At 33.6% G+C, this 113,523-nt stretch overlaps 7 protein-coding genes across 12 annotated transcripts; 1 reads left to right on the plus strand and 6 right to left on the minus strand.

Annotated features, from left to right (window-relative positions):
• Positions 1–16,189: 16,189 nt before the first annotated feature.
• Positions 16,190–17,293, minus strand: LOC128674240 (uncharacterized). The gene has a single exon (XM_053752704.2). It carries the CDS (start codon positions 17,249–17,251, stop codon positions 16,226–16,228), a length of 1,026 nt encoding a protein of 341 aa, XP_053608679.1. The 5' UTR covers positions 17,252–17,293; the 3' UTR covers positions 16,190–16,225.
• A 7,292-nt stretch (positions 17,294–24,585) lies between these two features.
• On the plus strand, positions 24,586–29,582 carry LOC128674241 (myb-like protein X). 2 transcript variants are annotated; one of them, XM_053752705.2, is made up of 3 exons: positions 24,586–24,847; positions 25,582–25,798; positions 29,095–29,582. In XM_053752705.2, the coding sequence occupies exons 1-3, from the start codon at positions 24,671–24,673 to the stop codon at positions 29,520–29,522; spliced, it is 822 nt and encodes a 273-aa protein (XP_053608680.1). In that variant the 5' UTR covers positions 24,586–24,670; the 3' UTR covers positions 29,523–29,582. The 2 variants fall into 2 exon arrangements, with proteins under 2 accessions (XP_053608680.1, XP_053608681.1); XM_053752706.2 differs by lacking the exon at positions 29,095–29,582 and adding an exon at positions 28,320–28,882 and having other exon boundaries at positions 24,596–24,847.
• A 12,048-nt stretch (positions 29,583–41,630) lies between these two features.
• LOC128674277 (uncharacterized protein) lies at positions 41,631–47,426 on the minus strand. Of its 2 annotated transcripts, none has more exons than XM_053752759.1 (3): positions 47,256–47,426; positions 43,726–43,840; positions 41,631–42,990 (listed from the first exon to the last, which is right to left on the minus strand). In XM_053752759.1, the coding sequence occupies exons 1-3, from the start codon at positions 47,344–47,346 to the stop codon at positions 42,876–42,878; spliced, it is 321 nt and encodes a 106-aa protein (XP_053608734.1). In that variant the 5' UTR covers positions 47,347–47,426; the 3' UTR covers positions 41,631–42,875. The 2 variants fall into 2 exon arrangements, with proteins under 2 accessions (XP_053608734.1, XP_053608735.1); XM_053752760.2 differs by lacking the exon at positions 47,256–47,426 and adding an exon at positions 46,258–46,424.
• Positions 47,427–60,177: 12,751 nt separating this feature from the next.
• Positions 60,178–69,569, minus strand: LOC128674409 (uncharacterized). Its single transcript, XM_053752910.2, has 8 exons — positions 69,338–69,569; positions 67,196–67,406; positions 66,073–66,429; positions 65,243–65,428; positions 64,402–64,523; positions 63,618–63,779; positions 61,155–61,325; positions 60,178–60,630 (listed from the first exon to the last, which is right to left on the minus strand). The coding sequence occupies exons 1-8, from the start codon at positions 69,536–69,538 to the stop codon at positions 60,334–60,336; spliced, it is 1,707 nt and encodes a 568-aa protein (XP_053608885.1). The 5' UTR covers positions 69,539–69,569; the 3' UTR covers positions 60,178–60,333.
• A 497-nt stretch (positions 69,570–70,066) lies between these two features.
• On the minus strand, positions 70,067–82,679 carry pdgy (pudgy). 3 transcript variants are annotated; one of them, XM_053752907.2, is made up of 9 exons: positions 82,533–82,679; positions 79,271–79,490; positions 78,529–78,739; positions 76,442–76,804; positions 75,477–75,677; positions 75,206–75,327; positions 74,038–74,199; positions 72,851–73,021; positions 70,067–71,483 (listed from the first exon to the last, which is right to left on the minus strand). In XM_053752907.2, exons 2-9 carry the CDS (start codon positions 79,478–79,480, stop codon positions 71,190–71,192), a joined length of 1,734 nt encoding a protein of 577 aa, XP_053608882.1. In that variant the 5' UTR covers positions 79,481–79,490; positions 82,533–82,679; the 3' UTR covers positions 70,067–71,189. The 3 variants fall into 3 exon arrangements, with proteins under 3 accessions (XP_053608882.1, XP_053608884.1, XP_053608883.1); XM_053752909.2 differs by having other exon boundaries at positions 75,477–75,662; positions 82,533–82,678; XM_053752908.1 differs by lacking the exon at positions 82,533–82,679 and adding an exon at positions 82,043–82,184.
• Positions 82,534–96,532, minus strand: LOC128674407 (uncharacterized). The gene is made up of 8 exons (XM_053752906.2): positions 96,225–96,532; positions 93,781–93,988; positions 91,027–91,389; positions 90,292–90,477; positions 89,636–89,757; positions 88,809–88,979; positions 86,305–86,481; positions 82,534–85,668 (listed from the first exon to the last, which is right to left on the minus strand). Exons 1-8 carry the CDS (start codon positions 96,453–96,455, stop codon positions 85,378–85,380), a joined length of 1,749 nt encoding a protein of 582 aa, XP_053608881.1. The 5' UTR covers positions 96,456–96,532; the 3' UTR covers positions 82,534–85,377.
• Positions 96,533–97,846: 1,314 nt separating this feature from the next.
• Positions 97,847–110,866, minus strand: LOC128674410 (uncharacterized). Of its 2 annotated transcripts, none has more exons than XM_053752911.2 (9): positions 110,429–110,866; positions 108,832–109,043; positions 104,833–105,043; positions 104,118–104,474; positions 103,031–103,216; positions 102,410–102,528; positions 100,834–100,998; positions 100,459–100,629; positions 97,847–100,221 (listed from the first exon to the last, which is right to left on the minus strand). In XM_053752911.2, the coding sequence occupies exons 2-9, from the start codon at positions 109,024–109,026 to the stop codon at positions 99,931–99,933; spliced, it is 1,695 nt and encodes a 564-aa protein (XP_053608886.1). In that variant the 5' UTR covers positions 109,027–109,043; positions 110,429–110,866; the 3' UTR covers positions 97,847–99,930. The 2 variants fall into 2 exon arrangements, with proteins under 2 accessions (XP_053608886.1, XP_053608887.1); XM_053752912.2 differs by having other exon boundaries at positions 110,425–110,866.
• Between the last annotated feature and the right edge of the window lie 2,657 nt (positions 110,867–113,523).

The raw sequence follows: 113,523 nt of genomic DNA on the forward strand, positions 1-113,523 counted from the left end.
GATATGATTGTAATTTAAACGACATTATAATCGACACTTTAGTTCCTTGAACCGAAAGTGGCCTATTAAAAAGAGAGACGGAGTTGCGGTCACGTGCGTTTTTAACAACTAAACTTTCGCTATTCAGACTCTGTGGCTCGTATTTTGCGGGAATAGAGAACGCATTTCTAAGTTTCTTTTAGGAGAGTTAGAAATAAGTTCCTTATCTTATATAGTACCTAGTTTTGACATATACCTGGATAAATATAAAAATAGAACTGTGACAAGTTTTGACTATAAAGACGGAACATGTATTGACACTTTATTATCATATTAGTTACTATTTGTTCTCCCCGTTCGTGGTAAGTTTTAAAAAACGATTTCCAAATTGTCTTAGAAATTTTAATAATAAGATAACTTATGAATAAAATGTAACAATTATTATTTTGTCCCTGTATTTATACGGTGAATAATCGAATAAAGAGTTCTTTCACTAATTATCAGAATTTGCACACAATCGTCTGTAATTATGTAAGCTAGAAATCTATGAGCAAATGAATTAAAAGCCAAACGTGAACCTGTGGTTGGCAATCACGACATCAACTCTAACAATCGCGAGGTTACAGGAAAACCATTTAAGTCGCACTGTTTTCGCCCCGATTCGTGAAAAGTTTGTCACCATTCACACAGCGGCGTAATAAAATACTTACAATTTAATATTTCCATAAGACACGCGATACGCCCTCTACTGAAATAACCTCCGTATTCTATTCCCACCTTGAGTCCTACCAACTTTTTAAGTCTATTTGAGGTCTTATAAAGTAAATAGAAAAATAAATTAAGAATAAAAAAATTAAAGTAAATAACTACCTATTTACATTTATTTTTTTATTGTGTTTAGATGAATATTGCGTTGGATCAACATTGATAATGTTGCCATTTGTTTTTATCGTAATGTTGGCTTAAAATTAATTAAAAGGGAGTTAAAGATATAGGTCGTGTGTCTTTCTTTCTTCACTTATTTTCGTAATGATGGTCTTGGTTTTTATCTGCGAACAAGTTGTACCCGAATCAGATTTGTTTTCAAACTTTAGAGGTAAAAGAAAAATTTTAATTTTGACCTTACCAATCAGACACCGAACATCCTTAGCGAAGATCATTTTTTCAATATCAAACTGTGTAAATGCCCTCAAACAGATCTCCCTCTAACTGTTCTAGGTTAACCGTCGCCATTTCTGAAAGTATAATGGGAATCTCGGATTAAACTAAGTTTTAATTAGTTGCAATAGTGAATTGGAAAAGTAAAGGGGTTTTCGGAGATTCATTTGGAATTCTAAATGGTATTTAATGCGTAATCAATCCTTATTAAGTCTTTGGCTACGCCTAATGATCTAATTACTTTTTTTCAATGACTTTTTAATAGAATGGACTTAAGGGTAATTTTTATAAAATTGGATCAAAAACTTTATTTAAAGAAAACCTACAAATTAATTTTATTTTGTGTATATTATAAATGCATTTTTTCGCGGTGGATCGGCAGTAACTACTTCCCTAGATATTTTTAAAATACATTATTTATATAAACAACTAGAGTAGTAACCAAACTGCATAGGTACCTCATTTACATTTATTTCTGCCCACAAACAACAGTGCTTGCATTATTGTGTTCCAGTTTGAAGGGTGAGGGAGACAGTGTCATGACAGGATACATGATGGGCTGCACGCCTGTTTGCCTGATTGATAGTAAAAAAAAATTGTCACAAATGTACAGTTTATGACAATTAGGTAAAATTGCAGATTTATTTTATACTTAATAATTTCAATGTCGGTCTATTTTTGCGATAGTCAATGATATCTTCTTTGCGATATTCAAACTGGGATTACCAGAAACTGCGCATTTAAATTGATCCCGATTGGTGGGATTTTCATAGCACCGATATTTTATTTAAAGACTTATGTTAAATGTAAAATTGCGTGATAGCTTAATACACCACGAATTAGTTCATTCAAATTGCCTTCAACCAATTGATTAAAACGTGACGCCGTTTCTAAAACAGACCTCAAAATTAGCAATAAATTTACGTCCTTCTCTATACATCGGCACCGTCAAGAGCCGTGAAACAAGAAGATTGCTATCAAATCAAAGATTACGATTATTATGATACTTAAATAGAGACAGGTTGCTAGCCGATAGAAAAATCCTAATTACTATTTACCAATAATTGTGGCTCATAAACATGAAAAGGAACGAATATGACATTAAAACGTACGTAATAATTGTAATTTTAATTGGCACGAGGATATTATAAAACCTCTTTAACTACACTGTAACAGGGCAAGGCCCGTGCGTGAAATGAAGCGGCTCTAATAAAAATACATGCACGTTTTATGTCCGCCCATTTGTATGGAAATGAGTACGTTTAATGTACACATTCAGTTTTATTTTACCACTAGTTTGTTTTGCGTTACAATGTTCACGAATTTCCCTTGATTGTTGTTATGGTATTTGAATATTGTATTAGCTAGATAGGACAAAACTTTATGTATTGTGTGATGCTCTCAAGCGTAGTACCTACATAAATTCGTTTCTAACGTCGTTTCAACGTTTGGTCGTTCTGAAAAGTTTGTAGACGCGAACGAATATTAATTTAAAATTTTTAAAAACTCGAAATGGAATATATGGAGTATATAATAAGTGACGATAATGTCTCTAGTAGGTTTTCAAAACATATATGTTGGTAATGCGTTCATTAGTTCTCCTAACGACTTTTTTTCGTGTCGACTTCTGTACACTTAGTTATCGATAGTTATTCGCTGAAGGGGTAATTCAGAAATATATTTTAATGCTAACCTCTTGCAGCAACAATTTATGCATAAATTGTTGCTGCAAGAGACATTTTCACTTACTCTGTATTATTAAAAAAATAATAAGTAGGTACCCACTTTTCTACCTGTTTTTTTTTATTGTTATGGATGTATGATTATGGCAATAAAATGAATTTATTTATCGCATTTAAATTAGTTCAAACCCAGAACTCTCATCGCAATAACAGAAATCAGACGATGTTTTCATAGCATCTGGCAACGTACGTAGTTACACATCCTGTAATAATATTATTAGTGGCCTGTTTGTGCTCGGCTTTGAGACTCACTGGGTGGAAATACCGGTATTTCAGTTGTCAATAGGGGAAGATCTTCGAAATCTTCGTAACTACTCGCCTTTATTGTTTTATCCCGGGAAAATAAAAGGTTATTGAGTTAGAAGTGACGGAAATAATGTTATTGATTTCTCAAGCGTAACATTCCCACATTCTTGTAATTTATAGGAATAATTTTAATACGTACCTATGTATGTACGTAAAACAAGACTTGCTTTCCATGTTTTTTATTTAAAAAAAAAAACTTGCATGTTTGCCTTCACCAGGAAGCAAGGAGGTGGGCGATGAAAATTACAATCGGTATACAAACTCTGTGGCACGAGTAGGAATCGAAACTGGGACCTTTCGATCACAGGCGGACGGTCTTAACCATTGGGCCACAACCGCTTCCATAGTACAAAATAAATCGGGACTTGTTTTTAAAGTGAGTTTGAAAGAGCTCCAAATCTCTTCACTACGTGCGAATCTCACTCATAGCGAACATGATTCCTTTCAAAGGCTGGATTTCGGGTCCTTTAATCAAATCGGATAGCTTCGGGCTAAGCCCGTACTAAAGCGATTTTTTCAGGATCCTTTCCACTTTTCCATCAGATTGGTGATTGATCTACTGGATATAATTTTGGTGATTTACCTATTCGCGACATTGTTATTTTTAATAAAAGTGAAGTTTTTAGTTTGTATACATTTCGCGGTTCTTTCCTCAGCCGTTGAGCGTCGGAGCCCAAGTTCCACTAAAATGAAAATTACTATCACAGCATATTATTCAATAAAGTTCTCCGGACGCGTCTGTCTGTTTTATGTTTGCTATAAAAACAAAAACTACATAACTGATATTTATGCTCGAATAGCGGGCACAAAGCACACATAATTTGGTTAAACTACGGCGGCCACCGATAAGGCGATAAAAATGGCAGAACACTTTTTAAATATATCGTTGGAATGACATCGACACGCCAAAAATTAAGATTTATGCTTATTATTGTATTTTCTCGCACTTGACGATAATTCTACAAGGTCTTCCTACGTGACACATTATAATTATAAAACAAAGACGCTTCCCGCTGTCTGTCCATATGTATACTTAGATCTTTAAAACTATGCAACGGATTTTGATGTATATTTTTATAATAGATAGGGTGATTTAAGAGAAAGGTTTGTATGCATATAATATGCATAATATTGTATGCATATAACATGCATTATATGCCAGGACGGGTCGCTATGGTCGCTTACTCATATATTATTGCGAGAAAGAAATATAGAATAATTTACTACCAATAGTAGTAACATTGTAGTTTTACATTGGCTTCAGAGTGTCGTAAATCATGTTGCAGCCGGGGCGGCCATTAAAATGGTGTCGAACCTCGCCTGGCTCTGCAATTACTGTCAATCACCACTGAAAAATCTTAGTGCTTCACTTGCTGACGGATTTTGAACTTTATCATTCATATATAGGATTGAAATTTCTAATGGAGTTCTTCAAGTTTTGATAGTGTATAAACACTGGCGAAGTAATGTGTAGTAGTGTGATGTAATATCACGATATACAGCCGGGTCGCTGTTAGGATATGGTATCATTTTTAAGGTTCCGTAATCATAGTCAAAACCATATCGCTTCGAAATTTATTTTGGAAATATGGATAATAATAATAGATTAAGGGGCACACGACACATGGGTCTTGGCAAGCGTATGTGATAGAAGGAGCAATGTTCAATTAAACGTCAATGCTTAGGAGCAGTCAAACCAATACTGTTTATTTCTATTTTCTCTACACTACTTGTTTACATTAAATTATAGGGCTGTGACTTAGATACGAATATCACGTGCATACGAAAATCAAGTAATTGTATTTTCAGAGTTGGTCTTTATTTAAACCATAAAACATATAACATTTATACAAAAATCAAATAGTTGAAAAATAAACTATAAATAAAAATAATCTTCCAACGCACCACAGAGAGGCAACGTGCCCAAGACACTAGCAGCGTTTCTTCGCTGTATTGCGAGAGTCACACGCTGAGCAAAAAATATCCAGCTCTCAAATCTCCTGTTGCCTCCATGAGGCACGTCGTGATGTCTATTAAAAATAATTTTGCCTCAAAACCCCATGCGCCCATCGTTTCCACGGCAAAGGGTAAAAACTAATAATTATCTACTACACCTACATATTTTTGTCTTTTGCCGGCCTCCGCCGCACCGGCTGCCGCACCGCCACGTTAAGAGATTGATGGTAAATGAGAAGGGGCCACACATGTGGCATCCCAGACTAAACTTCTTCCCAAACGCCAAGGAACAAGGGATAGCCCGTCTGAACGCTTACCATCAGTACGGTTTCTTCCATTTGGCTCCAAAATTGAAGGAATGCCAAAGACGCATGACGAGGCATTCGACCCGCACTTCTCACACAAGACAGACCATGATGGCCTAAATTGTCCACGTCCGCACCACAGCGACAAATGTGAGGTTGGTTTACTTTGGCACCCAAACGAAGACCCATGGCTATAGTGAAAGTGTTGTTATCCAATAAAGTGATTGTATTGAAAGAAGACGAGATAGATGTTGTTGTAAGAAATTTTCTGGTGTGAAGACTGGTATTTAAAATGACGGCCTTAATTATTATTACTTATGCAAAATATTTATTTCAGAGTCCACGATGCGATTCAAAAAGGTTTCATTTCAAATACCTATTAGCAAAAATATATAAAATCAATAGCCTAACTCCGTAATTGAAACCTTATATCCACCGGATCAGTTGTAAATGCTGGCAGGTAGAAAACAGACTAGACAAAGGAATTTTCGAGCGAATCCACGTCCCGTTGTCACTGCGTTAAATAAAGAATGACGTACACTATACTGGGCGGCCTTAAGAATTTCTTGTGGCTTACTCTCTTTCATCGCATGTTCTCGATTTTGTTCGGGGCTGTGAAGCTGCGTAGCCCGGAGTCAGCGTAAAAAATTATGGTATTTTTTTTAATATTGGGCTGTGATTTTACAACCGGCCGCCTGCCTGACGTCCACCCGACTTGGGAATGCTATTGTTGCCCATTAGCTGGTTTGACTATGTCTCCCTTTGTCACCTCGTACGGGAGACCCTTTGACGTCCTTGAGAAGATATGGTGTGATCCTATTCTAAGGCAATTAATATCATCTTAAAGCAACATTTTTATTATTTTATAATTTTCAATGAATTTCAGAGTGTAGAAAATGGTCATTATGATATATATAAATACCTAAATGTAAGTTTATAAGACACTTTATTCTTTTAACTTTGGTCACTTTACAAGTTCACTTAGGGTGAGTTGAACCAGTCAAATTTGACGTTCACTTTAACCTGCACGCCGATGACAAAATGGCGTATTCTTGCGTTTTTATAAACAGGTTAAAGTTAACGCCAAAGTTGATTGGTGCAACCCGCCCATAATGATTTTATGGAAGAGGATTTGAACATTTTGAAAGTCGACGAAAAATTGAAGTATGTACACTTCAATTTTTTTACACTCACTTCACTTTAATTGTGTACTCGGGACCTTAGTTCGAACATATTCAGTATGCGCCTCATTCTGATGCCACAGCCGGCTCCGGTGATATTTAAATAGTCATTCATTAAACCATACTTTTAGATTTGAATTAGAATGGGAGTCAAAACCACATTTTGACTTCTTTAGGTTGCCAAACTGCAGTCACAGTCCTGTGTTACCAGTGTTATAAAATATGAATATTGATCAACAAACGAAACTTGTTTTCGAACTTGCTAAGAATGCAACTTATATAAACGTTATAATGTTTTTTACATAAATTACTTCCGTGTGTTTATTGTTGCAATTTTTTTATATCATAATTTTTCCCTAAAACCATTGTCAAATAGATTAATCGATCGAAAAGTGTTAAAGAAAACTGAACACAATTTCTAATCATTAGAAATTCAGAGCAATATTGTTAATTTATTCATAACTATAAAATTAACACAATTCTAAGTGACTTATCACCGAATTGATCTTCAAAGCCTCAAACTCCAGTTCAAGCCTATAATAACCCATTAACACCAGAAACTTAGAACACTCGCAGCAATTTATGGGTCAATTTCGATCCATAAATTGTACGAACATGAATTGAGCGTCGAAAACAAAAAGTGTAAAACAACACTAAATTTACGACTGAAACACAGTCTCGTTTAGCTCAAAATAGAAATATGTTTCTTTACATATTTTCGTTATTACGCTTCCAAATCAATGTTAATTATTTAAAATACATTATCTGAAAAGACAAAAAATTAGCAGATATTATATTGTATAAATGAAATCAATACTGAAATTGAAAAATCAGACACTTTACACGAAACAACCGGGACTTTAGGATCCATTCGTTAAACGTACAAAGTCGAAATGTATTTACACAAAATTGATTTATGAACAAAATAATAAAATAAATAGTGTTTCAAATCCATTATTAATTTTTCTCTGCACTTTGACTAAACGGAACATCTTGGACTAAACGAAAATATTTGATCGAGTCTCAACCGTCGATTTCGAAATTCGGCATCCATTGTGCCCCATCACCAGAATCGATTCTAGAATCGAGTCGCAAGTGAATTGTAAATTGTGCCATGCACTGAACTGTATTTTGCTCTGCAGTCTCAATCGCCTCGATTGAATAAGCAACTGATATCGAGTGGACTCGGATTCAGGACAAAATCGACTGACGCTCCAGTTTTATTTGTCTGAATGTGTACGTGAATGCCTTTTTTTTAACAACAAAGTTTTAGATAACCGTTTCATTTGGCTTAAACGAAATAATAGTTAGAAGCGATTTTTTTCGGAACGAATTAACAAATTTCGTCCCACAGTTTTATACTTAGACATAATTCGACACTATTCACCCAATGGGCATTTTTCCTCATGATGTTACCCCGTACTTACGATATGATGACAACTATAAGGATTCGAAGCTGGAAACATTCGATATTTTGCAATATTGTCAAACCAATTCCTACCATACCTGCATAATATCAATCAATGAACATTTATTTTTTAAGATTACAGTGTGAACACCAAGTGAAACACAAAAATCCGTCCAAGCTCATAGATTAAATAAAAACGAAAACAGGAAAAAACTTAACCTTCATAACAACATAACCTTCCAATATATTGTATAGTAGATCTAACTAGTTCGAATAACCGAACTTCTGCTACCATAGTATCACGTAATTCCTTACTATAACTTTATGACGCCTTCAAAGACGGGCCAAACATACAAAATCCACTGAAACCGGCCCAAACAAAGCGAGGATTACCACGCATTCACGTAATGATGGAACTGACAATAATTTAACCCTAACAAAGCGTGACCATAGTCCGAAGGCCCGCCCCTCCAGATGGGGGTACAATAGACCATTGTATGATATTTGACGATGTTTTTGATTTCTGCGCATGACTTTCGTGATATAGGGTTACTTCTGATAATAGGGCTTAATTTTCTTTTCAGTCCTTTTTGTCCGTTTTGGGCAATTTATTATGAGTATTACGAATGGACAATAAAAACAGTTTTCTATTTTAGCTAAATAATTAATAAGTATTTTCCACCCTGGTCCGCGAGCGTAGGAAAAACATAGTATGCGCGATGATTATAATTTTCTTGTCGCGCGGATTGTAAAAGTTAATCAAGGGAAAAGGCTATAATCTGGAGTTTCTTCACAAAGGCTTGCCTTTGTGAATAAACCTATTCACCAAGCCCGTCATATAACTAAATGTGGCTCTCTGGGCTCTCATCTGTCTATCCTGTAAGATGTATTTATAATTCTAAGATCGTCGCCCTACTGAGAGGGCTATCAAGCTAAGCATTACTACTAAGTAATGCTAAATGTAAAGTACTAACTTTACTTCGAAATTACTCTCATTTCCATGTAAGCTATAAAGAATTTGACGCACCGGCTGCTCCCGTGTTTTATAAGTTATCGATAGGTCCATAAAAATATTGAAAGCCAATTATATATTGTTATAACTTGAAATATTACTTTGCATCTAAAATATTTATAATCCCATCACATTTTCATTATTTTTACGAGCTGAAATTGTTCTGAATCTTTAAGTATGTTTTTACGATCCATTTCTAAATTTTTTGAACAGAATTCCTGATTATATTATATTTTTTTAGATACGAGTATAGTGAGGTAATTATTCTATCAATTTAAATGTAAAATTTATACCTATATACATATAAAACGTTTGCAAAAAGAATTTTCAGTTGTCTCCTGAGACACTAAAATGAAGAGATTGAAAATATAGAAAAGACGCTTCATGTGACTTTGTACCAATATAAAAGAGAAAAAAAAAATGGGAGCTGCCAGTTTCTTTTCATAAATACTGATGATGTAGAGGGTTAAAAAATTTTAAAAGAGATTTTCTGATAGTGTAATGTTTTGACATAGACTTGTTATAATATTACAGTGTAATATTGTAGGCATCCGCTAAGAAAGGATTCTTGAAAATTCATCCTCTAAGGGGGTAAAAAGGGGGTTCGAAGTTTGTATGGGGAAACTAGAAGAGTCGAAATATTTCACTGAAGGGACAATCATACGGGCGAATCCGCGGGAAAAAGCTACTAACTACGTTTAAACTATTACAATCTAGTCCAGATACAAGCTAATGAAGAATTATATTTTAGCCGAGTTTTATAAATTAATTGATTAAGAATGTCCCCTTAATAGATTAATTTAATACATTGGCCTTTTTAAATTAATCTATTAAGGGGAAGTCTCTCACCCTGTGTTCTACCACCTGACATTTGAAGGACCTGGAAGATATGACGATACACAGATATGACGAAATCCTGTTTCGGTGGAATTGTATGGACCTCATAAATTTAGCCAAGTTGACACGCTAAGAAGAAGAAGGGAGATTCCCATGTGAGAAATTTTATTGTTTCCTTCCAGTATGACACAGCTGGTAAAATTTTCTGTAAGCCATCAGACTCCATTGCGAAGTTAGCGTGTTAATCACCATACCACTGGGGTCATAATCGTAACTCTTCCGTATTTTCTTTATTTGTTTCCACGCTCTGTTTACGGTACTTTCTCTACTGAAGCTATTACGCACAAGGGCGCCGTTAGAAGGATACAGATAATTAAAGTCGGCTCTATTCATGTCTGTCCAGAGGTCAACAACTCACTTTAATTATTAAGTAAACACTAAATAGCCCGAATGTTATGAGTTTCATGGATGAAGTTTCAGCATTACAGAAGGTATAATCCGACAAAATAATGTTGGTATGGCACTATCCTTATTATCAAGTTATTATTGTTCTCTGCGCACCGCGATGCACGCGCCCACTAACCTGGCCGTGTCGCTTCTTAACGCCGTGATTGCTCAACTAACTTGCGTGGATAATATATTCCATGATAATTTTGAAAAGATTTTGTGTGCTTGTATAAATTATTTGTCATATTGTAATAGTAATTAATGTATATTTTTGGCTCACTGCACTGTACGCTTTGGGCGACTGTTAGTGCAGTAACTTTATAAATAAATAAATTACTTAGTGGTTGTTCTCGTTGACAATTCAAAGCTACGCGAAAGTGTCCGTTGTGTGAAGGTATATTTTAGTTTCCTATATAGGTAGGGACATATAGACTGGCCACTGCCTTATAAGTCCATACATTTGATAATTACGCTTCGCATCGCACAAAGCCACATAGTAGTGCTATATTTAGGCAATCATCCCCTACTTACGCCTTTCGAAGTTTCTTCGCTTTGACGAGGGTCCATAACGGTCATACAGTTTTCACCAACTTTGCCAGGGTTAAATAATGGGGCTTATTTACGCAGATTAGTCTATGCTGTAGTTTAATAGGTATTTAGTTCATTTTAAAGTAACGATAAGGTTGGGTTGCATCAATCAACTTTGACGTTAACTTTAACCTCAGAACAACGCAAAGTAATCGGCAGCGGTGGTGGCGTGCAGGTTAAAGTTAACGTCAAAATTAACTAGAGCAACCGAGCCTAGTGTTAAAATTTTCATGTTCACTAGATTAAAACTGGTGTAAGACACAGGCCAGCCTTAAAAAATATAAGATAACAATTTTATTTAACCTCGAATACAATAAAAGATAAACAGAGAGAGTGTACTGTGATAAAGATAAATATAAAATATATAAATAAATTCAAATAAACCAGACGTGTCTTTATTTTATTTGCTAAATAAAAATATTATCTACTGAACCGGATAACCCCAGGAGTGCACAAAATACAATTTTCCTATTCATATACGGAAAACGGCGGGAAACTCGCCGCAACAGCAAATAACATTTGTCAAAAACTTCGAAATGAAAAACCAATTTTAGCCGAATTCGGCTAGCGCACCCGTGGGTTATGAATTTTTATAGATTTTTCCACTTCACCTGGCCTTGATAAACTGCTAAATTTCAACTAAATCATTCTATAAAACAATTTAGTCGGAATAAAAATTGTTCTTGATGTATCAGCTTTTATTTAGCCCCGGCGCTGATGAACTGCGAAATATCATTTAAATCATTCTACAGAATTATTTAGTCGAACAAAAATATAAATATAATAAATCCATTTGGCTTTAATGTTTCCACAGTTTTTGTAACCTTTACATAATGTATGCCAATGCTGCGCAAAGATCTCCTTAGTTTTCCACTCACAGGTTACCTGTCTCGGTCCAAGGCAAAGTTGGGCCATTCTTAAATGCCTGAGTGCCATTATAATTATGTAGACCTAGGAGTAGTGGTGCGAATTTTTCAAAAGAATGTTTTCACAGTATAAATTAAAGAAATAAAAATATAACTTTTTTTTCAGCTATTCCGTAAATTGTCAAAGTTTGTGTGAATACCAGAAAAGGTATGTGATTTTAATGTAATTGATCTGGAATTCTGCATTTATGCCATATAAATTCATAACCGAAATTCTGCCAATCCAACACAACTACAGCAGTGCATAATAGGTAACGACCTGATCATACAATGCAGAACAAAGAAAATGGGCCAACCGTCCACCACATCCAACATCTATTACAAAGCCAATTGAGTTATTCCCTTCGGATCCACCAAAACTGATATCTACAGAGTTGGATATATTATATAATATTTTGATAGGCCTTCTGATCCACCGATACTTCTTCTGAACTATGTCAAGGAGTTAAGGGGTTCAAATCGGAATGTTAAGTTTAGACTTACCATTCCGATACTAATATAAAATAATCTAACCAGACTGGAAATTAGTTAAAAGTAATTCTTACGTTATTTTATCGAGGATATCTGTGCTAATGATCTGACAATATAAATAAATGCTGAAGATCGAAGGGAATACCTATTTTTGTATTCTTTCATCGCCGTCACTTCGTAGGTGAGAATGGAACCGACAAATTGCGCAGTTTTATGTTATTGCAGTGGATCGGTATCAGGGATCAGACTGGAACAACTCAGCGAATCAATACTAATCACTGGCCGTAGAATGCATCATTCAATAGCAGCCGACCAGAACTTTCGACGGACTAAATTAAACTGTCAATCTCCAGCAAAATATGGAAAACACCTTGTGCCCACGAATTTTGCAGTTGGCAACTTTTGGTTGCTAGGCGTATGTGGGCTGAGCGGTAACCTGTTAAAATTTGTCGGAAATCACCAAATTATAGAAAACTAAGAGGTTCGTCCCGGCTTCGCTCGGGTAAAACCATAATTATAAAGTTACCTATCTCACTTCAGGTTTCGTCTATATTTGTGCCAATTATCATCAATATCGGCTCAGTATTTTTTGAGTTTATCCATTACAAACAAAAAAACAAAAATGCTAAACTTTTCTCTTTATAATATTAGTATATTAGTATTGACAGTATTGGTTTTTATTTATATTGTTATCCTGGAGAACAAGTTTTAGCCTGGCCAACTTTAAGCCTGGACATATTTTGATACCAAATTTTCAGAGTTAATGCTGTATGTATTCACTAGTTTCGTTGCTAGAAAATATGAATGCACTTTAAAAAGTAAACACACTGTGTGCAATTTTTTTTTATTATATCTAAATGCTTGCATAGTTTAAGTACGACTTGCAAAGTATTATTCAAAGTAATATAAGTGCCTAATTGATATTTCATTAGATAATTACTCCAAGAACTGAAAAAAAACTTCATATAATATGTAAATCAGAATATTATAACAAAATAACCGTTATAGTATATTACGCGCTGAAAAATTTTACTAGCGAGTATATGAAATGTAAAATCATCTCAGCGACACATACATAATATGCATGATAATCCAAACCCAAGCAACATTTCTGTTACTAAGGTTCGGTGGAAAAAAAAACCATTTAAAACTAGAAGTTTAGACAGCTGACGAGCGCTAAATTAAACTGTCAATCACCAGCAAAATATGGAATACACCTGGGTGCAGCCGCGAATTTTCAAGTTACAAAGTTACATGTGGCCCGGGGAAAGTGCCGAAGTTTTTGCCCGTTAGTGTACGTGTTCATGTGAACAAAGTGGTATGATTTGTTACTTTTTTAAATTAAATATTCTCAGAAGAATGTTTGAGAACTATTTGTTGGTAGCTTTCTGAGAAATAATATGAAATTTAAAATTTGACTTCAACAAGTGACTGTAAAGATCTAATTTCTGAATGAATGCTATCACTTTGAGGTCTCTCTTTATAGTATAATGCCGGTACACTACTCGCCTCGCCTGTGTCAGTCCGGAAAATAAAAAAATAATACTACTAAAATAAAGTCTATGGAAAACGATAGATGGAATCTACAATCGTTTCAATTTCAATTTCTATTGAATTTTTTTTTTAATCGATATAAGTTTGTTTAAGTTAAATTGCTTGGTTTATCATGTACGGCGTAAAATAATGGCGCAGTCGATTATCTAATACTCAAACATATGCAATTAAAATTGCGTATTTAAACAAATTAAAGAGCTCAAAACTAAACTAAATGATAAAACTACGGATCTGTCGCGGAGAATAAAAAGAAATGTTAAAAATCCCAAAGAATATGACGAACTAACTTCTTAGCGTTATCATCTTTATGAAACTCGAGAAAATTTCTCCTCCGCCAAGTAATTAAAAGGAGCAAATATTTTTTTTCCCAGAGGGACTTTCAAACAATACTGCTCGCAGATTTTTCATGAAAAATCCTTTATACTGTGAAGTTAAATTAATTTTCATCGTTCAAAGGTTCCTTTATGCACTTTGTGTCAGGATTACGCAGGCACCCAAACTTTCATAATTTAATGTCTTACGGATTTTTAAAGATTATAATCAACTATCTTCCGCCCGCGGCTGCGCCCTCGTGAATTTCCCACGGGAGCAGTTATTTTTCCAAGATGAACTACTGTTCAGCTTGTAGAAGCTTGAAGTACGGATAGGATACTTCCTATCCGTACTTCAACTTATATAGAAAATTTCAACGAGATTGGTTGCGTAAATAGAACGTGAAGAGGTAACAAACAAACATTCTTTCACGTTTATAATAACCTTTTTTTCTGTTTTGCTTGATTCTAAATTGTTTATTAGAATAAAAGGAATTTATTGATTGCTATTTTAAACCAATCTATCTATTTAAAAAACCCGCATCAAAATCAGTTGCGTAGTTTTAAAGATCTAACCACACATAGGGATAGACAGACAGCGGGAAGGTGTTTTATACTATATAATGATAATTTACTTCATTTTATATATATTTGGTTCGCTAAATGGCTGAATAATGTGTAAGATTATTTAAACGAGTATAAATTAATTAACACAGCATGCACAATTTGATCTGCTCTCAGTCGTGTTGAAAAAACCTTAATGAGGTAATAAAAATGTGAGATAGTTTTCCAAAGAGACAATAAAATAAATGTGTGTTAGTGTCGGTGTTAGTATCCAGAAGCATATAAAATATAATAGAGAAGAGAATCATATCAAATAATATGATTAAGAGAATTTTTAAAAGTTTCCAGGAAATTTTATTAAAGAGGAAAAAAATACGAGTATGATTTTGACTCAAGTGAATGTCGAACTAAAACTTTATGATTATGCATCTCCAAAGACCGATGAATCGGAAGTTCATAAAATGCCGGAATTTATGATATAAGATACGTACGTAAGTTTCAGTTTTTCGCTAATATAAGTATAATAGAATAGCTTATTGAACACGGATATTGTGTTTGGAGCCGATATTCGATCTATGGATTTTTCAAACATTTAAATACAGCTACGTAGAGCTTTGGAATTTCTCAGTTCTACGCTTGGTCTTTGTCTACCCCGCAAGAAATAAAGACTTTACGAAAATTGACCCTTAGATTGTTTTTAATTTTTTTATTTTTTTTCATGCAGTCTTCACATGAGTCATATAGGGTGAATAGTCCGTTAAATTCAACGCGTATTTTAACCGGCGCGCCGCTGAAGTTTAGACAAATTGCTACTTACGAGTACTTTGCATTTTTCTGCGCACGTTAAAGTTAACGTCAAAGTTGACGCTGACCACCCTAAAATTCCTTAACAATCTAAAAATATCCTACCTCTATGTATGTTACAGCTGCCCGTATCGATCGTAATAAAGCTATAAGAAATATTATATCCTATCAAATTGGATATTTCGTGCGTTCGTTACACCAGTGAGTGATATCCTGAGTCATGCCACGCCTCATTTGACAGAAAAAGGGCTCAAACAAATCCCTCTTTAGCGTACCTTTTTATTTTTTGACGGTTATATGAGTAATGTAAGCCGGCCGATTGAAAAGAGGTATTTTAGGGATTTCTTGTTACTGAAAGATACGTTGTTATAAAATCCACTATTGTTAAAGGATTTACTGGCCTTGTTATAAATTAAATGATTTCCTATAAGAAAAATGTTAGTAGTATTATATTATCACATAGGTCTATTTGGAGTTCTACATAAGTTTTACTGTAAGACGATTGGGATGCAATTTACTCAATGGTCTACAAGTAAGTCTACGACATGCAATGATGTTTGTGTCAAAGGTCACATTTTTTTGTCATAAAACACTTGACCCACGCGAGCGGCCGTGGGATGCAGCTAAATAATAAAATTAGTACTTTAAAAATATACTCAACATTTTTAATCCACGATTAATTGACAAAGAACTCGTTAGAGCGCATATTCTGATTGTGGCGCCACTTGCAAGCCCAGTTCCAGCAAGACATGCCAGCCCACGGCTCGTCCGTGTAGAACACCTGCCCATTTTGGTACATGAACGACAAATCTGAACTCTTGTACGTCACGCCGTCGTAGCCAAACCTGAAGATGAAGTTCATTGAGAATATGGAGAAGATGCATCGCACGTCTGTCGTGGCTGGAATGAAGTAGCGATATGGCCCGCACCAGTACGACACTTTAGGTTCGTATTCGACAGATTCCGGGAATTCTTCGCGAGGATTGATCTTATATATGCATTGCGCATCGCTCCAGTTGTCGTCTGAATGGCAGTATAGACCTTGACTCGGATCTTTAGCTTGGAACTGCTCTGCATGAGGTCCTACGTACGTAGTTTCAGAATGGCGATGGTAGTAGCCATTGAAAGCAAAAGCACCTCTAAAAGTGTAGCAATGAGGCTTCCTCTCACTAGACAAGATCATTTGCGCATCTTCTTGGTTATGCGCTGATACGATATAATAAGATGTGCCTAAGCATTTGAATTCAGGGCTGGTGTAAAGTCCGAAGGGAATCTTGGCTTGCGTCGATTTTATCTTGGTTTCTGACGTGTCCATTTTCTTGTTCAGTTTCAGAAGTACCATGGACATGAGACAGGTGTCAGTGGCGAAGAGCAATCGCTTCAGATCTTTGATGTGGGTGTCAATGAAGGCGTATAGCTTTTTCGCGCCAGTTTCAAGGATCTCCTTTCGCTCAGTCGGATTGTGTGGCTCCTTCATCCTGCCGTTCATGTAACTGTAATACTCCTGGAGTCTCTCGAATTTCTCCGCCCCGTAGTTTCCACGAGGATTGATCTCGTTAGAGTTTGGCATGTTGTAAGGCTTCGTTTCGACTGTTGGGAAGGACAATCTTGCAAGCAGTTGGAAAGACGAGACATCGCTGCTGGCGACTAAAAAATATGATAAATAGGAAGCAGAATATAATAAAAATAGTGTTCGATACATTGGGCCGCTTTGTTTCACCGCCAGCTAATGACTGCCAAATTGGAACTCTTAGTTAATTGGAGTGTTTGTAATAAAATCTAGTTTGATACAAGTAATTGGGTAGTTATTCTTTTGGTTTACTCGGTTAGGTAGATAGGGGTTGAAAGTTATGTCAATAGTTTGAAATGTACTAAATTTGTAGATTGCATTTTATGGTATTAAAGATTAAGGCTAATATAACGTCCTTATTACTTATATGAAGTAAGTCCCTCTCAAAAAAATTAACTAATACTAATAATTAAAAAAAACTAAAATTTAACTCAACATATTTTTTCACTTCTCTTAAGATCTTTCTCAGAACTCTTTGTAGACGTTTTTACATTTCGTCAAACGTCAAGTCTTTAGAATAGGATTCATATGATAGTCTTGATTCATTGAATTCTTAAATAATGTAGGTAATTTAATTTGTTCAACAATAATATCTATGTAGGTCAAATGTATGGATTTTAACTGGAATAAACATGATTTTGTATACAAGTGGACATTGTCACACTTCAACGTATTATTTTTAAACTGTAAGTAGTTGCCTGTCATCTGAGCCACTTCAGAGTCTGTCGCTAAGTCTTAGCTTAAGCAATTAGTTTAATAATGATGCAATCAGAATGAAAATCATCAAATTATATTCTAGTAGATATGGCTGTTACCTATATATTGGATATTAATATTTAAGTCACGTAAACATACTGATATACATTAACTTAGATGTCACACCTTTATTTTTTAAACTGTAATGAACAAAGTTATAAGTAATGTGTACAAATAGTGGACTTAACCCCATTCTATGGCATTCTCTACCAGTCATTAATCTTTTGTCAGTGTTGCACAATTTTTTTCTTCCTTACACTACCCAAAGGTTACTACAACAGGTCATTTTGGGCGTCTTGAATCAACGCATCCAGTCGCCCAAGGACAGGTTACCGATTGGCTTCCCAATTACCCAAAAATCCATTTGTTCAATTGACAAAAAAGGACGTTGCGGCTAGCTGCAAAAAATAATACTATTGATAAATATAGGTACATTATATATCAGTCGTATTTCTTCATGGCTGAGGATCATGGACATTACATGGAATGAATCACACACAACTTTCTTGGCACTATTAATGGAGTGGTTTGCCATTGCCCACTCCATTTCACAAACAATGTGCAACCTGCAAACTAGTTGATGAACAACGATATTTTCCTTCACCGAAAGCTTATTAAAACTAACTACATATGAGTCAGATTGGTATACAAACTCTTATGACATGAGTAGAATTCGAACCTGGGAGCTTTGAGATCCACAGGCGGACGTCTTAACCAGACACCACCATCGTTTCTAACATCCAAGTCCAAGGTATTAATAAATATAAATCCAATTATTAATGCATGGAACAGACATTTTTACAATAAGGCCCAATACGATGCGGTGTCTATCTGCATTAGATGTCTGTGCGAAAAACAAAATATTGTAAAACCAACCTAAAGTAAGACCAAGTTCGGTTTCTTGAGATTACCTTTATATTAGGGTGCACCCATACAGCCCACTTCATGTTAAATAACCCTGCACCGGCATCTACGGGGAAGGAATAGTAGCAAAGTTGCAATGAATTTAGGTAAGTTTATCTGCTGTCGACTGTACATTGAGGGTAGTCGCTAATTGGGTGCAGGGAATGTCTCTCTCGGCAGGAATTATGAGGCCATTCCCCATTCTTGGTTCCACACTAGGGGTGTTTCATCTTATGGAGCTAACAGATATCAAAAAGGAAAGTTTATTCGTAAACGTAATTCTAAGTGTGATAAAGAGTTTTAATTTATTTATGACTAGATGTTGCCCAGGCCTTTGCTCTCGTGGGAATTTTGAGATGAAATATAGAATATAGCAATCTTGGATATTATAGCCTTCTAATGGTGAAAGAATTTTTGAAATCGGTTCGGTAGTTTCGGAGATTACCCGCCTCAAACATACAAACTCATGACCTCTTTATAACAATAGTATAGATATAGATTGGTTTTCTCTTTTTCATACGATGCGTACATAACAAGGGAAAAAGAGACAGGTAACGTTCATGTGTACGTGCCACTTGTCTGTATGTATCGTGGTAGCCCTTCAGATACTTTGTTGAAACTTATATCCAAGATATGTATGTTTGTGTTTTTAATTTACATTAAACAAAATAATATTAGAAAATGTTGTGAATAGCAGATAATAAATATATACCTACGCATTGTTTTAAAAAGCAATTTAAAAACCTGTTCCTAGAATTTCCCATATTACATCTCTCTGTCGCCAATTACCGACTATATATACTTCCGTCCGGTCTGAGCTAACGTTTGCTGACGTCTCACTAGTAGTTGTGGACACACAAACACACACACTGTGCTGAGGTATTTTATTGCTAAATGTATACAACATTGAATTTGATATACATAATATACTAGACACTAGATTAAAACAGACAAACACACAGATAGCGCTAGCCCCAAAGTAAGATTGAGAACTATGTTATAGTGTACTAACGAAACTAAATTTTATAACTTATACATTGATAAACATACAAGACCCAAGTCAATCAGAAAAAGATATTTTTTTCATTTTGACCAGACCGGGAATCGAACCCGGGCAATCCGATATAGCAGACCGGCATAATGAATATTAGAAATGTTATTAATCTCAATGATTTTATATATTTTTTGATTTTATACCTTTCCTTTGACATTTCTTCTCAGCAGTGTCTTCCCGAAATGCTAGTAGTTTGTAGCTTTGATCATTATGTAATTTGAAAAAGCGTCTGTAAAAAGTATTATTTCATACTAAATGATTTGACTTTCACTACGTAGAAAATATTATAAAGCGAAAGTTTGTTAATAATTTTGTTTCCTTTCAAGGATTCACGTTTAAAAGCCATTACTAACGGTCTTCGGGATAAGCTGATTATATTATAACCCTTTCATCTCTGTAAAGACAAAAATGAAAGAAATATTTGTGTATGTTCTTCTAACTAAATAACATTTAAGAGTGTGTTGCACCAATCAAGTTTGAAGTTTAACTGCAACCTGCGCGCCGCTGCCGACCAGACAAATTGGCATACTTAGCGTTTATCTGCGCGTAGGTTTATTTTAACGTCAATGTTAACTAATACGAGCCACTGGCTGCGTTTCCACCAGCCATGTACAAGAATGCGTAGTGAAGGATGAGTATTTTGATGGACCAATAGAATCCATTAATTTACCTGGCGGAGTGCCGCTAAGCCGTTTCCACTAGAGTTGTGTTAAACGAGGTTCTTCTCAGGTGGAAAAGCAGCCTTAACATCTAATGCCAGCCCCACACTATCTCTGATCAATTCACCGAACTTATCGGATTCGGTATACATTGCTGGTTTTTCAAAAAGTTCGCATATAAATTATGTAATGAACGGCGACAGTGTGGAGTCGGTGTTACATATAACTGACTTTAAAATAATCATCCTACTTGCAAACTGTTATGTACTCATTCACGCTCAAATATCTAAACCCCATACGAAAAGTATTTAAGTATCATGGACTGAGCATGTAGCCGAATAGTACCCAGTGATTTTTATGAGAACATAAAACAAACATGTTGCAAATTGCCACCATATTGCCTTAAAGTCGTAAAAAAGGAGAGTGTATCTTTGAATACAAAAAAGCAATATTGAGCAATATAGCAAGTGCATACAAAAATGCACCCTCATGTTACATTAGCTATTTCCTATTATAGTATTATACATCCCTCATGCATCCCCTACCAGCCATAATGGGAGGGTGGAAACACGGGGGTTGATATTTGACACGGAAACGCGCATTTTCTTTCTCAATTTTGATATGAATGTAAAAAATTAATAAATAAATAAATATAAATATATTAGGACGAATCACACAGATAGAGTTAGCCCCAAAGTAAGTTCGCGACTTGTGTTATGGGATATTAACTTAACGATACTACATTTTATAACAAATACATATATAGATAAACATCCAAGACCCGGGCCAATCAGAAAAAGATAATTTTCCATCATGACCCGACCGGGGATCGAACCCGGGACCTCTCGGTTCAGTGGCAAGAACATTGCCACTGCGCCACCGAGGTCGTCAATGTAAATACCTAATTTAAAATGGTTTGATAGTAATGGAAAAAATCGATTTTGTTTATTTGAAATTGGAATACAACTGAAGTTACAAAGATGTGAAATACATTTATCTATCAGTAAACTGAGATCTTTCAAACTACTTTTTAAACGGTTTGTATACAATATTGCATTATTTATATTAAGTATATATAACGAGCTATTGCTCGCAGATCCGCCTGCTGCTAAAAGAAGCCTATAATATATTCCTCCAGGAATATACAGGCTTCTGGCTTCTATCGAAAAGATTTACAACTGTCTCTACACTAAAAATTATATATATATATATATATATATATATATATATATATATATATATATATATAATATAATTACACAATCCAATGCATCGTTTTGATGTGAAAGAAGAACAAACACGCTTTCGGGTTAGTAGGTTTGTAGACAAAATATATTATTATGACAAGTCCGGATAAGGATTTTGTTGTTTTTTATTGTCATTTTTATTTTAATAGCTTGGATTAAAAAGTAGGTACCTTAAATTTCACTGAAACGACAAATGTTTAAACGTTAAATATAATTTGTCGTTTCAGTGAAATTTGGCGTCCGTATGTTTCCATGATAAAGGATGGTAGGAAATCGTTTATAAATAAACACATTAGTGTGAAAGCCGGATTTGAGGGCGTTAACAATACTATCAGAGACTCATCGGACGCATTATTGTAATGGTGCGATGTGATTTTTGTTAATGTATTGTTGCTATAATTTATATCATCTTAACTTTGTACAATCATTCCAAATGAAAATCAGAGCAGAACTTTTTCTATAATAATTAGTAAATGGGACTGTCACATATCTGTCATCTGAGCGTTTTCCCGGTTTCTTCCTCAGCCGTTGAGCGTCGAAGCCCAGGGTCCGCTACTGTAATCTGTCACATGTTACGTAGGAAACAAATGGCTGGCAATAGCAGAAGACGCAAACCCAAAAAATGCTGGCTTTATGTTGTCAAGGATTAATTCGTACCAATGCTCTGGTAAGGATGAAGGATGCCAAAGGCCGTGGGAAATGGAGTAGAAAAAGAACCCTGTCCCTGGGCTCCAACGCTCAATGGCTGCTGAAGTAATCAGAGGTAATTAGGTCTATTTTGCGCAGTCGTAGAAAATCTGTACAACGGATAAGTGTGAATAAATATCACAATATAGGAACGAATAGCTTTGATATTTCATTTATCTATACTATTATTATAAAGGGGTAAGAATTTGTGGTTTGTATGTTTGAGACTTCAAAAATTCTTTCACAATTAGAAAGGTACATTGTCCAAGATTACTACTATAGGCTATATTTTATCTCAAAATTCCCACGGGAGCGAAGCCCCAGGCATCATCTAGTGCAACAATAAACTCGCTTGACTTAAAAAGTAATCTTTCAAGCACTGAATAACAATAAAAAAACCCGTGTAATATAAAATCAAAACAAAAACAACAGAACGAGCTCAAATCATATAAATCAAGAGCAAGATTGCGTGCTGTGGTTCTCCAGCGTTTAAGCATAATAATTAAAAATGTTATTTTTTTCTTCACATACAAAAATCTGATTAAATTTTAACCCAATTACTTTGCACGCGAGTGTACGGGAACAATTTATAAAGGGCCCTTGCGCAAACACTGTAGGGCAATATAATATTTTCATTTAATTTTCTATGAAAAAATGTGGTCGATGTGGTACATATTTGGAATTTTTATTTATGTTATAAAATTTTACGAACTCTTGAGTCTGGATTCTGTTAGCAAAATATGTGTAGTAAAGCACTTAACTGATTCATAATATCATTTCATAATTGGTTATCCTTGTCTCGCACTTATGATGCTTAATAAAGAAAGTGATGTGATTATGAAAAAAAGTGAGTGAAAGTGATTGGTCTTAGAGGTGTGAGGTCCCGCCCTATAATAAGAGCACTATATCCTCCCGTGGATATCAAGAAACAAGGCAAGTAAGGGACACGTATTCTTAATAGCTAATTGCTTCCCTCAGCTGTGTTCCCCAATAGTTTCAACATTGGCCCCTTCAAGAAAAAAGTCTATCGGTTTCTCAAATTGTATTGTATCGGGTTGCCAGTGTACATGGACTGCGGTGTTTGCTTACCATCAGGATACCCGCATACTCGTTTGCCCAATCTATACTATTATTATAAACTGGTAAGCGTTTGTGACTTTGTGAGTTTGCATGTTTGAGGCGGGTAATCTGCAAAACTTCCGAACCGAATTTCAAAAATTATTTCACCATTAGAGGGGTACATTATCCAAGATTACTATAGGCTATATTTTATCTCAAAATTCCCACGGGAGCAAAGCCCCGGGCAACATCTAGCATACTATAAAATAAGTTTTATTATACACATTAAATTTAGACACAAACTTTTATTGTTGTCAGATAGAATCAATGAGTGACAAAAAAGTCATGTCCGAACAGTAAACCGTCGAGGAGCTCCTGCGTCTGGGGCCGTTCCTAGGTCATTATAATAATACATTGTCATCCAAACTGAACGTGTGTAGAAAACTTCAGCTCAATCAGTTGAAGATATCGGTTTCAAATTTGAGTTGCAATCTTCTATTCACGATAGACATAAGGACATATATAATTACATTGCAAGTTAAATAACAGAATACGCTATTTTCGCCGTAATGTTATGTAAGTGTTGTGTAATAATTTGCTCAGTCTATTAGCTCCATTTTCCTTTTGAAATCTGGCGGAATATCACGATATTTTCCCTCGGGTTTGCGCCTACATCAAAGATAACTTCATTTTACCCTGATTGATGGATTATGAGATTATCAATCATACGGAAACAAGGTATAACTGTATGTAACTAACAGTTATATTTATATTTAACTAGCTGCGCTCCGGGGCTTCGCTCCCGTGGGAATTTCGGGATAATAAGTACCTTATGTTATATTCTACCCGTGTACCAAATTTTGCGCAAAAGGGTAACAAACATACACGCATACGTCCTCACAAACTTTCGCATTTGTAATATATCTCGAGATTTCCCCGGGCACCGTAATAGTATGTTCACGCGCAAACGAAGTCGCGAGCATATACTAAAAATACATAATTGCGTCAACCTTGTATACATAACATTTAATTACTTCAACAATTACTAAGAATAAGAACATTTATTACACCGAACTGCGTCAATCGATTATATTTTAACACTTTATTAATTCACTAAGTACCAAATACAGGCACTAAACCTTAGATAAGAAATGTGGCAAATTTATTTCTCTGCCATTAGTTTGAAATGAGAAACGTGTTGGTTTTCCTCTTAATATGTTTTGTGGAGATCGTTTACTGCAGAGATTTTTACTTTGGCATGTTTGAAAGAAATGATTTTTTGGTAGCAGCCGATGAATTGTACAAGCCGAGGATGCCTGGGAGAATAACTTATGCGAAGTATGGCAAGCTGTTCAAATGCCCGGTAAGAGATTTATCGTTTACTAGCTGCGCCCCGGGACTTCGCTCTCTCTGGCAATTGCAGGAAAAATATATCCTATGTGTTATTCTACCCGTGTACCAAATTTCATAACAATCCGTCCAGTACATTTAACATGAAAGAGTAACAAACATACACACGTACATCCTCACAAACGTTCGCATTTCTAATATTAGTGAGACTGGGACACGCAAGGATATTATATCTCATCCTTCGCGGTTATGACGCAACGAAGCGTACGTGTAAAAAATAAACATAAAAGTTTTGAAGATTCGCCTGTAATTTTACAACTAACCAAAGAAGGTCAAGACGTGGCCTACCAACGATCAATGCTGCGTATTCCTTACGTTAGACCTTTTGGTTAATTGGCTGGCGCCTTAACCATTTACACCACCACCGTTTCATTCTATCCTACAAGTTACGTACAAGTACCAATCATTACAAGTCATTAAATATATGTCACAGCACCCATAAATGGCTAAATGTTTTTGATTTTGTATTTATAACCCATGGAATTAGTAGGCACTACGAAGTACTTATTAAATCCATGCTATAACCTAAATGGCTATTGACATTAAAAAAAAATATTAGTACTGCCGCATTTTATGCAATCGATAATATTGATGTTATCGAAAGTTCACTATCGAAACCATTAGCCGAATGGCTTTCGGTATTACTTATCCAAATTTTTTGAGGGTAAAATTGTATGTGTTTCACAGATAACCTACTTTAGAGTAGTAGATCGCTTAGGCAGCAATGCCAATCCTAGAGTTGAAATAATCAGAGGCGGAATCATGAAGAAGTTCATAGTCGTGCGTCTTTCGGTCTACAATAGACCGATATCCGTCAATATTTACGTTGGGTGTCATAACAAGAATAATAAACATGTTACTTATAAACGACGTACAACCAAGAAACCTACGACAGCTGCTACAGGTAATTTCTTCTGTATTTATATGGCTTAATGGCCAGTATCTAGCAATTTTTTAATCCAAAATTAAATTTAATTACAGAAAAAGATAATATAATCAAAATTCAAATTTGGGTAGCGAAAAAAAAAAATTACTTAATTCGAATTCTGAATTCTGGATGTTTTTGATCTAAATTTAGAAAACGTTCAGATTTAGGATGGGTTGCATGGACAACTTTGACGTTAACGTGCGCATAAAAACGCAAAGTACGCCATTCTGTCTAAACGTCAGCGGCGCGCCAGTTATAACCAACGTGAAATTTGACGGTGGAACTCACCCTTAATAAAGAACTGCTCATAAAGACATCCTGCAAAGATAGCAAACGTGAATAACGGGTTTGCTTGCCTCTCAAAGTACGAAGGAGCTCATAAAAACAATTCACGAGAATTGGATTGGTTATGTCATAAACGGCAGTCCAAATTTTTAAACCTTTATTCTCCCAGCACATTCATCACCTAAACTCCGTTTTTCTTACAAATCTTATTATGTACACAATCTCACCATATCTTTTTATGATTTTACAGCAATTTAAGTTGTAATAGACATTTTAGAAAATTACTTATTTTAGAAATAGGTTTGAACTGACATTTGATTTATTTTAAACAAAATTGAACAATAAGTAAGATTTGTTTTAAAATATTAGGACTCGTAAGAAAATTCGATGTATAGATATACTTATTATGTTGTCTAAATTGAAAACCACTATCATTAAAAATTATCCGTAAATTGATATAATAGAGACACTTCAACTTACACAAGCTCTACAAACTGTAAAAATACTTGTGCAATTTATACACTCAATGTTCACTGACAATATAACCCGTTGCTTTGCTCCCTTGGGAATTTTAGCAAATCTAACTTCAATATATATTATACTCTTAAGAAGAACTGTGTTCAAAATTTTGGCTTCGAAAAATTAATTATTTGAAAAAAAAGAACATTATGTGGTACCTTTTTTTTTATTCTTCAAATCGAACTGAGGCAGGCTGCAAAGCGGTGGCGGTGAGGTCCATACTATTCTAACTGCTTGTGAAGTAAGCACACACAAATTTGACATGATAACTGATTTAAAAAAGATTTTTATACGTATGTACAGTACGATGAACGGAATAAAAAAAATTTAAATAATAAATATTAAAGCTCGTCTCATTCATTCATCACCGGAAAAGAAAACAAATCAAGATAAATAATTTTCCGTGGCCGAAGATGATGGTATCGGACTGAAGAAGATGTTTGACTTAATAATGTTACGATGTGAGAACGAGAATATAAAATATGAGTCAATAAAATATTAAAGTTGAGTCGATATAAACGCAGAATTTTTAAGAATGATCCATCATAACCCAGCGTTTTGGAATTGTCCACAAAACACAAGGCCCATAAGTTTCCGGAGAGTAAAAAAAACAATACTTAAATATAAAAATTAAACTAAAAATTAGAAAAAAAACTTTAGTGTATCAGGTTAGAATAATAAAATTTTTGTCGATTTCAATAATAATTCGGCCGTTATCGTTAATTTCAAACAAAACTTAAAATATTGTTAGTCATAAAGCTAGTAATATTTTCAGATTTGATATCTCTTAAAGTTAAGTAGATCCATAACTTAAAGTTAAGTATTGTTTCAAATATAGTAATGAACCAAATGCCGTTCTACATAAAAAATATGACTGTTAAAGACTCTAATTGCAGGTTACACCTATGTGAGCTAAAGATTACAACAGATGAAGAATCGAGTATACGAAACGTGTATAGATACAGATGAAAACATTAAAATGTTCAAACGTACTCACTAAACCCTGTGGTCTTCCTATAGTGGATGATTGTCACTCTTGTTTTTGTTAACGAGTGTGCAATTTGCTAACACTGGTGTCAGAATTTATTCAATTCACCTGTATGCATCTCACAAAACTATTTAGAAATTTAGACTATTTAGAAGTTATCGGACACCATACGTAAAGATTCCATGGAATCTAAGGAAATGAAGTAGTGAAACAGAGCAACACAAGTTGCATTCTCGTTTATTTAACAAACCGCCACCGTTTTTAAGACCATGCCTCTGGATGACTATTGTCCAAATCTTCGAAGCCTAGAAACTGAAAAAAAAAAACTAAAAAAAAACCTTTGCCTATCCTTGTGCCACAAAATTGTATAATGCTTCCGATTATTTTTCCAGTCTTTTGTTACTTGTCTTCAAATACCTTGTTTTTTTTTTGGTTGATTAATCTACCAACACACATAGAAATGTACTGAATATAGAGCGCTAAAATTTAATGATGCAAGATGTTTTATACAGTAATAAACTATCGAAATATATTTTCGGAAATTCCCACGGAACGCAAAGCTGTAAACAAAAACTATAATTAACATATTTGGATTGAATGATTGTTTGGTTTTGATTTTTACTACAAGCCATAGAGCTATTACTCATAAAGTGATTGACCACGATGTGTCTGTATATTAATTTATAAATACTTTGTATTTGGCAGAAGAAGATGCGTCTAAAGAAGAAGAGGAAACAGTAGATAAAGAAACAGAGGCCGCTACAAAACAAGAAGAAGCTACAGATGCGGATGCGGAAACAACACAACAAGAAGATAACTCTACTAAAGCAGATGAAGCAGAAGAGTCTACTATAGGAGAAGGAGAACAAGTAACTAAAACAGATGAAGCAGAAAATCCTAAGGCAGAAGGAGATGAAACACCCAAGCCTGAAGGAGAAGATGAAACACCTAAGCCAGAAGGAGGAGATGAAGAACCTCAACCAGAAAAAAAGAAATGATTTTCTAAACTACTTTTATGAATGAAAAGACTTCAATAAATTTGGAAGCAACTTCAATAAATAATTTTTAATATTTTCATATTTTTCGATATAACATAGTACATAGATTAGTATGGACCATCACTGAACAGCACCGGTTCGATAAATCTAAATTTATTAATATACCTGATTTATTAAAATGTATTACCAAATTTAATTATCAATGTCGCTTTCTGAAATATTGCTTTCTGAAATTTAAAAAAATAAAGAATATTATTATTATTATTATTACATGCTGATGTTATCTTATGGAATAAATAAACACATTTAGGGACTAAAATTGATAATTTCCAAATTGTACACTAACAAAACATTTTTGACACGCGTTTTGTAAGGGCGCATTTTTTTTGACTAATTAGGTACATCTTTTTGTCAAAACGCGTTTCAAAAACTTTTTAATTTGAATACAATTTCATAGCTAATTTCTCATTGGATTTTTATAGAAAAAGAGGTTATGCAAACGGAAACAGAAACAAACGAAAATGATATTGAAACAATAAATGAAGATGATGATAAAGACAAAGACAAAGAGGATAATGTTGTAACAACTGTTGAGAGTATTATTGAAACAACAACAATTAAAGATAATGTTGAAACAACAGTTGAAACTGAAACTGATACTGATACAACTAAACATATTTCTTTAAAGAAAAATGTTGAAATTGATTCGGGTGAGAAATCCCCAAAAGAATCCAACAAGGGTGGTAAGAAAGTAAAGACTGACTCAGTACCAGAAGAAGAGTCAGGATCAAAAGAACAGCCACCTGCCGAAGAAGAAGCAGAAGCAGAAGAGGAAAAAGAAGAAGAAAATGAAGATCCACCCAAAAATAAAAAGAAATCAAAAGATACGCACGACAATTGGGATAGATAAGTGATACATTTCACCATCTTCTTTACATAATTGGAGAAATATAGTACACTTACATAACTTAAGGTTATGGTTCAAATGTTTGAAACATGTCTAAGCTAATTATCTCCAGTTGTCTAATTAAAACAAAATTCACAAGTTCTTCCATCAAAATTGGTTACATTTATATTTACCCTAAAAACTGCGCACAAAGCGTTTTTTTATATATACGTAATTATCTTGAGTCCTAATTACGAATATCTTACTTCCTACACACCATTTCTTCAATATATTCCATTGAAGTAGCAAAAAAATATAATTTATTACATATCTTGCTATCCTCAGGCATTTTATTTGTTTTGACAACCGCTCTCTTCATAGACACATAGAATGAAAAACACACAACAACTTTCTTGGCATTATTAATGGAGTGGTTTGCCATTGCCTTCTCCATTTCACACACAAGTAATAATAATAACCAGTGTGCAGCTTTCCTCACGATGTTTCCTTCACCGGAAGCAAGTGGTGGTCTAAGAAAACTACTCCACGAGTCAGATTGAAATACAAACTCATGTGGCACGAGTAGGATTCGAACCTGGGACATTTCGATCCACAGGCGGGCGTCTTAACCATTACACCACCACCGCTTTACACGACAACCGCTAAACATACGAAAATCATCATCGTTAAAATATGTGAGGATGTATGTTTTTTACTTATCTAAGTGAATTTTAATGGAGATGTTTTGATTAAATTTGGTACTAGAAAAAAACCTGTAGTACTTTTTCCCCCGTTATTCGTATGGATGCAAAGCGGGAGTCATTTTATACAGAAAAAACTAGGTACTTATTTTAAAACAACAAGTATCTGTAGGATTCAAGCTCATGATTTCCAGATTAAGAGACATCATACATCTAGAAAAACTGGTCCACGGAAGAAGTTTAAGAGGGCATTTATCCAGCTACAATATATCTCTCCTCAAAGTTTCCAATTTACACAATCCCACCGTAAATCTAAGAGGCTTTGTCTTGAAATTTTAAAATATTGCCATCCCAGCAAGGTACTCTGAAATATCTGCCGATGCAGTATAAGATTCCAATTATATAGGGTTTTTGTGTTACTTTATTTACAAGTGAAAGTTATTTAATTACTGTACATTAGTGCTAAAACATTTGTTAAAATTTAATAAGGTATGAGTAAAATCTACAATAGGTACATTGATTTGTAACTTAACTTCGCCCAAATTTGAACAAATCAGCTTATATTGCCAAGTTGGGATGCTCCTCCAAGAAACAATTCTTTTCAACAATTTCTTCCATATGTAACGATAGGAATGAGTGGCGGAATGCTGCAATTTACGAAATGACGCATCTTGTTATTTTATCATTCACTTGGTATGCTTGGTTTTTAGTTACTTCGAAGACTTTTTTACGCAGGCAGACCAATTTTGATTGAGCTCTTTCTGTATGAGGATTCTGGACAGCTACTTCAGATTATATATTCTTGTGATCCCTGAATTCTTGGTAGACAAAAATCAAACAACTTTACCAGTCAGGCAAAAAAGAAATAAAAATCTAATAAAGCCGTATTCGCTGGATGACATTACCCTTTCAGTATAATGAAAATGCAGCAAACAATATCGAAACATTCGGAACCTTCCGGAAATCTGGTGGAGCGGAGAAAATTGAACAGATGCTGCGATTCCGACACCTTTATCGTACATTGCTTTGGGAACACAGATTGCCGAAAGGAATACAAAGGAACAACAAGAGTTTTTTTTTTGCTAAAACGAGTTTCTTTATTATGTTTTTCGGAATAGATTGTGTTGAAGTGAAACCTATTTTTGATATAATTAATCGCGAATTTAAAACTTTGGCACCAGGATTTCCTAAATATAAACTAGGGTTAAGCATTAAGATTTTAGGTCTCAATAGTGCCACGTACGAACGCTTGATGTATCTATTTTAATTTCTGTCATCGAATAGATCACAATAAATGCGTGCTCTTGCATCAATAATCAAAAGCCAGAAGAAAATCATAAATAATGAAAAACTAAAATATGGTTAATTGATAATACAAGAATAAGATAAGTGTCATTCATTATAAGAGGCAAAAAAACGTGCGTAAACGTTTCGAACGGTGCTCCTCCTACATAGGTCCATCTGTCTGTAGACAGCTGTATATGTTATTATAACAAAGAACCCACAAACATATCTCAAATTATTAGTCTATGGTACATGCCATTACTTATCTAAATGCATAGGCATTGATTTTCGTAAATTGCTTCCGTAAGTGTATTGCGTTATAAAAATCTCTTTTCTAAGTGATGATTTCTAAGGATGAGTTGACCTAAGATGGTTAAGTGAAGTAAAAAAAAAACAATAAAAATGGAGTGGTCTTACATATTAATATCTGTTTTTTTATCAGGCGCTTTCTGTGTCTGAGAAGCAATCCATATTCACATCTTGAAATTTGATGCTGCAGGTATATCATCCATATAGTATACATGGTCAAATGAACATAGCTTAATGTTGTCTTGTGTCAACGAATAGCTCATATTGGACAATTGTCAATATGATTTGTAATTAAGTATTCCTGTTAATTATATTCTTGTTATTTAGTTTGCTGAGGCATATCATCAACGTACAAAACACGGAATATAAACCCAGTGAACCACTCGCAGCTTATGGGATCAGCTGAAAATAACATCAAGTTAACAAAATGGGATTTAATACAGAGTCTTCAGACGTAAATATAAGGAGGCGACCGGATTTCGCCAGTTCTTACCAGATCTTACTGGATTGTACCGGATTACGCTGACACTTCCATAATTCCTTAACGTGTTTTCTGATGGCGGATTTATATTGTGTGCTCGTTTGAATTATGCACTTTATCAAGTCTTCCTTGGATTATAAATGCTTTTTGTTTTTGTCACCTTAAAAAGATGAAAGCACATTTGGTTTTGATGTTAATCTCTCGAAAAAAAAAGGTAAATATAGGTACACACCTACCTCACAACAAAAGAAAAGAAATTAGTTTACTTAACCTTTGATTTTAATTGATAACGTATAATTGATAGCTAAACGTGGCCTTCGAGTTTCACAACTTCTGGATCTGTCTGCCCCGTAAGGAATAAAAAGGTGATACTGTTTCTGTCTAAATAAATAAACCGTACGAATTGATTTTTGAAATTTTAGCGTAAATTCACCATTAACATTTGCGGTTACAATTTCAGACATAAATATACACCGGATTTTGTTCAATACTTACTCCAATGTTACACATTTTATATTTAGCAGGACGCGTAAATTCCTTTCAGAACGGCGAGCTACTCTAATTCTTTAAATCGTTCTATACATCTATATCTCTAGAAATCACCTTTTAATAAACAAAGGTATGTACCTAGCTGATAAATTGAATGGTTGTCGTAAACAGAATAGTAATTATGTCTAGAAAATTAACGAGACACCTTGAAACTTTTTTTTTCTAAAACGAGCGATTCCAACAAATTGCTCGTAATTTCATCCGAACGATAAAATTTTTGTTACACCCACGTTGGCTATTCCCAGCACCTGTCACTTTCATTGCCGCCGCCCTGGGTATCTTGCGTCCCTGTCGCACTTGCCCTCGCCATTCATATGTTAATTTTTAATATAACATACTTTGTAGCTTTTAGTACTATTTGAGACCTGCAGTTTTATTGCTTGAGTTAATTGAAGTCACCTTAGTCATGGTCCTTGGTCACAGTATAATAAAGTGCTAATCTTACTAGACAAAACTGTTTTAAATAAATCATTAATCGGTTTAGACATTACTAGCTTATATAGTTTAGTCAAATATTTAAGAACAGATCATTTATTGAAATATTTTTTAAGAAAAACCATTTTAATATTTTTTTATACAAAAATCAAATTGTTGAAAAAAATCTATAAATAAAAATAATCTTCCAACGCGCCACAGAGAGGCAACGTGCCCAAGACACTAGCAGCGTTTCCTCGCTGTATTGCGAGACTCACACGCTGAGCAAAAAAGGTGCCAGCTCTCAAATCTCCTGTTGCCTCCATGAGGCCCGTCGTGATGTCTCTTAAAAATAATTGAAATGTTTATTTGTAATGTATAAAACTAATTGACATAGATACTTGTTAATAGATTGTGTTCATCACGTAATATCAACTGGACTGATATCGATGAAATTTAGGGAATAGGTAGAATATAATGAAATTTTACAAGAGCTGATCCCTGATTTGCTGAAACAAGCATATTTTTTTCTGAATAATTGTAAATATCGGTTACTAAAAAAACAGCTGAAAGGCACAATATGAAATAATTTTCATCGTAATTTTTTCTGTATACTTCCAAATTACTTAATTATGCGTATAATAGCTTAGTCCATGCTATAATTAACAAGAAAAAACTTTAATAACGCCTGATTCTGATATTGTTATGTTATCAAACAGCAAATTAAAATGGCCTTAATAAAATTGTTTTCTATCAAAAATAAAGTGTTATTAGAATCCTCCGTCAAATAATTTATTAAATTTCTCTTGCACACTTAATTTGCTGGGAATATTTATCAAAAAATAACTTGAAACGGCTTTCAAAACCAACATTGTCTTAAATTTAATAAAATGCTGGCGAGCTCACAGAATAAGTCTAATACTAACGTACAGAATGGTCACTCTAGGAGAAAAGTCAAGCAAAACTGTAACATATCACATGGTAGGAGCGTTCATATTTAATTGTAGTTTTTTTTTTTTAAATACTAAACTTCGTTTAACTTACCAATATATTTGTAAAGCAATATTCTAAGTATTCACAACACTTTCCGGAAGAAGAATATTGCTATAACTATAATGGTGCCGCCATTTATACCACATAATGACCTTTCTCCTTTAGCTAGATGATGATAGACTTGCGTTCAACTTAGATCTAATTCTTATGGAGTTGGTATACTATACATACCTGTCATCTGAACATGTACAGCTCGCTCTCTCTCTCTCTCTCTCGTCTGAGCCCATTATTATATATTACTTCCAAACTATGCGCCTGAAAGTTCGAGATCCGCTTGAAAACAAATCTCAAAGTTTGATTACCATAAAATATACCATTCTAGATATATACAAGTATATCCGAGCGACTTTCTAGCTTTATTTATCATTAGCGGCGCGTCCCGGTTTTGCTCGGGTAAAACCCTTTAAAGGCCTATTTACTTCTCAATATTTCGTCTATCTCTGTACCAAATTTTATTAAAATTGGTCCTACTGATTTTGACTTTATTCATTACAATTATTTTCCTCCTTATAATATTAGTATGGATATCATCTATCCTAATGATTCCTATTGTAAGGTGGAGATTACACCCCACATGGGGCCTAGTCGTCGATTGTGCTTAACCTGTGTGTGGTGTATCCCGGTAAAGTAGCAATCTTAATCACATAAGTACCTCGCAACAAGTATCTATGTCAACAAAATTAAATTGTTTGAGAACAGATATTACAATCTTGAGTGCCCCGGTGTACCTTGGTGATACTTTAAGTATTATAAGTTTCATATTTAATATAATTTCAATAAAAATTAGGTTTTCGCTGGTTTCACCTAAAACAAAGTCCTTTGCCGCTTCTGTCTGTTTGTTCGCGATAAACTTAAATAATATTGCACGGATTTTCATGGGGTTTTCAACAATAGATAGGATGATTTTTGAGAAAGATTTAGGTGTATAATTTATTATAATTTTTAACCGAGCAAAGTCGGGATGGGCATCTTAGTTTTCAAATAAAGATTTTTTTATTGATCAATATAACAAAAAATATAAATAGTTATATCTCTCTATGATCTCCCCATGTACCCGATTGTCTTCGGGGCTGTGACGCCCAAAGGCTTTTGCGTCACAGCCCCGAAGCGTTAATTATAACCTAAAAATTTTGAAACTTTCGCTGTGTCTTTTTACAATCGCAGAATGTGAATGCTATTGGTGTCTATCAGCTGTCTAGGCTATGTTTCCTTTACTTGCCTCGTACGACATTCTCGGGAGGATATGGAGTGGTTCTATTTTAGGTCGGAACCATACGCCATTCTTTACTGTAAAAATCTTTTAAAAATTATTCACTTGAAAGTTTCTCTATCAACTTTATTAAAAGTCATAAAAACAACACCACACAGTTTTTGTATAAAATTAAGTAAAATTTTATGCAATTTTGAAAAGTTTTTGTATGGAAAACTCGTTGCATATAAGAACTTTCGGCGCATATAAGTAGAACGTAAAAACTTTGATCTGCAATGCGGCAGTTTTTGGCTGTATACTGTCTGACGTTTAAACGCGAATATTATAAAGATTATCTTCCTACTAATATCATACAGATGAAAATTTTGAACGTGACTGACTAAGTATGTTTTTACTCAATCACTCAAAATATTGCGTAAATTATCCAAAAGAAAATATTTTTTTCTGATATTAAAGGTAAATATATTAAATATATTATAAATAAATATATTAAATATATTAGGACAAATCACACAGAATGAGCTAGCCCCAAAGTAAGTTCGAGACTTGTATTATGGGATACTAACTCAACGATATTATATTTTAGAACAAATACATATATAGATAAACATCCAAGACCCGGGCCAATCAGAAAAATATCATTTTCCATCATGACACGACCGGGGATCGAACCCGAGATATCTCGGTTCAGTGGCAAGAACCTTACCACTGCGCTACCGAGGTCGTCAGTAAAGGTAAGTATCAGAAAAATAACTTTTTCTATGTCCTTCATCATACTTCAAACTACATATATTCAAAATTTCAAGAAGATTATTTTTAGAGTCACTTTGTTCTTCTTCAAAAACAAAATACGTCACATACTTAATTTTTAGATTGTTATATTTTTAGTCAAAATCCTTTCCATTAATACTTACTTAGAAATTATTGTATTTTTATGTATTACTCTTTTGTTCTAACTTGTTTGGCAGCTATTATTAAATTGCTTTGCTTTGTTACATATATAGATTTAGTTCGGATACATAGCTTTTCTTTTAGCTCTCTAAGTTATATTTGTTTTTATATTCAAACTTGTTGTATACGCATGTGTTGAGTTGTTGCCCAGCTATAATATTTAGTTTGGTATACATTGTATCTTTTTGGTGACAATTTGTTATGTGTATCTTAATAAATAAAATAAAAGAAGATTGGTAGATAGAGCGTAGAATTTATAACATTAGTTAGTATTAGGATTAATATATTGTACGTAAACATAATCTATATAAGAACAAAAAGCAATTAATTAACTGTGCCGTGTGCAAAATACTTAAAAGGCGCATACCAAATATAAAGGTTGTTTTTGTATCTAAAAACACCTATATAAAATTTAATTAGTCATTCTATGATATGAAAGCTGCTTACATGGTTTATACCTCTAACAACTAAGTTACATTTAAATAAATATAACACAACCTGTCGTGAAATAAAACAAAACCATCCCTGTAAAATAAAGGTTTACAGTACAGTTATATTTGCAGTACCTAAATCAATTTTAATTTTCAAATAAAATCATGAAAAGGTATCACAATAAATGATAATGATCACTGTCATGTAGTGCTAGTTGCTGCCCGCAGCTCCACTCGTGGTAGCCTAGGTTTGACTCTGGGCATCACCTATATCTATTCCAAATGTCGACAAGGCTCATCGGTTTGGATGTCAAAGCGTGCCAGACAGAAACACAGACAAGTAGGCTTTCGCATTTATAAATTAGTATGGATTGGATATTCAATAATTCTAGCATTTTTACCATATTTTTTATTTCTAGATTTTCTAACTACACCTCAGGTAATATAAATGATTCAAGACGGCACTGTTCGTGTAGTACGGCCTGTTTCATTAAGACAATGGGTTTAAATTGCAGCGGTTAGACAGACAGACTGAAATTTCTGTGGTACAATGTCTTAAGCGAAAGCTGATATAAGTTCTCATTAATTTAGACCACATTGGGACGGATAGCTAGGTACTTATCAATACATATAATAAAATTGAAGAAAGGTCAAATTTGTACATAGGATTTTTTTTATTCTTCATGGAATATACTCAGTTACTGATATAGATGACGAAAATATAGTTTTGGAAATTTTTGTCTGTCGTGTCTGTCTGAACGCGCATCACTCGAAATCTACTGGACCGATTTGCTTGAAATTTGGTATGTAGGTACCTTATATACCGGGTTAACATCTTAAATACATTTCATCCCGGTAAATGGTCAGGATACCGTAGGATAATTGAAAAACTGACTGACTGACTGACTGACTGACTGATAACGTACACCCGAAACTGCTGGGCGGGAAGCTGAAATTTGGCATATAGGTGAGTGTAGGTGAGCACTAAGAGAGGATTTTTGGAAATTCTACTCCGAAAGGGTGAAAAACTGTAAATATGAAAGTTTTACACCGTTGAAGTTAGTGACTTGAAAATTTGGATTTTGGTTGTTTACAACAAAGTAATGAATACGTGTTTCATATTTTTCTGAAAATTAACCCTCAACCTCTTCACGGCACGGCCCGCGTTGTTGAAAGTGTGGGAAAGAGTGGGAGTCGGAGCGCGAAATGTGTTCCGTCCTGTTCCTGTCTCCTTCTCATTTCCCGCTCCGGAGGAACAGGACGGAATACATTGCAAAAAACATGATGGCACAATATGTAGGAAACGGTACGGGATATCTACTTTACATTACATAGCAGGAAGTGGGACGTTACAAGTTTGTGGGACGAGACACGCAGCGGGAAACTGGAAATTGAACTAAAGATGAGAAAAAAATGCGAATTTGAATCATATATGTTTATCAGTCTTACACAGTACGCGATAAAAAAATTACTGAGATTTTACTATGAAATTCACGCGGTCGAAACCGCGGGCAAAAGCTAGTATATAATACTTTTCATTCTTTTAGACTAAAAATATCAGACATTTTTTAATTATATTAATTATTAGACCAATAAGGAGGAACAGCCTGTGGCTCCTTACTGGTCTAAAGGTTCACTTTAAGGTTCTACGTCTCTATAATTGCAATTGATAGTGTTGCCTATCAGCTGCCAAAGTTATATGTCCCATCTCGTAAGACACCCACAGGAGGATATGAAGTGGTCCTTGTAACAGACCAGTAAGTATCATCATGAATTTGTCTATTAGATTTTCACAGTGCACTGTCAAAATATTGATAATTCCACAGATAGAATAGCAAGTCATGTGCGAGGTGGACACGCGCACGCGCATTTTTTTGTATCTACATTTAAAAATTTTGCCTTTCTTACAGGATATGTAAAGGAATAAATTAGAAAACCTTACGGTTTTTATTCCTTTACATATGCTATGGGAAAGGCTAAATTTTACACGTTTAATTTCTAAATATTTCTTAACTGCTTAGCTATATACATTTTTTAAATTTTGTATGTTATGATTCGCATTCGCAAAATATGTATCATATACGGATTTTTTGATCACTTTCGACTGAAGATTTTTTTGTTTTGACAACAGCACGCAATGACCATTACCCTCGGCCACAACGAACACCCATGTGTTCGTTCGAATGTCCATATCCATACCTATGTCCATACCCATGTGTTCGAATTTATGGTTCGATTCATAAGCTTATATCCATATATAAGCTTATGAATCGAACCATAAATTCGCAGAAGGCCGAGGGAAACAGAGCTACAGTTAATTCCTGGTCAGGAAATAACACTACATTAGTCAACTGCAGCGGTGATGGATCTCATATCTGACCATAATTGTGCAGATAACATTGCATTTACAACGTAACGTCCGATTTACCTGTGTCGGCCGCCATATTGTTCAAATAACATTGAAATAAATATATACGGACAAATCACACAGATTGAGCTAGCCCCAAAGTAAGTTCGAGACTTGTGTTATGGTATACAAACTCAACGATATTATATTATAAAACAAATACATATATAGATAAACATCCAAGACCCGGGCCAATTAGAAAAAGATCATTTTCCATCATGACCCGACCGGGGATCGAACCCGGTCCCGAATTTACAAGTATAACTTCCATCGCCAACCAAACCTCGCATGGACTTGTCAAGATTTTTATTCGTTTAATTTCTTTGAATCATCATCATCATCATCATCTCTTATCTGTATACTTTTTCGTCTCCACTTCAAACGGTCGATGGCATAGCCATAGTTGTGAAAGATATCACATCTCTCGTAAGCTCGTAAGACATCACATTCGCATTGCTCAGAAAATCAGGGCCATACACAAAGTAATAAAACGATTAATTTATTTAATTCTAGATTAATTTACCTTTAGTATAACTCAAATACAATTTGAAATATCCGCAAAATACTTCGTCAGAAAGTGTACAGAAATGCATCCGCCACATGATTCGTCAAATATTGTATTTATTTAACCATTAATTCATATTTTTCCCATCCAAACATTAAAAATCAAATAAAGAACGAAGCACGCTCTTGGGTCACATTTGAACTGGAATGCTTTAACTTTTTCACGTTCATTAAATCATTGTTATCTCAACTTTCCTTTTTTTATATTCGCCAACTCTGCTGGGCGCTGTTTTGTTGAAGTTACAACTATAGGTTTTGTTGTTTCCCATTTGTTTCTTATTTACAGTTGGTATTTAGTTTCTAAATTCAAAGTTCGTTTTTTAAATGGAATATAAAAATTATTTCGTTGATTATAACCGCTTTCCCTTACGAACCGAATCGAACCACCCAAATCTCTTCGATAGATTTTGCGCGTATAATTATGTACAGACAGAAAGTCAGACATTTCATAATCAATTATTTATAATTGATTATGAAATGTCTGCTACATGCTACAAACTTTACATTATGTAAATCATCAGTTGCAATATGTACCTACAGTCCAGCCAGATAAATCTAATTCCCTACTACAAGTTTATTTGCCTCCAATCCATATCCAATCCATACGTCCATACTGATATTATAAAGATAAAATATTTGTAATTTTGTTTTTTTTTTCTTTTTGATGATTGAGTTCATAACTACTGGGAAGATATTGATGAAATTTAGCACCGAGATAGACGAATCCTTCTACATTATGGTTTTACCCGAGCGGAGCCAGGGCGGGCCGTTAGTAGACAATAAAAACACGGCTAATCTAAGAGAAAAATAAAAAAATATAATATATTTTTTACTAGGTAACCCCATATTTTGCTTGCCATATATAAAAATGAACTATTTTATCCCAAAACTGGCATGGAAGCTGAAAAAGGCGGGCGAAAGAAAAAAAATAAACATGAATAAAGCTGAACCTTTCTGGCCGCACCTTTTTGCCAAAACGGGCTTCGATTGAAAATAAATTGCGGCTTGAAAACGGCGCCGATTCAGTTTTCAATCTAAGCGATACTAAAACTTTTTATGCACCCGCCCGCCGGATCAATCGATTATGTTGGTTTGAGTCTAGTTTTGTAATTGGAACTTATTCGAGTGGTAAAATTTAAAAATAGGAATCAGGGAAGCAAGCTACAGCATGAAAATTGCACAATATTATTGTACCCAAAATACTGTTTTTTTTCAACAACATCTACATATAAATACATATTGTATTGATATATAAGGTCCATATTACTATATTATTATTTTTCCTTTCATCAGCACTTGATCACAATCATAATATGTTTCAGTATACCTTTTGACCATGTACTTTATTGTGTACTTACATGATATATTACTGATAAAAAATTATACATAAATTTATATTTAAAAAATGGTAAGCCCTTCTGGCATAATAGGGACCAACACTGTTTGAATGAGTTTCTTTCGGCATTTCTTCTCAGCAGTGGTCGTTCCGAAATGCTAGTAGTTTGAAGCTTATCAACATTATTTAATTTAGAATATGACGTGAAAAAGTGCCTGTGAAGGCCTAATTTCTGAATAAATGATTTGATTTTGATTTTGATATTAATACATATAGTATTCATATGTAACTTTCACATATTGTCCCATTGGACATTACGAGACATTTTGCGACTAAACGTATATATTTATCTATATTAGTTTCTTTTTATCGTCGGGAAATGTCATAGTAGTGAAATGTCAGGTTTTAAGTAGGAAATGGTATTCAAATATAAACAAGAAAATAATGTATTCATCTTATATTTAAAATTTTCATTTTACAAATTATAAATAACATTATTCAACAATTTGGTGGCAAGATAGCTTCTAGAGTCTCACTCGACCCTTAATAAGGAACTCTATCCATACTACGGAGCTTCTAACACATAATTAGCACTTATAATTATTTTAAATAGTTACAATCATTGCACTTTACATTAAACAGAAATTGGAAGAAAATTGATGAGACATTAAATTTTTTTAATATTTACTTGTAAAGAATGAATAATCATCATCTAACCTGTATATATATTTGTTTTGGGCTCTTCAAACATTTACGTAACGTACTTAGATTATTTGCATAATTCATAACATACAAATATATTACACGTAATTGGTAATTTCCAAATCAATTAATTTGTAATGTCCATGTTGAAATATACTTTTATATAAAAATAGAAAGTAATAAAATATAGAAAAGAACGAATGATATTCTATTTTAAGTGTAAACCAACGTGTTTTTAAAGAAAATCTTGCACTCTTTTAACACAACCTTATAATCAATTTTCAATTTACAAATTAAACTTCACTAAGAAATCACATTTTGATAATTTACACAATCATAACGCCGGTGAAACATTCAAATATCTATTTAATATAGACACCAAAATGTCATCGACAGCCAAAAACGTTCATTCATTCCCATTCATTCCCATTCATTCCCATTCATTCCCATTTATTTTAGACTAGTAAATAGTTACCTCAATATTTACATCTAGACTAGGTTTTTTTAAATTATAATTTACTTACGGAACTTGTCTGCAAAAGTTTGTACTTTTTCACTACAAGTCGGTGGGCAGACATAATAAATGCAAGCATTTAAAAAATATTCATAGAAAAAATATGACATTTTTTTAACTTACGTAATAATTACTTCGTGAGAAAACTATTGTTACGATGACAAAGATGTGTAGGCGATGAAAAACCCACAATTTGTTTACATACTGTATAGGTTTTTTCAAACACAAGGTTTATGTAATCTGTGGCTGAGAATTGGAAGCGTAACTATGGGTTTTTACTGAACATAAACAACGTTGATGTTTGTTTATGAATATTTAAATTGACATTTTTAAAACCACTTTTTTCATTGAAATGTGAGAAATTAAAATAAGAGCCGAAAATAACAAAATGTTAATTCAGTTTTTAAACTTCGTAATAAGAAATTTTGAATTAAATTATCAGATCTAGATATTCTTAAACTAGTTATAAAATTAAACGTAATTGTCATTTTCACACTCTATCTCTGGACAACAGTCAGGGTACTGCTTGGAGTAGTCTCCCTTTGTGACGTAGCATTTGGGGTCATCAGTCATGATCAGGCCACATCTAAAAAGAAAAAAACAAATTCCTTTTAAAATCATTGAAAATTTCAAATTGCAAGAAGTTCCATACTCTTGTGGCATATAATCAATTTATTTATTTTTTTCTATGAAGAATGATGGCAATGTATTGAACCAAGATAATATATTTATATATCTATGGCAAAAGACCCGACTTCAGAGAGATTTAAAAAAGTTACATTTGTAACATTGTATTTCTATCATATCGAAAACTTCAGTTCATGATAAAATACGTAATAATGAGCCAGTCATATCATATCAGAGGCCAGGAAGTCATCGATTATGCACGGCTCAGCCGGACTAGACAGAATGATCTATTGTCTATGTAATAAACAATTTTACTACGATTATGAATGAGATGTATAAAATATTCCTCTGGATGACGGGTTATGATGAAATGTCTCTCTCTGAATTTCGCGTGTTCCCGTTTGCATTCAGTATTTACTGTGACGCTGCGAAGTTCTAGTTTTGCCTAATTAAAGTTTAAAATAATTCTTGCCCAGCAGTTGGACACAAAATAGGCTTTAAAAAATACCTTTTAATGTTTAATTTGAAAAAAATATTTTTTAGGCGAACCAAAGATTAAAGACCAATCTTTGACGCCACATCGATAATGTAATTAAAAATATATGTCGTAGAAGAGAGATAGAGTACATATATGACTGAAATTATATTCTACCAAATATGTAGATATATATGCGGGTATAATTACAATACTTACGAGGCATAATCGATCATTCTTCCACATGTGATCCTCACACACTGGGGCCCTGTCAGGACAGTTCCAAAAGGCACTACATCGCCAATCTCTTGTATATAGCACCCCTCTTTGTGCGCTGAAAAGAAGAAAAAAAAAAGGTTAACAATGATATTTATTCACAGCTATTTCATTGGAGAAAATTTTAGTTTATATAGCTTTTTGAAAGGTCTCCATCAAAAATGCTGCATCAATTACCGAATTTTACATCACTTTTACGCATTACATGTTGACAGAATCGAATGCGGTTTTTATTTTTGTAATTTTTTTATTCTGCCAGTGTTGTTTTAAAACAAAACCTCGAGAATTCATATGAAATAATCACAGTAAATAAGCCAGAGTCATGTTGACAGAAATGAGGGCCTTGGCCTCAAATTTACAGGCGCCGGGACTGGCCGTGAACGAAGATTACTACTTACGCCACATCCGAAAATAAAAAAAATAAAATTACATTTTTCCTTGTCACTATTTATTTTTCAATGATTCCAATTTTAAACAAAGATATGAAAACCGTTCGAAATTCAAGTGACTGAACCCTTTTAATTTCATTTTGATGCGAAAGTTTTTTAGAAGGCGATTCCAATCTCATCTTTGATTATAAGTTCTCATGTAATTAATAGGTAAGTGACATCATTAATGTATGAATATATCGTAGTTAAAATAAAAGCTGCTTCTACTTTATGAGCAAGATTTTAATCTAAACCCGTTTCAAAGAAGATTTATACGAGAACAAATTCACACGGATAATAAATTATATATAAGTGGAACTATATTAAAATAGTTATACCATGTGCGTCAGAAATAGCATTTTTTACATAATAATAAGCAGTGCATTTTTTTGTGTAAAGTTTAGATTGGGTCATTATTATAAATTGATATTCAAATTTTATTCATTTGCGTCAGATGCTCAAGGAAGCAAACCTGTTCTGAGGCATGTGAATTTTGCTTTAGGGTTAATGGCCAATCGTGAAATTAGAATAAATAGTTCAAATTTTTAATTAGAATTTCGAGAATTTCACAAAATATACTGGTATGATACAAAAAGCAACATAAACGAAAATGAGACAACAATGAGATAACAGAAAAAAACGAGTTAAATTTATTGATTAAAGAATTTTCAGACGTAGATACTTTCTTCCTTGAACATTTACCTACCTATATAACCTACTATAGATTTATGATACCCTAGTACTTTCTCCTAAGATTTAATACGATTCGTTAATGGATCCATTGGGGTTTGTAATCAGACAGAAACACTAAAGTAAAATAAATGTTTTCTGATACTTTCAACGAAATATAAATTGACAATAAAAAAGAAAATCCAAATACCAGAAAAGTATGAATTTCCGATTTGCATATTAAAAAACTACTTCGAGTCAGAAACGAAACGTAAATTTCCAAACACGTTCCGTTATAAAATAAATTTAATGAACATTTTAATCTACCGCTTGACCCGGATCTCAGATTTGCTGCTAAGTGAAATGTTTAAATTTCAAGTACCAATTATAAGCTACTTAATTTTATAGCCAGTAAACAAATAAATGCAAATTTTCCGTTAAAATATAACGACAATTGTAGAACACATCCTGTTTATCATAAACATCTGAATTGATTTATTTATCTATAGGCAAGTACAATCAGAAATTTTATTATAAATATTAAAACTAAAAAACCAAAGGGAAAACCGATGATATTTAAATATATGAAGAAAAAACAAAAAATAAACAATAACGTAAGGTCAGTTGAAGATAAATAATAATTTAAATAATTGTATTCGCAAGTTGTTTGCTTGTCCATCTGAACCTTGGTCAAATCTTTTATCAATCAATCACAAGTCAAGGTGCTGACACCGCTTCATAACGACAAAATAGCAACAAGAATATAATGGATTTTTTCTACATTTTATGACTAGGAACTAATTTAGCATTCATTCATTTAAAATTTCATACTTCCGTTGACCATGTATAATACGGAAATATACACATGAATTTGGAAGTTCTTACGCGACTAATATACCTTATGTAAATAAAAATAAATAGCTAAAATGTTGCTAAGCGCACAAGTCGAAAATATATAGATTTTTTTTAAGTTACTAATATAATTGGGTATGACCCAAGAAGAGAAAAGCCCCAAGGCGTAACTAGTTCCCAAAACAATAATTATTCGTGATAATTCGTGATTTTAACGAATGCATTACTCATTACAAAGTTATTCCAATAAATGTATGACTGTATGGTTGAGGTACACTTATTAAAAGTTGAACAGAAGAAAATTGTGTAGTTAGGTACTAATTTCTTTCACTATGGATAACCGTTAGTAATATATTAGTAATTTTTGGTAATATAAAAGCATGTTTTTTTTTTACTTTAATCGTGGAACAGATGATTTAATAAAATCATAATTTTAAAAAAATATATGTAATTTATTTAAAAAATAATAATTCGTATTTCAAAATAATATGTGTATTTTATTTTTAATTCGTGTTCTTTTTCTTACCAAGATGCGCTGGTTTCGGCGGAAGCCGCGAAATGGCAGTGGCGCCGAACGCAACGCTCGCCATAGCACAGATTACAAATAGTTTAAACATTTTTTTTTTCCTCACTAAATTAAGGAAACAAGAACAGGCTTGCTTGAAATCTAGATGTCAACTGACGAATTTTACCCAGTGTCTATTTGCTTTATATTATTATTTGCCTCGTGTCCCCTATATGTTATCATAAAGTGACATTGTTGTATCAAATTGACATACAATAATTAATGTATCAGTTGTACTAGAAATTTATTGCTCAACGACAGTTCGTGTAGCGTATCGTGGTAACCACATCGTTTTATGGCATCCGTTTTTTAATCGAAGCAAAAATGTAAGCAGAAATTGGGGTCTCTGTTAAGATTTTTAAACGTTAACTAATTTTAGAATCGAGTTTTTAGGTATTTTGTTAATATCAACCAACAGAAGAAAACACATGTATTTTTTAATATTTAAATCTGATAGAGTTACTTAGCAGTATAGTATCTAAAACTGTTAACATAAATACTCAACGAAAATGTCAACAATTTATATAAAAAAAAAATAATTGAAGTTCGCAGTTTAAAAAATTTACATAAACAAGAATATTGGCAAAGAAAATTGCATGCAGGAAAAACCGTAAGCACTTTTACCACCTGATTCACTGTGCAACTAATTTCACTTACAATACCTATGTAGTATCCGATCTCTTTCGATTATCGATTTAGATCGGATTTTGTTTTAGGATAATCACAACATGACAATGAGAACAAGTTCACTTAGTTATAATTGTTAGGCGCACATTTGTTAATTGACGCCTTTGAAAGGCTGCGATTATGTTTGTTTGTTGATATATATCATCCTAAGTGTAAAAAAGAAAATTGAATTTTACAAGGACAGAGTAAGATGCAAGATACATGTAATTATTGAATACAATGCCGAGGTAGTTTGTTCGTTATAAATTAGAAAATAAAAAATAAACACATACCTAATTCTCTAGGTTTCGCCGGAAGAAATCCTCTAGCCACAGCTGCGCAAGTCAAGCCAAGCATGGCAAGGAAAACCACGGTTCTCAACATGTTTAGATTTTCAAAGTCAAGGTTATAATGTATCTTATCTCTCGCGACTTCGATGTGCGACTGACCGTCATCTCAGAAAGCATGTGTTTTTATTCCTTACAGGCTGGTCACACACGAGCGACTCAAGTTTTTTTTTTTTAGGTTGTTGACTCCAGTTTTGGAGATGTTTGTGTTTAGAACAAAAAGTGATCTATTTTTTATGAACGCCATTGATGGGCTTGTTTATGAGATGTGGTTTTAGTGTACAGGTTTTGACTTTGAAAATTGTTTGTTTACATCTTCCCGAGGAGGTTAGGTTGCTGGTTGGGTTTTGTACGTTTGATTTGCAGACATAGATAATAAGGTGATTTAAAATTTCACTTGAAATTCCAATAGAGGATGTCGGACACCGTGCGAAGTGTAGAAAAGCGGAGCCCTGTGCTCAGATGTTTAACGACTGTGAGATAACTCTCAGAAAATAATTATAGAAATTATATTTTTTGCAAGCTCTTTTTTACGACTTCGTTTTTGTTTTTGTTGTCTTTTGACGACCTCGGTGGCGCAGTGGTAAAGTGCTTACCTCTAAACCGTGAGGTCCCGAGTTCGATCCCCGGTCGGGTCATGATGAAAAATAATCTTTTTCTGATTGGCCCGGGTCTTGGATGTTTATCTATATATGTATTTGTTATAAAATATAGTATCATTAAGTTAGTATCCCATAACACAAGTCACGAATATATATATTATTTATTGTTATTATATATATATATTATTTATTTAATATATATATATTATTTATTGTTATTGTGATGTAATTATATTAGTTTTTACAATTCATTTGTATGTATCATACTAACTAAGCACGTACCGAACTTTGTCCCAACAATTTTACTGTCTACCCACTAGCTGCAACTTTTTAAACAAAACGAATGTAAACAAACTGTGGATAACGTGGTTGGTTACGAAATTATGTAAACTAGTTGTTTAATTCTTACTTTTTACCATTTCATTTTGTAACTGTTTGTTGTTCCGCAATAAATAAATAAAAACATATTGAACACTACATAACTTTAGCATTCATATTATCGGTATCGATAAAGTTGGTCAAACCACAATTCAGATTTCAGATACTCCCCTATTGGATATGCTGCCCGGGTATCAAGCACCCCAGCCTCTTGTATGTCCATCTTTAGAAATAAGTTACTAAATGTTCTTAAAAGCAAAGTTTGTACGAAATGTAATACTTCATTAATTAGTCCTATGCTACATCGCAAAATTAATCCATTAGTGACTCAACCGGACTCACAAAATAAATATTTATTACCATAGTGAGTATATAAAACATCTTAATTACCCAAGTAATTAATTGATCCAGATTGAATGTTTTATTAATGATATCATACATTAAATATAAAGCCTCTGAAATAAACACGTTGAACAATATGTTGGCTTTGGGCCTAAACATTGGCTCCAACATCGCGATAAGTCATGCGTCGTACATTGCCTCATTTTCTGTTATTTCAACACACATCTCACATAGATACTAAGCAATGTACGTCAATTGGTCACAACGTATGGCCAACGTCTTTAAACCAATGAAAGCGTAAACTAGTAGACATTAATTTGCATTTGATCATCTGGGTACAATAGGCAAATAAAAATATCCTAACTAATATAATAAATGTGAAGTGAGTTTGTTTTACCTCTTCACGCTCTATCTACTCAACTAATCTTCTTTAATTTTTGCATACATTAGGTTTGAATTATGAAGAAGGACATAGGGTATCTTTCACTGTTCCTGTGGGAAATTTACGCGGGTGAAGCCGCAGGCTAGTATAATATTAATACAGTTATTTTATATTATAGGATTATTTTCACGCTGTGCAATTTTGGATTTTATATGAAGCAATCATATTTTAGGTGAGTCATGATACTTATATACAAGTAGTATAATATATTTATAGGAGTATAGTATATATTCCTTATGGAATGGTACAAGGAGGTACCATTCCATAAGGAAGGCCAGTGCCCCGGCTGTGGGGACATTAAAATGACTACTATGGTTGATATCAACACAGAGACACAAATATTTTAAAACCCCATAACAAATTTTAAAAAATATTTGGATGAAATGGTTCAGTTAACATTCAATTATTATGTTTACATAACCTTCTTTTGGTGAAATAATTTATTCCAAACGGCAAAATGTAAAGATCAACATAAAACAGACCTAGTTTACTGTATAATCAAATTTAGACGAATAAGTTTACGTGTTTACATAACCTTTTTATCTAAGTAACAAATAGCAACGATGTCATTAAAATACTCGACGGCTGAAAAAAATTAGATTGTATTTTCTGTATAAATTACTAGATGTTGCCCGGGGCTTCGCTCCCGAAGGAATTTTGAGATAAAATATATCCTTTAGCAATTTTGGATAATGTACTTTTCTAATGGTGAAAGAACTTTTGAAATCGGTTCGTAAGTTTCTGAGATTACCCGCCTCAAACATACAAACTCACAAACGCAAATAATAGTATAGATAATTAGATATCGATAGATAAAATAAAATCTATTCAACCAATAGGTGCTTACATAGTTATCAGTAAAAAAAGAAAATATAGGTAAGTATCTATTTGTTTTTATTACGTTTGATGTTAGATATTAGATAAGACGTACTGGCTGCTAAAAATAGAGGTCATAACGAAACGAATGTTTAATAAAAAGAAACTGTGTCCATATCTGAATATTGGAATGTGATATAAGAAATAGTCGTTTGTAGGCGGCCTTATGAAGGACGCGAGCGATGCTTGGAAATTACTACTGATTCATCTTTCACGTAAACAAAGTTTTTTTTTTAAATATTTTTGGCGTCACTAGTAGATCCGTGACTTCGCATTCCGTCGCCCGAGAAAAATGACAAATGTATCTGCTGTTTCCTCATATTCGAAATTCAAACTGTAAAATTGGCTATTTGATTGGGCACATAAGAAAACGCATATTTTTTTAAATGTTCGGTTTTATGAAATTACTAGATTTATTATTTTTCCGGTTTCATTAAAGTATATTAGAAATGCTTTTCGACTCTAAAATCCGTTACAATACAATCATCGCTGCTATACAAGCTCCATACTCCATAAAAATTAATTGTTTCTAATATATTTCTATTAGAAACAATGAATTTTTACTGAATTAATTAGTAATAAAAAATTATACACAAATTTATATTTAAAAAATCGTAAGCTCTTCTGGCATAATAGGGACCAATACTGTTTGAATGAGTTTCTTTCGGCATTTCTTCTCAGCAGTAGTCGTTCCGAAATGCTAGTAGTTTGTAGCTTTGGTAAATATAATTTAATTTAGAATATGACGAGAAAAAGTGCCTGTGAAGGCCTAATTTCTGAATACCTAAATGATTTGATTTTGATTTTGAAAAATGTATATGATTGACTAATAATTGGGAAGTTTTACAATTTTAATGGATAAATGAAAGGATGATAAAAAAGCAAAGTATATTATAATGTGAATTTTAAAATATCTCAATCTCGGTTTTACAGTCCGTGATTTTTTTAATTCATAAATACAATTAACATTGTTACGTTCCATTCTCACGTTTTTTTATAATGTCTTTTTTTAAATTCAATTTTAGTTAATTATTGCGGATCTCTATATTTTTAGTACGATCATAAATTCCTAATTAGCATTTATCGATTAATTAATGTATGTATAATCACACTTACTATATTTTTAAATCACCGCTAATACCAACGCATAGAACCTGTTATTCACTGTAACTTGACGCGTAGTCCACTGTACATCATAGAAAACAAAACAGTTATATGGAAAATGCAGTTTTGTCATAATCTGTGGTCATAATCAACTTTTATTATCATATGATGAGTTAAAATCTGTGTTTTCCCATAGCTGAAAAGAATCTATATTATGGACGGTATTACCCACTTATAGCACATTCTTTATGGAATCTACTTATGCATATGAGAATTGTTTACAACTATGTTTAAATTCTCAACTTGTAGATAATAAAATATTTACATATTCTACAGGGTGACTTTTAATACATTGGCAATAATTTGTCTACATGCTCAGTCCATGATTCTGAACAACTTTTAGTATGGGGGTATATCTGAAATCGCGAAAAAAAAATCTGCTGTTCTACACAAAGTTAAATATTTAACTCGTGGAAAATGTATGGATCAGCTGATTTTTTTTCGCGATTTCAAGGTTGCTTCCATACGAAAAGTTGTTCAGTACCATGGACTGAGCATGTAGATAAAATACTCGTAATACCAATGTATAATAAATCGCACTCTGTATATTATAAAAAATAACCTATTATTTATTGTTGGTTGCGTGCGGTTCCCCCTTTGTGAAAGATCTCTCCATATTCTTCTGTGGATGTTATACGACTTTGAGACACGTAGCCTAGGCAGCTGACAGGAACCAACAGCACTCAAGGGACAGATGCCGTCACCTATAGAAAAGCACGCTGAATAATCAAAATTTTAAAGTTATTTTTTATGCTCGGAGCTATGAAACCTCGCGGTTTCATAGCTCCGAATGCAACCGGACATAGGAATATAAAAGAAAAACAGTAATAACGCACTGAAAAACAAGAGATCGGCGGCTTGAGCTACATAGGAACAAACTCAATTCTGTTCAATCGTGTCTGTTCCGCTTTAACGTTTAAACCGCTGGAGAAATTTTGATGAAATTTGGTATGCATGTAGTTAAAGACCCACGTTCAAATATAGGCTACTTAAAAATAACACCCTAAAATACTACAATGGTGGTGAAAGTTTGTATATGAAAGTTATGTTCAAAAGAATATTAATCCTAGATATTAGTATCTAGCATAGGTATCCATCCATCGAGAGGTAGCTCAGCCATCGATCTCACGACACGAGCTCTACCTTCTCTCTTATTTCATCTAGGAATGCCCTTCTTGGCTTTCCTTTTCCTCTTCTTGCTTCGATATTTCCTAAAAGATACATTAAAAAGATCATTGATCATTGATATTTTTATGTATCTTTTGCAGTAGTAATGCAGAAGTGACTAAGTTGGAAGTAACTATGTAATAATTTTAAGACCATCATTTTGTACACTTAATTGGCAAATAAATTAATAAGTAACTAATAGTAACTTTTTGAGTAAGAAAATCAGGACTATATAGTTAAAAGCCACTTGCTTACGCTTTATAGAAAAACAATCTAATAAATCACAAAAAATATAATTATGTTGTCAATAGAAACTATTCTACGCTGATGAAGTCTCGGGTAAACAGGCAATAATATATGTAATCCGTATACTTACTAATATCATAAATAAGAAATGGAGTAATGGATTGAAGTGATTTTTAGTGTGGAGATAGTTGGAGCGCTGGAGAATGATATTTGCTGCTTACTACCGCAAGTGGAGCAGCGAGAAACAGCTAGTCATTGATAAATAATAGTGAATTAGGTAAGTGTGATATCAAATATAATCTATGTTTGTTATTTACAAACCTTATTAACGCGTTTGGATAAGCAAAGCTACTGATCTAAATTTGTTCAATGACAATAGCTTCTGCGTCCTATCCATACTACTAAGTCTATCTATCTTTCTGTCTGTCACATTTTCACGACTAAACCACTGGACCGATTGGGATGAAATTTCGAATAGTTATACCGCGAGCGTAGCAAGCAAAAACTAGTTAATCATTAGTCAATCACGTCAAAATAGCTGGACGGATTTAATTGAATTTTTTAATAGCGCGTACCCTTATTACCCCAAATACCCGCGTGAGCGCGTTCGAAAAGTTCAGAGATAATTTTCAACAAATTTACAATAACTAATAGATAAATTAGCTTCGAAATTTATTATAACTCTTTGTAATCTATGTCTGCCTGGTATGTGCCTGTGGCAGGTTAGCCGCTGATGAGACCACTCTGGCGTGTGGTTCCGCCCTAAAATAGAACCACTCCATACCCATGGATGTCATACGAGGTGACTACACACAGCCTTGACAACTGATCCCATTCCCAACGAGGGTTGACGTCAGCCTTTAATGTTTTTTTAATCTCTTGTGACAACGTGTAAAGCTATTGTACTTATAATATAGGCATATATATTTTAGAGCAAACAGCAGTCAACATACGGGTGCTATCGAGTTGACGCATAAACATTCATCGATCTAACAGCCAATATATTTTATCTACCTACCCCTTAATACGTGTTGTTTGGCATAGTCGTTAAAATATCAATCTACCCACGTTCATCTTATTAATGTAATAATAAATTATGTCTGCTTTAAACCTTGTCATTAAATATTTTATTGGATTGTTCGCAAAAAAGTTTGACAACAAACGATTTATCATCCGCCAATAGGTGAAATATTATGAGCTTGAAAGTCAAACAGATCGAAGTGTATTGTTAATGCGCACTTATGTTTTGAAGTTTTTAACCTGATTGCGCAGCTAATGTTTTTGTTTTTTTTTTTTTTACTGAATTGTTTGGAAAAAATTAAGTCGACTATATTGTGATGTTACAAGACTTACAAGCAGAATATAATTACACAAGATTTTATAAAAGTGATTTTGTATTATTTATATGGGTATACTTTTATATTCATATGAAATTAAGATTCTGCCGTCCATTGCCTATGAGGTTCTGTAATTATGGTAGTCCTTAGGCTAACATAATACATGAATTAGTTAGGATGTGTATTTGTTAGACGAGAAAAATCGCAAGACGACAAACATTAGATATCCCATCTCTACCGTAGAATCTGGAGTGATTATATCGTTCTATATTTTATGAGTTATTTTTTGATTTTGTATTATATCCAAGATAATCACAATTGAAATAAAATCCCAGTTTCATTTATACCTTCTTAATAGTGTGTCAGTAGGTACGTTTGTCTGTTGCTCAATCATGTTAAATCTAACGAACGAATTTGGGTAAAATTGACTCACGAATCGATGGCTCCCACGTATACTATTGTATGTCTAAAAATACAACTTTACAGGAGAAGCAATTAAGATGATTATAATGTATAGTTTCTTTGAATTTTAAGCTAGGAATATGATTTTTTAATTACAATTAGTTGAACTATAGCATATAACAATGTAATAACATTCATTTATAAATATATTATAGTTTCCGAGATATTGTTGTTACGATTGTTTACATTGGATAGAAGAAGTTTTAAAGATTGTAACTCAACTATACGACTATTTACTTGGCATGGTTTATCAATCAAAAAATCGTAACTCAGCTATACGATTACTTACTTTGTTTATTTGTCGATAAAAAATGTGGTATGAATTACTTACTGCTTTTTACGGGATTTTATGGGATGTTTTAAATGTCTATAAAAAAAAATAAATTTTACAATGACTATAGGTAGAGTGTAAGGTATTTACTATATACATACTTAATCATAAAATCAATTGATATTTTTGGAATGTTTTATTCATAATAAAAAAAACACCGAATCATTTTATAACAGTATTGTAACAAAACTATTTTGTTTTCTTATAATTATTTTAGAATATAACAATTGTGACATAAATAAACACTTTCTCCAGAGTTTAAACAAAAAAAAACAGTTTCATTCTTATCATCTTGATAAAGTAAAATAATATTTCTTACTATTATCTTAAATCTATGACTTCAGTACTCAGTCTTTATGATTTATGAGTATTATTTATTAATGTGAACTACGCGCTTCAAAATGAAATTGGAATAACATAATAAAAATATCTCTCAATCAGCAAATAATATATTAATATCCCTAAATTAACAAATAAAAAGATTAATGAAATAAAGTTCAAACCTTGGTTGAGCTACATATTAACTAAAATTAGTTTTTTTACTAAACTTTATAAAAAATATTTTGAATAAATTCTAATCAATTACAAAAGAGTATTTAATCTGAATCAGTATCAGTGTTACGAATAGCATTATGGGAAATTACAGAAAGACTTTGGTAAAAGTTATGATGAACTGCTGGAATGATTCCACTATTGCAAAGACTTATCAGATCATTCTTTTTAGCTAAAGATATGGGCAGTACATCATCATAAAGAGGGGGAATATTAGTGTTATCTTGCTGTCGTCGTCTAGTATTCGTTCTAGTAACAATAGTCATGTATTGAGACTCATCTAAATTATATTTATAAAGAAGTTTATTGGGATCAGAAGGAAAAACCTTTACTTCTTTTATCTTTGTCCATTGAACTACTTCTCCGTTTGTATTTTTAGCCCAATTTTTAGAGGCTAAAATTGATTTATAATCTAAAAACTTGGTATGATCCATCTCAACAACATTGTACGGTTTTCCGTCTTGCTTAGCCCATCGCACTAATGCACTAATTCCAAAGGAGTATAGATACATTTATTTTTGGCAGATCTTTCAATTAATGCATGTACACTATCTCCTTCTTGTTGCGTATGTCCTTTTTCCAAAAATGTATGTTTAATGATAACATTATATTTTTGGGCTAGCAACATGTAAGCTGCGAAAACTATTCTATTCCGGTTTTGCCCTGTGGCATTATCTGACCAAAATCTAAATTCAACTGCCCCTGCATCTACTCCTTTAGATATGAAATCTGACAGACAACTTGATACCTCATTCGCACCTCGTTTACCTTCTGCCTCATGCCACATGTAGCAAGTCGCTGTTCTTGGGGCTAAATTGAACACGGTAAAATTCATGGTAGCTAATTTTCGTTTATAATAAAATACGCTTATTTCACCATAAGGGCAAATCAGTACTTTTTGAAAATCAAACGTGGCAGCGACTATTTTGCCACCTGAAGATATAGCCTCCTTTTTATCTGCAGTCTTTAAACCACGTGCCGTATTTTTATTAATAATATGATTGGCATAAGTTTCATGATCCATCTCAGTGCGAGATTCACTGATCTTATATTTGTGACATACGTCACATTGATCCTTCTTAGGTTTAAAAAAACTGAGCTTAAAGCTATCGTTTACAATAGTTTTATATTGACGCTCTGTTTCCGCTTTACATTGGTAAATAATAGGATCAAACCATTCATTGTACATAACGAAGAGCTTATGAAAGTTTAAATCACTATCTAAGTATAATTTGGAGTTATCCTTTCGAGTATAATGGGACTCTACTGGTTGCAAGCATTCAATATGGTCACATACACTTTTCTTGACATCAGCAGACATTTTGCAAGGATGATTTTGGTGCTTGCCTCGATTATCAGTAGTAACAATACCTGTTGAAGAGTCTGTCTTCTGTATTGCTGTGTAAACAAATTGTTCACTGATTGACAACGTAGATAAGAACTGTTTTTTGCAAACTATCAAGTTATTTTCATCTGAACTATCTGAATCGGGAAGAGGTAATCTATATTTCATGGTATATTTTCGCCGGGACTGGGTATCAACATAAACTCTACGCTTATGATTTTGGCTTACCAGGTTGGATACATAAATCCATTGCTTATGATGATCGCCTAATTTCCAGAAAGCCTCAAAATTGCTTTTCTTTGTTCAGTTGATATTTTTTCGAAACATTTTAATCGGCATTTACATGGCGATTTTATTTCTTTTTTTGGTTTATATATACCTTTACGAGTCACGTACGCCTTACCGAGATTTGTCTTTTTTTTCCTCTTTACATCCATCCACTCATTCTTATGCTGTCTTCTAATGTTACCCTTGTCTTTTCTTGTTACCTTTTTTCTATCGGGGGTAGGTGTAACATCACTAAAGCACGTTAACGGCGTGTTTGCTTGAGGTGTCGAATAACCAGTAAAATTAGATAGTTGAGACAGTGGTTCGCGTATCTCATCACCAAGAAAGTACGGGCAAAAATCATTACAACAATCTATATCTAAATGGTTAGTAGTACATTCAGGAGAAGACGGGTAATGTGTGTCTGAAGACCTTGGTGATAAATCGTCAGGTATCTTATGAACAGGTGAATGCTGCGAGAGATCACTTAAAGTTGCGGGCAAATTGTTGTTGTCGCTTAAATTCTGTTCCTGAAAAAATAGAAAATGATGTAGTGATATACATACCTATTAAAAAATAAAAATGCAATCATCGTATCAGTAGATGTTAAGTTAGTCGTAAATATTGCAAAATACCAGCATCAAAGCTGATCATATTAGAAAGTGCCTCAATTTCTAATAAATCTGCTCCTTCCGGCAATGGTGAATCTGAAATCTGAAAAAAATAAAAATAGCAAGTAAGTAATTCCATTAGCATTTAAGTCACGTCTGTTTGTCATGTTTATTTTAATAAAATTATACATAAGATACATCTTTAATTTGCAACTAAGATGTAAACAATCATAACTAAAAATTACAATCAAATAAATATTATAATTAAACAATGTAAACTACCGTAAGTGTTCATACACTAACGAATATATCAATATAAACCACGTAAATAACCGTATGTATTACATACGATAAAAAAAAAGTTTTGTGGACAATGTAAAAAATGGTATGTGACACATACGATACTTTTTTAATTCAAATGAATGACGTAAACTATCGTATGTGATATTTACTATAGTTTAATATTTAGCTAGTGGCAAAAGATAGGCAAAACTTAATAATAATAAAAAACATTGTTATTATACTTACCTAGTACTCTTCCGATTTCTTCTACATCATTAATTAGCAACGCCAAGTCTTCGTTATCAGAAAATGATTCGGAAACAACAGTATCATTTCTTGAAGTTGTCGATTTTAATGCTATTTCGCATAATTTTCGACCCCTTGAATGTAGTTTTGAATAATCTTTCTTATACTTATTACTCATTTTTAACACACTTCACTTTATTTATCGTATTTCGTATAAATACTGCAGACGCATTGTACGAAAATCCCGTGCCTCTTTGCAGCGTACCAAACCGCAAGTGACCTTTACTATTCCCAACTCCGCTCCCCGCGCCCCTGTAGACGATCGCACAGGACATTGCGTCTGTATACGGCGCGCGTGTCGGTAACATACGATTGTATACCTTTGAAAACTTTTTTATTTTAAATTATATAATTTTTTTTGTTTGTGGATTCGATAGTATGTAATAAAATATTTATGAAACACTAATAAAACGAAAATGGCTAATTTGTGGATTACAATAGTATACGTAGGAGCCATCGGAATGTCACCTCGAATTGAATACCCGGGTTGAAATTTTTAACTGGAATGAAATTCATGAAGAAGCTGATTTAGCACGTGCATATTTCCATATACAAATCATCACTTAATAGTATAAAACAAAGTCGACTTCGTCCGTCTGTTTCTAAGCTTTCTTATACACCACGCATAGAATCGTGATAAAATTTTAACTGTTGTGTAGACAATTTTAATTAACGAAAGTTTACAAAACAGCCTATTAGACCGTACGAAGCAGGGCCGGCTCGCTAGTCTAGAACGAAATAAAAAATAACAAAGAGAGAGAAAGATTATTTTCTAGTCCAACATGAATTTCATTTCCCAAATGTTTTTAGATTTTTAGGCTATCCGGTTGAGATCGTCAATTTTTTTCGAACTGTAACAAATCAATGTCTCCCCGGCATGAGATCCGCTTAGACTTCTGACGCAAGTAAAAAGTCATATGGAGCAATTTTAATATCATTTTAGACCGGTCCGACCCGTCGCTTCAAGACCACGTTGGTACCTACGTAAACCATTATACGAAAAGATTTTAATAGTATTGTTTTGATTGCAAAATCAGTCGTAGTAAATGTTGGTGCGATCATTTCCTAAGGTTGTAAACAATATTCAAATGTTATTTGTCGAAGATCTTTTTATTGTTAATGAATGCCTTATGCTGGATATGGCTCTCATAAACAACATAGGTCAAGATCCTTTTGAAGAAGAGAGTGAAAACCAGGAGAGGTTTGGTCCCCAACGCGGAAAAGTATTTCTATTTGAATCAAATTTGTTCGGGGTGTGTTGTGCCCGTTTTCTGTATTTTTGTACACCGAAGCCACTCTACGAGCAAAGAGATTAGTGGCATTCACTCACTTTCATTAATTCATTCATTTTGGCATTTTACTATTTTTGTGTTTGTAGCTATAAACTAATAATTGAAAACTATAAAAGAAAATCGCCTCTAGGTACTTAGATAACTAAGTTCGATGGTCCAACCGGTAACATGTTTGAATGTGAACATGTTTATTACTCAATCATGCAAATTTACAGGATAATTTTCAATATAATTTGGTACATGGGTATAATATAATGTGGAATAGCACATATGTTAATTTTCATGCCGAAATTCCTACGGGAGCTGAATACCTTTACATGTTTGTTACATCAAATATTTACTGCAAAAAATAACAATAAGAACGTTATTGAAGATTTAAATTTTGTGTAAATCAAAATAGCCGAAGCGATCCCATTGTTCACGGACAAAATATTTCGTAAAGTTCAAACGTAACAATTTTAAATATTCATGAATATTGTATTCGGATGCTAATGCCTGCCTTATTCTGGTCGAGAATTCGGAATACATAATTTTTTTTTAATAAATCGTCTAGAGTCTCATTTTGGCAACGCCGACAAGACGTCAGCACAGTGGCGCCTATGATCCAATTCATTATGCAAATCAGCGTTAACATTATGTTATACGATTAATGTATTTGCTGGAACTGACAAATGACAATCGACATTGATTAAGGATTCGATTTTTTCTTCGCTTTTAAATATTTATTCTGATTTACGATCTGTTTTTCCCCATGTAACGTATTTCATCCGGGACGGGTCGATTTATTGTGATAATTATATCAACTTGTTTAGTACAATATCGCATAAATATTACAATCTAACAATTATAGTACAAAGACGAACAAATTTGTAACACAAGTTTTATATAGGTCTTTAATCTTACAATTATTGTGATTATAGACAATTCTCATCCTTCAGATTCCTATAATATGTATTCACTTGATGTAATTGTTTTATATAGGAGGCACTTATGTAAATAAACAACTATTAATATTATAAAATTTATTTCTTCCTGTATTGTTCTTTCAAGAGTCTTCTTAGAATCTTTCCAGACGGGTTTTTGGGTATACTATCAACGAATTCTATTTCCTTAATCTTCTTATATGGAGCTACTCTTTCGTTGACGAAATTCATGATATCTTCTTCAGTAGCTTTGGCTGCTTTGTTCAAAATTACAAAAGCCTTAGGTCTTTCTCCAGTTTGAGGGTCTGGTATGCCAACCACAGCAGCATCTAAAACTGCTGGATGATTCTTGACTGCACTATCTAGTTCTGCTGGTGGGACTTGGTAAGCATTGACCTGTAGTACATTTACAAAGTAAATTATTTGCAAATATAACTCGAGTTAGGACAGTATGGCGTGTGGTTCTACCCTAGAATAGGACGTGGATGTCGTACGAAGCGACTAAGGGACACACAGCCTAGTCAGTTTATAGGCAACATACATGAATACGTAAAAATGAAACCATTACTTCAAAAACGCTTTGGACTAAATTTCTTGTATCTAATTGCGAAATTGCGAGACGTTTATAAAAATATTTCCTTATTTAGAAGCTATATTCCTATTTTTACAAAAAACAATTTGAAAAAATAGAGGCTCCCAAAAGTTTAGACTATAAGAATTTTCAAATATTGGTGGTGTATATTATTGCGTAAAATTATAAATCAAGTAAGTATAATATCTATTCAAAAATCAAGTAGGTATAATATAAGTAATTGTGTTCTTTAATGCAATAAAGAAATTCATTTAACATAATAATATTATAAGAAAATAATTGAAATATCATCATTATGATAAAGGATTTTAGTAAGGTTAAAATTTACCTTTATAAGTTCTTTGAGTCTGTCAGATATGAACATCAGACCATCTTTGTCGATCTTCGCCAAATCTCCGCTTCGATACCAGTCACCTTCTAAAAATACTTCTTTATTGGCTTCCGGATTATTTCTATAGCCTCTCATTATATTTGGACCTTTGATTAGTAGTTCACCCACCTGAAGTTAAAATGGAAAAATGAAACAAGAGCATTCCGATACTATGATGTCACGATTTTGACATAAGTTTAAATCATATATTTGTTATTTTACCATGTTTGTCGAGATGAAATAGATATTCAATTGTATTCCAAGACATAGTAGTAATAAGATTTGATATTTAGCTATTTTGGATGATCGATTATTTTATTTAGGTAGGTACCCAGTTATACTTTGTAAAATATAACTTGAGTCCTATGACATATGTCAAATAGTATGAAAATAATACATCTATTTCTGTCGCTCTCATTTCGAATTCTGCTGTCATAAGACTAAAGTTATATTTAGTTTAGTTACAAATTATTACGGAATTTCTCTCGATATATTTTTATCATTGACAATGTTATTGTCGCTACTGTTTAAGCACCTTCTTTGTACATGATAATGTTGGATGGGCCATACCACCTATCATGTACAAATTCATAATTTGTAGTATAAATTAACCATTCATTATAGAAATTAAAGTCTTTACTGCATGCTTCTCGAACTTTTGTTATCAAATCTCAATAATTGGATTGAACTCACATACCTCTTTCTGAATGAGGTTAAACTTTGCACGCACATGTAATAGAATGACAGAGCAATAATATTGTAACATTATGCAGATCTGAGGATAACGAACTCATTTAAATTGGGTTCGTATGCTTTGTCTTGACAATGACTCTGAGTGTTGCATGCTTATGTAAATCAGATGAAAAAGTTTTTTTATTACAGAATTCATCTGATGTAATAGTATAGTAAAAAGTAATATGATCTGAACTAAAATGACGCCAGCACACGGAGTAAGGGTTAGTATGACTCTTACGGAAAGATTCTGATTGTGAATCTTGTCCTCATCTAGTTAAGGTTAACATTTGATATTCGTTTTTATTCCTTTTTTCTCATCCAAAGTATTTCCCGTTGGTTCATCCTAGTTGAGGCCTAGGATCCACTTTCCTACTATTCTCCTCAACATCGCACGGTCTACAATATCCTTAGTTGTCTAAACGTTACACGCATATCACGCTTGACGACATCAAGCCAGTGCTTGGTTACCGCCTTCTGCTAGGACCACGTGGAAGCGCCATAGCCAAACATTTATTTTCTAGTTTAAACAAATGTTTTAACCTTTTTTTTCCAATAGATTTTTGAAGTGAAAACTTCTTTAATGGCGTTGTGCACTTCTTGTGATGGGTAAAAAATGTTAAATTCGTCAGGACACATGACCCTGATCGGTAATACATCAAAAATGCACAACAAGTTTTTACAATGACCTACCAATGCAGAAGGATTGAAAAAAAAGTTCACTTCTGCCGGCACTCCCGGCATTGTGAAAATCTTATACACTGTCTGTTCTACCTATTTATTCTTCATAAAAACCTTGAAGCACAGGTCTTCAAAAAAGTCATCATACCTATTTCCCGTAGGTAGGTTACACATCTAAAAATATACGAGCAAAAAATCACCAAAAAAGTCGACCCGGGAATCCCATTCAAATATATATATCTAAATCGATATAGCATCAAAAATTTTAGTTTCAACGTGTAGGTGTTAACAATAGTATTAGTATTGTTAGCACTTCTTTATGAGCTCACCGAAGTAAGGATTGAACAAAATTAATACATAAGCTATTGAGTTCAAGTAGTGTATCCGGGACATTAACTTTTTACTGTAATAAGTGAATCATTGAATGATCTAATCGATTTCTTGATCGACTCATATTCTTAGTAGTGATTCTGTTCGAATTATGGCGATTTTTATGTTCTTTTTAATTAATCACTTAATATTCATATTTCAGTAACATATTACTCAAATACTGATGATAAATTCGTTTATCCTATTACTTTGTTCAGAATTTTGTAAAATGCATTAGTTACTCCCAAATTATAGAAACTCACGTACATTGAACTTAAAAAATATATGATGAGTACGCCGTTGTTGTTGTCTTGATCTTTCTTGTATTGATTTCAATTTATATACTTACTTTCGTACAATAAAGTTATTACAAACAAACAACCAAACAAACCAAGATACGACAGCGTGGGTAAGACATCTTCATAATACAGGTATTATACCAGGGTACAAAGGTTGTTTATAGCTATTATATAACAAAAAATGTCACAAGCATTATGGGCTCCTTACGTATTTGACTGATTTTTGATATTTTTTGTAAATTAATAATTTTACTAGTATTATATAATTATGTTAAAACTTATGTGTACAACAAAATTGCACTTCTTTTTGAGTAAGTTTGTAATAAAAAAATGTTCATACCTGGCCTGGTCCAAGATTCTTCAGATTTTCATCAACGATTCGCAGCTGCACATTAGGTAAAGGATAACCAACAGACTCGTAACGCTTGCAACCCAAAGGAGCGATTGACACTAAAGGACTTGCTTCTGTCATTCCATAGCCTTGTCCAAAATGAAGGTCGTGCTGTAAACATCATTATTTAAATGTATATGTAACACATGCTTTTTAAGGAATCGAGCGGAGCATCCGGCTCTATTTCAGAATTATTTCACATATTTTCAAAACATATTTATTATTTTATTGAATAATCATCGTGAATTGGTTTAACGTCGATAATTGCGTTACATATTTAAAGCCTCCTCCTGTTTTCTTCATAATTACTATCCTGGGTTTAATTGCAATAAAAGTCTTTAATACAACATTTTTTAAATTGTCTTTTGATATTGTTCACTGCTACCTGTACGTCCCGATACCGGAAAAAAGGCAAACTATCAGAAATTATATCAGAAATTACGGGCAATTTATTGTACTTTCACTATTATCAAACTACGTATCTTCTAAATAACTAACATAGGTACCTACCAACTTTCATCGATTTCACAAAACATTTCATAGAAAAAGTAGATCTTGCGTCGTTTTAATTATTACAATTTATATTACTCACTCCAACAACATTGCACTCGAAAGCTTGTTTCGAATAGATTATATTAGAAGAAGGTTTAAATGATAAATGATATTAGAAGAAGGTTGGAAACCTTCTTGTAGCCATGACTTCCTAAATTCTCAAAATATAATTTTTATTTACCTTAACTTTTCCTAAAACTTTGTATATATCAGCTGCCGGCAAAGGTGCCGCACCACATGTTATAGTATTGGTGTGTTCTAAATGCTTCTCGGTCACTTCTGGATGAGATCCCAGGAACAGGGCTACAAGCGTACATTATATTTAACTAGCGGCCCGTCCCGGCTTCGCTCAGTTAAAAACATAATAAATTATACACCAAAACCTTCCATCACACTATCTATGTGGGAAAACCGCATGAAAATCCGTGCAGTGGTTTTTGAGTTTATCGCGAACAGACAGACAGAAAAACGCGGCAGAGGACTTTGTTTTATAATATGTAAGGACGAATAAAAACTAAATTCAAATTTAAGAAACTGGAGTCGCCGGCATCATCTTTCTATACCCTGAAACATAGATTGTGGAGGTAATATAATGAACATGAAAAAGCAGACCCTGTGCTATGGGGGCTTCACAGCTAATAAAGAAACCATGAACTAAGGAGTGAACAGAGATATAAAACACCACTAAAACATCACTATAAAACAGAACTAAACCAAGGGTGTTTAGTTCTGTTTTATACCATCACGAAATACAAAATAATTTTAATCGATATCACGTCTATACAAGGTTTACATCTGTCCCTGTCTGTCTGTCCTGACATCTAACCAGTCATCCATCATCTGAGATACAGATTCTATCTAATTCGCAGGTGGACTTCCTTTTGGTGACAGGTCGACGCATTTTAGAACTAAATGATAAATGTTAATGTAATGTAATAAGTAGTTGTTCTTTTGTAAATTATTGGCAAATAAAGATATATTTGATTTAAAAAAAAAGATAAACAAGATAAACAAACACTTACCTAAAGGTGGAGCTAAATACAACATATTAATTCTGTATTCAAGCAATGCAGTCAAAAATGTGTCAGGCTGAAACCTTGGCAAGGTCACCAGCTTCAGACCTTGTGACAGTTTGTGCAGCATGAGGATAGACAAACCATAGGCGTGGAACATAGGAAGAATTACTAAGAGCGAGTCTTGATGACATTCTAAAACATTACGACGTGATTTAAGCATAATGTTCTTAAAAAAAAAAGAAAAAAATGCGTCATCAAATATACCTAAGAATGTGCCTAAGTAATTTATTTGATGATATAAAAAAATTAAAAGAAATGTACAGACATAAATCCGCCACATGTTTCGTCAATATTAAACATTTGAAATATTCACAACAAGCTTCGTCATAAATTTCATTCTAAAAGTTCGCCCCTCATATCCCGCTCAAAAGTGCCCATAATCTAACGGTATTATTATTGGCATCCTGCTTGTGATCGAAAGGTCCCAGATTGGAACTCCACTCGTGCCACATGAGTTTGTATACCATTCTGACTCATGAATTGTAATTTTCATAGACCACCACTTGCTTCCGGTGAAGGAAAACATCGTGAGGAAACCTGCACACTGCAGATCTTGGCAGGTAGTCGTAAAAGTCACCACACACTCAATAAGAAAGAAAGAATTGGCAATATTTAATTATAAGTTCAGAACAGCATCGGCATCTTCGTGACGTGCAAAATGCTCTCTTGTATCGCTCTTGTATATCTCCCACACTGGCCACGCATACAAAAGGACAGGTCCGCAATAGACCATCATAAGGACAGATTTTTGATTCCCATTCCATGACAAGTCATACCTGTAGTTAATCTATGAATTCTACATTCAGTATTTTGTTGTTGGCAATTAGCAACAATGTTTCGGTGAGTCAGCTCTACTCCTTTAGGCATTCCCGTAGTTCCACTAGAATACGGCAACACACAAACATCATTAGGATTTAGCTTCACTTCTTTTAAAATAGCCATTTCTACATTATTATCTTCGACTAGTTCTTTATAAGATACAGTTCCTTCAGGACTAGCTTCCTCTATGTCAACAGAAATTATAGGTATGCTTTTCTTGGATAGTTCTAAAGCCTTTTTAACATTTGATACTAAAGTTGGATTTGTGATAATTAGCTTTGTTGCTGATACGTTAAGCTGTCTTTCTACTTCGTCTGTGAAACAAAAAATATACAATTTCTTATTGGTTACTTATGAAATACCTAGCTATATTATGATAATGAAGAGAAAATTATTTAAGACAAAAATGTTGAAACTCTTTTCAGCAATAAAGACATAATAACAAAACAATATCACGAAGAAAACAATTAATGAATTAAATACGGAAAGAAAATCACGATTTGATCACGATTGTTTTAATTTAAATTACAAATATGCTAATTTTCTTTGAGCAAAATTCTATTTAACTTATTTTGACCATTTACATAACGGTATAATAATAATATTATTAAAATTAAATGTTTTGAGATCAATTTTGATGCAAATCAAATTGGCCTTATTGAATTTAATTTGTAAATTTGCGTCATCGCGATTCTGAATAATATCTGCGTTATTATACATGATATGTTATTATAATCGTTTTATTGGTTTTATGATTCTTTGTTGTCGATAAGTAACAATTTATAGTCGTTTACGTAGTTCTTTTCATTATTTAAATCAGCTGTCTTTCATGCCAGTGCTAGATTTGTTTAATACCATATTCTACATATTTTCATTAATTATTATTGATTCATAAATTATTTTTGTAGTTCGTTGCTATCATGTTCTGTCTTTATTGCTCAAAAAATAATTATCTTCCTCATTAAACAAAGGAAATAATCGTCATTTTTATAAGTTTATCATGTCCCACAGCTGGACAAAGGCCTTTTTTCTACTATGCCATTATATCTCAGGTTATTAACACTATAAAAAAATCCTTACATGGTGTATAAATTGGATTATATGTAGTTACAACTCCTCCTGAAAATAATACTCCGAAGAAAATCGTAGGGTACTCTGGCATGTTCGGTAACATCACTCCGACAGTGTCGCCATCTTTGATTCTAAATTTTTTCCGCAAATTGGCGCCAAAAGTTCGGCTCTGCTTGTATACTTTTTCGTATGTGTAACTCCTGTTGGTTATGCCACAAACCTGAAAATATCACATTGAAAAACATTTACCAAAATAAACTTAGTTTATATATCTATGTGTGTTTAATTTTGAACTACGCATACAATATGACAAAGTACGCCATTTTACACACGCGCTGGTTAATGTCAAAATTGACTGGTGCAAATCACACGTAAATTCACTAAAAGTTAGTTTACCAAAGTTATTTGTTTAATTTTAGTCGATTGCTTATGGTTTACGATTTTTCAAATTGTTAAATTTATCTATCTTTCCTTTTCATCTAAACATTTTCCCTTTTCTTCCCTTTCCTGCTTTTATCCTCCACTTCGCGTAGTCTTCGGCATCTTAGTTATCAGACCATAGGTCATCCTTGATGACGTCATGAGTTTCTATTATTTAATAATTTGAATTTATATATTTAATCTGTTTTAATATTTATGTATTTTATGCGTTTTTAAAGAAGTTTCTATCTCGATACCCAAACAGAATCGTAAGCAAACATGTACAGTCGACCACATATCAAGTTACCCTTCATAACCCTTGTCATAAAGGTGAGTTTGCAATGAATTCAGGTAGCTTGACATGCGGTCGACTGTACGTAATATGGAATATTTCGTATGTAGCTTGGAATATTCCGTTGTTTGATGCTATTTATACAGACAAAAAGCCCTTTGACATAACACTGTTATAATATTGAATTAACATAACACAATATTCAGAATAAAATAGCGAGTTCAAAGGTCTTACTTTAAATTCAACTTGACCAGATAATAACGGCCTTGACTTATAACGTTCCTACTTAATCATATATATACTCGTAACATCGAAAGATAAGCTAGGTAACTATTATATTTAGCTGCATATCCAGAAAAAGTAAAAGGTACTAACAAGCCTTAGTAGAATACTAAGAACGTATTATATTTGTGGTATTAAGTAGGTAGGTATAGCAGGATTTTATTATAAGAAAAAAATTACGGATGGATATTAATCGAATCACTAATTCAAATTGCGCTTTGGAAGCCGGCAGTAGACTTAGTTTAAGTAATTTTTTGACGTCAATAAGTGATGTATATCATATATCATCCTATATTCAATAAATAATTTTTAATTTGAAATATTGTTTTTGTGTAAGTACCTACTGTTAAATAATAATAATAAAAAAAAATACTCTTCGAATCTTTTTGGTTATTTTATAATTTGCATAAGCATTTGAATGATTATACCTACCATTAATTTTATTGCAACGTTGATCACTTAAGTGCAAGTCCTGAACACCTAGGTACCTATACATGGAAGGATGTCTAACTAAACGTTAGCGGCGCGCAGATCATAGTCAAACACACAACGCACAGGTTAATGTAGGTACCTACCTACTACAATTGCTATTTGCTACCAAGTTTTATCAATTGTTTTTTTTTTTATTTATTTATATTAGAAATTAATTAATACAGTCTTGTCTATTAAAACATTGATTATTTTATGGTTTATCATTATTTACAAATACCTAATAACTTTTTAAAATTATCTCATTGACGTCGATAAGCCACATTGATAACTTTGCTAAGTGTATTATAGTCCTTACATATTATAAAACAAAGTCCTTTGTCGCAACTGTCTATTCGCGATAAACTCAGAAACAACTGCACGGATAATAATAATAAATCTTTATTGACAGTTTCAACAGTTTCACCAATAAATAGATATTTCAATAAATAGATAATTCCTGAGAAAGGTTATGTGTATAAGTATTATGTTTTACCTGAGCTAAATCGGGACGGGCGGCTAGTGATTACTAAAATTGGCCATTTTATATTTTTTTTATAATTTTGTAATATTAATGGATTAATATAATATACTGTTGTTTATTTTAAAATATGTATGTCTATAGATATCTCATCTCTCTCTCACACCGACAAGAAAAATAAGAAATTTAAATAAACTTAAATGCTTACCGCTGCTATATTCGTGGGATGCTTCTCCAAGATCTTCCAAACATACTCATTGAGGCTCACATCAGGAATGTCTACGTCTTTAAACGGAGAAATTACGATATTTTCACCGCTCCATACGTTTTTGCTCCTAGCAAAAATATTTGATAAAACATTTTTATTTTTAAACGAATTTTGCAACCGCTGTAGATGTTTATAAGACATATTATCTAGTCTACTAACAGACTGTGATAAACAATTGGAAACAAAAGATACTAAACTGTATAGATAACAACAAGATTCTCAACACATTACTCGTACGTACAATGGCACTTATTACAAAGACATAGAGTCCTTAATGTGTGTGGGTACAAAGTTTACTTCAGCATTGTATGTATTGTTGGAAGTCGGTATTGTAAAATGTAAATTAATGAATTAAATAATCACTGACACTCACTAATGTTCAAAGTCGTTTCCTCAAACGACGTAAGTGTATGAATCGTGAAGCAATCTAATTTTTGAAAATATAAATTAGTAACTGCCCCTCGGAGCTTCGCGCCCATAGGAATTTCGGGATAAAAAGTACCCTAGTATCATTCCAGGCTGTACACGTGTTTCCACAATTTTATATTTTCCACAAAATGAAACCCATACACATTCCTGTTTTTGGTGTTCTCTTGCCATTTCTTGTTGAATCCTTTGAAATCCCCATGAAAATCCTCTTTTTTTAAACATATAATAATAATACGCAAGTTTATTTTAGAAAATATATTCACAGTCATAACAAAAATAGATTTATCGAAATTATAATATAATCAAAAAAGATTTTATTTACAACATCAATTTATTACAATTTTTGAAATATTTTGGTTTCACAAAGATTGAGCGATATTTACGTATATAAACAGTAAAAATATACAAAATAATATTCTTAGATTATTAACAGTATATATACCGAGTACCTACTTAAAAAATTCATTGCAATTATTATTATTTTTCAATTGCAAACTTCCTATTTTATCCCAGTAGTATTTACCTGTACCTACTAGTATGCACTTAGAAATAAAATGTTTTTTTTTCTTAAAAATAACTAGTAAATAATAAAAAAATAGTTTAATTGTGGCCTTAAGCTTTGAAACGCCATTCGTATTGTTTGAAACCCTAACAGTTGCACCAGTCAACTTTGACGTTAACTTTAACCTATGCAGAAAAACGAAAAATACGCTAATTAGTCGAAATGTGTGGTGCAGCGGTGCGCAGGTGAAAGTCAAGTTCAAATTTGACTGGTGCAACTCACCCTGTTTTAAGTAAATTTTAACGTCATTAAGGCGATACATAACTGCACACTAGCGCCACCATCACATTTAATTACCAATTTGTTTTGTTTATCAGCGAAAACTAAAAAATCCTCTTTCCAAATTATTTCTACACTAGATAAAGGAATTTATTGCAAAGTAGCGTACTACACACCAAAGCCGCCGACCCGTCGACATATGTCGTCAACTTTTTGTCGACATATGGTTTTCTTTCGACATAGGCCGCGGTCGGGTAGTGTCGGCGTGTCGGCGGCTTTGGTGTGTAGTGCGCTTTATAGTTTTCCATTACACAATGTAGTCACAGTATACTATAAATGTTTTAGTAGCCACGTTTTCCGTATGTTCCTCCTCACTCTGAGCTAACGTTACTTTTACTATAGCTACCAATAATCTATTTGCGAAAGCAAAAAAAAAAAACATTTTAATAAATTATACATTTTGCTTGTTCTACTAGGTACCAAATCAAGAGGGGGTTATCGATTCGTAACACTAGTATATGTATATTTTCCGTAATTCGTCATCACCTTTGGTCTTAATATTTGTCTGTCATAATTTCAGTCTTAAGAACAATATTGCGCCTTCAAGTCTTTCCTCAAAATCTTGCCAGCCGAGCTCTTCGGTATACTATCAAGAAAGACCACGTCCTTAATATTTTTATACGGTGCGACTCTCTCATTGACGAAGGCACATATATTCTGAGTATCAGCTTTCTGCCCCGGTTTTAGGACCACGAAAGCTTTGGGTGCTTCGCCGTTGTGTGGGTGCGGCACTCCTATTACCGCTGCGTCGTTGACCGCAGGGTGGTCCCGTAGGACCCCTTCTAACTCGGCCGGTGGTACTTGGAAGCCTTTTACCTGAAATCATTAATAAATAATAATTATATTAGGACTAGTATTTTTTAAACTTTAGTACATTCAATTGCACTATTAATAAGGGGTCTTAGAAAGAACACTTTTCACCCGTCGATTGCGCAGAATCGAGCACAATAGCTAAGCAATTATTAGACCGGCGTATTAGCACCGGTTCGTTCGTTAGACATTATTGTAGCTGGCGTTTCGACCAACTTGCAATCACAGTGGTTGCATTACACGACATTTTAGAAAACGAGTTATCTTTTCAGGGGTCAGTTTGCATGTTTTTTTTATAGTACAGTGTAGTATAGTGGGCGAACGCATGCAGTACACCTGATGGTAAGCAAACACGCAGCCCATTGACACTGGCAACCCGATATGGTCACCGGTGCGTTATGCCTACTTATATGCATGTAAATATCTTTATACAATCACTAGCCGCCCGTCCCGACTTCGCTCGGGTAAAACATAATAAATTATATACCTAAACCTTCCTCAGGAATCACACTATCTATTGATGAAAACCGCATGAAAATCCGTGTAGTAGATTGTGAGTTTATCGCGAACAGACAGTCAGATGCGGCAGAGGATATTGTTTTATAATATGTAAGGATAACTCATTATCTTATCAGATATCGAGGTGTAGAACCATTCTGTGACATAAATACTGTCAAATGTTGGCCTATATTGATGAACTTTTCTTCTCGCTTTGAGAAATAACCCTATTAGGAGGACATAACCGTATCTCTAATTTGAGTTTTCAGGAGTATTCCCAGAAACTCCTTCGCGTTGTATACAATCGACAGGTATTAAACGACTGGGAAATAAAAAAGGTATGTGCTCGTTTAATACCTGTCGTTTAATATATAAATATTCTGTTGTAGGTTTTATTTTGTACTTTACTACTATATAAACTTTGTTTGTAATCCTGCACGACTGTTTGACGACCTCGGTGGCGCAGTGGTAAAGTGCTTGCCTCTAACCGAGAGATCCCGGGTTCGATGGAAAATGATCTTTTTCTGATTGGCCCGGGTCTTGGATGTTTATCTATATATGTATTTGTTACAAAATATAGTGTCGTTGAGTTAGCATCCCATAACACGCAAAGAACACTCAAGTCTCGAACTTACTTTGGGGCTAGCTCAATCTGTGTGATTTGTCCTAATATATTTATTTATTTATATTGTCAATAAGAAGAGGAAAATAGATGTTGCTGAAATATACTCTGCTTATATTTGTTTAAATATGTCGTTTTATTGCCAATTATATTAAGTTTTATGCCAGCAGCAGAATGTAACAGACAAGTACATCATATTCGCAGAAAAATATTCCCTGGATGTAATATGATCGTTTTCACCTCTAATTCCTACCTTGATGAGCTCCTTCAGCCTGTCCGCAATAGTGACTACTCCCCTGTCATCTATAGTCGCCAGGTCTCCGCTCCTGAACCACCCGTCTGCGGTGAAACTCTCGATGTTCGCTTGAGGGTTGTCCTTGTATCCGCGCATCACCTGCGGCCCTTTGATCAGGAGTTCACCTGTCTGGAATCGTTAGTTCACCAGCATAATCAGGTTAACAATTGCGCGGACGCATGACTGCTATAGCAGTAGTAACAATTAAACTTCTTTTTTTACAGACGCACAGATTAAGGTGTATATTCAATTCGATTGAATTCATATTGGATTTATTACAAATCATATTGTATTTAGCTAGCTATAATATACTGAAGGGCTACCACGAAACATATAAATACTAACGTACGCATCTCTTTTTCCCATATGGTGTACGGATCGTGTAAAAAAGTGAGAACATGTGGACGCAATGACGTGCTACTACTGTTTTGTGTTTCATGGTAGCCCCCTGTTTACAAATAACATGCCTACTACATGTTTACAATATTCAATGTCATCCAAATAAAACGTGTACATACAAAATTTCAGCAGAATCTGTTAAAAATGTCTGCTTCAAAATGGTGCAATTCCATATATTACGAACAAACATAGTTACAGACATATTTGTACATTCATTTCAAGTTAAATAAATGCTTGTAATCCTAATTCTTAATAATATTATTGACGACCTCGGTGGGGCAGTGGTAAAGTGCTTGCCTCTGAACCGAGAGGTCCCAGGTTCGATCCCCGGTCGGGTCATGATGGAAAATGATCTTTTTCTGATTGGCCCGGGTCTTGGACGTTTATCTATATATGTATATGTTATAAAATATAGTATCGTTGAGTTAGTATCCCATAACACAAGTCTCGAACTTACTTTGGGGCTAGCTTAATCTGTGTGATTTGTCCTAATATATTTATTTATTATTTATTATAAATGCGAATGTATAAGTTTGTTTGTTACCCCTTCACGCTTTGTATATACTCAACTCCTATTGAAATGTTGCATACATGTAGTTTGAAGTATAGAGAAGGACCTGTCATAGGGTACCATCCATCCAAGAAAAAATAACTATTCCCGTGAGAAATTTACGTGGGTAAAAAAGCTAGTAATTATATATATCCTGCACGAACGGAAATATAAGTTAGCTACTATACCTACATACCTCATTGGGCCCTAAGCTCTTCAGATCATTGTCCACAATCTTGAGCTCCGTGCTGGGCACGGGATGACCCACGGCAGCGAACTCGTCTGACCCGTTCTTTGGGAAACAGACCACGGGCGAAGTCTCTGTCAGGCCGTACCCTTGCCTGTAGTCTAATTTACGCTGAAAATAGATAGAAAAACATATTAAATTTACAATTAAGTATAACAGAATGGCTTTAGGCTTTATTTATGCCGGCTCCAAACTGTCGTCGAACGCAGTTGTCAAACTTTGGCGGATCCGTTATACAGTGCGTTTTCATTGCGATAAATAAAAGCACTCATACTAACTACGCAATGTTCACGTACTCACGTCGGCGTGTGTCTGAGTTCGGCGACAGTGTGGACTGGTATGACCACAATAAAAGTTTGAGTCAAAAATTTAATTTTTGTAAAAAATATTCTATTTAATTCTTTTCCAATGGAATTCATTTAACATTCGCGTCGGCATGTGTCTGATTTCGGCTATAGTGTGGAGTTGGCATAAAAGACTTCCACAAATATCATTTGAAATCAGCTTGTGTCCAGCAGAGATCATCTTGATATAGGTATTATCTAAAAGTACTTAAAAAATACGTACCCAAAAGTTATTTATCAAACACTAGATGTTGCCCGGGGCTTCACTCCCTTGGGAATTTTGAGATAAATTATAGCCTGTAGCAATCTTGGATAATGAACTTTTTTAATGGTGAAAGAATTTTTGAAATCGGTTCGGTAGTTTCTGAGAAAACCCGCCTCAAACATACAAAACTCACAAACGCTTACCTCTTTATAATAATAGTATAAATTGCTCTTGAAATATGTCAGGCGAAAACGATTTTCAAATGACAATTATATTGTCTAGTTGCAATGTGTGGCCAAAACTTCGTGTAATGACACATTGACACTCAGAAACGACCTTTTGAGAGTTGGAAAACATTTGGCCGAAACCCATCTCTGGTTGTAGATGAGTGATGTGTGAGTGAAGTGATGAGATGAGAGATGAGTATTGGTATACTCCCTTCAAGGCAGCTGCGTGAGAAGACATGAGCAATTTTCTCTCTCTCAGCATGTTTCCGGTTTCTTACTCAACCGTTAAGCGTCGGAGCCCATGACATCAGCAACATTAGAGATATAAACACGAAGATTACCTGGACTTTTTCACACAATCGCCTGACGTCTGACGCTGCGCAAGGCGCCGCTCCGCTGATCACTACGTCCAGGTATTGGTACACTGCCTTCGAGGCTGCTGGGTGAGATGACATCAGCAACACTGGAAATGACGAGAAGATTTATTATAGCTAACTGGTACTCATATGCATAACTGGTTGTATCCTTAGGAATATTCTTTCCAAATCATTTCCGTAGGCACACTAGATAGACAATGTCGAATTAATTTTAGAAAAGCATAAAATCGCTTACGTATTGGTGGAGCTAGGAACAATATATTCGTCCTGGACTTCTGCAGTGACTGCAAGAAGACGTCAGGCTGGAACTTCGCCAGGGTGACCAGCTTGGCGCCGGCGGACATTTTGTGGAACATGATCACTGACGCCCCATAGATGTGGAAGAATGGTAAAATCCCCATTACTGCGTCCTGATGAGAGTCTGGAATGATGATAGCTGTCCTATTTAATGGCATATTGTTTTCTCGAATTTGTCCCATTGTGATAAAAAAATACTATATTACAAAAATAAATTTGCTAATTAACAGTTATATTGACGAGTTAGCGCGTCTAGACCTCTGTCTCTCATATGAGTATTTTCCCGGTTTCTTCCTCAATCATTGAGCGTCGGAGCCCAGGGTCCTATTTTTCTGTCTCCACTTCGCACAATCGTCGGTAAAAGACTTCATGTATTATACCGTAATACTTATTGTAAATCATAGCGAGTTTCGGTAAGAGAATCATCTGTGCTGAATACACAAATTAGCATATACTTATTATATACTAGCTGCGCCCCGGGGCTTCACTCCCGTGGGAATTTCGGGATAAAAAGTACCCTATCTTAATCCGGGTTAATGTTCAATGTTATTCCGAGTTATATTTTATTTTTTTGTCTAATTATTTAATACTGTTAAGTTTACTGCACCCTCTTAGTTTACTTGTGTCTCTTTCCATCCAAAGGTTGGCTGGATGAAATTGCATTAGCGATAAGTCCGCCTTTGCACTCATTATGTTTGAATATCTTGTTGTAACTGTACTCCTTTGTAAATGGTGCAATAAAGAGTTTATCCTTCTATCTATCTATCTATATTCTACCCGCACACCAAATTTCATAACAATCCGTCCAGTAGATTTTCCGTGAAAGAGTAACAAACATATACACATACATCCTCACAAACTTTCGCATTTATAATATTAGTACATAGAATTGCGTAAAATTACCTGTAGTATCATTATGGCATCTTATGAGCGGTTCATTAATTTGTTCACAATTAGCTATAATATTCTTGTGCGATAATTCTACCCCCTTCGGTAGTCCTGTTGTACCACTAGAGTAAGGGAGAAAGCAAATATCATTCGTACTCCTTCTAACTGCTTTCAGACATGACGTGTCCACACGCGGGTCTTCGGTTAATTCGTTAAAAATAATAGTCCCATCTGGTAGTTCGTCTCCGTTAGTTCTTATTACGATGACAGGAAGGTCTATTTTGGCAATATTGAATGCACTTTTGATGACTGGTACTATTTCAGGTAGGGTGACTACAATTTTAGCGTTGGACAGTAACAGCTGCCTTTGGACTTCATCTGGAATCAAAAAAGGTAAACCATAAAACGAGTGTATCGATAAGTAGATACCATTCTCCATCTCCACATTTTAATACTAGCTTTTGCCCGAGGCATTGCCCGCGTCAATTTCATACGTCCGCTAATAAATTATTATTGTCCATATCTCGGGTTCTATGCGAAGTATCGCGATGAAACTTATACCAGATTTTACATTAGACCATCCCCTATATATCTGTGAAACTCGCATCAAATTTTATACAGTGGTTTTTGCGACAAAAATTCTAAAAAAAACATTGTTTTAGCCTTCTATAAAGACCCTCGTATTTGTAGTTAAAAATAGGAAATTTATATGAAAAGACAGACAGCCCACTTACAGTTTTATTAAGTTACACAACAGACTATCTAGCGTCAATTACACTTAATCAGTTAATAGTCTCAAAGGTCGATGCATGTTAATCCACATGGTAAGTTGGCGTGAACGATAACATTACAACCACCTACATTATAAAAGTTATCATGCATATAGTAAATGCATACACTTATTTATTTCATACATATACCATACAATTCAGTAACAATAATATAACTAATGTTAAACAAAATCCTCTGCCGCGCCTATATGTCTGTTCGCGATAAACTCAAAACCAACCACACGGATTTTCATGCGGGTTTCAACAATAGATAGTGTGATTCCTGAGGAAGGTTTAAATGTATAATTCGTTATGTTTTTACGCGAGTCAAGGCGGGACGGGTCGTATATAGATACATAATTTTCACTACAAACGTTTACCGTCGTTCTAGTTTCCTAATGCGATGTGATAACCAACAAAATCATTAAAGGTGTTACTCAACTGTTCTATACGAGCTGCTCGTGTCGTAATGGAATAAATTTAGCGGGAACCACGTGATCATACTGTCTATGATGAGTAGAAATTAAATGATGACGCTCTGTGCCCTTTTGGCGGGCAACACTGGTTGTTTATTAACCAATCTGGATCATTCCATTTGGTATTGCAATGACAAAAAATATAATCATTAAAATCCGCTTTCTTTCAAAAAATACTTATAGTTCATTATAAGCATCAAAAACGGTTAATTAACTTTTTTTTTTCAATATTTTATTCCTCTTCTCTTTTTACCACGTATCCGAAGTCCAAAGCAACTCAGTTGTTGTGTTTATGTTATATGTTCGTGTTATTCTTCTTCATAGTCGTATTCCTCATGGCTGATGATCGTGGTCATTACGTAGAATGAAACACACACAACAACTTTCTTGGCATTATTCATGGTGTGGTTTGCCATTGCCTTCTCCATTTCACACACAAGTTAATAATAATCAACCAGTGTGCAGGTTTCCTCACGATGTTTTCCTTCACCGGAAGCAAGTGGTGGTCGATGAAAACTACTATATAAGAGTCAGATTTGTATACAAACTCATGTGGCACGAGTAGGATTCGAACCTGGGACCTTTCCTTTTCTCCTGGGACCTTTTTAATCCACAGGCGGGCGTCTTAACCATTACACCACCACCACTTCTTTACGTGTAGTTAAAAATGTATATTAATAAAAATAAAAATAAAAATTTTACAACTTCCGTGACACTCAAAAAAAAAGGCATGTTCTACTTACTGCTTAAATGCTGCAGAAAAAACAAGAAAACCGTGAGGAATAATAACATATATATATAATTACTGTGTGTACAAATATAACACTCCCATTTTGAAAGTCGGTTGAATACTTACGAGCAGTGTAGATAGGGTTTATCGTGGACACCACGCCGCCGGCCTCCAGGATTCCCAACGCAACGAGCGGGAAATCTGGAATATTCGGCAACATCACGGATACCACGTCGCCGTCTTCAATTTTAAACTTGTTCCGGAGGTTTGCGGCGAAGGCGTTTGACAGCTTGAAGGTTTGCTCGTAAGTGTAACCTCTGCCGGTTACAGCACATACCTGGAATTCACAAAATTGTATTTGACTAGATGTTGCCCGGAGATTCGTTTCCGTAGGAATTTTGAGATAAAATATAGCCTGTAGCAATTTTGGATAATTAAACTTTTTAATGGTGAAATAATTTTTGAAATTGGTTTGGCAGTTTCGGAGATTACCCGCCTCAAACTTACCAACACACAAATGCTTACCTCTTTTAATCGTTAGATTGTATATAGAATAATAGGTACATGCCAGTTGGACGAAAACAGCTAGAAAAGTGTACTCACAAAAAAATCACTGAATTTCAAAAATGTGGCTGTGATTTTTGACCCAAATCCTATCTGGCGTCATACTTGTTTGGGAATGATATTGTGGCCTATCAGCTGCCAAAGACTATAAGACACATATTCGCTTCCTACAATAGACTGGTTCTATTCTAAGACGGGACCACACACCAGTCTTTTAAGATGCATATTTCTTCTTTCCTTTCTTAACACTGGTGTCAGACTTAACTTAAGTCGCCTAAAGACATAAACTTGTAAAGGTACTTACAGCCGCAGTTCTCTCCGGCCATTTATCAAGATTCTGGAAGATATATTCGTTCAATGTTATATTTGGTAGGTCCACGTTTTTGAACGGTGACTTGACGATCCTGTCGCTGGTCCAGCCACTGTTTCTTCTAACACTCGCTGAGGCGTATTTTGAACTCTGACATAGTGTTTCTAAAGTTCTTTTTACTTTGAACAAACTTTTGGAAGACATGTTTTGCTATCTGGAAAGAAGAGAAAATTTATATCAGTGACCATGAGAAGTTTAAAACGACATCTGACGTACAGAGCAATCTCTCTCTCTTTCTCTCATCTTCTCTTGTTTCCAGTTATATTCGCGGCCGTAGGCCGCTTCGAAGGTCCTCGTAAAAATTCGTCTATTGATTTTAATCATTCGCCTGTGATTTTACAACCAGCTTGATATCGACCCTCTTTTGGAAAACTGTTGTTCCTATCAGCAGTTTAATATAAAAATATTATAAGAAAATCGACGCTCAACGGCTAAAGAAGCGACCAAGAAAACGTTCAGATTAAAGAGAGAGATACCTACTGTTATTGATAGAAAAGATAAAGCATACTTTGTCTCGTTCTGTCAATGCCAAATTTTGTAAAGTGCGATAGTGACAGACCTACGTTATCTATTTTACTTACGAATAAGACTGTATGTCATCTTGCATTCATTAATATTTGAACTACCTTGTGTACCTAGAGCAAATCTTATGAACACACAGATTACAATTAAAAGTTTCATCACACTTCAAGAATAAAATAAGGAAACATAAAAAAGACAAAGGAACATCAATTTCCTTATAAAGATAAATATGCAACAAGACAATAATATGTACAGTCTGCTGAATATCAAGTTCAGCACAGTTCTCTGTGTAGTCGTTACAGGAGCGAATTTGGAACATAAAATACAGGTTGTTGGCAGTACAATTGCACTGATAGTCGAGTCAGCTGTGAAGATATGATCAGCCGGCTAAAAATACACATGAGTGTAAACATATGATAATATTATTTACATGTAATGGCAAAGTACAAACTTGATTTTTTTCACTGTTATTCAACCTTGAACGGTATTTTGTTGTATCGTATAACAAATTTGCTAAATTATTAACGTAAATTCAAGTACTTACTAAACGCAGTTCTTAAACAAATGCGATTGTTTCCACTCGTTATTTATTAAAAAAAACAATTAAAAACATCCAATTGAATTAAGAACAAATATTGAATCTAATTTGCTTACACGTAGGTTTAGTCTTTATCATTTCGGCTAGACATACTTGCCTTTACTATGTACACCTACTTAGATATTCTTATCTCTGGTTATATCTCAAGTCTTTTATCATCACTTATCATAAAAACATGTATTATTCTTAAAAAACATGTTTTACTCTAAAGGAAACGTTATGTAAACGGATTCGGAGTCGATTTCAAATATTTATTTTAAACATTTACTTTTGTGTCAAAATGTATAACAAGCAGAATATTTTGTGTTGTTTTCTGTATTCCTTACGTATATTCTTCATAGTCGTATTTCCTCATGGCTGAGGATTGTGGTCATTACGTAGAATGATGCACACACAGCAACAGATTTCTTGGCAGTTTTAATGGAGTAGTTTGCCATTGCCTTCTCCGTTTCACACACAAATTAATAATCAACCAGTGTGCAGGTTTCCTCAGGATGTTTTCCAACAGCAGTAGGTGGTTGATGCAAATTACTATATATGAGCTGTGTAGAATTGTCTGCTGTGAAGTCCTCTTCGTGTTGGCACCCAAAGAAACTACAAACTACTAACTTTGGGTTCTATTTGGGTATGGCCTCCCACTAGGTGCAGACTACCACGAAAGCAAATTCAATTCCAAACAAGATCCTGTCCTATCCATTTTAATACACATATACCTACGTCAAACTCTTTCTTCCGAGATTACAGCGGCCTTGCAAACAACATATATGTAGGTGCTTACCAACTAACCCGTCAGTTAATAATAATCGAAATCATGTCAGATAAAAGGCCCATAGCGAAGCCCAATCTTATTGTGATAAGAAAATGAACATCTGATAAGCATCCTTCTTAAAAACAAAGTGTGTTATGTCAGCCTAATATTAGTCTATCCCATTCATATACAACAATATGAAATTCTGGACTATCGTTTGTGCATTGTTACAGTGCCAGTTAAAAATCAGCTGTTACTCCCAGTGGGTCGCGTTTAGCTGAGCTGCAGGCTTACCATCAACTTTTACAGAACGATTCCAATGCAACTCAGTTCAATTTAGGAATCTAAAATGAATCGCATTCATATAAAAAATTAATTTGATGGTATGAATTTGCGATGCAGTTCAGTTTAGGTCGCAATGTGGATCGCGTTAAAAGAGATCATGGTAAGCAGTCATTTTGTACAGTGGGCCACACAAATGCTTGTTTAATTTTTTAGTTTGTTTTTTTTTTCTTGTACCTAAATCTTGTGTTACAGAATAAATAAAAATAAAATTTTATTATTTCTATTCTCACAACCAGCAATGTTTGACTTTTGCCAGGGCGAAAAGAAATGGCCATTTCTTATAGAAGTAGTTACCTACAATACATATATTAGGTAAGTTTTATTACACATAACTAGATTGTTTGTAATATTTGGCGTGCCTCTTCATAAAGGATGCCTTTAAATGAAACAATAAATAAAAAATTTAATTATACATAAAAGTATATCCAAAATGCGCTATTTTATTACTGAAAATTTCAGTAGAATGAAAAAAAAATATTGAGTAAGTACTTACCACAGTAAATGGCCTTTGGTACTACCTACCTATGCGATCATCGCGCGTCGAGTTCTACTAGTCGATTAATTAGGTATTAATCATACGACATACATAATAGGTACATATGTAAATAATAAGTTAGTTATATGTTACAAGGTTGTACAAAACCATCAATAACAACTTTTGACATAGTAAGTACCTACCTACTTAAGTAATACGCACATTATCACCTTAAAACTTGAACTATGTTAATTATAAAACGAATGTGTGTACCTAACAACAAACAACAACAAGAACGCCCAGAACAACTTATTTACGTCGAATTTAAAAATTAAATGCCAATAGACTCAAAACAACTCTTTAACAACTATATTAGTTACACTCGTAAGTACCAAAACAAACACACTATTAAGCCTACTATCCTCCCGGCCACAACATTGTGTTTGAATAATTTTAATGTAATAAAGCAACTTAATTCTTTAAAAATCTTATAAACAAAGAATAATACCTGAATAATGCTCCGTACACTTGATAACAACGAAAAGTATTCACTTTCAATGAACCTTGAAAGACACTTTTAGTTCGAGAACGGAATTAATTCGAATATGGAACGTGATGCGTCGCTGGCTATTGCCAGTACACTGGCGGACAGAGTAAATACAGTGGACACAAATATGCGCGACGTAACAAAGAACCGGTATTTTATATCATTGACTGAACATTAATTTTCTTGAAGTAAATAAACAAAGCCCTACTTAAAATGACTCTTTTTTATGTAATTTACATTATATTAATGATGATAATTTACTAAAGACAGGTCTTAGATTAATAATTCTAAATTCTGCGAGTCAGGTATGTAAGTATTAATGCTATAAGTATGTACTTATTGAATAACAATCAAACTAGGTACCAACTGCTCCTAATCTAGAGGGGAAAGTCTGATTTTTGATGCTCATTCACGCAAAAACAAGTTGAATGGAATTTATTTTTCATTAATTTATTTATCCCTGTAATATTTATGGAGGTAAATACTTCCACTACTTACCTACAAAAAACTGACAATTATACATATAGGTAGTGAAGATTTTGTGTGCCTACCTAAGTAAGTAATTATTGTGATTATGGGACCCAGACTGCAAAACAGCAATTAACTTTACAAAATTTTGGATATCTGCCGCTGTACCAATCTCATGCGCATTTTTCAAAAGTTAATTGCTTGTAAATTTCCATCATTCATGAGGCTTGGCAACCAATAAGATAAGAATATCGGATTGTATTCAGATACACATATTTAATCTTATCAGAACATTCTGCAATTTTATGCTCAACGCAGCCATAAGCACGAGTCCCATTCAGGGCAATGAGTTCAGACTACTGATAGGTATTTTACAACCAAATTAATATTTTACAAGCTTTTATTTAGTTTCACCTTTCCCGATGTTTTGTAATAAAATCTTGCAAGTTACATTTCACCGCCAGCTGAAATTTTCCACGTAGTCGCTTCAGTTACCATGACAATCCATTATTATGATAAGCATAACCTACGATGCACCCAGGATCGGCTCCCGAAAACGAAAGAAAAGTCCGTTAAAAATTGTATTAATCTTTCGAAGGCACTGACCGTCTTTAAATTTAAAATGATACCACACTTATAACCTACTATAGAGTAATAGATTTCTCTTCGGTGTAGCATATGCCTTAAACCAGCATATTATGTGGCCGTACAAATCAAAAGAGACCTTAAGGCGACTGGCACTTAGGTCTTTATTGCCGTTGTTCGAATACAAAACAACGGCAATAATGGCGTAAGTGCCGGGCGTCATAAGGTCCCTTTTGATTTGGACGACCACATATGTCCACATACAACATAGGTAGATACCGCAATCAAAACCGGTGGTTACGTAATGTTTCGTTTTCGTGTTAAATTAGCTAGGTGCCACAAGTCAACAACAGTGAACTTAGCTGCAATTGGTCAACTTTATTGGGCCCTTTATATTTCTCTCTCGCTCTTGTGTTTATTGAAATATTGTCGTTTTTTTATATCCATTAAGGAATAGGTAGTATTACTTGTAAACCGGTTTTTATTTAATGATCACTTTTCGCCTCTTACTACACGAATATAATTTTGTCGGAAAAACATTTTATAGCTAAAATTGTATCATTACAGGGCCACTATATTTGCTACTGTCTACAAATAATAAATTAGAATAAGCGTGAAATGGTAAAAATAATAATACTGAAGTATTATGATTATTACGTACATTAGTAAATATTTTAAAACAAAAAAAAAGAATTAACTATAACTTGTGAGTCACAAGTTTTAAATTAGCTATATGGTAGCTACATGGTATCCATCACGTATTGATAATTCAGCACGCCTAAGCATATTTAAATAGCTAAGTTTTTATAAGACTCAAACCGTCTAAACTTTCGATAATTTTGGTCACCCGCGAAAAAATTATGGTCTTAAAATAATAAAAATCTTTTACTTTCTTCTATGTACTAATGACACTTTCTATATATCTACTTTCTTTCTCAGTTTGATTCATTATTGCTTGTGAAATGTTTGCTAAGAATATTTCTTAATCTGGTCCTTCGAGTCGGATGACAGACGTTCCGTTTTGTACATTTATTGTTTTAAAATAAAAAGCATTTCTGATAAATAAAAAAAATATATATTTATAATAATTTTAGTTCTTGGTGTGTAGTTAAAAATATTAATCACAACATTCCGTCCATTTTATAATACAAATTCAAATTTAAAAAATCTTATAAAACCTATCAAAATTTCCTATCTATTTAATATTAATCGTGCTCTGTCTACTTCGTGAATGATAAAAGTGAAAATATGACAATAAGGGTGAATTGCACCGTCAAATTTCACGTTGACTTAAACCGGCGTGCCGCTGACGTGTGTTGCATTTTTCACGTTAAAGTTAACGTCAAAGTTGACGGTGTATCACTCCACGAACACTGAAAAACTAAATATTACCATTTCAACCACATTCTTTTTTGCGATTCTTATCTCGTGGTCCCATTTTGTTGTAACTATCCCAGCCTGATGATTTTACTTCCTCCATACCGTAATCATGTACTAATTTTCCGATCTTCTTACCGTATACTAACGGCCCATCCCGGCTTCGTTCGTATAAAACCATAATAAGTCACACCTAAAACTTCCTCTTGAAAAAATACTTACATCTATACTAGTTGCGGTAACCACTTACCACCAGGTGGGCCGCATGCCCGTTTGCCTGCTTCATAGCTAGAAAAATTGACTAGTGCTTTAAACAGAACGGTTAGCGAAAAGAATTTGTGAAGTTACTTGAAAATCAAAACTACTTTTTCCTAAACTACGCATACATTTTCTTCAAGTCCCTCCTCAAAATCTTTCCCGACGCAGTTTTGGGTATTTCATTCACAAACACAACCTCTTCGATCTTCTTAAACGAGGCCACTTTATTCGCAACAAACTGCTGCAGTTCCTCCGAAGGTATTTTGGCATCTTTCTTCAGAATGACGAAAGCTTTCGGAGTTTCTCCATAGAACTCGTGAGGAACACCTATGACTGCCGCTTCGGCTACCTTCGGATGAGAACGAAGGATACTTTCCAATTCAGCTGGAGCTACTTGAAGACCTTTGACCTGTAATGTAATATTTAACCTTTAACCTGCATTTCAATACTGTTTTCGTGTTAACAGAAATACACGAGATACAAGTAAAAAATATGTTAACAATGTACGTATATATTCATCTTAGAAAAATAACTAATCAACACGTACCCATACAGTACTATAATTTTCATAAGTCGCCTCGGCAATATCCGGTGACATAACGCAGGATCAAACTAAATAGAAACATCAAAGACCTTATTGTTACTACTAAAGATTTAAAGCAAATCTCTCTCACTCTCTCACTCTAAATACTTTTGTTTAGATATTATCCAATAACTAACAGGGTTGGCGCGCTATGATTGGCGCTATGATTGGCTAAATTGTTTTCGCACGATGTAAGAAATTTTAATCTTACTAACCTAACTTAAAAGTGATGTTACTTAAAATTCGATATATCTACTTGAAAATAACGAATTCTGTCGCAGATAATTTTCCGCCCTATTTTAAACATAACAGATAGATATGTTTAAAATAAGGTTTATTTTAAACATAATAATATATGTTTAAGATAATGTGGAAATTTATCCGCCATAACAAAAATCCCCTCAATAAAATACCCAATTTTTACCAGCCCATTAGGAATAAAATTTTAATTTCTGACCATACCTTAATTAATTCTTTGATTCTATCAGTAATCTTGAGACCATGTCCAGGCGTGTCGTTGTAGTATCCAAGGTCACCAGTTTTGAAGAAACCGTCTTCTGTAATACATTCTTTAGTTGCTTCCTCATTTTTATGATAGCCTTTCATTATTATTGGGCCTCCAACGCATATTTCACCAGACTGAAAGTAAATAATAACCACCTTTATAATATTAGTCCATATATCTTTCTCATAGGCTAACACTTGTTAATGTTAGAAAGTTATAAATAAAATTACATAATTCCACAAATAAGGCCGCTAAATCGTTGATTGTACAGGATGATATCAAACGCAAAACCTCTTAAAGTCTACTTGGGTACATCAAAACAAGCAACTTTTATTCTACGACTTTTAACGATTAGTAGTATTGTTTTCATATATAAAAAAAATAATCTATTTTTCATCTAAAAATAAATATCTTAAAAAACAAAAGAAGAATGAACATAGTTCATAGTCAACCTACAAAATCTGCATTTGCATTTAATCAAAACCCTAGATTGTTATCATACTTATATAAACTCTCAATCCTACCATATATGTAAACAAATATTAATATCTTGGTTACAGAAACTTTCTTACGAGGAAACTGAAGCACTCCTAACTCCGGTAACCTAAAATCTATAGTCTTCTTGAATTTTGTTTTCAATATAATGTATGTAATTAAAAATTGATTTTATTTTACTTCTTGTAGAATAAAATAATATTATATAACTAAATAATGAATAAACGTTTTAGTTAATAAATATGAATGAATAAATAAATAAAAAAAAAATAAATATTATATACTCTTATATCAAATGTATATTATATTTGTTATGAAAGTTTTGCCATTTGTTATAGAAGAGCGGGACTCACCAGATACAGGTTTTATTAACTTAAATGGTGAGACCCTGCTACTTACCTGTACCGAAATTTTTTGTAATGAATAAATGAATGAATGAATTTTTCGATGACATCTAACTCTATGTAATAGCCAAGCAACACGAGACAGTACAGCAGTAGCGTTATGTAGCCGAATCGAACATGGAGGTAACGTTTTATAGAAACGACATGAAAACTAAAAAGGAAAATATTTGTATTTATTACGTTTAGACAAAAGTTGTAGAACAAAAGATGTTGATCTCTATGTACCTTATGTGCCTTTGGAAGATTATGCGTTAGATACCAGTAACCCTGTAAGTATATAAGCTAAACCTGACATTCAAATCTCACGACTGTTTGCTCTGTCGGTACAGTTTACTGTATCAGTATGCATACTGTATGTATACAGGATACTCCGTGATCAGTACGGACAAGGCCTTAATTACAATATACTTTATCAGTATCCATAATTCCATACATGCAAAGATGCTCACCACTAGCTTTTGCATTTGTTAAATGACATACTTTAAACTGTCTCAGGACATATTTTTTTCTATTTCGTTGATCTATGGGTCTAGGTCATCAAACGCGGAAATTTGGTAAACTAGCGCAAACATCAGTGCTCAAGGTTATGGTTAAATGTATGGTCTACGGCCTTATCCTTAACCTCAAAAACATGTTTACGAAATCTTTTAAGGTCGCATGTGATATCTAGATCTAGTAGTATTAGTGTACTAAAGGCAACGAGTACGCGGCAATCTCTGATAATGACTATCAGTCGTCGGATTTTATAAAATACAGATAAAATGATGAAGAAACATACCACTTCAAAACATGTCAGTCAAACAGGTTCAAAAAAGCATACATTAGAGCTAGCCTAGTAGCTAGATTAGGACTACAAATTCGAGCTAAATTCGAGCAACACTAGTCTATATTATACAGTCTAATTTTAACAAACTAGCAAGCAGTCCCGACTTCGCTCGGATGAAACTATAGTAAATTATACACAGAAACCTTCCTCAGCAATCACACAAATATTTAAAAACACGCAAATCTGTTGAGTAGTTTTAAAGATCAAATCATACAGAGACAGCAGTGGCTGTCTAGCAAGAATCTAAAATGATCTTTTTCTGATTGGCCCGGGTCTTGGATGTTTATCCATATATGTATATGTTATAAAATATAGTATCGTTGAGTTAGTATCCCATAACACAAGTCTCGAACTTACTTTGGGGCTAGTTCAATCTGCGTGATTTGTCCTAATACATTTATTTATAATTATATGAAGTGATCATACAATAAAGTGACAATATTGATAATGCTTCGATGTTTATGTAAGTGAAAACACTTTAATGCACCAAAATACAAGATACGATTTTGAACAAGATAATAAGAAAGATGTACGTAGGTACAATAGAAGTTTTGAAAATAATAATGAAATGAAAAAAATCTGGAATCGAGCGGGTTCGTGCTCTTATATGTGCAGATAGACTGGGGCGTGGGTTCAATTCCCGCTCGATTCCAGAACTTTTCATCTCATTAATATTATCAAAATGAAGTTAAAAATTATGTGTGGCATGTACAACAAGTCTATTTAAGAAGTTTACCTGTCCTATGGGCAAATTGTCCCCACTGATAGGATCGACAAATTTGATCTTGACCCCAGCCATGGGCGCGCCGCTACAGTCGTAGTCCACAATCTTGGCTCCTATGAAACATACCGTGGCTAATGAGGTCGTCTCTGTGGTTCCGTAGCCTTGTGAGAATTCTAGATTGTTCTGCAAATAAAAAGATAGGTAGATTGTCATTTATTTTTTTCATCCATTCTAATCGCACCGTTTATGTTAAGTATTAAAATTACAATGTGTTCTAAGCTTAAATAATTTTCACATATCATATTCTTTCGTCAGTGGCCAAAGTAATATAAATGCGGGACGAATATTTATTAGATGTTTTATAAAACAATTCAATTTTTGTACTTCACTTTTGTATGTAAATTATTTCCAAAAAAAAAAAAACTAAAATTAGCTATATGGTTTTCCAAAAGTCGTGCCCAATAAGAATCCTGACTACTCATAATCTCGTGACCCCAATCATTATTATTATAAATGTGAAATTGAGTTTGTTTGTTACCTCTTCAGGCTTTCGCATTGAAGATTAGTTACTAGTAAACCAATTTTCTTGAAATTACGCATACATAATTAGTTTTCTAACTACGTTATAGTTACTTAGTACTTACCAGGAGCTCGGTAGGTTAGGTAGTAATAATAATTAAAACATACAATTTTCTAACTTGATAATGTGACGTTACAACAGTAATTTTTTCAAATTAAGAACTAGTATGCTCGAAAAAATTTCTGCTCCCGTGGAAATATTGACGGGGGCGTGGCTACGAGTCAAATAAATAAAATTTATTAACTTTAAATGTACATACATTACTTTTTTCTAAAATAGCTTCGGCATCCGAAGCGGCTAGAGGCGCCGCGCCGCATATCACTCGCTTGACTTTGCGGAAATGTTCCGAAGTTACGTCTGGATGTTTCCCCAATAATATTGCTGAAATTATCAGTCTTGTGTTACCAAAACCAGAATTGGACAAAATATAATTATACAATAGAATAAATATTATAATTATTAGACAACAATTTGTAAACTGTAATGAAAATGGTAATTAAACAGTGACTGCCAATACAGTGCAACACAGTTCTAACTGAACCAGGTTGTTTACGATCTATGTATAAATTGTTAAAACTTTTGATTAATCTTACTAATATTATAAATGCGAAAGTTTATGAGGATGTATGTTAACAATAATGCTGAAAATGAAGGTTGCTAGACAGAGAAGAAGAGAGAGACTAAGGAAAAGATGGTTGTACTTTATGAGGGAGGATGAAGGAGTTATGAGTGGACGTATGAGAATGACAGCAAACATAAACTTGTGGAGAGAAAAGATATATCGCGCCGACCCAAAATTATGGCAAATAGTAAGGAAAATGTTTATGAGTTAACCTGAAGCTGACATTTCGGTTTATGGCGATGAAAGCAACCATAAAGACACTCAGATGAGAGAAAGAAGGATAGATAACTCACCGACAGGAGGCACAACATACAATAGCGTGACATCTTGAGTCTTCAAATGATTCAAGTACAAGTTCGCAGAAAATGAAGACAAAGTGGTCAATTTACAGCCTTTAGAAAGATGGCCGAAGAGTGTAACTATCATTCCGTATATGTGGTAGAACGGCAGAATGCATGGTACTATGTCTTGGAAACTACCTGAAAAAATACACAAATAGTATATATTATTTACCTATAAAGTTTTCGTCCCCCTGACTACGAGGTAACAAATTGGCCTATGGAAGTTGCTTACATGTTGCATTTGCTAGAAAAGAACTAGGTAACAGTTTCCAAACAGCTGAACACACATTTTACAACCAGAGCTAAGAATCGCACTCACACACATTAAATTCTCCTTCTAGAACTAGATCGATTTTGATCTAGTTCAGACAGATACAGACACGTTAAACTTATAACTGCCACATTCTGTCGCCGGGGGTTAACAACACTCAATGATAAAATCCAAATATTTGAACGACATCCATTTAAAATTTTTTCAATGGTTTTTGAAGAAAAGGTATTGATATTTACATCATGAAATTAAATCTAACTTAGAAAACATGTCCAGAACTGTAGAAGTATAAATTCTAATTAAATTGAAAATAATTAAAAAATAAAACTAAATTGGTAAGTATAATTAAAATAACTACCAGTGCCTGATACAATAATTGCAGGATAATTTCGTGAAAATATAAAGTTTGTACTTACTACAAGCTAATTCAGGGAAACAATTTTCTTTTCTCTCCATTATATCCACAGCTGCCAGGATATTCTTATAGGTTATTTCCACACCTTTGGGTAAGCCAGTAGTCCCACTTGAGAACGGAATTATCGCCAGGTCATCTTCTTTCCTCTCAATTTTATCCAATAGTGTATAATCTGCTTTACCATTTTCAGCGATTTCAGAATATTTTATAGTGCCATTTGGCGTTTTAGTATTTGGTTGTTCTACTATTATAATTTTTGAGTCGTTTCTTGCTGTTTTCAAACCTTTCACTACTGAATCGTAGCACTCTGGTGATGTTACAACAAGTTTCGGCTCTGCTATTTTTGCATGATGAGATACTTCGACTGAAAAAGTATACGTAGGATATTTTACACAAGGAGATGCTTTGGAGCGATGAAGGGGAGACAAAGGTTCGAATCATACTCGTGTACTACATTAATTTGTATACCAATAGAATCATGTATCGTAAATTTCATGTGCCGGTTTCACATTATACCAGCTCGCCGAAATTGGTGGATTCGGCATATATTGCCTACTGGTTTTTCTTTGAAGTAAATAAAAGCACTAAAAACTAAGTTGTTGTTTTTTGCATTCATGCATTCGCGTCAGATGACTTTGGACGTCTTGAGTCAAATCTGACACCAACAGAGATTAATATAAACGGTTTAGCTTTTGCCCGGGAAAATATACCTCGATTGGACCAATAAGAAGAAAAGTAGTTATTAATTTCAATATTTCTATTTATTCTCCCCAAAGAAATTACCTAACAGCTAAGTACTTAACTTTATCTTTCAATGCGATATTAAAGTATTACAAAATTTATCACCTCATTTTTATCAAAAGCATATTTATCACCGACTTATATTAAAGATATGGTAATCTACGTTTGTGGTATTGAAAGTCGATCCAATAGATCGACTGTCAATACCACAAACGTAATCTACGTTGGACTTTGGATATTGATTACTATCAGTGCACCTAGACTGCACTTCATTTATACATATTATCTTCACTTATTTATCAGCCCATATTTCATATATATATATTATACTTATAATGCAAACTACATTATCATAGTGCGCGCGCACTATCATAAATCCGCCATTATGTTACGCGCAACCCGCAAAAATATATCGGTTTGCTTAATTATAATTTATTTCAACTTAAGTTTTATAAACAATGCCGATAAGACAATAAGAATAGTTGAATTGTTTTATTATTCGCGTATCATCGAGCTATCATGACTAAAAGTTGTTTACCGATGTCTTTTGTTATCCTTATCAGGTACTTATTATTTGTGGGTGGTAAAACAGATAAATACCTATGCATTATAAATTGTTTATCATCATGCTATAATCGAAATTGGCCGAGGCAAATCAATTGTTATTAGTACCTACCAAAATGTAAAATTCTGTTTAGAACTAAATGTGAAACAATATTTTGAGATAAAAAAAAATACTTAGCTAAGCTATATCTACTGCCAACTTCCGAAGCGCAGGTGAAGAATTGGCACAAACTACTATCTACCTACGAGAAGAAAATCGCGGGCCGCATTTAGTGAAAAAATAAATTAATTGGTCCAGTCCAAAATCACTATCAATACCTATAGATAAGCATTCTAGAACATACTATATTATTTCAATAGTTTTAATCGGAAAAAATAAAATTAATAAAGTCCATGCGAAGTATGACTTAGCATATATGAATTGATATGTGTTGTAATGTGTTGATGATACCTACCAATGTGTTGATGTCAAAATAAAAATGCTGATAATAATGAGTGCAAATACCCGATAAATATTTCCACTGGAAAAACAAAGGCTTTGAGGACTACACCAAACTGAACATGCATGCATGCATCAGCAAGATATGAGCCCTCTAATCTGAACGCGAATGTTCTGACATCTTCTCTCCACTCTAGGGTTGCCAGATTACATGAAAATCCGGGATTTATCTCGGACTGTGAGTGTTGTCCTATGTCCAGAGTTTCATATTGGAGCATAAAAAGTACTAGTTTTTTTTGCGAAAAACACTATCAAAACCAAATAATATCAAGCCAAATACTCTTAGCGCCAATATAACCAAACTAATAAATATATGTAGAACTGTTTAACAGAGTAAAAAGCAATATTCATATGCTTATCAGCCAACTCGGATCAGACAAAACTATTTCTACAAGCTGTCCCCATAGATATTATCGCTAAATCGTCTGGTATTATTAAATTCACGGAATATAATTAAATAGTGGTATAACTCTAAGACAGCGGTTTTAAAAGATTGGATAGCCATGATGGTCTCACCGAAGATTGGATATCTTCGATGAGAAACGGTATTGTAAGAAGAATTCTAAGGCAGAACCACAACGCAGCTTACAACAGTAAACCACATGCATTTTTGTTTTTACTTTCGACTGTTCGTTTCAGGATTCTAAGAAACCTTGATACAATTTGATATATAATATACTAGATGTTGCCCGTGGCATCGCTCCCGTGGCAATTTTGAGATAAAATATAACCTATAGCAAACTTGGATAATGCACCATTCTAATGGTTCTCCGTTCACCATAATTTTTGAAATCTGTTTGGTAGTTTCGGTGATTACCCACCTCAAATATACAAGCGATTACCTCTTTATAATAATAAATGTGTGTTCGATGTTCGATTCGACAGAGATGTAATATGCAGCAATATACATAAACAGTAATAAACCGTTTTAAATAACAAAAGTCGACTTACACTCCTTGTAAATAGGGTTGATAGTCGCTAAAACGCAGCCGGCCTGCAAAGTCCCAAGGGCTACCACAGGGAATTCTGGGCAGTTGGGCAACATCAAGCCCACCACGTCTCCAGGCTTCAGCCCATACTTGACTAGAAAGGTGGCGAAGTTTGCCGCGTAATTTTGAAGTTTATCATAGGTGTAAGACTTCTTGGTTTCCACGCTTTCCTGAAAGTGATCAAATTCAAATTTCAAATACAACTTAAAATGATACATCACATGTCTTATTGACGTCAAAAAACTTCTATATGGAATTTGATGCAGTTTTTACAGATGTACCTATAGAAGTTGGTCTAACTTGAAATCTGGTATTGGTTTCATTGCGATACGTTGCTTAGAACCCACTTAGAGTTATTACCTGAGAAATTGACAATAATGAGTTAAGTATGCTTCCAAAGTGCAGGTGAAGAAGCGGCGCAACAAACTTCACCGCAGCCCGCAATTTATAACATTGTCTGTATTTTTTTAAGTATCTAGAGATACTTTAAAGAGTATCTAGATACTTTAATGATATATTATTTAGCATTGCATAATTTTTTTTTTCTTATTTTATTAATTCGGAACACGGCCCAGTCTATAGATACAAGTTGGTACAATAATAAGGTCATGTTGACCTCTTAAAAACTTCCTAAAACATTGATATTTATTTAGATTTCCGACAAAATTTATTTACATAATACAGATATTATGCATTGTCTTCAGCCTACGTGTAGTAGGATTTTTTATGCTTTAGATTAATTTGAATTCGAAGCAAATCGACGATAATTATTTTTAGAATAATTAAAGGGACCGTTGAACAACCAATATTTGAATTGAGTATAATAGTTTTGACATTTTGACCCAGGGAATTACCTATTTTACTATATAGAAGTAGGTGGTGGTGTAATGGTTGAGACCCCCACCTGTGGATCGAAAGGTCCCAGGTTTGAATCCTACTCGTGCCATATGAGTTTGTATACCAATCTGACTCATGTAGTTTTCACAGACCACCACTTGCTTCCGGTGAAGGAAAAACATTGTGAGAAAACCTGTACACATGTTGATTATTAACTTGTGTGTGAAATGGAGAAGGCAATGGCAAACCACTCTATTAATAATGCCAAGAAAGTTATTACGTGTGTTTCATTCCATGTAATGTCCACGACCCTCAGTCATGAGGAATACGACTATGAAGAAGAGATATTGTACTCTATATCAGATACATTAAAGGTCAATGTCTATTACACAAATAGCTTAATAAGTAAACATTAATTTAGATGTTTTAGAGCCATGCATGCCCCTTGATCAGTCGTGCTCCGTTGCGACGACGCAACACGTTGTGGCTTATAAGTAGTTCTTTCCTATAGGTTTTGAGTTGACAGTGACATGCACGTTGAAACTTCATGATCAATGTGTTCAATTTGGATAAATATATTATACGATTAGGCATAAAGTAAGTATAGTTCTACCTTCGCAAAAGCCTAGAAGCGTAGCTAGTATACGATTTAGAGTAAATTATACTTTGATTTCTATTTTAAAGCCGTAACCCTTGACTTAGATTCCTCGAGTTGTTTATTGGCCGAGGTTAGTAAAATTGAAGTCATTTTTATGGCTTCCATGATGCGAGTGAGTAGGTAATATTGCAATCTTCTAAATTAGATAGAATAGAGAAAATTATAGTTTCATAGCTATAATTTTGTACGAGAACGAATGTAAACAAACAGTTGTTTATTAACATTTACACAAAGAAATATGAACAAGAATATTAAAAAAATAAGATCGATTTCTCCAACAAAAATAAACTGAAAAGGTACGGTAAGGTTAAAGGTTAAAGTACCTAACTATCTAAAACAGTTGAAGACCATCAATTCCGGATTATTCCACGATTTTTTCGATCAGAAAGACTCTTTTTGTCATGTAGGTACGTAAACTTTATAAGAGCATTAATATCTAGTCGTATGCAAACAATACACGAACAATCAGATAAGCAATCATCATTACTAGACAATAACAACAGAAAAGACCCTCAATTAACATGTTTTGTAAAGAAGCTCATAATTTTGTTAACAACACACAAGGTTTTTTCAAGGCTCGTATAATCATAAAAAATGTTTCGAAGCGATAACCTAGATTGAGATGAAAATTGTATAAGTAAGTATACCTATATATTTTTTATCAAGTTACTAATGGCTTTGCTTCTGTAGGAATTTCCTTATAAATAGGTATGTAAGGCCACAGATTAAATAATACCCCAGGTAAGGCCTTAAAATTAGTGCTAATTTGTCGGATCCAAAACATAAAAACTATAAAAGAGATTTTTTAACTATTTTTTTAAACAGCCCCAAAAAATATTTAGGTAACATCACGATATTTGTATAGGTAAATAATTATGATATTAATTGGAAAAAAAAAATCGAAAACTCACCAATGCGACCAGATTTGCAAACTTCGATTTATCCTTCCACAATCGTTCAGTGAAACTTATTTTCGGTATAATAACATCGGACAATGTTGACTTCAAAATGAACTCGTCCTTTTGTAGCACGGCTGGGGTTGAGAACTTCCTATGCCACTTTATTTTTTTTAATTCGCGCAGGATGAGTTTTCGCGGCAAACCGTGCATTTTGCGCGGGCTAGATGACGTGACTGATTGCATTGAACTGTGAGACGCATTGAGACTATTTCTCGACGACTTAACAACGATTACACGCTAATTAAGGTGCGTGGTGAATGATTACTACACAACCTATTACAATACCTTTTTAAAATACTCTGATAGGAAAATTGAAGTGAATTTTTTAGTGGTATCAAAATCGAGGTTTCAACTAAGAACTAGAATTAAAGAGACGTAAGTAACACATATAAGTACAACATTTTGACAACGTATATGCCGTGATTTATAACTAGCTGGAGTGCTTTATCCCAACGTTTTCCCTCACGCACGATGTAAGTAGCATGAGAATAAAATTAAAAATATTAATTTCACATAATTTACTCGATTTTGAATGTTAATTACTACTATTAGTAACTTACTTCATCACGGTGTTCGCTAAAAGTACAAGTTGTGGTTAATGATAATCATAGCAAGAGTAAAATTAAAAGTAACCATTTTAGTTCAAATAATTATTCGATATTAAGTAAATAGTGGTTTATGATAATAATAACAGCGACCCTGAATAAATTGAAAAATAATATATTTTTTTTTATAGTTCAAATAATTAGGCCATCGATTTCTTGTAATCTTTATCATAGTGTGAAAATAACCATAAATTGCTTCAAAACTAAAATAGAGCTATTTTACATTTTAAACTATAGGTATTGACAGTTATTTAAACTTAACCAGGGTCGAAAGAACCATCATGTTACAGCATCAATGTTATCTGTTTTAAAGTCAAGTTCAAATTAGATTTGCATATTCACGAAATAGAGCTGCGTTGCACCAGTCAACTTTGACGATAACTTTAACTTGCGCAGAAAAACGCCATTTTACGTAGTTGACGTCAACTTTATGCCGCTATCGTTCAGATAAAAACGTTTTCTGCCCAGGTTAAGGTTAACGTCAAAGTTGACTGGTGCAACGCATAATAATGTACGTGTACAGTCAACAGCCCTGCATGAGCCATCAAGTTAACCTGCATGAGCCTCTGTAGCGCGGTAATAACGGCGTATTTGCATTGAATTTGGGTAGATTGATGTGCTTTTGACGTACGTAGTACAACATTATTTTCCCATACATCTACTAAAATTTTAAACTGTAAAATACAATACTACTGTAAAAAATAATTTACAATTACATATTATCGCTATATATACAAACATGATAAGAGCCATGCATGCCCCATTATTACGTTAGGTCGACGTATCACGTTGCGGCTCCGTTGTTTTCCATAGAAGGAAAAGTATCTAACGACACATTCACTATTTGTGCCAGACTTACAATTAAATTATTTTACGGTTATGGTAATACGGTAATATTCAATAGCAAAATCAATTACTAGACGGACAGAAATTATTTAATAAAGCAAAACAACAAAATAAAAAAAAACATTTGTGAAGTATTGATTTAAGTATATTCATTCGATTTAACAATAACAATATTAAGAAAATAATGTAGGTACCTACACATAAATTATTGCACAATAAAAATATAACAAAACACATGCTTTTTTTACATTTCCAATTTTTATCAAAATTTTTTATATATAATTTACATTGCAAATTCAAAGCAATATAAAAACAATACGGACTGGATGTGAAAAAAAAAACAAAACTTTTATTTCACCAATAAAAACATACAACTAAATAAAATTGTTAGGTTTAACGGTTCACAAGTTACCTTATAAATAATCTTTAACCGCAAAACACAAGTAGATCATAATTATTTGTCATAGTCGACAGGTACTCGATCTAATTAAGTGTACTTGGCAAAAACAAACTTCGCTATGGGATAGGGCAATTTCTAGCTGAATTAAGACAGTTCATAATCCCACTAATATTATAAAGTCAGTTTGTGAGTAACTTTGTTCTTCTTCACGCTCAAATGGCTGGACCAATTTTTATCATATTTGGATTAACACATACCAAGGAAAACATCATTAAATGGCTGGTATAAAAATGTAGTTTGCATTTTTAGTTTTACTAGGTATATTGTTTTAAAAAATGCAGCACGACAGATAACACAATAAAGTCATAAATTATTAGTTAATAACAATTAGTAAAAGATTATATTAGTAACCCATACTAACGTGTCTGTTACACTTCCAGTTTCCAGTTTACATACTTAGGCCCGAGTTCATGTGTCACTATATGGTCGCAATCTAAAATAAAAATAAAAAATGACATTCTGACTTCTCGCTCCTTCCATCTAGGCTGAATACTAAATACGTTTTTCACTCTCAACAAAATATAATAATCTTGTGCAATCTCGGCTGATGTTTTATTTCATCGATTACTTTTCTAACAGTTCAAACATAGGGGGGTTAAAAGTTGTATGACAACGCAACTAATAGTAATTATGCCGTAGGCGAAGCTGCGAGCAAAAACTAGCGTTTCATAAATATCAATCAGTACTTGTACACAAAATGTTTATTACGAAAAAAATGCGTTATAAAAATTTTAAAAATACTTTTCTAATGATAATAAAATGTATTCGAATACAATTTATGTACAACATAACGTAATATTAAATAAGGCCCTGTTTCATCACTTGCTGATAAATTATCTGATAGTTAAGTTATCGAACTCTAATATTACTTTAAAAATTGTGAAGTGGCAAATCACATCAGGCAGATTTATCAGTTAATTTTAGCTGTCAGATTACTATTATAATCTGACTCATGTATTTCATTTACATCGTCCACCACTTGCTTCCGGTGAAGGAAAACATCGTGAGGAAACCTGCACACTGGTTGATTATTATTAACTTGTGTGTGAAATGGAGAAGGCTATGGCGAACCACTCCATTAATAATGCCAAGAAAGTTGTTGTGTGTGTTTCATTTCACGTAACGACCACGACCCTCAGCCATGAGGAATACGACTATACGATAGACGATATAAAGAGACAAATGTATAGTAGTTTTCATTGACCATTTCGTGAAATAATCACCGTGAGAGACACTGATTTACTATTATATTTCTTACACTGTGTATAATATTATAATATATTGTGAAAAAGTGGTGAAACAAGCCTAGCAATATTTTGTATGAAAAAACTATATAGACAGTCTCAATAGTTACATTACAAGAGGAAGGCACGATATATGGATATAAAGAGTATGTTCGAATATTTTACGAGTTCAAAAATTTGAAGCTTACAACAGAAGAAAAAAAATTACAAAAATATATTTTATATATACAATATCTCACTTCATCACTATTTAATATTACGCAGTATTAATATTAAGTAAGTATATTATATAAAATGCAATACGTTTTGCCAAGCATAATTATTTTCTGGTAGATTTAAATTAATTTAATATCAAATAAAACATATCAAAAACTAACACTTCGAATGAGTATAAATATGTCATGTAAAAATATTTATCTTAAACTATGATAGATTCCTTATACTACAACAAGTCTTAAAAACTATTCAACAATAGACAACCACAAATCCATATCGCGAAAGTCCTAAACATACTTTTCCTTCAATACTCTCTTTAAAACTTTACCGGCAGCCGTTTTAGGTATTTCGTTCACTATTTGAGCATGTTTTATTTTCTTAAAGGATGTAACTTTGCCGTTGACGAATTCCATCACCTCTTCCGCTTTGACTTCTTGCCCCGGGAACGGTACAATGAAAGCCTTGGGCACTTCACCTGATATTTGGTCGGGAACGCCTAGAACTGCGCAGTCGGCGATTTTCGGGTGAAGTCGAATTAATGTTTCTAGTTCTGCAGGCGCTACTTGGTAACCTTTCACCTGGATTTAAAAATAACATTTTTTTTCTAAAGTTTAATATAATCACCATGTATTGTTTTATTTTTTCAAATTGAGTTGCACTTTTGTAAATCGGGTTTTTTGATACAAATGCTCATTGAGTGCAACATATGTATCAGCTAATTAACATAGCTTCTAATCATGCAAAAACATGCCTAGCGTACTAAATAAAACATGTCAGGCGTACATAAAATTACAATGAAAAAGTGTTTTATTTACCTTAATAAGCTCCTTCATCCTATCGGTGACATACAAATAGTTCTTCTTATCATATTTCCCAATATCCCCTGTTTTATACCAGCCATCTTGAGTGATATCCTCCTTGGTCGCTTTTTCGTTTTTATAGTACCCTTTCATTAAGCTCGGACCGCGGAACCAAATTTCACCTTCCTGAAAATTAATAGGTAATTAGGTACTAGATTTTTGCATTCATGTAGTTTAACCATTCATCCTGGGAAAAATATATATTCCCTTGGGAAAATCATGCATCAATCAGCTGAGGGGAAAAGCTGCTAATTAATAATTAAATTAATTTCCATTGTGTTGGAGTCCATAACTCACTCGATAAGAAAGAAAGTTTATTTATTTTATTACCTCTCCTGGGCCTAATGCTTTTTTCGTATTAACGTCAGCAATTTTAACTTCGCTGTTGGAAAAAACGAAGCCGACGGATGCATAGTTGCTGTCCTTATTATCGGCTACAGAGATTGAGCCACAAGTCTCTGTCAGGCCGTAACCTTGGCGGAAGATGATGTTTTTCTGTGAAATTTTTTTTATATATTATCTCTCTCGCTCTCATCTGAGCGTATTCCTGGCTTCTTGAGCCGTTGAGCGAGAGGACGAAATAGTAGGTAACACTGGGCAGTGTTACCTACTGTTTAGTCTCCAGTTCGCACAGTAATCTCGTAGTCGTAGTCGTATAAATCGTTTCGTTGAGGCTTGTAGGAATAGATCTTGCTGCTTTATAAATGTGCTCAGCCAGAATAAAATCTAAATTACCATATTAAATATACAAACTAGTGTAAACCAGTTATGAAAAAAGTACAAAGGTATGATGGTTCGTCGTAGGCATTCATATCAATTACACGAGTCCAAATATACATACAGATAGGTTATTGCAAAGTTATCTTGATAAGGTTGCGGGAGATGATACGAGTTGCTATCGGACAAATACCCACATATTATCTCTTAGATATGGATCTAATTAATTTTGTTTATTCATTTTTAACAAACATATCAATTTATATTTGTCTATACATATAAATTTTTATGTAAGTTTTGATACTTAGATTGACGCTTCTGACACAAGCTTATATTATTAGTTATGTTATTGCATTGAACTCGTGAAAAAAACACGTACGTGAAGTAAACCGCCGAGTTAAGGTAGCCATAATAATGCATTGTCATACAAACTAAATGTGTATACAAAAGTTCAACTAAATTGGTTTTTGGACACTTTACAATTGAGTTGCAAGATTCCACTTATTTTTATAGCTCAATTTTCAGTAGACAATTTTTGTATGATATCCAAATTTAGGGCTATCCGAAATTCTAAATCTACACGCAAACGAAGCTGCGGTACACAGCTTTTATCGATAAATATTGGACATCGACCTTTGTAAGAACGCATTCAGTCAGCTTGGTGGATCGTTATCTCACAGTTGTACAGCGAATGACAAATGTCAGAAGTGTATGACAGATATAACGAATACCGAATGTCTCATTCCAAAGGTCGATTTGTGATTTGTGATATATATCTCAGGTTATTAGATCATCACTTGACAGAATTATTAACTTATCCGTAAAGTGGAAGCTAGACAGGATAGTGGATCCTGGGGAAGAAACCGGGATAAAATAATTCAGTTGAAAGAGAGAGAGAGATCATTGATGAGAGATGAGATGATTTTTTGTAATACCCCGCGTATTAACGACTCGACATCAAATATTTACATTACCGAATTTTCATAAAGGTTTGGAAATATGTTGTTAGCTAATGTTGCATTTGTTTTTGTTTTTGACAAGGTATCGCAAATATTGAATTGAAAGAAGTGGTATCAGTAATAGCGAAAACGTAATACGTAATAGCTGAACGGGAGTCAAATGCTCAGACGATACAATCAGATGTTTGGTAACCACTCCTGCACGTGATACAAGAATAACAATAACTTACATTCTTACTGACGACCGCCTCGGCGTCTTCCTTGGCGAGGGGCGCAGCGCCGGCGATGATAGCGCGCACGTGAGACAAATGCTCTGACGTCACCATCGGATGTTTGCCCAGGAACACAGCTATCGAGTAAGACAATATTGAAAATTTGCAACGTTTTTATTTTGCATAACGTCAATCAGTGATGTGTATGTATGGATAATACAACAAGTTGAGAAAAGAGTTTAAAAAAATATATTTATTGGCGCAACATGGACAAAAAAACTAAATGCATCAGTCTGACTGAAGACAAAGAAAATATGGAATGATTTGTTACTTGGATGAAACTACACTACACTATTTAACAGAACCTTTGTGGTCGTCCAAATCAAAAGGGACCTTATGTCGCCCAGCACTTTGCCATTACTGTCGTTGTTTTGTATTCGAACAACGGCAATAAAGACCTAAGTGCAAGCCGCCATAAGGTCTCTTTTGATTTGGACGACCACATTTCACTATACAAATGATGGAAAAAGATGAGATGAGGAGAGAAAATGGCACACGATATATTTTGACAGAACTATGTCGTGACATAATAATTTAAACTTTTAATAAATTATGTAACTATTCTATTAATCGACTCACCTATAGGCGGTACAATGAACAGAGCGTCAGTTTTGTACGTAGCAATAGTTTTCACGTATATGTCCGGCTTGAAGTATGGTAACGTAACCAGTTTGCAGCCCAAGGCCAGTTGGTTGATCATCTGAATGCAGAAGCCGAATATGTGGAAAAATGGAATCACAGCCGTGAAGGCGGACTGTTGGGTCGCTAGAAAAAAAAAATATTTTGTGGTCTCTCTCTCGGCTGATAGTTTTTTTTAATGGTGTACGACGCGCAACGGCAAAAGTCACAAGAGTTTCTCGCCTTTCAAGAAATTGTAAACTTGATAATTGAAGGTTCCAATTTCGTATCGGATATTTAGATAAATATATTATTATCTATATATCTATACTGTATTATATACTAGTCAATTATGATATACGTCTAGCACGCATAATATTTTGATAACTAAGGACGCCGAAGTGGAAGGGAAAAACTAGGAAAGCGCACTTTAAAACCCTGACACTAAAAAAATATTTGAAATTATTTTTCTTTATGGCTGAAATTATTTAAACATTATATCTAAACGATACTAAAAATTAAATCAACTAGCAATCCTTTTCAATGAAATAGGGTAGTTGCCAAGGTCAGAGAATTGTAAAAAATATGTAATAATCTAGATAAAATAGATATATTTAGTATCATTATGATAATTCATAGCCTGTAACAATGCAGCTGAATCTAAATACGAAGATTTAAAGTTGGTTTGAAAGTCCGTTTTCAAAAAGCATGAAATTATAATAAATAAACTTTTATTAAGAAATCATCACCATAAACGTAATATTTATTGTAGCTGTCGAACAAACATAGCTTTCTTCGCGAACATTTTCGCACGTTGTGACGTCACTTGGTCGTGTCATTTAGTATGGAGCGTATGGACGAGTCCCAAAATGTATGATTTTATTTTTGTCATATCTTTGAAAGTATTGTCATTATCACAGTATTTTTTTTCACTGTTGTTTCTAATGACATAAAGCTTTCGAATAGTCAACAAAAATTTGGCAACTAGCCTATTCTATCTATACATTTTAAAATCCTGCCCGAAAAATATATATTGTTTACACCCAACCTGTAGTCTCCAATACCACAACAATTTCAGGCAACGCTATGGACTTGTTAGCCGCGACCAAACTTTTATGCGTCAACTCTACTCCTTTAGGAAACCCAGAGGTACCACTCGAGAATGGAATACATGCTACATCATCGGCAGTTCTTTTAACCGACTTCAAACAATCAATGTCTACGGTCAGGTCTTCAGCGAACTCTGCGAACTTTATGGTGCCTTCTGGTAATCCTTCATTATCTATGAGTATCACGGGTATATTCATGTTGTTTTCTTTTAAACTCTCGACTACGTTCGCATGTGTAAGTTTTGATGTGACTACGGCTTTGCAGTCTATCAGTTTCAGCTGATGCTTTAGCTCCTCTGAAAATAATAAAATATTCACGGAAAGATTAAATTTTCGGTATTTGTCATAAGAATTTATGTTGTTATTAATCAATATAATAATTGCCATTACTTGTGTCGCATTTTTTTAAGTCACCTAAATACATCCAACATGACTTGGCAAAAGTCATCTCGTATGCCTTCAAGTCTTTTTGCCGAAAATGGCGGGAAGTAGTTAAGTACTTTTCGTACTGTCATTTTCGTATTATAACCTTCATTTTTATTCCCTGCCTACCCACATGTTGTATTTATTAATATATACGATAACGACACAAATAACAGTAATTTTTCTATTCAATTCCGATTACTGATGATAATGAACAAGTAGACTAAATACCTGTAGTGTAGAGCGGGTTCATAGGGCTAACGACACATCCAGCCTGCAAAATGCCGACCACCACACAAGGATACTCGGGCACATTCGGGAGAATCACAGCTACTGTATCCCCGTCTTTTAGTTTTAATTTGGATCGCAGTGATGCCGCAAAGGACACCGACATTCTGTGAGTTTGGGCGAAAGTGTATCCACGACCTGTCAGTCCACATACCTGAAAAGGAAAGATTAATATTTTTTGTTTGTTTGTAATAACTTTATTGCACGAAAATAAGCACATTAATCAAAATTAATACAAGAAAGATACATTGTACAACGGCGGACTTAACCCATGTAGGGATCTCTTACAGTCAACCGGCGATAGGTTGAGAGGACGTGTAAGACGAGGCCTCGTACCGTATCAAATGGCCAATCATTCTTCCCCTTCTATTTTCTATTTATGTCAGCATAAGATGAAAAATCTGTATTTCTTTTCTAAAAGACGAAATCCTGGCCTTTCACCCCGCTTGCTTATTAATTATCTGATAGTCTATATGTAACCAATCTAATTTTTGTTTCAGAAGTGTTGGATACGGCTAACTGGCCAAACAAATAAGGCAAGAAACAAACAAATATGATATTTTATTAGAAAGTGGTGAAAGTAATTTTGTTAGTTTGTTACCTCTTCACGCTCTACCTACTCAACCAATCTTCTTGAAATTTTGCATACACATAGTTTGAAGTATAAGGAAAAGGACATAACCTTTCATCCGGGAAAAATAACTGCTCCCGTAGGATATCACACGGGCGAAGCCGCGGCCAAAATCTATCTAGTATCGATATATTATCTAAAACTGTATTAATTTTATTAGTAAGATAAGGTGGCAAGGATAGTAAAACCATAATAAATATTACACCTAAACCATAAATCTTTTGGTGAAAACCGTACCTACAAAAATTCGTCCATTTAATAATAACATCGTGACATAAAATCATTGTGATAGCAATATCTATGGACACGGTAACCGCTTATCGCCAAGTTTACTTGTTTAACATAAAAACAGCCATCGTCCGCCTACCCTTATCTCTGGAGTTAGTAACATTAATAAAAACTATTTTGCTTAAAACAACGTACAGTTTTTCCCACGTTATAGGTATACATACATATAGTCTCTTGTAAGGAGCTTGTAAAAGGCCTATTGAAATTATGTAAATTAATATTTCTTCGTGTAAAAAAAAATAAAGATGTTACTTGTGTTTTTAAACCTCATCAACCACTAGGGTTTAAGGTGATATCGCGCACACTAGCGGCGCTTTTTTAAATATCTTTCATATAGTTAATAGCGAAAACGAAAAAACTATCTTACTAATTTATGCTTCACAGGATTTTATAAGAAAGAATTGTAGTTTTGAGTTGTGAATCTTACTTTCTTTCGAGTGATACATATTTATAATGTATATAATATGTTTATACCAAATGTACAATTATATTGTACGACGCCCGCCTACATCACTCGAAAGAAAATAAGATTCACAACTCAAACCTATATTCTTTCTCAAAATAAGAAATCATCTGCGGACAGACAAAATTAAATTTGTGGTTCTTTGTTGACTACGGAACACCAAAATAAAATTCGTGTATCACTTTCATAATATATGTTCATAATATTTTTCCTTTTTTTATGTATCGAATATATACAAAATTTAAGTTGATGATAATTATATGCATGGGCACACTGTACAGTATAGGTACTACTACTTGTTACCGACTTTTTTAAATGTAATTTTACTTACTTAATTTTATTTTTACTGAAAAGTGAATACTAATGATAGCAGTGTGATAAAATGAATATATTACAAGTGAATAATAATGCCCATGCATATAATTATAATGAAATTAAAACTTTGGGTATTTACGATTCATATTTTAACGATTCTAATGAATACTAATTTTAAAAAGCTAATATAAATATTCAACATTTCAGTAGAAATACGCAAATAGTATATGTATATTTTTAAGTCTTTGTATTATAAACATTATTAGTAGGTATTAAATCAGTGAATTTATGTTTAATTAGCTGCGCCCCGGGGATTCGCTTTAGTGGGAATTTCGGGACAAAAAGTACCCTATGTGTTATTCCAGGTCATATTCTACCCGTGTAACAAATTTCATAAAGATCCGTCCAGTATTTTTCGCGTGAAAGAGTAACAAACATACACGCATACATCCTCATAAACTTTCGCGTTTATAATATTGTAGGACACGATAATAAACTAATCTCTTACAAGATAATGATTAAATGTCATGTACTAAAACTCTGTGGGATTAATGAGATAAAATTCATATTTTTATTTTTTGATGGAAAGCATTAATGAAATTAGCACTCTAACTGATCAGCCGGTATGTGAAAAAATTTGAAAAGACAAAACAAACCATTCTTCATATTGCCAAGAAAATCACAATATTGTGTGTTTCATTTCGGACAATTATTACATTTTTTTATTAAATGCGTAAAAAAAATAGCTCTGTGATTAAGAGCACTGTCCTGGTTATGCAGGGGTCTTGGTCCGGAGTGGGTCCGATCGAGTACTGATTTTTTTTCATCTCAGTAAAATATTATCAAAAAGGTTTTTTCGTAATCCTACGTTGAAAGTTATAAAAGTTCACCTTTATTTTTTGTGCATAATGTTGTGAATGACAAAATTATTATCTAATCATACCTACATGCACATATCACTTGTAGAACATGCACAAAAGTATGTAAGTATAAATTCAATATGCAATGCACTTTATTGACTGTTGACTAGTTACATTGATCCTAACTAATATTATAAATGCGAATGTAAATTTGTTTGTTACCTCTTCACGTTTCATCTACTCAACCGATCTTCTTGAAATTTTGCATAGGTATATGTACTTAGTTTAAAGTACGGAGAACGATATAGGATACCCTTACATCTCGAAAAAATAAATGTTCCCGCGTGAAAGACTCGCGGGCGAAGCCGCGGACAAAAACTAGTGGTTAATATTTTTGCCTTATTCAAAAATAAATTAAATATTCTGAATTCACAATTAGGTTGAGTTGAACATTGTAATTGTATGTTTACAGAATACTTAAGTACTAGCAAAAAGATCTTACTTAAAACTTTTTTCGAATTTTTGATTTATTAAAATTATTTTTCATATTCTGTAAGTAGTTATTACTCCCAAATGGGGCTTGTAGGTGACCAATTAAAGCTCTAGGGTAATAATGTAGCTAGAGAAGCCCTAGGGTGGTAAGTAATTAAAAAAAAAAAAACACTTCACTCTTTCAAAAAGTTCGCGTACATCTAACCATCATACTGGCAATAGACATCATGCATTGCCAATGACCAAAGAGGTCGCTTCGCTATTCAGCCTTGTCTACGTATGAGTATAATAGTCATCAACTTTAAATATCGAACGGTGAAGCTCAATTTCGTTCTTGAAAAAAAAAATTAAAAAGTTCTTTACTTGGTTCTTTTTAATGAAAAAAGGCGGGAATAGAAAACTTTTATTCTTGTAATGCCGGTTTTTTTACACTTACCTCACAATCGAGATGTAAAGCAGAGTAGTTAGCTCGGGTGTAAGCATCAATTGCACCTTCGAACTATAGGCGCCCGCGCTACTCAGGTTGCAATTGATACTTTACAGCCCTTGGCCACTAATCTATATATATATATATATATATATATATATATATATATATATATATATATATATATATATATATATATATATATATTTTATATTCTGTAAACATGTAATTACAATCGGCTTATAAATGCGAAACTAAGTTCGTTTGTTACCTCTTCAGATTCTATCTATTCAACCAATCTTCTTTAAATTTTGATTTAAGTACTCTACATGTAGATTGAAGTATGGTGAAGGACATAGGGTATCTTTCATCACGAAAAATAAGTGTTCCCGTGAAAAATTTACGCAGGCGAAGCCGGGGGCAACATCTAGTCTAGCAAGTTATAATTAGTATGATATGTACTAACCGTTGCAGTTTTGTCTGGCCATCTGTCCAAATTTTCCCATAGATAATCACACAAGGTTTCATTTGTCATTGGAATATCACTATATATGGATTTCAAGATATTTCTCTCTGTATTTGTGCTCCTGTGCCTCACAGCCACTGATGAGGCAACACCATGTTTCTTGATTATCTGTAGTACTGCTCGTCTCAAGGCCATTGTTTTTTTTTTTTTTTCTAAAAACAAATTTTTCTTGTACAATACTCATATTTTACATTTGGCTGTGTAAAAATAAAATGCATACAGGTACATACATACACAATAGATGAAATCAACCGCAATAATTTAAATTCATAAATTTTATTACACAATTTACTATTTTTCTTGTTCTGATTAAAATAATATTAGATACTGATTGACATCATATAGGTACATACTTACACTATATGATTTTTTACTCTGAAATTGTGATGTCACAAGACATTACTATGGTATTAAAATATAACACATAGATTTATTGTACATTTTATGTTCAGTATTATAAACAAATTAAAAAAAAGTAGATTTGACTAGTTGGAAAATAGCCTATATTAGATTTGACTAGGACCTACAAGAATTTTATATTTGGATATTGGAGTTGTGAACACATTATCTGTATTGAGATACATTTAGTACCTTATTCAAACTTTTTACAGAGGTTAAATGATAACAATAGGTGGAGTTATGCCATATGCCTTCTCTGTCAGTGGCAATAAAATATTGTTTAATTTTTCTACTACCAAGAAGCTAAACAAACAAGCGTCCTACCTCATGATAAGTAGTCACCACAACCTATCGTCTGCTACCCTGTCTGTCTCTGCCTCTCTTACCGTTCAAACCGGTATACTAAAATGCAAGCACTGCAGTGCTATTTAGCAGCAGAAATATATGAGCACACAAAACATTTCAATAGAGATAAGCATATTAACAAAAATATTATATAAAACACTTGAATATAATAAGTAAGATAATTATCATGTGTGTATATTTAAAGATTGGGTCTATGGGAGTTATGTATTTGAGTTGAGATCAAAGTCTACTGGGATCAAAAATTACTGTAGTTTACAATTAAGTATATTATGTAGACCATATTTAGCCATATAATTTTTTATATTGAGAATAATCTCCTAAGAATTGTCACAGAATAGTGTGACTGACTCTTTATTTATTTACATAATCAACCTGTTGATCACAGAGAATAGAGAAACAATAGCTAAACAATTGTTTGACTGGTGCATTTAAGTATTATTTATTTCCTCATATTTTCCACTAAACAGCAAAGTCTCCAATATCATCACTATGCTGTACACCCATTGGCTAGATAGCATTTCTCAAACTCAAAATCAAGATAATACCAATCAGAAAAATATTTGATTTAATTAGAAAACAAAACCTGTATGCAAAAATTGACTCCTTCGTTTTGACTAGGTTCTTCTCAATAACAATATTAACAATACGACAAACCTGACCTAAAATCTAACATCTGGATAAATAACAATATTGTAAAGAAACAATTTTTCTTAGCAAAAAGTATTTCAAATATAAAATATCAAAACATAATGAACGACTGGAAATCACTTACCGATATTTTGCACTGCGAAATTTACTCTCGCTTACCTAACAACTCGAAGGATAGAGCATTAATGATTAGAGCGGTCCTAACAACATTATCACCTTGATTGAACGACGCGATATATTGGACTTTGAAATTTGAAACCGGTCAACGAAATATGAATGAAAGGCGCCAGGGCTTCGGTGCATGCAGTGCAGATACAAGTACAAGCTATTTTTCGACTTCATTAGTGATTGTTTTAATGTGAGACTTGGAATGTCTGTTTGTTTTCTTGTTTACAATATGTACCTACATTATTGAATTGTTATTTTTAACTATTATAAGAGGATTGATTGGTTGATTAATCACGGCGATAATAAATATATTTTAGAGTAAAAAGGAAACTAAATCTTCGCAAATCAAAATAAAACACGCAAAACCTTTTGTTTACAAAAAATTGCGCTTGCAATAACTGACAAGACAAGTGACAACCTTAGACAATCTATCTACTAACTACTAGACCGCTGATATTGACTGAATGAAAAGAATAAGCATGACGAGTTGAATTTTTGATAGTAGTGAATGTTTTGCAGTACGAAGTACTTACTAAATCCTCCTTAATCGTACAATTACTTTGACGGCCTCGGTGGCGCAGTGGTAAAGTTCTTGCCACTGAACCGAGAGGTCCCGGGTTCGATCCCCGGTCGGGTCATGATGGAAAAAACGATCTTTTTCTGATTGGCCCGGGTCTTGGATGTTTATCTATATATGTATTTGTTATAAAATATAGTATCGTTGAGTTAGTATCCCATAACACAAGTCTCGAACTTACTTTGGGGCTAGCTCAATATGTGTAGTTTGTCCTCATTTATAAAAAAAAAAATCCATGGTTTTGTCAGGCTTGTGATGTAGCACAGACCATTTTCAGGCATAAATGGTCTGTGTGATGAAGTAATGTAAACTTAGCATGGTATGTATAGGTACCGAATCCACCAAAGTTAGGCGAACTCTATGTGGTAATTTTAATTATACAATTTCGGGATAAAAATACCTTGTGTTATTCCAGGTTCTAGTCCACCCGTGTACCAAATTTCATGACATTTCCTTGTCCTATAGATTTCTTGTGAAAGAGTAACAACCATAGGTACCCACAACCTCACAAACTTCAGTGTGGGAATCAAATGCAGAATGCAGTTAAAATAAAACAGAGAACGAAACGTCAACGCTACGAAGAACGCATGGAATTAGTAAGTACTCCAGTACTTACTAAATCCACGTAAGAAAGACGTGAGAATTTTATGAGATAGTATTACAATGGTGACGATAGTGAGCAGGGAGCGCCTTCTTAATAAGACTTCAAATTCTTCTTCTAAATTTTCTTTATTATAAGTAATTTCTTTATTGTAAGTAATTATAATTAATATTATAACATACAAAAATCAGACCTTAAGATTAAACTGATGTATGGACTGGTATGTAAAGAAGCTAGACAAATAAGATGATTAACTACTCATACATTAGAGGTATAATCGTAAATTTAAACATCAGCAATTTTCTAGGTAAATGCTGTTTACAAAATAATGGATCAACGTCAAAAAACAGCTCAAAATTTTTTATACAAAGAAGCATAACAGCAAAATATTTAAGTTGACAGATTGACTTGGAGAAATTCTGAGTCGCCAAATAGACATATTTATTCGAATGTTAACCTTATTGTCAGTAGGGTCTCAGTGCGTTATGACCGCTGCGGCCGCGCTGTCATTACGATTCGTAAATGTTCTTGAATCCGTAAATAATTTCCAAAATCGAAATTATTCATAAAATTGGCATTACCACAGTACATATTAATTATTTTGAAGTAAAACGATTTTTATAGTTGTTAAAATTTGAAAAATTGTAATAACAGCGCGGTCCAACCGGTCGAAACGATCTGTCAACCACCAATAACATATATTAACACTTCCCTGTCCCAGCTCAAAAAGCTTTAACACTGTATCAAATTAAAATTACTCAACGTGTGCAGCTGTAATCAGATTAATGAATAAATCAGTGTAGTTTAGTTTTACATTGTAATATTGTTCTAATTGACTAGGGGTAAACACATTTTTTTGGCATAATACTAATAAATAACAAATCTACTCACCTTTGATACAAATATAGTAAGCCAGTTTCATATAACAATATAATGCTCATAAAAGTGTAATCATTAATAAAGCCTTACATTAAACATAAGTACTGTCATTGTACAGTTGGCTGCAATTTATGACTGGCTGGCTTTTTTGGCTGGCTCGATTTTTGCAGCCGACCGTACATACGGAAATAAGTTATTCTCTAAGACCAATATGTTACCTATTTTTACGTGCTGTTAAATTTCACGGTAAATTGAAGTAAATTATGGACCCCCAGATACATATGCAGCCTAAAATTGGCCACTTAATAGAATATATTCATAAAACACGAAAAAAAATCCGAAATATAATTAAAATAAGTAGCTTAAGAAAATTTGCATTCCTCACTATGGCATAGCTAAGAATCTAAACAGAATATTTTTAAATTCTATTACTCATTATGTAACTCAATACCTTATTTTATAACACATACGAGCAAGCGGATCACCTGATGGTAAGTGATCACTGCTGCCCAGAAACAACTGCAATCGCAGGAATACTGCCCGGCGTTACAAGATGATTTGTCATAAGATCTAACTAAATTATGATCAAATTAATATGAAAAAAAATGGAGTTGTTAAAGTTAACCTCTCATGTGCTAACAGGCCAAACAGAAATGGAAAGACTTTGACGTCTGTAATAATCTCGTCGGCTATATAATTTCCTCTCTCATAAATACGTAGTCGCCCCATTTTTGATTTGGCAACATTGATAATAATGCGGAATAGGGTAGATGACAACATTAGAAGGCCCTTTTATTATTAGAAACACCATAAAAAAAAAATACGTTCAAAGACATGACATAAAATCACACATTTTTGGACTCGTCCAAACAATACTACAAAATGATACTCTAACGTGACGTCACGATTTTTAATTTAAATATTGAATTTATGCTGATGATTTTTAACAATAATTTTAAATATTTAGTATTTTACAATGGTTGAGTTTAATTTT

This window comes from Plodia interpunctella, chromosome 12 (genome assembly GCF_027563975.2).
Source record: "Plodia interpunctella isolate USDA-ARS_2022_Savannah chromosome 12, ilPloInte3.2, whole genome shotgun sequence".
Classification (NCBI taxonomy): domain Eukaryota; kingdom Metazoa; phylum Arthropoda; class Insecta; order Lepidoptera; family Pyralidae; genus Plodia; species Plodia interpunctella.

What these genes read in the sequence shown, in the direction of transcription:
- LOC128674240 (XM_053752704.2), bottom strand. Translation starts at nt 17,251, where the DNA reads ATGTATCGAACACTATTTTTATTATATTCTGCTTCCTATTTATCATAT.
- LOC128674241 (XM_053752705.2), top strand. Translation starts at nt 24,671, where the DNA reads ATGAGAAACGTGTTGGTTTTCCTCTTAATATGTTTTGTGGAGATCGTT. An exon ending in GCAAGCTGTTCAAATGCCCG is followed by an intron (nt 24,848 to 25,581) that starts GTAAGAGATTTA and finishes TGTGTTTCACAG; the next exon opens with ATAACCTACTTTAGAGTAGT. An exon ending in ACCTACGACAGCTGCTACAG is followed by an intron (nt 25,799 to 29,094) that starts GTAATTTCTTCT and finishes GGATTTTTATAG; the next exon opens with AAAAAGAGGTTATGCAAACG.
- LOC128674277 (XM_053752759.1), bottom strand. Translation starts at nt 47,346, where the DNA reads ATGTTGAGAACCGTGGTTTTCCTTGCCATGCTTGGCTTGACTTGCGCA. An exon ending in GGCGAAACCTAGAGAATTAG is followed by an intron (nt 43,841 to 47,255) that starts GTATGTGTTTAT and finishes TCTTCTTTTCAG; the next exon opens with CGCACAAAGAGGGGTGCTAT. An exon ending in AGAATGATCGATTATGCCTC is followed by an intron (nt 42,991 to 43,725) that starts GTAAGTATTGTA and finishes TTTTCTTTTTAG; the next exon opens with ATGTGGCCTGATCATGACTG.
- LOC128674409 (XM_053752910.2), bottom strand. Translation starts at nt 69,538, where the DNA reads ATGTCTTATAAACATCTACAGCGGTTGCAAAATTCGTTTAAAAATAAA. An exon ending in ATCCCACGAATATAGCAGCG is followed by an intron (nt 67,407 to 69,337) that starts GTAAGCATTTAA and finishes TGATATTTTCAG; the next exon opens with GTTTGTGGCATAACCAACAG. An exon ending in AGAATCTTGGACCAGGCCAG is followed by an intron (nt 61,326 to 63,617) that starts GTATGAACATTT and finishes TTTTAACTTCAG; the next exon opens with GTGGGTGAACTACTAATCAA.
- pdgy (XM_053752907.2), bottom strand. Translation starts at nt 79,480, where the DNA reads ATGTCTTCCAAAAGTTTGTTCAAAGTAAAAAGAACTTTAGAAACACTA. An exon ending in ATGCCATAATGATACTACAG is followed by an intron (nt 75,678 to 76,441) that starts GTAATTTTACGC and finishes TAAATAGGACAG; the next exon opens with CTATCATCATTCCAGACTCT. An exon ending in AGAGCTTAGGGCCCAATGAG is followed by an intron (nt 73,022 to 74,037) that starts GTATGTAGGTAT and finishes TAACGATTCCAG; the next exon opens with ACAGGTGAACTCCTGATCAA.
- LOC128674407 (XM_053752906.2), bottom strand. Translation starts at nt 96,455, where the DNA reads ATGCAATCAGTCACGTCATCTAGCCCGCGCAAAATGCACGGTTTGCCG. An exon ending in GTATGTTGTGCCTCCTGTCG is followed by an intron (nt 89,758 to 90,291) that starts GTGAGTTATCTA and finishes TGATAATTTCAG; the next exon opens with CAATATTATTGGGGAAACAT. An exon ending in CTATTTTAGAAAAAAGTAAT is followed by an intron (nt 88,980 to 89,635) that starts GTATGTACATTT and finishes TTTTATTTGCAG; the next exon opens with AACAATCTAGAATTCTCACA.
- LOC128674410 (XM_053752911.2), bottom strand. Translation starts at nt 109,026, where the DNA reads ATGGCCTTGAGACGAGCAGTACTACAGATAATCAAGAAACATGGTGTT. An exon ending in GAACCCGCTCTACACTACAG is followed by an intron (nt 104,475 to 104,832) that starts GTATTTAGTCTA and finishes TATTATTTTCAG; the next exon opens with AGGAGCTAAAGCATCAGCTG. An exon ending in GTTCATTGTACCGCCTATAG is followed by an intron (nt 102,529 to 103,030) that starts GTGAGTCGATTA and finishes CTTACTCGATAG; the next exon opens with CTGTGTTCCTGGGCAAACAT.